The sequence below is a fragment of the Vipera berus genome (assembly GCF_964194415.1).
Source record: "Vipera berus genome assembly, chromosome: Z".
NCBI lineage: Eukaryota > Metazoa > Chordata > Lepidosauria > Squamata > Viperidae > Vipera > Vipera berus.
The window spans coordinates 53864742-53993819 of NC_138205.1; the positions used below are offsets into that span (position 1 = coordinate 53864742).

A 129078-nucleotide genomic window follows, 5' to 3' on the forward strand; every position below is an offset into this window, starting at 1 on the left:
GAAAGCATTCAAAGATGACAGTGAGAATTTTCTTGGCAACTACATAGCATCAAACTACACTCAAATGGTTGACAACTTCTTACAGCATACAAGTCCATAAAGTCCAACATTTTACTGAAGGTCTACAGAAATTCCCAATGATCCAGGTCATGGTTGTCCCAAAGGTGCTTTTCCAAAGACAACTGGACCCATTTTTTTTCTTCTTTTTTTGAAAACCTTTTGCTTCTCATCCAAGAAGCTTCTTCATTCAAACTGGAGGGAAATGGAAGGATTTATATTCTTTGCAGTCACCTGGTTGTCAGCAGTCTAGTTGCCTTTTGGAAAAGCACCTTTAGGATATATCACTAAAGATTCATTTTCTGCATTGATGCTCAGATTTCCTTCCCAAAACTCTAGGTACAGTCTCTGATGAACATGATGAAAGGTTTCACTAAGACACTGCCACAATGGAAAAATGGTATCAGGGCAACTAGAATCCATCAATAATGGTTGACTATTGTTGGATACTGCAACAAGATATAGTGCCTCCTGAAAATCAGTAGCAAAACACTTTTAACTCTGTTGAACTCATGCAGCATATTGGAAACCTTATGTGATTAAATTAATTTCATATTTCTCAAGATTCTGCATGATAATCATTCTGGAATTATATTTGTGTTTAGTTTGAAGAATTCTATCTTAATCACCATTTTTCAAGAAGCAAAATTATTCAAAAACTTTATTGTCCAAAGCTATCAGTGTATTTTACAGCACAATTTTATATCTCCCTCACATTTGCCTCACATCCTTGTTTACCTCTGTGTACCCTTGTTGCACCCTGTGCAACCTCCCTGTGGGTATGTGGTACAAATTGGAAAGGGTGCACCATGGCTGGTGCTGCACAAGAGGGTTAGATAGGTTTTGCAGGTGGAGAAGACTTACCCTAAGCAACTTGCAATCTTCCCTGCCAGCCTTCCTACTGCTGATTCTCCCTGCTGGCTTCCCACAAGCAAAGACTTTGCTTAGTGGAAACTGGCAGGAAATAAGGGCAGAGTTTACACTGAGTTTACACTTCCTGCTGGCTTCCCCTTTGATGTGAGGGAAGCTGTTAGGGAGTGTGGGAAATGACAATCACATGACCATGACTGACTGTGGTGATGCTACAATTTTCTCAAATTTCAATTCCACTGAAGTAATAGATCTGGCATTCTGTAGGTTAGCCAATTTGAGGTACTTTGATTCAAAAACTGTTGTCTTACAACACTCCATTTCATCCAATTGAGGGTTACAAACAGAATTAGTAGACACAAGTTAATAGTATATAGATTGCTTACTTTGTACAGGAAGTAGAATTTTTCAAATTTACCTGGAAAAGATTTGCAGTGTTATAATACTAGACATAAATGTAATTGATACAACCTATCAATCTACTCAGAACAATAGTGTTTTCCTTATACTGTAGTGAAAACGCGTTACTGTGTGTCTCTAAGTGCCAATGTTTGTCTCTCACTGATATATATGTAGTATGTATTATTATTAAACTGTATCTAATACAAAACTAATGTTTCCAATACAATTAAATTATGTTTTAAACCTATTTTAATATATTTTAAATGGTATAATAATAGGAGTATGCTCATTTTAACTTGCTTTATTCTACTAGAGTATTTTAGTAATTTGTCTGTGCAAAACAGTTTGTATTCTAACTTAGTGAACTGTTTAAAATCTCATTAAATTTTGGTAACAATATCTGATTGTGTGTAGGCTCTTACAAATCAAATTACCAAATATAAGACTGCATTTAAAGTGATAGAGGTGATAATGTAAAAGGCTTTAAAAGTATGGAAAGGTTTGCTTGGATTCTTTTAAATGCTATTATCTAGAACACAGGGTACAGTTTTCAGGACTCAGAGCCCCATATTGTAGGACAAATTATGTTCACCCATACCATGCTTTATATATAGCATAAAAGCATAAAAACCTACCAGACCAGGAAAAAATGTTTATTAAGATTTCGGGGAGAGAGGCTTTTGCACGACTCTTTATTTACTGCTAACGAGGTTTACCCCATATTACTAAGCACTGCACCAAAAAGTAACCCCCTGTAGGGAAGTGTCTTGGGGCAGCTTAATAAAGAATCATATTTATATATAATTTAGATCAATGCTATAAATTTTAAGTCTACATTCAGAGCATGTTTCCAAATTTCGCTTAGAGGAAAAAATTCGAACTAGTAACCACTTTCTATTTTAGATTGTCGGAAGAGTTGCTGAGCGAGTGCAACTGAAACGCTGTAGTATTATGAATGTTTCCAAAAGGAATAGGTTGGAACTGCTACAGCACCTTCACTTTTCTCTCTAGTCTAGATCGAAATATAATAGAAATGATTGAAAAGCGACCCTGCTACCTGATTGGAGGTGGCGAGGGTGTGTGACATTGACGCATCTTGGCTACCGGGGGCGCTCGCTAGAGGAGGGAAGAGGGTTCCCGCTTTGGAGTAGGATTGGCCGGCGTGATATGACGGGCTCGGCCACCTCCATCCGGGGCAAAGGAGGGCCGCTGTTTCTCCCCGCCTCTGCCGGCTCTGTGAGGCTAATTCCTGTTTTTTCACTTTTTTGAGGTGCCTGCCAGTTTGCCTGCGTGGTCGCCATTCTTTCGAAGCAACCACGGTGAAGAGGAAGAGGCATTTGGAAGCCGAGGCGGGCGGTCACAACGGGTGAGGACAATGAGAGGCGGAAGAAGCTGTCGCCGCTTTTGCGTCGTGGTCTCGGGTGAGGCAGTCCAGAGAGGCCCGGCCGCCAGACGGCTCTCGGGGCCTTAGTTAACGGCTGCTGGCTTCAAATAACGCGCAGAAACTCGCATCTCGCCTTCCCCGTGTCTCCCATGGGATGAAGGGTGCAGGCTACGTTTGTGCGTGCGCGAGATCTGATGGGGAATTCTGCTAGAGATATGAGGGGGCGCAGGATTTGAGGCCTTGCGTGGCCTTTCCCCCCAAGGAGCTTGCAGTCTGATATTCGGCCGAAGGGAAGGAAAAGGAAAGAAACGCCCCAGTGCTTTGTGCCGCCCATAACGATGCTCAGGCAGAGAAGCACTCCATCGAGATATGGGAATATTGGACAGTAATCGGCAGAGCATGAATGGATTAACGCGTGCACCGCAGCGCTGACCTTAACTGTCATTCCCTTCCAGCTTTGACCCCACGTGCACTCCAGATTTTCGCTAGAGTCTTGTTCAGACTGAAACATTGCACGTGGTTATGAAAGGAAAATCCATATTACAGAGTGATGCCATTCTTCCAGTGGAAAGAGATCATTCGATTAAGCCTGTTCAGATCAATTCTGTGAAGATTTATGAATCTATTTTATTTTTCTGTATTCCCGAAGATTATCAGTCATACATAGTACCACGAACTTTCTAGTATCTAATCTAACATTTATTATTATAATATTGAATTTGGGTACCACCAAGTCCCAACAAATTATTTAAAACATGAAGGACAAGACAGTAAAAAAGAAGAAACATAAGGAATGGTAGAGATGACAAGATAACAAGGGGGAGGGCCACAAAAGAAAACCTAGGTTAAAAGGAGACTTCATTCATCTCATCTTTGAAAGTGTTGGTGTCTTTTAGTTAAACCAAGTTGCTCAATGGAGAATTTTAGCAACATAGGATTACAGAATGGGCTTATCTAAAAAGCATTAAAATGATAATATTTATAGCAAATTAGTTGTCTATTTGTTTTTGGCTTCTGGATGTGATAGTTGAAGCAGTGTAGCATTGAATGGAGTAATTAGACTGCAATAGTGGGTAAAGAGAGTTAACAAAAATATGTAATGCAATTAAAGCAGGTTAATGTTAATAGATACAGAATGGTCTCTTTAAATCCATATAAGTGGTATTAATTTGTGATATTAATTTTTAGGGATTGATGATAAGGATATAAAACCCATTTTTCAATTCCTCTAACTTTATAAAAGCTTGAATAATATTTCAGTCTTAAGAGTTATCAGCAAATAATGGAGGAATACTTATTTATGAATGTTTGTTCTTTGTCCCATTGCTATCTTCTTTGTACGCTATTCCTGCACAAATATTATATTATTTATTGCTAGCACATTGATATAAAAACAAACTAAGTATCCAGAATATAAATTTTAGATTGGATTGCTAGAAAATCAATCAGATGTAATTTGTGGACGTCAGAGACTCACAAGTCTGTTGTTTGTGCCATAGAACCTGAATCAAATATAAGGTATCAATATATCCCTTATTAGGTTGTGGCTTTGAATGGAGAAAATAAATCTCTGATGTGTTGTTGTTGGCTGCAGTCATAGTACTATGGTAAGATACTACTCTTCCCTGATTTAGGCTCTGAGTAAACATATAAACATATCTACAAGGGCTTGGAGATTTATGGATATAATTAATGACCTACCTCTATTTTTTTTTCTAAGATGATTTGTTTCATTCATTATCGTGGCCTCCCATTTGCTCCTCAAATTTATAATCTGTTTATATAACATGTTTTCTCAAATCATGGCTTGCCCGGGCATCTCATTTCTGAAAGAGGGATATAATTCACTGGATGTTTTTGGAAGGTATATTTCAAATATTGTATGTTAAGCTCCAACTGTACTTGCATACTGCCTGTAGTCAAATGAAGAAATGGAAAGGACAGATGATACCTTAACTTCAATACTTTTACTGCTGTAAAAAGTATCTGTCAGACCTGCCCCAGCTAGGTCCTTAGGAAAGAAAGACCCTCAACTCCATTTGGTTGAAGTGTTTTGTTATTTTACTAAAAGATGCTGGTTGGAGTAAAAGCTGGCTAGAGCTAAAATTCCCATGCAAAAGGTTACAAATTTTTCCCCTTCACCCCAGCCCTTCCCCTTGGCCAGTTTGTCTTTGGCCAATGGCAAGCCATGTAGGTGTTTTGAGAACCACTGGGATGTTTGGAGCAATCCTCATTCTTTTCCAAGTTACATGGCCTTGAAGACTAGCACAGGCTGATTTCATGTGCTTCTGGCTCTGTCAAACTGTTATCCCCCCCCTCCCTATTTCCCATCTCTACCTCATATATGTTTATTGCCCATTTGCTTTCTTCCCCTTTCCCCTAACAGTTGATAGCAGGCTATTAACTAGGCATAAAGCTGAAGATGGCAGAATTGACATACTGTTCCCATTTTCAGAGGCGTTAATCCTGAAAAGGAGACATAAAAGGGAAGGGGGAAAGACAAATATGAATGCATAGTTACTTAATGTTCAATGAGGTTTCTCTGGGTATTGTTAGTGGAACCTTCTAAGTAATCTAGAAGCCTTGATGTGTTTTGAATCTACCCATTTGGTTTTGGAAGGTGGGAAGTCCTTCCACACCACTAGGTATTGGGTTTTCCCTTGGTATGTGTATAAATCCAAAATGCTGCTCAATCATGATGGGATCAGGAGGTGAATTTTGTTGCTGGTCATAGAGCAGAAGTAAGTGACTGCTGGATTCAGGAGGCTGAATTGAAACTCCAGATGAATAAGTCTGAGGGTTTTTGGCAATTCGAGTTCAATGGTTACGGGGGAAAGGGCCAACATATTTTGGACCCAGTCTATATGTATGTCTCATGAACAATTTAGCTAAGGTACAAGTGGAGAGATTTTTTGGCATGGTACAAAGTGCATCTGTTTAGAGAATAGGTCAGTTATCAGCCAGCTTACAGTGTTTTCTGAACTTTTAGGTAGTTCTACTATAAAGGCTCTTTCCATGGCATTTTGGGCTCTGCCATTGGCTGGAGGAGCCCTAGTGTCTTCTGATATCTTTTTGCAGACACATAGGTGGGACAACTAGCCACATAATTTTCTATGTCCTTCTATAATGAGCACCATCAAAATCAATGTTTAACCAAGGGTAGGGATTTAGCTAAGTATGTAGTTTCAAATCATGACTTTTTTGTAAGACCGTTATTTGTTAGCTATCTGAGACATATACTTTGGCTTGTACCCAGGCTACTTCATCTTGCATCATACATTTGTTTTTATGGGCTTGAAACTATTTTTCTTTTTCTAGTGCTGCTTTTAACACATTTAAATCTTCTGCCGTCTGGCTTTTGAGTTCCCTTTGCGCTATGGTGGTGACCATAGCTGCCAGGTGCCAGGACGGGATAACTGGTCTAATAATTTCTGGCTTGGAGCTATTATATAGCGGTAGTCTGGACAGACCATCTGCTTGGAAATTCTTCCCCTGCAGGGTGAAATTGAAATGGTTGAAGTACTAAGCCCAACAGCTTATTTCAGGGCTTCCAGGTTTTTGTGGTCTATCCATAGTTCAAAAGGAGCTTTGCTGCCTTCTAAGAAATGCCTCTAAGTTAGGAGTGCATATGCCTCCTTTTCCCAAATTGCCCACCTGTGTTCAATCTCAGCTTTTTGGAGGTGTAAGCGCATGGCTACATGGCTCCCTGGTCATTTTTTTGCAGCAACACGGCCCCCTACTGCCACGTCACTAATGTCCACTTGGATGACAAAAGGAGCATTTCGGTCAGGGTGTTTTAGGACCGGCTCTGCTGTGAACAAGCACGTGGGTTTCTCGAATGCTGCTTGGCATTCCATCATCCATTTCAGAGGTTGGCTAGGCTTAGGCTTACCCTCACCTTTCATATTCAGCAGGTTGGTGATGGGCAGGGCTATTTGGGCAAATGATGAGATGAACTGAAAGGATGGTGGGTGCGTGGAGGAGCTCACTACAAAACTGTCCACACTTTTTTGGGATCCATTTCCATTCATGGGAAATATGCTCCCAGATAGTCAATTTTGCTTTGGTAGAACTCGCATTGGGACAGTTTAGCATATAGCTAGGTGGTCCGGAGTTTCTTGTGCATAGCCCTGACCAGTTTCACATGTTCCACCATGGTTTCAGTATAAATCAAAATGATATCCAAATAAATTGAGACCTCTTTATATAGGTACTCATGCAGTACTTCGTTTATCAGCTGCATGAATACAGCAGGGCACCTTGCAGATTGAAGGGGAGAACTCGGAATTGGAAGCCCTCAAAGGGGCAAATGAAAGTTATTTTCCACTCGTCTCCTTCTTCTCGACTGCAAGACATTGGGGCCTCGGCTGGTGGCTGCAGGTTTCTGCTTCTTCATGTTTCTCTCTGCCAGTTTCCTTATTCAGTTCATGATTTTACTAAAATATTGCTGTTTCAGGCTAGTTAAGGTTTTCTTCTGGCTCTGTTATCCTCTATTCCAATGTGTCCCTTTTTTCTCCAGGAACTGCAAGCTATTTGCTACTTCCTCAAGGATCAACTGGTTTATTTTTGGATCTCTTATAATTGCTGTGCTGACTGCCATCACCAGGAAGTTGTTTTCTACCAGATTTCTCCATTTCTTGGAGTAGTCTAAGGCAGCTGTCCCCAACCTTTCTGGCACCAGGGACCAATTTCATGAAAGACAATTTTTCCATAGACTGGGGGGTGAGGTGGGGGGATAGTTTTGCATGCAACCTAGATTCTGTGTATGCACAGATGAAACGTCTCTTGCTTATCCACTGCTTACATGGCTTGGTTTCTAACAAGTCTCGGAAATACAAATATATTCTTGTATATCTATATCATAGCCATTCATCTTGGAGTGAATGAAGGTATTTTGATAAAGGAGAATTTGATTAATTGGAATTGCTACTCAGAATCAGGAATTATAGAAAAGAAGAAATGATGTATGTACCCTGTACTTTTTTCAGAAATTCAAAAGGGAAAACAATCAAAGAACATCTCTCTTTGAATTTATAAAGCAGCCTTGTTTTCCTCAAAGCTTATATGATTGCTTCATAATCTGCTACACACATATTGCATGTTTAAAAGGAAATTTTAGTCCCTACTCCCATATTTAGAGAGTTGCAAAACTACTATCTCAAAGGCATTCAGAACCTTAACTGTTACTTTAACTTTGTTTCAGCAGTGAATTATTTTAATTCATACATTTTCATATATTTGCTCAGTTGAGGAAATGGCATAAATTGCAAGAGGTCATCTGTTGGCAAAATATTTATTTGTCTTTTTGTTTCCAGTCCAAGCAAGTATTTGGTAATGGCAGCAGATTCAATGGAGATTGATGATGCTTTGTATAGGTAAGCATTTTAACAAAAGTTTAATTTACTTTAATAAACTATAGATAATATTTTTTAATGTGAAGTAAGATTCCTTGATTAAACAATGAATTTAAATATAATGGTAGGACTGTTTCTATCATAAACTTTATTTTATTAACATGTACTTTAAATTCAGTTTAAAGAATGTTATTTCCTTGAAATGTTCTTAAAACCAAGAAATTGTTTTACACTTCTCTTTTCTCAATTTTAATAATCCATTTTCTGCATAGAATTTCTAATTTTCTGGGATGTGTTGACATATTTAGGAGATAGTGATCATGTATGTGCTGTCTTATTCCAAACTAAATTAGTTTTATTGACTTTTACATTTGACCATTGCCATGTTTCTTTCATAGGCTCAAAATCAGAGATATATAACCAAGGAATCCCACTATTTGTAGGTCATAGCTATTTTGACTGAAATGAAGAAAGTGCTTAAATTGTTAATGAAACTTGAGCATCTTGCAGGTTATAGGACAGTGGTGGCAAACCCATGGCACGCGTGCCAGAAGCGGCACTCAGAGTCCTCTTTGTGGGCACATGTGCCATGCCCTGGAGATGGCAGCCGTCCCTCTTCAACCAGCCGTCCGAGATCCCACATGGCCAGATGCATCCTGGCACAGCTGGTTTCCCTCCCCCCGTCCCATCCCTCCTGGCCTCACATGCTGTCCTTTTCCCAGGCACAACCCACTGCATCGCTTCCTCAGCTGTTGGCCATCTGTTCAGCTCAGAGGTGGCTTGTCTGAACTGATGGCGGTGGGCTACAGAGCCCCAGAGTGTGCCGGTCGAGGAGCCGGCAGGCTGTGGCTGCTGACGGACACCGTCGGCCCCCATATGCTCTCTGGCCTCTGTGTGCAGGGGCTGATGGTGTCAGGCAGCAGCTGCCCCTGCCTCGCCTTGCCCCGCGACAATGGCACCCCCGCCCTTGCCTCACACTGCAGGACGAGCCTCCTGCCTGCTGCTGCTCCTGCCAGAGACCTCCTGGATCTCCCCCAACCCTGCCTGGCCCCCACAGGCATCCCTCTCCATGAGCAACATCAAGGTGGCCACACCCACCCACCACAGCCACACCCACCACAGCCACACCCACCCATGTCCACACGGCACCCAGCAATAAATAAGTGGGTTTGGGGTTGCAGTTTGGGCATTTGGTCTCTAAAAGGTTTGCCATCACTGTTATAGGACATAGAACCATAGGGCTGGAAGGGACCTGATCAACCCTCTGCTCAAGGCAGCCTCACACCATCCCAGTGAAACCTCCAGCGATGGAGTTCCCAGAACTCTGGGAGGCAAGCTATTCCATTGATTGACTGTTCTCACTGACAGAAAATTTCTCCTTACTTCTAGGTTGGATCTCTCTTTAATGATCTCCATTACTTCTTGTCTTGCCCGCAGAGGCTTTGGAGAATAGGTCATTTCTTTCTTCTCTGTGACAGCCCCTCAAGACAATTACTAGAAGATAATTATCATGTCCTCCATAATCCTTCTCTTCAATAGGCTAGACATACCTAGTTCCCTCAACCATTCATATTTACTCTCCAAGCTCTTCATTATCTTTGTTGCTGTTCTCTGCACATTTTCTAGGTTCTCAAACATGTTTTTTTATATCATGACACAGTATTCCAAGGGTGGTCTCAGTATTATCATTTCTGATCTTGATATTTTTCTTCTATTGATGCATCCCAGGACTGGATTGGCTTTTTTGGCAGTTGCAGCACTGCTGGGTTATGATTAAATTCATTTGAAATTATTATAGGATGATATATTAATTTCATGGAGAAATTACATAATATCCAAAATCCAAAAATTGTAAAAAGTTATTTCTTGAGATCAAATTATTTTTTCCTCATCTGTGAAGTTTGTCAAAAGTGAAAGGTTTTGCAAATTGCACTACTTTATGCTGTTGATTATAATTACTTTTGATTTTCTTTTAATACTTGCATGTAGTCGGCAGAGATATGTTCTTGGAGATACAGCAATGCACAAGATGGCTCAGTCTCATGTATTCCTAAGTGGAATGGGCGGGCTTGGAGTGGAAATTGGTAAGTGAATAGAATTCCAGACCCTATAGAATCAAATAAAATATAAACAACATTTTTTTACTACGTTTATTTTTCATTGGGAAAGAATTTATTACATTTATTGTGCAGTAGGCTAAACTTAGAGTTTCTACTAATTGGAATATAATAAGTAATAGAACTATTACTTGCATCATGAAAATCACTCAAAATGAATTACAAAGGTTCTCATTGTCTAGATACTTATAATACAGGACACTATTTGAGTTAGCCATATATATTGTAGAGATATAATTACAACTTGAGAAACCTATATGCGGGTCAAGAAGCAACAGTGAGAACTGGACACGGAACCACTGATTGGTTCAAAATTGGGAAAGGAGTCCGGCAAGGCTGTATACTGTCGCCCTGCCTATTTAACTTATATGCAGAGCACATCATGAGAAAGGCAGGGCTAGATGAATCAAAAGTTGGAATTAAGATTGCTGGAAGAAATATCAACAACCTAAGATACGCAGATGATACCACTCTAATGGCAGAAAGTGAAGAAGAACTAAAGAGCCTCTTGTTGCGGGTGAAGAAGGAGAGTGCAAAACTTGGGTTGAAACTTAACATTAAGAAAACCAAGATCATGGCATCTGGCCCTCTCAATTCCTGGCAAATAGATGGGGAAGAAATGGAGGTAGTGACAGATTTTGTTTTCCTGGGCTCCAAGATCACTGCAGATGGGGACTGTAGCCAAGAAATTAAAAGACGCTTGCTCCTGGGGAGGAAAGCCATGGCAAATCTAGACAGCACACTAAAAAGCAGAGACATCACCCTGTCAACAAAAGTGCGTATAGTCAAGGCTATGGTCTTCCCAGTTGCAATGTATGGCAGTGAAAGTTGGACCATAAGAAAGGCTGAGCGCCAAAGAATTGAGGCCTTTGAACTATGGTGCTGGAGAAGACTCCTACGAGTTCCTTGGACTGCAAGGCGATCAAACCGGTCAGTCCTAGAGGAGATCAATCCTGACTGCTCTTTAGAAGGCCAGATCCTGAAGCTAAAGCTCAAATACTTTGGCCATCTAATGAGAAGGAAGGACTCACTGGAGAAGAGCCTAATGCTGGGAAAGATCGAGGGCAAGAGAAGAAGGGGACGACAGAGAATGAGGTGGCTGGATGGAGTCACTGAAGCAGTAGGCGTGAGCTTAAATGGACTCCAGAAGATGGTAGAAGACAGGAAGGCCTGGAGGAACATTGTCCATAGGGTCGCGATGGGTCGGACACGACTTCGCAGCTAACAACAACAAATTTTTTAGCCCTCTATACAGTAGAAGTATCAGAACCTGACTGATAAATACAGATGATAATAGAATAAGAATAACCAGACAGTATTGCATGGTTTGGAGTAAAATAATAGACTGCTGTTGTAGTCTCTTCTAGTTGGTACTGCCTCTTGCTGACATTTAGTTTGATGGATTGATTTATAGAGATCATTATTAGAATCAATTGTTGGTTTACTTAGTATTTTGGCTTTTTTGAATATTTTATTCCAGAAAGGTGTCATTTTTGTAAATCCATCACATATGACAAAATGGTCCTTTCTGATTGCAGCCCTTCAAACATTTTGATAACTAATTATGAGCAATTTATAACCAGAGTTAAATGCCAGCATTTGCCTCTTCATGTCATCTTTTCATTTTTGTAAATCTATGTCTCATACTTTTAAATCTTCTTAACCTCTTTTAAAAGAGAATCTTCTTTTAAACTTACAAAGCATGAGGTGTGTGTTGCCTTATTCTAATTCGAATAATATTCTATACATTTTCATATTGTTCCTATTGGTTGGGAAGAATGAATAATTATTAATTTCTCCAAAGTAGTTGGCAATGAGATGTGACTCTTTTATATATTGTATTTCTTATTCAAAAAGAATTTAAGTTAGAAACATGATAGCCAAGACAGATGACAATATATATATATGTAACTCAGTCTCTCATTTATTACATAGTTTCTTATTCTTGTAGAATAAGAAACACTCCAGTGTTTCTCAGCCTTTGTCATTTTAAGATGTATGGACCTCAGTTCCTAGAATACCCCAGAATTCTGAGAGTTGAAATCCACACATCTTAAAATGGTGAGGGTAGGGAAACACTCTTTTACTCTATAACAACTGAGATCTTGCCATGTGAAGGTATTAGCTATTTTTATAAAATCTTTTGGAAGAAAAAATAATTGCCCTGTGGATCTATCTAGGTTTTTAAAATTTTCTACCTGCAACCACTACATGAATTTTATTGCAGTTTTAATACAAATGGAATAATATGCCCGAATGTGCTGCTTGGTAGTATATAGTAATTTTAGAAATGGATTTCCATATAGTATAATTTTAATATTTCTGCCAATTTTTAATTTTTTATTGAAACATAATTTTTCAATTTTTCTTTGCCATATCATTAATATTTTATCTAGAGTTTCAACTGGGAAAGTTTGAAATTGAAAAATAATGAAAGGGATATAATTTTAACTGCCATAGTTTGAAACAATGTTCAATAATTCTTATTTCTTATTTCAAGTTGAAAAAATGAAATAAAATAACTTTATTACCAAAAATAAGTCCCAATTGGAAAATAAGCCTTAGCATAATTTTTCAGGATGCTCGTAATATAAGCCCTACTATCTAAATAACCCCAGTTAAGATGGATGCATTTAGTATTGTGGTTGTGGGGAGGACGGTGGGCGTGGCTAACTCAATATCACTTGTGTCGAGGGGTGCCGGTGGGGAACTGGGGAGGACTGGGGGGATCCAAGGGTCTCTGGGGGAGGGGGTGGGACCCTTCGCAAAGGTGCCTCAGCTCCAGCCAGCAGCCAGCCCTGTACCTTTGGAAGCCAGCCTGGGATTTGCAAGTCCTCACTGACTTTTGCAACCAGAAGGTTCCTATAAGAAGCAACCAGAGGAAGATTTCTTCACCTCCCCTTGCCTTCTTTTCTCTTTGAGCAATTGCTGCTTGGCTCTTTTGGTGACTGCAGAAGGGGTTGAAAGGGAAGAAAGTGCCTCCTCAGCTGTCCATTTTTTTCTGGATCAATTTCAGAAGCTGCCACCACTGTTGCCACTTTCTTCTGATTATTGGGGATGGGCTATGAGGATAAGGTGGAGGACAGGGTACCAGGGAAGCCAGATGTGGGGATGGCTTCAGAGCCCAGTGTCAGTGAAGTTGCTAAGGGGTGGGCTTGGCCAGCTACCTCCTCGCCCCATGAGTCTCCCAGGGCAGACCCTTGGGAGGTAGCAGATCGCACCCTTCAGGGGAGGAGAGCAGCTTGGACAGGTGGGGTTAGCCCAAGGATTGGGCGGCGCATGCCTCCCCTGCCCTGCACGGCTTTGGCATGTGTCTGGCAGGTGGAGGAAGGTGAGTGAGCGAGTGGGTGCCTGCAGCCAGGCCTCCCCCGCCCTGCCACCTGCGTTGCTTTGTAGCAAGGCATGCAATAGGCAAATGTAGTGACATGGGGGAAGGCATGCAATCTGGCCCACCGGATGCACTGTGCGGCTGTCTATGGTGACATGGCTGTGGGCAAGCAAAGGTAGACATTGGGATGGAGTGGAAGGTGGCCACCCAGTGTGTCCGATGGGCCAGATTGCATGCCTCCCCCCTCCCCCTCGTGTCTCTGCCTGTTGCTTGGAGAGCAGGCCCAGCAGTTGCAGCACTCACCTGTGCTGCGTGGGTTGTGCAACCCCAGAGTGCACCAGCTAAGGAGCTGGCGGGCTGCGTCTGCTGCTGGACAGCCCCCATGTACTCGCCACCTCCTGTACATGAAAAATAAGACATCACCTGAAAACAAGCCCTAATGGGTCTTTGGGAGGAAAAATAAATATAAGACCCGGTCTTATTTTCGGGGAAACACGGTACAGCAATACAGAATCTAAAATGTAAGTGAATATAAATGTACACATATGTGTGTGACGTGAAATTGAATTTGGATCTGTTACTGGAACCAGGGATTTATTCGTCCAGTCATGGAGCCCATCTTCAGGGAATTTCTCTACTGGAATAGGTGCTTTGGACTATTCTGTGAGTTGTGTTTACTGTATATGGTAACTTCCTATCGACTGATTGGTGTATTGATGGCTGGCGATTGACTGTCATTTCCTTGGGCTGCGAAGCCCTCAGCTCCTAAGCATTTGATAGACTGGTGGTAGTTCAGCACTCCTGTTAACTGACAAGGGGTCCGTTTCCCAGGCTTCAGTCATTTTCCTAGCTATCTTTGTATTGGCATGGACAATGATCTTAGTTGTTGTGAAATTAAATGTGTGTCCTTGTTCATTGCAGTGTGAGGCTACCAATGAGTTCTGGTCTCCTTGTCTGACCATTTACTTGTGTTCTTGCAATCTGGAGGTTAACTTCCTCCCGGTTTGTCCTACACAGTCATAGGGGCAATCCATGCAGGGGATTCAATAGATTATATTGGAGGTATCTCCAAGTGATCTTACAGTGCATAATTTGTCCTCATATGGTAGCCTTTGGGCAGTGTGTGATACCCACTTGCAGATCTCGGCAGCTGCATTCTACTGCTTCTGAAATGTTTTTGATGTATGGCAGGGTGTGCCATATTTGGACTTTTACCTTCTTTCTTTTCTCCTTTGCTTTTTGCACAGGCTTCTTGTAATAAATGCTTATGGATACCCATTATGCCTGAATTGTTCATATAGTTACCTTCTCTCCAGTTGTTTAGCTTGAGGGGTACTATAGTGAGTTCTTATTTTGCCATACAGTGTTCTGATGCATCTCTTTTTGTGTCACAGTGTATGGTTACTATTGAAACTAAGAATGTGTGGAGTGTTAGTGCCCTTGCGATAAACTGTGGTTTCTATCTTCTTGCCTGTTGATGAGGACATGTAAAATGGTAATTGTCTAACCATTTCTTCCTCCATTGAGAATTTTATGTCTGGGGAAGTGGAGTTCAGTAGCACATGAAAGTCTTTTAATACATTTCTTTTGATGATGACAAATGTCATCATCCACATAGTGACACCAAAATTTACTGTAGGTGTGTTGCTTAGCGACAAGAGTTCTGAGTCTCAGTTGCCATCATAACTTAAGGACTGTATGTTTTCTGTTCAAATCATATAAATTTTTGCCTTACTTCAAGTTATTATTCCTCTTAACATTTTTCTTCCTCATAGGAATAAAGTGTTTATTAAACAAATAATTTGTTAATTCTAATTTAATTAAATATTACCGTATTTTCCGGCGTATAAGACGACTGGGCGTATAAGACGACCCCCTACATTTCCTGTTAAATTATAGGGTTTGGGCTATACTCGCTGTATAAGACTACCCCTCCTCCAACGCACACCAAATAAAAATTAAAAAACATCAGATTTGATTTTAATATGGTAATTTTAATTCAAATGCTTATGACATGCAGGTACTTAGTAGGAAAACTGTCACTTATAAACATAAGGCTGTTTGTCATCAAACATGTAAACATAAAACAGTGCAAGTGGATTAAACATAATAATAATAATAATAATAATAATAATAATAATAATAAGGAGGAGGAGGAGGAAGGGACCTTGGAGGTCATCTAGTCCAACCCCCTGCTAAGGCAGGAAACCCTATACCATTTCAGACAAATGGCTGTTCAGTCTCTTCTTAAAAACTTCCAGTGTTGGAGCATTCACCACTTCTGGAGGCAGGTTGTTCCACTGGTTAATTGTTCTAACTGTCAGGAAGTTTCTCCTTAGTTCTAGGTTGCTTCTCTCCTTGACTAGTTTCCATCCATTGCTTCTTGTCCTGCTTTCAGGTGCTTTGGAGAATAGCTTGGCTCCCTCTTCTTTGTGGCAGCCCCTGAGATATTGGATCGCTGCTATCATGTCACCCCTCACCCTTCTCTTTGTTAAACTACACATACCCAATTCTAGCAACCGTTTCCTATTTTCCTAATTCACTTTTTCACTTTTCCTAATTCACTCTAAAGCTTTCCCTGCGCAGAGCCTTAAGTAACACCAGCTGCCTGCAATTAGTGCAGGTTCTCATCCCACCAGGCTCAAGGTTGAGTCAGCCTTCCATCCTTCCAAGGTGGGTAAAATGAGGACTCAGATTGTTGGGAGCAATAAGCTGACTTTGTAATAATGCTGCTTGTGTGTGGGGGGGAAAGCTCTAATAAGCAGGCATATACATAGAATGAAGGCTATTGCTAAGCACATTGATTTGTGCTTTAAATTGTAAGCCGCCCTGAGTCTTCGGAGAAGGGCGGGATATAAATGGGATTAAAAAAAAAAGACCAAATGGGAGATCCGCTCCAGGTTTTCCAGCCAGCCCGCCCAGTTCCTGAGTCAAATGTGTCCTTAGAGCTAAGCAGCTGCTCTGGCTACGGCATTCCCCACCTGCCTTTCAAGTTGCTCTTGCATTCCCCACCTGCCTACAGCTGCTCTTCAACTTTAGAAGGAAAGACGCCCAGACCCCAGCCTGTAAAAAATCACAGACTGCAGCTTCTTCTCCAATTGGTCCCGCTTTCCCTGCGCAGACTAAATGGAAGATCCGCTCCAGGTTTTCAAGCCAGCCCTGTCCCTAAAGTTTCAGCACCCAGCGTATAAGACGACCCCTGACTTTTGAGAAGATTTTCATGGGTTAAAAAGTCGTTTTATACGCTGGAAACTACGGTATAAGGATTTGTATTCCACTAGTTTATTTAAGGGGGCACAATGGCTCAGCGCGCTTAAAGACATTGAGCTTGTTAGCTAGAAAACTGATAGACTGAATTCAAGACCCAAAGACATATGACAGGGTGAGCTCCCGTTACTTGCCCCAGCTGCTGCAATATAACAGCTTGCAAATGTTAGTAGATAAATAGGTATCACTTTGGTGGGAAGGTAATAGTATTCTAGCTATCTCATGCCAGCCACATGACCATGGAAATATCTTCAAACAATGCTTGCTCCCTTGGCTAGGAAACAGAAATGAGTACTGCCCCCTAAGGTTGGGCATGACTGAGCTGGGAAAACATTTCCCTTTCCCTTTAGTATATTTAAAGTATTAGAACTCTTTATGAATTTAATTAATGACTTTATTTATTACTACAGAAGGCTACTGCTAATGTTTATGTAACAAGGTTAAATAACAGAGGCAATAATAAACAGCTGTGTTTGGTACATTCTGAAATTAGAAAGTGTTCTGAATGGATATTTTTAATTTTTAGGTAACCATTGATGGTACTATAAATCTGATTTATTTTGATAAAACAGTTACCAAACATATCGTTTAAAAGTTTGTTTTAAAAATAGTCCTTCTCTATAATCAAGATCTTAGAATATATCTAATCAACACAGTCATATAATTTTGTAAGAGTATATAATATTTATCAATATTCTAATGGAGTTAAATATATTTCATTTTTGAATGATAGATCAAAGTACATTTTTTCTTGTAATAAATTTGATATGTTTGCCTAACAGTTTAATAATAATTTGCAGTCAAGGTGAGAAGATAACTCTAGCAGATCTTTACCTAGCTTAGGAATTGGAGTTATTTTAAAATTGTGCCTAGTTAATGGAAGATTTCTGATGCAATGCATTGGTAAGCGAAAAGAATTTTAAGTAAAAGTAGACCTTGAATGCCTTATTCACCTGTTAATCTACCTAGATTTGGAAAGGTTCTATTTTTAATACTTTTAAAACCTTGTCCACATTTAATTTGGGAAACATACAAATTATTAGTGCCCAATAAAGATAATTCTTGAAAATTCAATTTATCTAAATATTTTTTTCTGTTGTAGACTCTTACATAAGAGATATATAATTCTTTTAAAATTTTGATAAATGTTTTACTAATATTTGTAATACTAGTAATGGTCTGCCACAGAGAGAGAGAGAGAGAGAGAGACAGACAGACAGACAGACAAAGACACACACATTACCTTTACATATAACATTTCTTTTACCCTTTAAAGCTTATATGCCAGTATTGAGATCTTATTGTTAAACTGGTAATATTTTTGCTTCAAAAATAAAATTTGGTTTGTCATTTTGTCAGTTTCTAGAATGTCAAGTTCTTTTCTTCTTTAGTTGTTAATATAACAAATGATCTTGTTCTTTTATACCTTATCCATATGTTCCTCGTTTTTCTAAATACAATCCATTCATCATCTGTATAAACGTCTTTGTAATCCTACTTCTTTGACATATGCATTCAGTTCTTACCACTGCCTTCATGACATCTCATGTTGTAGTTAACAATGTTTGTTTGGCATTGTTTTCTCTAAAACCGGCATCAAGTTCCCTTCGTCCAGTGCGCTCTCACAGGGAGGGCCTTCTCAGGGTGCCGCTGGTTAAAGATTGCCGGCGGGTAACACCCAGGGGGAAGGCCTTCTCTGTGGGTGCACCTGCCCTCTGGAACCAGCTGCCCGTGGAACTTAGGACTGCCCCTGACCTTCGTTCATTTCGCCGGGACCTGAAGACCTGGCTCTTCGAGCTCCCCGGCCCAGGCTGAGAGTTTTTAGTTTTTAATTGGGGTTTTATTCTCAGGGATTAAATTTAATTGTTTTTAATTGTTTTTAATTTTTGTATCACTGTTTTAAGTACCCTGTAAACCGCCCTGAGTCCTTCGGGAAAGGGCGGTATATAAATCCAATAAAATAAATAAATAAATAAAACAATGTGAAATTCTGAGTTTTTTCCCCACTCGTAAATTATGTAGTCATCTAGAATTGAAATGTCAAAAATGAATGAATTGCATGGCTTCATTCAGACTAAACTCCAAAATCACTGAAATGTGAGCTGAAATATATATTGATAAATCTCTTCCTAGGTGAATTGATTCAAAAATATTTTTAAAGTCATATATAATCAATTCTTAAATTAGATTGGTACCTACCTGAATAATAAGCCTTTGCTGATGGATGTATAATTCCCCAAATATCAATGACCTTATAGAGTTGCATCAAAGCCCCCAAACTGTTAAATATTAACATTTCTTTTACTTTTATGATGATTACATAGTCACCATTAATATGTAAATAGTCTCCTAGAATCAAATTCTCCCAGCTGTATTCAAGGTTGTTTGTTCTTTTCTTTTTTTGTATAAATCCCATTTGGTTCTGTTGTGGTACATATATAAAAGAGTATTAAAAATTTATTACCAAATTTCTCTTTAATAAAAGTAAATCTTCCTCTGTATCTTTTAAAATCTTTTCTATCATAACATCTATATTGGCTTTAAATAAGGTGACTTGACTGTGTCCATTCTGCAAGAAAAAAAAACTTGAAAAATTATTGATTCTAGGCCTATTTATTGGATCCTTTAAGCCCTAATGTTTAAAGGAAATATCCTAAGTTTTTCACTCATTTTCCTATTATATTTCTACTTTTCTTACTTTGTTATCTGAATGTTGGTATAATCAGATGGGCATCAGTTAAGTTTATAAATTAGCCATCTTTATGCTCTTAATTTAAGATGTAGTTATTAATGTATTTTACTTTTGTATTTTGTTTGAAAGTTGGCTTTTAGCAGATCTGTATGCATAGAAGTATAACACATGCACACATTGATTGGGAGAGGCACATCTTCAGTACAAATTTCAGCTAGAGCTGGCAATCTTAGGCTGACAATATGAGAAACATTGCATAGGATATTTATCTATAGTATACATGTACTTTATGTTTTGTTTTGATAAGAGAATTTACTTAAATTCAGGGTTATCTTTAGTGGAGGAAAAAGTACAGTATATAGTTATAAATGGTTAATATTTACTAGAAACTTATAACTGTTCACTTTTCCTTTCAGCTAAGAACATAGTTCTTGCAGGAATAAAGGTAAGAAGAAAGACATTCTATTTTTTAAGAATAAATATTTAGTATATTTTTATTTTAAGGTATTCACTAATGCTTCCTAAAAAACTAAAGAGACTGTCATGAATTTCACACAAATGCTAGCAAAATATTAAAAAATTAGTATCTTGATTCTGAGATGCTGATAAATAAGTCATATGAAGGCTGATTTAGAATTGTCTGTAACTGCATGTAACATAGTGACATATCTACACTTCCAAGGGGTTGTGGTTAAGTGTAGGTTGCTGATAGCTCCAGACAGGCTGATGCAAACACTTACCAAATCTCAAGTATAGATTGTGCGGAAATATGCGTCTGGCATGCTGATTGGCTGATCAAACTTCCTGTTCCATTTTGCTCTTTGAGTGCCCCCTAGCCAGAACAAACATTTGCAGACATATAAATGCAACTGCTATGCAACAATCTGCAAACAACATATATTCCCTGATATAAACAGTGCCGGAGAAGTCTGCTCAACCCTTAGGAAGTATTCTTGATATTGATATGTTAGAGAAGGTTAATTAATGACAAGACTGTTTGACTGTTCTCCTGGTCAGAGTTAATGAATGTTTTCCAACTATTATATAATGTCCCTTGATTAGGTTTTCATAGTAAGAGCAAGGAAAGATATGAAAATAAACAGTAGATTATCCAAAACTGAATAAGGACAGTATGAGTAGTAGTTAAACATCTAGCAGGTTTCATCAGATTTTGATAGTGGGGTTTTCTTTTTCTGAAAATCTGTTCATCGCATGTCACTGTGTATTAGAGTAGAATTTATTTTCCACACTTTTTTTCTATTTTCTTTTTACAAGTTCTTTTTTTAGGTGTTAGCTCAAGAAATATAGCATTACTTGTTCAAAATCACCTATTAGAGATTAATTTTCTGAAGAGCTTTTTGTTTGGTTATACAAGGGTTTTGGTACTAGTGGTTCTTTAAAAGTAAAACATAAGTTCTGTGTTTGTAAAGAATATTCAGTTATTTAGGTTCCTAGATAGAGCACAGAGAGAACTGCTTTTTAGTTCTTTATGAAGTAAAAGTTTGATGATAAAATAAATTGCCATTTTGAGGATGGAATATTTCTCAAGTCTCTGAACTTTAATTCATGTAATTTTAGCAGAACTTTTAGCGTAATAGCTATTCAGCAAGTTCTGTGATTCTTCTTTGATCATATAATACTGTCGACCAATTCCAGCAAGTTGGTTATAGAAACTTATGGATTGCCTTAGATCCACAACATTGGTAACTATTTGGATGCTTCTAGATAATGTAACGCATAAATATCAACAAGAAGAAAAGCATTTATAGTTTAAATGTATAACAAACTTAATACAGGTAGTGTTCAACTTATGAAGACAATTCTTTTTCATCCCTATCATGTAGCCATTGCTGCCATGCACTATTAGCATATGTCCAGTGCTGTTAGGTTCAGGCTGTAGAAGGCCAGCTAGCCTTGATTCTAAAGTTCTAAAAATTACTAAAATCTAGTATATTGAACTAAAATGACTAATAGATATTAAATAAAACCACTAAACTATTTTAAAACTAAATAAAGGATAATAATCAAGAAGGGGCCCTTCTCCACTTTATGCAGACTGTCAAGGAACTGAAAGCAAAAAATGTATTTTAGCAGCATTGGTTTTTAACTCTTTAACTCTCTAAGCTATGAACTCTCTAATTAAAACTCTCCAGAGAGCTAATATCCATGTACCTAAATTAGACAACAGGTATCTCTAAATTTTATTTTATGCTGGAAATGCAGCTATTCCCTCCTTGTTTTCTCTTGGCATGAAGTCGGCACTGAGAACCATGGCATGTTATTGTAATGAGAAAAAATAATAATCAATTATGATAAATCTAAAGTTCTAGTTTTCTCTAACAAAAGACAAAAACATAAGTGGACAGTTGATTCCCATGAATTAGAGCAGGTCAAATGTTTTAAATTGGGCATAGTATTTCAGGCTTCAAGGAAATGAACAGTCCAGGTAAATTATGCTACTGCTACTTCCCAAAAGAGCATGCAGACAATAATTACATTTCATAAGCAACAGGGCACAGCAGCAATGAAATTGTTTATGGCTAAAATAATTGCCCAACTATTATATGGGATACAACTTGGCCCATATACAAATCTGAGGACATTAAGCCATTCAGTTAAATTTTCTTTGGTGTATGGCACATCAAAAACACATCCTCAGTGTAATATTGAGGCTTGAAGTGAATGTGCTAAGTGTTAAAGATTCTAATCTCAGGATATAGAATGATGTTTGAGCTTACAGACTTGATGCCTTAGTATTGTCAGATAGCTACCAATTTCACTAGTACTGTATCTGTATAGCACAGGGGTCAGCAACCTGAAACAGTGAAAGAGCCACTCGGAACCGGTTCCCTCACAAAAGGAAAAACTGGGAGCCGCAAAAAATGTGTGCGCGTGTGTGTACATGCGCACATGCGCAGAACAGGGTTTGACTGAAGAGTGGAGCCAAGGCGAATTGATTGGTTGAACTTTTTTAGTCCCACTGTTTTTTTTTTTTTTGGACTGCACATGGCAGAGGACTGGGAGCCGCAGGGTTGCAGACCTGTGGTATAGCAGAACCTTGTAGTCTTGGCCTCTCTCCTGAATATTTAGGCAAATTAAGTCTGGAGAACGGTGAATCAACAGTAAAAGAGATAATCGGGGACATTGATTGTCAAAATATTATCACCAGTGCCCCCAAATTCCATGGTCAAACATTAGACAGATGCATGCCTTCTATGAATTACAAGTAGTCCTTATGTCAAATTGTCTCTCTTTTTTACTGTAAAGGCTGATCAAAAACGTAATAAAGATATTTGATTTTACCATAATTGAACTCAAAATTTTGATCATAAATTATGGTCATAAGTCAAGACACCATGATTATTTTATCACCATGATCGTTAAGCAAATCACCTGGTGTTTGCCAAAAATGGCAAAAAAGTTGCAAAACATGATCATGTGACCATGGGACACTGCAACCAGTCATAAATGCAGGCTGGTTGCCAAGTGCCTAAAATGTGATCATGTGACTTCAGAGATGTTATAGCAGTAGTAACTTTGAGAATGGATTGTGAATAACTTTTTTTCAATACCTCATAACTTTGAATGGTCATTAAGTGACCGATTATAAGTCAAGGACTACTTGTAATTCATAAGTGTGATAGATGAGTGATAGTGTGTATATTTATGATGTTGCTTCACTGCTATTTCAAATATACTTTATTCCTTTCTTCTAATACTATTTCAAGGCTCTCACTATCCATGATACCAAACAATGCAAGACGTGGGATTTAGGAACAAACTTTTTTGCTCGTGAAGATGATGTTCTAAATGTAAGGAACAGGTCTGTACAATGTTTAAAATATTGTGAGCAAATATATGCTAACTATGTTGACAGATTTTACAGTTATGTTTAAAAATATACCTCATGGTCGAGTCTTCAAAATTATTACAATTTTTGTATGAGCTCTATCCAAGTTATATTTTATATCTACTGAAAAATATCAATGAGATCATATTTCCAAATTGCAGGTAAAATTTATACACTACATTCTCTGATGGTGTGTAGGATGCAGTGAGTTATAGTAATTTATGTTTTCTAAATAGAAATATCTAAAGGTAAAGGTAAAGGTTCCCCCGCACATGCGTGCTAGTCGTTTTCCGACTCTAGGGGCCGGTGCTCATCTCCGTTTCATAGCCGAAGAGCCAGCGTTTGTCCGAGGACATCTCCGTGGTCATGTGGCCGGCATGACTAGACGCCAAAGGCGCACGGAACGCTGTTACCTTCCCACCGGAGTGGTCCCTATTTTTCTACTTGCATTTTTACGTGCTTTCGAACTGCTAGGTGGGCAGAAGCTGGGACGAGTAACAGGCGCTCACTCTAGTGTATAGTATTTACTAATATTTGAATAATAATTTACAGTAACATAGTATAGCCAATTTTTTGCTGGAAAAAAGTATTCATAACTTTATTCATGAAAGATTTCATTAAAATAAATTATATCAGAATTAAAGTTTAGAAAAAAGGGATGTCTGTATCCTTTATCCATATATATATAGATTGTTCAAGGCAATAAAAAAAATCCCAAAAAAGAAAAAAGGACAAAACCACAAAACAATCAAAACATTTTAAAAAGGTGCATCAAAAGATCCCCATATATTACACATATACATATATTATCCCTTCTAGTTGAATACTGATTAATACATTAATACATTACTGATTAATACATTACTACAGCATTAGTTCCACCCCTCGCAAAACAGGTCCTCTTTAAACTATTAAATCTAAATTAACTACTAAATTATTGACCTGTCTTCTATATGTTATATTAGTGGCAAAATAGTTTACAGGAAGAATAATAACACTAAAATAAAGCAAAATTAAAGTTTCAAAACTCTCTGTTAACAAACTCTTACTGTAATCCACTCTAGGAAAGTTTACTCTGGCATCTTATCTATCCCAAGTCATCCCCAAAGTTATAAATAATTTGTCCTGGATCAAATATCCACATTTGCTTCTTAATGCCATCTCTTATAAATTGTTGTTTAGTTAAGTATAATATATTCAGTCTCCAGAATAAGTCTACCGTCCGGTCAAAACCCAAATAACTTAACTGTAATAAATCCATCCAGTCTCCCTCAGTCTTCATAGAAGAATAGAATTTGTCACTTTCTCTATCAGATTCCTGATATTGTAAGAATATGCAGACTAAACTTCGGAGCAACAGATTAAATCCACTTTATTATTTCTCCAGCCAGGAGGCTGTCTCTTTGGTCTGGAACTGGATCAAAGACCTTTTGTGTATCTTTAATCAAAATTCCATGCCCTAAGATATTTTGCAAAATCACTATCGGCTCATTAAGGTTTTTAAACGGCTGGAAGCTACATACTCTCCCATTCTCCTTTCAGCCACTGTTCAGTCATTTTAATCTGTGAAACTTGATCAGAGAACAAAAAACAAAGAAAGTATGTTTTCCTTTATATTTCATTTTTTAAAATAAATATTTTATTAATTTCAAGTTTTACAATCATAAATACTTAATAAACAACTCGATGTCTGGGTTCCTTTATCATTCAGTGGTATATATTCACTTTCACTCAAAATATCCAATACTACACCATCCAGTATTTCCATGGTCCTCTCTTCTTCCAATAATAATCATTTTTCCACACTATACAAATATAATTCTTACTGCTATTAATTACCTATACAATTAAATATAAACATCTTCACCACATGTTTCTAATGTTATACATAGTGTCAATAATATCAGTTTATAATATCTTCTGTAGCCAAAACATATCTCATGTATTTGCAATCAGTGTTCCCTTATTCAATCCGTATCCTGTTTTTCTCTTTTTAGTTTAATTTCCCATCAATATTCAAAATAACTTTATTAATTATCATTTTTTCATAATTAATTACATTTAGGTAACTAAAAGCTTCCCTTATACTGACCCTCTTAGTATTTTCATATTTCCCATCTTACAGAAAATTATGTTATCCTAGTTACAAATCACATCCTTCTAATTTATAATGGTCATTTTATTTCTAACAATTGTCTATTCTTTTAATCATATTCAAACATCCATTAGATGGTATAATACCTCATCTAATTAGTCAGGACCTCTATTTTTTTCAGTCTTACTCTAGCTTTCTTCCTTTGCCAAATAACTTTGCAAGTCAGTGCATGTAGACCACCAAGTATTTCTTCCTCTGTTTCTATATATATATTATTTGAAATAAAAGACAATTTAGTTTAAAGTGTTTTTGTAAAAACGCTTAATCCATTTATATTCATTAAACAGCCTCCATTTTCTTTCTTCTTCAGTTTCTCTTTTAGTTTCTTGTTCCCCAGTTTTCAGCATTTCTCCTAACAGCTCTGTCATCCATTCTATCAATTCTTCTTCCTTGTCCTCAAATATGTTCTGAAGTCCTGAAAAGTAAAATGTCTTTACCATTTCTGGAGTTATATCTGGGTCTTCCAAATTTTTATTTATCTGTACCTGTCTGTTGGTTTCTTCTTTCGAATCCTCCATCTTTATATCAGTTTCCTCTATTTTTTCTTCTGGTTTCTGAGTTGCTAGTTCATTCTTTATGGTCATTTTGTGAACTTTATTGCTTGTAAGCTTAAGTCGGAGAGTTGTTCATTTATGTTATTTAAATTATTTTTAGTCTCATAGTTTAAAACAATTGTCTCTTGAATTGATTTCAACTTGGAAAGAATTTCTTTCTGAAGTCCATTTACATTTTCTTGTTGATTATCCAAGTTTATTCCAAAGAGAATAGTCCAGAATCAACTTTCCCACTGTTTGTTAATATTTCTTGATAGTTCTTGAAACTTAAAGTCAGTCAATATTTGTAATCCAGGCCAGCCAGTTCAGAATGGTTTATTGTCTCCTTCATACAGATAAAACAACCCAATGATTCCCCCCCCCCCTTTTCCCAGCTGCAGTCTTTAAAAGTGAAATTTTCCAGGAACTTATCTATGTCCAGGCTTCTTTTTTCCTATTATTCTAATTTTCCTTTATATTTAAGCATAATAAATTATAATGCCAAGGTTCACCACTAGATGTTGTTAACATCCATCTTCCAGCTTTTAAGTCCAAACTTATTTCACCAACTTTCCAAATATCTTTTCAAAAAGAAAGTCTTAAAAATACTTTTAGTCCCCAAATTTGTCAAAGCTACGTCTCTATATTGAATCCAAATTAATCTTGTAGTTTTACCTAATTTGCCCCCAAGGAAAGTTATTTGCCGCTTCTCTTTTCCTGACAGAATGGAGCAGAAATTAACCCTTCTCTCTATCATCTGGAGGTATTCTTTGCTTTGGGAATTCTTTTTTCCAGGAAGAAGTTTTAAAATTATAAAGAGAGGATTACATTCTCACCCAGTTCCATCTGCGTTGTTCAGAGGTTGCTAATTAGTGGCTGGCCACATAAATGCAGCCAATCTCTCTCCTACTGGTTTGAACGGCTTCCTCAGATCAAATGGAAAGGCTGCCACCCCCCCCCCCCGCGATCAACGAGGGTCCCCTCCATCGTTCCCTCTCCAGGGTGACTTTAGACCTTTTTTTGGGTCCCCAGCAGAGCGAAATAGGTCATGGAAAATGGAGCCCTGTTTTCCTGCGCCCATAATGCCATGACATCTAACCCAGAACTCCTTTTCCTCTATATTTCAATCCAAAATTATAAGAAAGAGTCAATAGAATAAAAGTCCAGATATTTTGTAAATTAAAAAAATACAGAGATCCAATGGTGAGAGTTTAAAAAACTTCATCCCCCCAACAGTGGGGGTGGGATCTAACTCTTCACTCTTTGTCCTGATCCTTGGAAGGCTTATCTTGGTTTGCTGTTGTTTAATAGAAATGAAATGGAACACTAGTTGCTTAGATTTTATTCTTGAAGAATAGGAAAAGAACACATAGATTGATAACATAAATCCATGAAGAAAGCCACAATAGCACAGCTGTTTGCCTTGTGAAGCTTCTAGCAGCAAGATGTGAGGTACATTGAAAGTGAAAACAAGTAACAACTTATTAAGGTAAAAAAAATGGAGACTTGTTAATAAACAGCATGTGCTTGGCAAACAAGTGGTGCACTGTTCTGGAAAAAAAGAAGAGCAACTTCTCTTCTAATGGTTAATTGAAATATAGGTCAGTCACAGGAGAGATATCATAGGTACTATTTGATTCCAAGAAAAGGAGTGTTAAGGTCTTGTTGATGGGTACAGCAAATAAATGGAAACAGTTTTAGAGAATAATCTGGTAAAATCAATTTAAAAAACTTTTTCTGTAAATGATCATTAAAATACATAATGTAACTAAATCTTTGAAAGATAAGTATAATTTCACCTTGCTAATTCAAATTTAGATCACTAAACAAGTAACCAAGCAGAAAGTCCTGATAATATTCATTTGGGTGTAATTTAATCAAATTATATATTATATATTTCAGAAATTTCTCTTATCTTTACTGAGTTAATGTAGTATTCTACTGTAAATAACTAATTGCTTCAATTAGGAAGGTTTTTATAATGTGAATGAGTGCTGATTGGTTTTTTGTCCTTGTTGAAATATTAACAGGGATTGGATTATATGTGAGAGCGGGTAATATAATTATTTATTGCAAATATGTCTATAGAGCTGAACTTGAAAACTTCATAAGGCAGGGCAGAACGTACATGTCACATCTATTAATAATACAATTATTACATGCATTTCAGAGCTGAAGCAGCACAGCATCACATTGCAGAGCTGAATCCATATGTCCAAGTGATGTCATCAACTGATCCATTAAATGAAATCACTGATATTTCTTTTTTGAAACAATATCAGGTATGTGGTACCTTTTTGAAACATCTTCTATTTAATTAGCTTTGATTCCTACAATACTGACTTCTGTCCCAAACTCCTGCTTTTTACATGAAAACGGCAGTGAAATATTTCTGTAAATTGAATGCATTTAAAACTGGCAATTCCTTTTGCTGCTTTTAAAGAAAAGCCCACTTAGATAGTAAGAATCTACCCTTTTCTCAGTTTTTCAAATACTTGAGAAGTTGGGTTAAGAAGGAAAAGGAAGATAAGTAGTTCTTTAAATTTTTGAAAGTAATAAAAAGAAGCAAGAGGGAGAACTATTATTTCTGAGTATTCAAATCTATGTACAAATGGAACGTGACTTCCTCCTTTTCTCATTGGAGCATTTTGTGCAAAGGATTTGGAAATGATTTGATTTATGTGTCTAGTGGAAATATAGAGACTGTGGATCTTGTCACGCTTTCATGATTGCATACATTGTGATGTGTATTTTGTAAAGCACTTTAGATTTAAAACTACATTCTGGTTTATCCTAAATATGGCAGATATTATCTCCTCAGAAGGATCATTTTTAAGGGTCTGATTGAATTTAAATGATTACAGGTATGTGTCGGTTTATGCATGTGTATGTTTATGTAGATTTGTGGGCTGGATTCTGCCATAAGATCCCTCAGGAAGGATAACATATAATGAAATTTGTGCCATTATGTCTTGATGCAGAAATTGCACACACAGGCTTGAATCAAATAACATAAGCATTAAAGGGTAGGATTTGTATTTTATTGTTCCTATGTTCCTATTATTTCTTCTTGAAATAATGTTTGATTGCTATAAGTCCTTCTGGATTCTGCTTAGTTTAGAAATTTTCATTTATAAAAGACTACTATTTTGTGCATCATTTAGATAAGAATTAAAATAGTGTGCAGATAGTTACATCGCCAGGTTTCCTTATTATCCTTAGCTGGAGCCTGGTGGTCTTTAGTTTAGGCCTTTAGTCCTATATGCTTTACTACTGGATCTTAGATATTCAGTAGGCTTATATTAAATTATGTGTTGCTTCCCCTGTGCATTGGGGTTTTTTAGCATTTTTAGGGTCAATTATTTAAAATGGTATTTGAACCTTCCTTAGTAAATCTTAATGGTTATGATTGTGTTATAAATAGCACATGCACAAAATTTAGGTTGCTTTTAATGTAACAAATACTATGGAAAGAGCTCAGAATAATTGAGAAAGCTGTTTAGTCCCTTGACATATGAGGTGAGTAAACCAGTTTCAGTCAGAAGAGCCCAAGTCTCTACCTCTCTTACAGATTTTTTTGTTGTTGTAAGTGTGGCATTGGGCATTTTAATTGGTAAGAATCAGATTACAGCATAGGATCAGGTAAAGAAGGTAGAAGCACAAGTCTAAGAAATAACTATATGATGAATTATTAAAATAAAGAGAGTAATTCATTGCAGAAGTGAAAAGTATATTAAAATATTTCTGACATAACTAGTTGAGGTGTTAGACTCTTATATCATAAACATTTTTTTCATATAGTAAATGAATGTTAGAAACATTTGTTCGGTGTAGATAAAAGAAACTGGATTATCTAATACATTTGTTAGTCTGTAAGTTACAGGTTATAATCAACCTTGTGTTAATCGAAGATTTACCTTTGTACTATCTTTTTTTAAGTGTGTCATATTAACTGAGATGAAGATGTCACTGCAGAAGAAGATTAATGCTTTTTGCCATACTCAGCACCCACCTATTAAGGTAATTCTAAATAATAAAGTACATTTACTAAATATTTTCCAGTGCAATCTCTTCTAAGAAATTTTCATAATCTGCTTTGACTTTTTACATCATACCAAATTATTTCTATATTAGCAGTGCTAAATTTTGTGGATAGACTAGCTTGTTCTTGGACCATGATATGCCAAATCCACATGGAATAACTTTTAAATCATTTACATATAAATGAAGCAAATCTGCATGGGTTAAATTGAAATAGATATGCAGTTCACAATCACCCTAATTTGTTTTCAAGTTGAGGTACATTCATTCATTCATTCATGAATACATGCATGCTTTGATGGGTATTGTACATAATTTTATTTGTTTGTTTGTTTGTTTCTTTATACATGCATATTTTAATGGGTTACTGTCCAGGACACAAATGGAAGAAGTGTGATCTTGTTAATCTTTATGACTCTCAATAGCATTTAGTGCCCTTGACTGAAGTAACTTCATAGACAGCTTCTTTGGGATGAAAATGTGACAGATTAGGAAAATGTGATAGATTATTGCATTATGATTTAGTTTCATTTACAACAGTCACTACCATAAAGTAGTGCTTTAGGAATGCACAATGATAATGCACCCTAAAACTGTTTTTTTGTGTGTGTCATATAATACCCAAGGCTATTCACTTAACAATTTTAATGAAATATTTTCTTTCTTTTACCTAACCTATTTGAATGTGCAAAACTGAATTGTTTTCTGCTGTCTGTAATTATCTTAGAATAGAGTCACTAGTTGGTGGGAATATAGTGTTTTCAAATGCTATTCTCCCAGAATATTCATAAATCATAGAATCATAGAGGTGGAAGGGACCTTGGAGTTCTTCTAGTCACACTTCCTGCCCAGGATAGGACTCCTGATTTCATTCTGGATGAATGGTTGTCCAGTCGTTTCTTGAAAACCTCCAGTAATGTAGGACTCACAATTCCTGGAGGCAAATTATTCCATTGATTAACCATTCTCATTATCAGGAAATTCCTCCTTAGTTCCAAGTTAGATCTCCCTCTGATGAGCTTCAACTCATTGCTTCTTGCCCTGTTGTCAGGTGCCATGGAGAATAAATTGATCCCTTTTTTCCTGTGATATCTCTTCAAGTATTTGAAGATGGCTATCATGTCTCCCCTAAGCCTTCTCTTCGTTGGGATAAACATATCAAGTTCCCTTAATTGTCATTGTATGATTTAGCCTCCAGCCCCTTTATTGCTCTTCTCTGCACTCTTTCTAGGGCCTCAGCATCTTTTTGGTATTGTGCTGACCAGAATTGGACACAGTATTCTAAATGTGGCCTCAATAGTGCAGTGTAGAGTGGTACCATCAGTTCCTGTGATCTTGATGCTGTTCCTCTGTTGATGCAGCCTAGGACTGCATTGACTTTTTTTGCAGCTGCAGCACACTGCTGACTCATACTTAAGAGGTGATCCATCAGGACACCACTAGATATCTCTCTTTGACATAACAGGTAGTCCTCGACTTACGACCACAATTGAGCCCAAAATTTCTGTTGCTAAGTGAGACCTTTGTTAAGTGAGTTTTTCCCCATTTTATGACCTTTCTTGCAACAATTGTTAAGTTAGTAACATGGTTGTTAAATTAGTAACATTGTTGTTAAATGAATCTAGCTTCCCCATTGACTTTGCTTGTCAGAAGTTCGCAAAAAATGATCACATGACCCCGGAACACCCCTATATGAGTCAGTCACCAAGCGTCTGAATTTGGATCACGTGATCATGGGGATGCTGCAGTGGTCCTAAGGATGAAAAATGGTTTTCATTTTTTTTCAGTGCCGTTGAAACTTTGAATGGTCTCTAAATGAACTGTTGTAAGTCAAGGACTATCTGTACTGTTGAGCCATCTACTGTATATCCTATACCTGTGCATTTGGTTTTTCATGCCTAAGTGCAGGACCCTACTTTGTTCACCACTGAACTGCATCTTGTGGGTAGGATGCAATGCTCAAATCTGTCAAGATCCCTCTGAATCTTCAGCATACCTTCCAAAATATTAACAATCCCCACCCCCAGCTTGGTGTCAGCTGCAAACTAATGAGTGCCCCTTCAGTCCCTTCATCTAGGTCATTTATGAAGAAGTTGCAGAGCACTGGACCCAAGATAGAACCTTGAGGTGTTCTACTGCATGCTTCCGTCCACATAGATATACTTCCATTGAGGACTACATACTAAGTGCAATTGGTCAGCCAGTTGCGAATCCATCTGGTGCTAGTATTGTCTATTCTGCATTGTTCTATTTTACAAAAAGTTGGCGGTGGCCTTCTTTAGCAAATGCTTTCCTGAAATCTAAGTATTCTATATCCTCAGCATTTCCTTGGTCTACTAATTTAGTCATTTCATAAAGAAAGCAGTAAGGTTTGTTTGGCATGACCTGTTTTTAACAAACCCATGCTCTCTTCTAGTTATCACCTTGCTCATTTCTAGATGCTCACAAATCCACTGCTTGATTATCTTCTCCAGGATTTTTGCAGGTATTGAAGTCAAGCTGATCTGGTCTGTAGTTTCTTGGATCCATTTCTCCCCCCCCCCCCTTTTCAAAATGGGAACCATATTTCCAATCCTCTAGCATTTCCCTCATGCTCCTGGAACTCTGAAAGATTTTATTCAGTGGTTCTGAAATCACATCTCCCATTCCTTCAGTACTCTAGGATGTAAACAATCTGATCCCAGAGATTGGAACTGGTCCAAAGCAGCTAAATGTCTTCTTACCAATTCTTTGCCTATTTTGACTTGCATTTCTTTTGTATCTCCCACAGTTTTGGTAGGCTGGACTATTTTTTCCTTCTCTGTAAAGAAAGATGCAAAGAAGGAATCAGGAAATTTTGCTTTTTCCCTGCTGTTATCTCCCATTAGTGAACTGACCACTTCCTTGACTTTCTTCTTGTTACTTACATATTATTACATATCAGAAAGAGGGCTAAGGAAATAACTAAAGACCCCTCACATCCTGCATTTAAACTGTTTCAACTTCTCCTCTCTGAACACCACTATAGGGCATTGCATGCAAAAACAATTAAACACAAAAATAATTTTCCCATGTAATAGGGTTATGTTTGTATTATCCTTCTCATCTTCTCATTTTTCTCATCTTTCCTACTACCTTCTCCTATTGGTATCTGATTTATCACTTATTGTTGTATCTTATGGTTAATGATTGTAACTATAATCTATGATCTATCACTTTGTTGTTGTATGTACAATGAGAGGTTATGCAACGGAGACAAATTTCTTGTGTGTCCAGTCACACTTGGCTAATAAAGGATTATATTCTATTCTATTGAAAGAAGCATTTTTTCTTTTTTTCTTTTTTGCATTTGTTGCAAGTTTTAATTTATTCTGAACCTTAGCTTTCCTGACACCATCCTCACAGGTTTGGGCTATTTGCTGATATTCTGTTCTAGTTATATGCCCCTCTTGTCAGTTTTTATACTTGACTTTTTATTGCCTCAGTTTGCCAGGGGACTCTTTATGCAACTATGCTAGTCTCTTCTGGAATCTTTTTTCTTTCTCTGTGGTATTGTTTTTGTTTAGGCCTTTATTTTCTCATTTTTTTAGAGTTTCCCAAGCATTCTGAACTGTTTTCCTTCTAGGATTTCTGTCCATGGAATCCTTCCTATTTTCTCTTTTAGTTTGTTGAAGTCAGCTCTCTGAAAGTCTAAAACACTAATCTGATTTTGTTTGGTCACTTGTGTCTGCGTTATGGTGACTTGTGGTATGACATGATCAGTTTTCCCCAAACCTCTTACAACTTCTAACTACTTCAACCATTTCATCCCTATTAGTGAGAGTTAAGGCTAGTACAGCTGATCCTCTAGTCTAGTTCCCACCTCCATGTTTTGGATGATAAAAGTTGTCAGCTAAACATGTCAGAAACCCATTCAATCTCCTACTCTCTGCAGTTTGTCTCCTAGTTGATGTCAGGGTAAATTGTTTCCCATTATTACAGTAGCCTGTTTCCTGCAAACTTCAGCTGACTAAGTAGCAAGAAATTTTCTCTGGTTGGTTGATTGGCCTGTAGTACACAGTTATAGCAGTGTCATTTCTTTCCCCCCTAATATTCACCCAGCTACCTTCAAGAAGTATTTTATCTTTGGTATCATGTATTTCTATACAGCTGTAGTGATTCTTTGTATACAATTCAGCTCCTCTTTTTGAAGTTGGTTTGTTTCTTTTGAACAAATTATGTCCTCTTACTGAAGGCCTGTATCTTTATGGCCATGCAGTTGTAAAATCAATGGACTGCTGCTGGGGAGGAGAATAGGGCAAAACAAACATAGTGCACCATAGTTTGCCAACTTGTCCTCAGATTTTCCTATTCCCTTCCTGGCCTATTAAAATCACATTGGCAAGGTCTGTACTGAACATCTGGCTGCAAACTAGTCAACTGGATTTTAGCCTAGTGCCCTAGCCCATTGTGCAATTCCAGGACACATTCTAGAGGTAAGAGGATATGGTAATGAGAGAGCTGCAAAATTGTTTTGTTATTTATTCTTGCCTTTAACAGCAATAACTATGTTCTCTGACAACTTGTCTAGCAACCTACAGGCTGTGAACTTTCCTTTCCCCCTTGGGGAAAGAATTCAGATGTGCTAGATTTATTTTTCCAACTAATTACAGTATACTTTGTGGGGGTTTTAAGGAGCTATGAGAAAAAAGATGTGTCTGAAAATTAAAGGATGTATGGATTGAATTGTGAGTCAGGAAAGGGAAGTACATGGACTTATGCACTTCCAGTTGCTGACAGGTGTGTCACTAATATTTTGACTTGACACCTGTGTGCTCTCAGGGCTCAACGATTATCTTCCATCTTCATAGGCCAGTATTGTGGATTAACTAAGTTTTTCTGGATTCTGATTTTAAGGTGAGTTTTCTGAGCTACGGTGGCATTTGACCTTTTTCTTAAATACATAAAATAAAATAATGAGAAATAAAGGCTCAAAGGAAAGGCAGATTAGAAAGAACAAGACCTTTTGAGGTCTTCAATTCCCTTCCTGTTAGGAGTTCCTTAATAAGGTTTGCTCTTCCTTCCTAACATCATTAAAGGTAGTTTTTCCAGAAAATATGTGAAGAGCTGTAATTAGTGATTTAACTATATTTTCTTTTTGGCTGTGTTTTAATTTATATAATGTATGTTTAATTGGGGAGGGCTTGGAAAAGTAGAAGTGGCCAATATGGAGGCTGCACCTTGTCCTCCAGATCTCTTATCTCCCTTGCAAATCTCTGGAGAGAAGGAGGGGTGGCGGGGGAGCTGCATGAGGGAAGGCTGCCCTATCAAGCCAGCATGTCAAGGTTATAATTTAATAGCTGAACAGCTTATGTAATGATGTAATGTAACATAAGGTGGATGATGCAATATAGGAATGACTCAGCAGGTGTGTGTATCCCTTTAAGAGCCCGAGTATAAAAGGGAAAGCTTTTGCTGCTGTGTTCTGTCTTGTCCATTTTCTGCTGTAATTGCTGTGTATTGGAGTTTCACCACTGTATGTATTTTATTTCTAGTGTATATTTGTAGATATAGTGTAATATAAATCACAATTTAATACAAACCACTGTTTACTGTATTTACTCCTGGGCTACCTCAGGGCAATAAGACTGTGTATGCTCTGACACAGCATCCTTACCACACACGATTGGAAATGGAAATTCCCTTTCAAGAAGGGCCAGCCTCCCTTGTGCAGGACCTGGGAGCACTGCTCCCTGCCTCCTCCTCTTGCTCTCCAGAGATCTGTTAAGGCAGAAATTGGACTCAGAGGAAAATGCTTCCTGAAAACTTTCTCCTCCATGCTTCCACATGCAGCAGCGTCGTCCTCTGCCTCTTGCTTTGCCAGCAGAAGGCATCAAAAAGGAGAAACACCAGTGATGTCTGGGATTGGGAGAAGAACATCTCCTTTGATGTGCTATGCATGGACATGCACACACACACACACACACACACACACACAGAGCTAGCAAACTGTCAATCATGGCTGGGCTTGGGGAGGAGGCCCTCTCCTTCCTCTGTGGATAAAAGTCCGCAAACCTGGAATGCATTGTATTTGTGTGTGTGTGTGTGTGTGTGCATGTGCGCACATGTTTGGCTTTCAGCAGTTTGGGGAGGCGAGGAGCTTGTGGGCACCGAGTTGTCTCATCAAGTTAGCTGGTGTGATTTGTTCTGTCCCGACCCAGCTGTCTCGAGTCAGCTGTGTCCAGTGAGTGGCGTTGAGCAGGCCAAGCCCACCTGGTCACACCTACCGAACCACGCCCACCCGGCCCTTTGGGGCAACCATAATGCTGAAGTGGCCCTCAATGACACCCCTATTCTAGGAGTTCATTTTTTCCATAGCTGTTTTGCCCTTGCTGTGTTTAGTTTGTACACAGACTTTTGTCTTTTCTAGGAATTCCTCATTTTCACAGATGAGAATTGGTATGCCCTCTACTTCTACTTTTTCCTCCAGCAATTTAATCAGTTTGCACTTCGTGCAGATATAATTTGAAACATCCATGGGCAGGAATGCAAATATAACATACACTTTGCAGGTCATTACGATGCTAGCCTATTTCTCCATCATTTTTGTTATTCTTTAGGGTTGTGTAGATACAAAGAAATATTCCCTTGTAGAATATCAGATTATTAATTGTAAGATTTGCATTACATTTGGCATGTGAGCCGCTAACCTGATCCATTGGACAAAGGCACAGTTTTCTGTAGCTTCTATGGTATGAACATCTCTTCCCTCTCCAAAAATCCTCTGGTCTATGCAAATGCTACTAGTGATTCACTTGGTATTCATTCATATTTTTAAAAACATCCAAATCTTGGAAGGTACATCAATCTTCAAATATCTGCATTCTCAAATGAGAGTTTATGAGATATTTTTCAATTATATTTTTTGTAATTTTTAATGTTTAAAATGTAAGTTTTAATTTTATACATTTCATATTTGAATGATATTATCCCTAAAATAAACTTTTGATTGCTTTTGGTAATCATTTTTATTATATTACTCTAGAAGGATTTATTTTCCTACTGTGTCTAAACATCAGTCATGACTTTTCTGATATAAGTTTCATCTGCAATCCCTTGTGGAAGAAAGCAGCTATCTGTAGTTCTTTTCTTATTTCATCAGGAGTATTAATAAAATATTTGATGAAAGAATTGTGAAATCTAACTCTCATTACTCTGTTCTTATAGTTTATAAGTGCAGATGTGTATGGAATATGGGCACGTCTATTTTGTGACTTTGGTGATGAATTTGAAGTCCTAGATACCACAGGAGAGGAACCAAAAGAAATCTTCATTTCAAACATATCTCAGGTGAAAATGTTTTAAATATTGATATTTTTTATGTGTAATAGATTTCTTGGTTTAACTTAAATCCTTAATTTTTTTAATTCATATATAAAGAAATTATACAGTAGTATTATACAAATGATAATGCTGTATGCTATGTAGTTATAGATAGCACATCAGAATTGTCTCTTATGGGAAATGTGCTTTTAGTAGTGGTATCCATTCATATGAAATGGATGGGGAAGATAAAGATACAACAACATAGTTGTGCCATAGTTCCTTCCCAAGAGATCTTTATCCATAATTAGATGGGCAAAGGTAAAATAAGGTGGTGGGTTTGATAAAATAGTTCAAAAGGATTACTTACTAAAGATTATGCCAAATGCTTTGAAAATGTTTTGTATTTTTGCTTTTGATTTTGTAAAGCATTGCATGTTTAGCACCTAATGGTAGTTTTTTGTATACCATTTTAAATTATTTAATTTTCATGCTATATAGTTGCAAAAATAAGTATGTGTGTTAAGAATTTTAAGGTAATTTCAGACAGTAACTATTCATTATAGTTAAATATCCGTGAATATTGTAAAATGGTTGTTACTTGACAAACATTCTGCTTGGGCATTCATTATGCCTCAAGTATATTAAAGGTTAATTTCTCAAGTGTAGTTACAGGTACTCTGGAGAATTTAGTTAATAAATTTACTTGTAGTGATAGAGGTACTCTGGAGAACTTAATTAATTAATTTGAATTACATGTTTTCATTTGCATAGGAAATACCTTTTTTATATTCTAGCGCACGGGCCAGCAACCCGCGGCTCCGGAGCCGCATGCGGCTCTGGAGCCGCATGCGGCTCTGGAGCCGCATGCGGCTCTTTGAGCCGTCTCGGGCGACACTTTGGAGGTTGGGCGGCAGTTCGGAGGTCCCGGGGGTGCTCTGGCGATGCCCGGGCTGAAGGCGGTGCCGCAACCCAGCACCTGTCACCACGGAGACCCGTCGCCGCTGGCGTGCAGGTGCGTCCACCGGCACCAGCAGGTCTCCAAACTGCTGTTTGGGCGGAGCTGCGCGTGCAGCTCCGCCCGAACACCCGTGTCGAGACCTGCTGGTGTTCGGGCGGAGGTCGGGCGGCAGTTTGGAGGTCCCGGGGGTGGCTCCGGCGACGCCCAGGCTGAAGGCGGCGCCGCAACCCAGCGCCCATCACCATGGAGACCTGTCGCCGCTGGCGTGCAGGTGCGTCCACATAAAAAAAAGTGGAACCGCGCGCGTGTATCCACGTGCACGCATGCGCAAAAAAACCAACATTTTGCGCATGTGCAAAACATTTTGTTTTATGCGCATGCGTGTGCGTGGATGCACGCGCGCGGCTCCCACTTTTTTTATGTGTGATGGAACCGGTTCCCAGTGGCTCTTTTGCTTTTTCAGGTTGCCGGCCCCTCTTCTAGAGGATGATCAAAGTCATCTTCACAAAATAAGTCCATGAAATAAAAATAAATAAAATTATAATACAGGTAGTTCTTGCTTACCAACCATTTATTCAGCGATTTCGAAGTTCCATTGATGCTGAAAAATGACACCACTGGTCTTCAAAATTACAGCCATTGCAATGTCCCAACATTCATGTAATCATAATTTAGATGCTTCAAAAGTGGCATACATTTTTAAATGTCACAGAATCCTATGGTCATATGATTGCCATCTGAAATATTCACAGCCAGCTTCCCTTTTTAAAACATAATTTTATTAAAGTTTTTTTAAAAAGGAAATAAATAATAGATAGATGATAGATAGATAGATGATAGATATATAGATAATAATAATAATAATAATAATAATAATAATAATAATAATAATAATTTAATTTCGATAGATAGATAGATAGATAGATAGATAGATAGATAGATAACCTTTATTGTTATTTTTTACAGTGGGCACATTGGCACACTACAATACAATACACACTAACATAAAATAAGAGAAAAAAGTGCAGGAAAGTAAAAATTACATAAAAGAAAAGTAGAAAAAATATGAAGAAGTAGTTTCTGATTTTCTTTACAGCAGTTGTAAGTACATTTGTGAGTTTACCTCTTACTCTATGATTAACAACCTTCAAATTCGGCTTTTGACAAACAAAATCAGTGGGGAAACTGGCAGAAAGTCACAAGTCACAGTCACATGACATTATGCTTAAAACCTCTGATGATTTCTTTTGTTATGGACCAAAATATTAATAATTTATCAGTATAAAATATTTGTTATTTTTCCTAATAATAAAGGAAAATGAAAATAATGGAAAACAAGTGGAGGGGAAAAGGACAAAGTGAGGAGCAGAAGGGGAAAAAGAAAAAAAAGGTGTTGACTTCTGACTCTTTAGCACAGTAGTAGATAATAACATTATAGCCTCAACTTTTTTTTATTGAAAAGTTTTACCATACATTTTATCTTTAACAATCCCCCCCTCCCCCACCCTTACCTAACCCTCCCTATCCCTCCCCCCCATTCCCCCTCCCCCCCCCCCGACTTCCCAGAGCTAAGTACAAGGTATAGAAACAAAGAACAATCATAAACATCCATATGCTAAAAACAATAAACTATTGATTCTATCACCCTCTAGCTCATATAAAATGACTACAAGCAATACTAATGTTACATATAAAAAGAAAGAAAAAAAAGAAAAAAGAAAAGAAAACTTATTCAAATGCTAAGTGAAACTTTTTAGTCCCATATTTGTTCTGAATATAATCAATCCACTTTTTCCACTCCATAATATAACATTCTTGCGAATGATCTTTCAAGTAAGCCGAGATCTTTGCCATTTCCGCCAGGTCAGAAACCTTTAGAGTCCATTCTTCTATAGTCGGCAGTTCCTCCTTTTTCCAATATTGACCTATTAAGAGTCTTGCTGCTGTAATTAAATTCAACATCAACTTAATGTCCACAACAGTAGCATCTGTAATTATGCCCAGCAAAAACAATTGCGGACAAAACTTTATCCTTTGCTTAAAGATCTTTTGCATATTCCACCAAATTTTTATCCAAAAAGCCTTAACCTTTTTGCAGGTCCACCATATATGAAAATACGTTGCATCTTCGCCACCTTTTATTTTTACACAGTAATATATACTAGCCATTTCTGTGACAATGAACATATCTAATCAGCAAAACCAAAATCAAAGTTTCATTATTCCATCACAAGCACAAAATCTACAAGTGGTTTCCAAATGAAAAACCAAGTTACATATGTTCTTTTCTTTGACTAAAGCAATCAATTCAACCATGTTGTGGAAAATAATATATATTTCTGTTTGCATATATTAACTTTTACAATCATTATATTAGCAAAATTCACTATACACTGATTCTTTAAGGGAGATAACTTTTTCCTTCATTTTAAAACTCTAAACTTTTCTTTAAAAGTATTTCCAAAATAAATGAATTCTAATATAACTTTTTAAACCTCTTCTTTTGTTGTTGTTGTTAGTTGCAAAGTCATGTCCGACCCATCGCAACCCCATAGACAACGTTCCTCCAGGCCTTCCTGTCCTCTACCATCTTCTGGAGTCCATTTAGGCTCATGCCTACTGCTTCAGTGACTCCATCCAGCCACCTCATTCTCTGTCGTCCCTTTCTTCTCTTGCCCTCAACCTTTCCCAGCATTATGCTCTTCTCTAGTGAGTCCTTCCTTCTCATTAGGTGGCCAAAGTATTTGAATTTCAACTTCAGGATCTGGCCTTCTAAAGAGCAGTTAGGGTTGATCTCCTCTAGGACTGACCGGTTTGATCGCCTTGCAGTCCAAGGGACTTGCAGGAGTCTTCTCCAGCACCATAGTTCAAAGGCTTCAATTCTTTGATGCTCAGCCTTTCTTATGGTCCAACTTTCACAGCCATACATTGCAACTGGGAAGACCATCACCTTGACTATACGCACTTTTGTTGGCAGGGTGATGTCTCTGCTTTTTAGTGTGCTGTCTAGATTTGCCATTGCTTTCCTCCCCAGGAGCAAGTGTCTTTTAATTTCTTGGCTGCAGTCCCCATCTGCGGTGATCTTGGAGCCCAGGAAAATAAAATCTGTCACTACCTCTATTTCTTTCCCATCTGTTTGCCAGGAATTGAGGGGGCCGGATGCCATGATCTTGGTTTTCTTAATGATAAGTTTCAACCCAACTTTTGCACTCTCCTTCTTCACTCGTAACAAGAGGCTCTTTAGTTCTTCTTCACTTTCTGCCATTAGAGTGGTATCATCTGCATATCTTAGGTTGCTGATATTTGTCCCGGCAATTTTAAATCCAACTTTTGATTCATCTAGCCCTGCCTTTGTCATGATGTACTCTGCATATAGGTTAAACAGGCAGGGTGACAGTATACAGCCTTGCCGGACTCCTTTCCCAATTTTGAACCAATCAGTGGCTCTGTGTCCAGTTCTCACTGTTGCTTCTTGACCCGCATATAGGTTTCTAAGAGACAAGATAGTCTGGTACTCCCATCTCTTTAAGAACTTGCCACAGTTTGTTGTGATTCACACAATGAAGCAGAAGTAGATGTTTTTCTGGAACTTCCTAGCTTTCTCCATAATCTAGTGTATGTTTGGAATTTGATCTCTAGTTCCTCTGCCTCTTCGAAATCCTGCCTGTACTTCTGGTAGTTCTCGATCCACATACTGCTGGAGTCTAGCTTGTAGGATCTTAAACATAACTTTACTAGCATGTGAAATGAGTGCAATGGTGCGATAGTTTGAAGATTCTTTGGCACTGGCTTTCTTTGGAATTGGAATGTAAACTGATCTTTTCCAATCCTGTAGCCACTGTTGAGTTTTCCAAATTTGCTGGCAAATTGAGTGTAGCACTTTTACTGCATCGTCTTTTAAGATTTTGAATAACTCAGCTGGAATACTGTCACCTCCACTAGCTTTGTTGTTGGTCTGCTTTCCTAAGGCCCATTTCACTTCACATTCTAGGATGTCTGGCTCGAGATCAGTGATCACCTCATCTTGGTTATCAGGGACATTAAGCTCGTTCTTGTATAGTTCTTCTGTGTAATTTTGCCACCTCTTCTTAATCTTTTCTGCCTCTGTTAGGTTCCTGCCATTTTGGTCCTTTATAATGCCCATTTTTGCATGAAACGTTCCCTTCATCTCTCCAATTTTCTTGAAGAGATCTCTAGTCCTCCCTATTCTATTGTTTTCTTCTATTTCTTTGCACTGTTTATTTAAGAAGGTATTCTTATCTCTTCTAGCTATTCTCTGGAATTGTGCATTCAATTGGCTGTATCTTTCTTTTTCTCCCTTGCCTTTCGCTTCCCTCCTGTCCTCAGCTATTTGCAAAGCTTCCTCAGACAGCCATTTTGCTTTCTTGCAGTTCTTTTTCTTTGGGATGGTTTTAGTTGCTACTTCTTGTACAATGTTGCGAACTTCCATCCATAGTTCTTCAGACACTATCAGATCTAATTCCTTAAATTTATTTGTCACCTCTACTGTATATTCATCAGGGATATGATTTAGTTCATACAGGAGTAGCCTAGTGCTTTTCCCTACTTTCTTCAGTTTAAGCCTAAACTTTTCAACGAGAAGCTCATGGTCTGAGCCACAGTCAGCTCCTGGTCTTGTTTTTACTGACTTTATAGAGCTTCTCCATCTTTGGCTGCAGAGCACATAGTCAATCTGATTTCTGTGTTGACCGTCTGGTGATGTCCATGTGTAGAGCTGTCTCTTGGGTTGTTGGAAAAGAGTGTTTGCTATGACCATCATATTCTCTTGACAAAATTCTATCAGCCTGTGCCCTGCTTCATTTTGTACTTCAAGGCCAAACTTGCCTGTTATTCCGGTTATCTTTTGGCATCCTACTTTAGCATTCCAATCCCCCATGATGATAAGGACATCATTTTTTGGTGTTAGTTCTATAAGGTGCTGTAGGGCTTCATAGAACTGGTCAATTTCATTCTCTTCAGCACCGGTGGTTGGGGCATAGACTTGGACTACTGTGATATTGAATGGTTTGCCTTGGATTCGAACTGAGATCATTCTGTCATTTTGGGGATTGTATCCCAGTATTGCTTTTCCTACTCTTTTATTGACTATGAAGGCTACTCCATTTCTTCTGAGGGATTCTTGCCCGCAGTAGTATACCTGATGGGCATCTGAGTTAAATTCACCTATTCCTGTCCATTTTAGTTCGTTGATTCCTAAGATGTCGATGTTCACTCTTATCATCTCTTGTTTGACCACCTCCAGCTTTCCTTGATTCATGGATCTTACATTCCAGGTTCCTATGGAGAAAAAATCTTTACAGCATTGGACTTTACTTTCACCACCAGACACATCCACAGCTGAGCGTCCTTTCGGCTTTGGTCCAGTCGCTTCATTCTTTCTGGTGCTACTAGTACTAGCCCTCTGCTCTTCCCCAGTAGCATATTGGACGCCTTCCGACCTGAGGGGCTCATCTTCCAGCGTCATATCTTTTTTCCTTTTCGTAGTGTCCATGGGGTTTTCATGGCAAAGATACTGGAGTGGGTTGCCATTTCCTTCTCCATTGGATCACATTTTGTCAGAACTCTCTGCTATCACCTGTCTGTATTGGGTGGCCCTGCACGGCATAACTCATAGCTTCATTGAATTACACAAGCCCCTTCGCCACGACAAGGCAGCAATCCATGAAGGGGAACCTCTTCTTTAGATACTTTAAAATTCACTTTCAATAATACTTTACAAGCTTTACTCAAGCATTGTATATGAAGGAAAAAACACATTTTCAAACCCACTTTATAAATGTAAAGCTATGTTAAAACTTTCTTTCAATTATATACAGTACATCAACTGGTCAAAATTATTCCTAACTCCAATTAATTGATTAAATTTAAGTCATTCCTTCCAGCTTATCCTCAAAGAATAAAATCTTTTAAACATTCTCTGGAATGTTTATCAAGTAATTATCAACTTCTCTTTTTCTGAAGGAATTCTCAATCTTGTTAGTATCCATGAAGATAAAGTATTAAAATTGTCCTCTTGAAAGTTGTAAATTTGCTTGAAACTGCAGCTGGGAAGTATATTTAAGCCATTATCATAATAAAGATTGGTGTCAGATTTATATTCCAAGATTGCGGTTAAATCCTTTGCATTGTCAGCTGTTTGTGAAATTGCAGTAACTTTCTCACATAATTACATCTCTGAATTACTCATCTTTCTTCCAATCACATGGAGGTTTTTATAACATCTTTAGAATATAATTGATCTATAAATGAAGGGTTTTATTTAAATATTTAATATTTTTAACACCTTTCTGACAATATGCCCGAATCCATGCTCCATCTTCTTATCTCCCTCTTGTGGTCCGAGAGTAGTTTTGTAAATCAACTAATTGTTCCTCGCCAATTAGAATTCCTAAAACCTGGAAAGGTTCAGCTATCCACAAAAAACCAGACCATATTACAGATTATTTAAAATAATAAAATAAAACCAGAAATTTTTATCTAAGTTTCTCTGTCAAAGTTAAAAAAGATACTCCGTGCTTTTTTATTTCAGTTTGCCTCCAGCAACCTTGTCGTTCCTTGTCATTTAACAAAGGAATCACAAAAATGATTCAGATCTTCAAAAAGGAATAACATGCTGTGGCTAAAAAGAGCCTCTAAGATAATAATCGCAGAAAGTGATTAAGAAATGAAAGGCATAACTTATTCTCCATTTGAAAAAATAAATTTCACACTGGCTGCTTTTTCAGCAACAAAGTGATTACAGTCTGCCTCTCAGCACAGCTCCCGAGGCTTCTTGTAGACCACAGTTCTATGGAGGATATTGTGTGGTAATTCTAGGACTCTCCCTAACCTAGGAAAATCATATAAACTAAAGAAATGCCTATTCCTTTTGTTAGTAAATTGAAAAAGTCACAGACCAGAGAAAACCCTTGGGCTTGTTGTCAGTAGGTCATCTTCACCGGAAGTCACACCTGTGATGATTTCCTTAACAGTTTCAGCCAGACCTGATACAGGTGCTTCTCGAGTAACAACAGATCACTTAGTGATGGTTCAAAATTACGATAGATCCCCAAAAAGTAGTTACGACCCCGTCCTGAAGTTACATATATTGCAGCACCTCTGTGGTCATTTGCCCTTCTGACCTGACTGGGACTGACCACAGGATGCAATGCACACACCTCCTATTTCCCCCCGCATCCTGCCCCACAAGTTGCCACAGGTACTGGGCCTGTTTTGCTAGCCCATTGGGTTCCCCGTGCTCCTGCCCACCCCATCATTGATTTCTCACTTATTTTTTGAATATCTCCAGAGCTCAGGATGCCAGGTTACAAAAGGAAGGAAGGCCGCCCTATTGCTTGGCCTCATGGCAGAAAAGTGCCCATCTTTTTCTGAGATCCTGGCACAGTTCTCTGTTTTCAACAAAACTCTTCTCTTGCTACACTCTCCTTCTTTCTTCCTGCAAACACACGCACATACATGGCCACACGCTTCCTCTTCCAGCAAACTCATGCAGCTACACATTCTTCCACTCAATCCCTATTCTACATGCTATTGTTCCTGCAAACATGCATGCATGCATGCAATAACACACTCCCTGTTCCAGCAAACATACAGTCATGGCCGAAATTGTTGGCACCCCAGAAATTTTTCCAGAAAATCAAGTATTTCTCACAGAAAAGTATTGCAGGAACACATGTTTTGCTATACACAGGTTTATTCCCTTTGTGTGTATTGGAACACAACAAAAAAAGGGAGGACATTATGTCCAATTTGCTTTTTTTCCTCCCTTTTTTGTTGTGTTCCAATACACACAAAGGGAATAAACCTGTGTATAGCAAAACATGTGTTCCTGCAATACTTTTCTGTGAGAAATACTTGATTTTCTGAAAAAAATTCTGGGGTGCCAACAATTTCGGCCATGACTGTATGTGGCTACACTCTCCCTTTTCCACACACTACTTCCACATTCTCCTTTTTTCCTGCAAACACATATATGCCTATGGCCACACTCCCTCTTTTAACAAACTCAAACAGCCACACACTCCTTCTTTCCTCCAACAACAAGAAAGTTTGCTAGCTATGTTGATTCACTTTGAAGAAGGCAAGTGTGGAAGAGAGTGTGTGGCCTTGTGAGTTTGCTGGAAGAGGGAATGTTGGGTACTTGTGCCGTGTGTTTACTGGAAGAAAGAGGGACAGTGTAACAAGGGAAGAGCTTTGCTGAAGACAGAGCTGTACCAGTGTCTCAGGAAAAGATGGCTGCTTTTCTGCCATTTGGCCCAGCAGTGGAGTTTGCCCTCTTTTCCTACCCTGACTTCATGAGCTATGGTGATATTTGAAAGTTAAATGATCAATTGGTGACAGGGTAAGTACAGGGACTGTGTATGGAAGAGGACCAAGTGACTGTGGGGACCCCAAGGGTTGGGAGGCAATTCATGGGATATCTTGGTGGTGGGGAGCTTTGGGTGGCTGAAAGCCGGTGGTCTTGTTCCTGCACTAGGCCCACCATCATCTTCCCTATCCAATTTACCCCATGCATGCTTAATGACCTGTGCATTTGTTTAATCAATGCACTTGGCAGAGCTGGGATGAGGACTCATTCACTTAAAGTAGATCACTTAATCTCCTCCTGACTTTTGACCCTAATGGGTAGGCTCCATTACAGTTGTAACCTGAGGGCTACCTCTATTGTAAGATGGCACAGTCATGTGAAATTGTGCTTAATTATTCAGTTGCTTAATGACAGAGTTACCAGTCCCAGTTGCAGTCAGTAAAGACTACCTGTAATTCATACATTTGCAGTCCTTAAGGCTAAATGTATTACGTAATCAGTCAAGATGAACTGTGTAAATTTTTTTTATTTCATCTGTCTACAATGTAATGACTTATATTTTTTTGTATACCTTACTTACTATATTCATCCAAAGGAATAAAATGTTGAAACAACTAAGCCAATCAAATATTTTAATCAATATCCATTCACTCTTATGAATAAATTTATAAAATGGAAGAAATCCTTTATTTACTTACTTTGGAAATTTTTTCAACCAACATCGTCACTGTCATATAGCAGAATCTCCATTGGGGGAGAGATGCATTAGTCAGTATGTGCATGCCTTCCACTACAATTTTGTAAGGCTTATGCATGCAGAATTTTGATTATGATCATTTGAATTTTCATATTAACATTTGTTTTAATGCATCAGTCATATCTTGGAATTATTAAATAAAATTAAAATAAGATTAGAAACAGGTAATATTTTTTATCATAGATGTGGAAACTAGTTAATATCTCTCTCAGCCTTACATTTGGAGGTAAAAAAAAATCCCAATTACAATTACCAAGAAAACTGCATATTCATGTATTTATCAGGAATCAAGTCAAGAATAAGAATTGTTGTCTTTGACTATTTACTCAATCTTACTTTTCCTTGCTATTTGGTGGGTTCCAATTTAGGCAACTTGTGGTATTGTCACCTGCCTTGATAATAATCCTCATAAACTTGAAACTGGACAGTTTGTAACTTTCCGGGAAATTAATGGAATGTCAGCATTAAATGGATCCACCCATCAGATAACTGGTAAGCCAAACTTTTTTTCAAACTGTGTGGCAATAGTAAAAACACATCATTATAAACTAAGTTTATAGCAAGAAAGATTTATATCCAAAATGTCTGTTCTGGGGGAATTTTGAAGTAGGGGTGCAATATACTACAATCATGGGGAAAATGGTTGATGTTAATTCTTACAAAAAGATTATAGATGTTTGGTCATTCTATCTTCCTAAAGATTCCTGCATGTATTTTATGAATTTTGCATCAATTGAATAATTTATCAATAAATATTAATAATAACTGCAAGGTAGATACTATATGGTTTTGGATAGACAGCACAACCAAAATATCTCAGTCCACTTGTTTCAATGTCTGACTTTATTTTAATGTGTTAGATTTATGTCACGCCACACCCAGCATTAGAACTAACACAAAAAATAATTTACCAGAACACACTTTGATCAGCATCAGTTGGAACATTTCAAGGATTTACCTTGGAGAATATGAAATCCTGAGATATTGTTGACAGGACTGCCTTCAATAAATATGTCATGGCCTCTGCACAATAACAGACACAGACACTAAACTACCCTTACCCTAGGTGGCTGAGAAAAGAATGACCTTTGAACAATTTAAGTGGAGGAGAGTGGATGAATTCCTTAAAAGGAGAAATAATATTTCCTGTGAAATGCAAACCTTCAAGTACAGTATATATTCCAAACAGATCACCGGAGCAGAATTCTGATGGACCACTTCAAATTCTTCAATGTAAAGTGAATTTTAAAAATATCAGAGAGCTTCTAGCTTGTCAAAACCAATGGGAAAGAAACTCAAAATGGCAGGAATTTCTTAGATAAAAATATTTTTAAAATCACAAACAATTCAACAAAGAAAAGCAAACTGAATATTGCAGATGAAGCAATCTTAAGCAATACTGAAGATCTTAAAATCAAGGAAAACACGTGTGAAGAAGAGAAAAGCCAGTGTTTTTGAGATGATAGCATCTATAGGGCACTGCTGACTATAGGAGGCTGCATTCATCTTTGTTTAAAGGCTGTTGAGCCAGCGTTGTCCGAAAACGTTTCCATTCTGATGTGGGTAGCATAACATCATGGAGCCCTATTACCTTCCCACTGAAGTGGTACCTGTTTATCTATTTGTATTTGCATGCTTTTGAACTGCTAAGTTGGCAGGAGCTGAGGTGAGAACAGAAGCTCACCCTGTCATGTGGCACTCGGGTCTCGAACCTGGACTGTCAGTTTTCCAGCCAACAAGCCTGGTGTCTTAATGCCACAATGCCACCCCAAATATAAGTACATCAATGATATCCAATCTGTCAACTTTCAACTGGTCAAGAAAGGATATCCAGATTCTGTCCTAGTTTCTGGAGGTTGTGCACATTTGGATGTGGAGGAACTGCCTCTGATTCAATCTTATCAAGACCTAGATCTGGGGATACTATACCTTTAATTTTGGACAAGATTTCATTTCCCCATTTAAGAGTGATGTACAATTTGAGGCTCTTTATGGATTTACATTTCCTGTTCAATGAACAAGTGACAACTATGTCTAGGAAGACTTTTGCACAGCTTGAGTTGGTGTGTGAGTTGCACTGGTTAACAGTATGTGTCTGGGTGCATTGTTGATTATGACCTATAAAGATCTACATGGAAAAACCTCATTATCTCACTACATCTCTACAGAAATGCACAAAACCAAGGTTGAAAATCTCCTAGAATCCATATGGGTCAATATAAAAGGAAAAAAGAATGACATTGCTTTAGGCATATACTACAGGCTAGCCAACCAAGCAAAAGAAATAGATGAATTCTTTGCTAATTAATTAACAAATGTATGTAGGAAACACCACAGTACTAATGGGAGACTTTACCCTGATATCAACTGGGAGGCAAACTGTGCAGCAAGTGGGAAATCGAACAGATTCCTAAACAACTTAACCTAGCTGACAACTTTGTCATCCAAAAGGTAGAGGAGGGAACTAGAGGAAAAGCTACTAGACCCAATTCTTACTAATAGAGAAGAAGTGATTGAAATTGCCGGAACGTTGGGCGAGAGTGACCATGCCATACTGGAATTCAATATAATGCAAACACAAGCAATAGAATATAACCCAACCAGTGTCTTAAACTGTAAAAGAGATGATTTTAACAAACTCAGAAAGAGCCTAAGAAAAATTCCATGGATGAAAAGCCCAAAGGGGAAAACAACTCAAGAAGTATGGGAAACTGAAAAATATGACCATAAAAGCCCAATCCAGAACAATACCACTAAAAATGAAAAACAAGAAATCCAAAAAGAAACCAGCATGGCTGCACAAAGATTTTTCTAATAAACTGAAAGACAAAAAGGACAAGTGCAAAAAATAATTGAAAAAGGGACACATAACTAAGGCATAACTATTATCAGAAAACCCGAATTTGCAAAGATAAATCAGGAAAGCAAAGGCTCAGAATGAATAAAGACTTGCAACAAAAGTCAAAGATAGTAAAAAAAAAAGTTTCTTTCAACATATAAACAACAAGAAAAAAGTCAAGGAAACAGTTGGTCCACTAAAGAGAGAAGATGGCAAGAAAGTAAGAGACAGTAGAGAAAAAGAGCTGCTTAACTCATTTTTTTCATTCACACAAAAAGAAACTATAGCCAACCTACCAAAAGCATAACTGTAAAAGACAGACTAGAAATACAAATTAAAATAAGCAAGAAATTGGTAAGAGAACACCTCTCTGATCTTGATGAATATAAATCACCAGGACGTGATGGATTTCATCCCAGAATTCTAAAGGAGTTGGCAGATGTTATCTCTGAACCATTATACCATATCTTTAAAAAATCCTCAGCACCGGGGAACTACCTGAGGATTGGAAAAGAGCTGATGTGATTCCCATCTTCAAAAAAGTGGAAAAAAAGCAGACCCAGGAAACTATAGCTCAATCAGCCTAACATCAATACCTGGGAAGATAACAGAAAAGATATTAAAAAAATAGATCTGTGAACATCTAGAAACAAAGTTATAACTAGAAGCCAGCACAGATTTGTTAAAACAGATAATACCACACCAATGTTATTTCATTGTTTGACAAAGTGACTAAATTAGTAGACCAGCAAACTGCTGTGGACACAGTATATTTAGATACTTAGATTTCAGTAAGGCATTCAACCAAGTAGACCATAACCTACTTCTTCGTAAGTTAGAAAAATGTTGAATAGACAGCATCACTATCATATGGATTTGTAACTGGCTGACAAACCATACTCAACAAGTAGTCTTTAATGGTACTACATCTGCATGAAGGAAACAGTGGGGTATGACAAGGTTCCATCTTAGACCCAGTACTCTTCAATATCTACATAAATGACTTAGATGAGGGAATAGAAGAGAAAATCATCAAATTTGCAGATGATACTAAGATGGCAGGAATAACCAACACCCCAAAAGAAACGTTCAGGATCCAAAAAGATCTTGACAGATTTGAATGGGCCCTATGCAACAAAATGAAATTTAGTATAGAGAAAAGCAAGATTTTACACTTAGGGAGGAAAAACCAAAAGTACTAGTAAGATTAGGCGAAACCTGGCTCAAACACAGTAACTGTGAGAGGGATCTTGGAGTCCTAATGCAAGATCACTTAAACATGAGCCAGCAGTGGGTGGCAGCAGCCAAAAAAAGCTAATACAATCCTTGGTTCTATAAACACAGGTATGGAATAAAAATTGTGTGAAATATTAGTGTCCCTTTATAAATCCTTATTAAGACCACACCTGGAATACTGAATCTGGTTTTGGTCACCACATTACAAAAAAGATGTTGAGACTTTGGAAAAAGTGCAAAGAAGAGCAGCTAAGATGATTAAATGCCTGGAGACAAAAAACATATGAAGAATGGTTGCAGGAATTGGGTATGGCTAGTCTAGAGAAAAGAAGGACTAGGGGTGACACAATAGCAGTATTCCAGTATTTGAGGGGCTGCCACAAATCAGAAGGGGGTCATCTTATTTTCCAAAGCACCAGAAGGCAGGATAAGAAACAATGGATGGAAACTAATCAAGGAGAGAAACAACCTGGAATTAAGGAGAAACTTCCTGAAGTGAGAACAATTAACCAGTGGCACAGCTTGCCTTCAGAAGTTGTAGGTGCTTCATCACTGGAGGTTTTAGAAAAGACTGGACAGCCACCTGTCTGAAATGGTATAGAGTCTCCTGCTTGAGCAGAGGGTTAGACTAGAAGACCTCCAAGGTCCTTTCCAGCTCTATTCTGATGATTAATTGATCTGAGGAACCACCTATCTCTCTTTGTGTCTTCCAATGTAATATGAGCCAACAAGGTTGGCGTGCTCCAAGTCTTTCAACTAAGGGTCATTTTTTGGAACCCAGGAAGCATGCCTTCTCTATTGTAGTACCTGCTCTCCGGAGTGATGTCCCTCCTGATATTCATATAACTTTGGCCTTCCAGAGAGCCTGAAAATCCTGGCTATTTCACTTTGCTAAACTACCAAAATTATTTCGAAATTATTTCCTGTGTTTCAATCCCAACCAATTTTATTTATGAATTTGATAGACATATCTTCCTCCTTTTCTTCCAAGAAGTTTGTTAGTAGCCAATAGTTAAATATTAAACAATAACAGGCCAGTTTTGTTAGGAATTCTATGCCCCAAATATTTCAAGCCACTTTAGGTTTATAGGATTCATTTTCAAAAAAATCCAACTAATTTAGAAGAACATAGTCTGTTGAAGGTTTTTCTGAATGTTCTATTCCCAAACCAGTGAGGTCTGCATATTACTATTAAATACTTTTTCATTCTTATATTCTGATTATCATATAGTTCTTTTTATAGTCATAGAATAGAATTTCATTACTTTGTTCCATTTTTATATAATTGTATATGATAATTAGGGACGCGGTGGCTCAGTGGGTTAGGACGCTGAGCTTGTCGATCAGAAGGTCGGCAGTTTGGCGGGTCGAATCCCGAGTGCCGCGTAACAGAGTGAGCGCCTGTTACTCGTCCCAGCTTCTGCCCACCTAGCAGTTCGAAAGCACGTAAAAATGCAAGTAGAAAAATAGGGACCACTCCGGTGGGAAGGTAACAGCGTTCCGTGCGCCTTTGGCGTCTAGTCATGCCGGCCACATGACCACGGAGACGTCCTCGGACAAACGCTGGCTCTTCGGCTATGAAACGGAGATGAGCACCGGCCCCTAGAGTCGGAAACGACTAGCACGCATGTGCGGGGGAACCTTTACCTTTATATGATAATTAGCTTACTATTGTATGACCTGAGTTATTTTTCTTGTAAAACAATAAAAGTCAACCTGGATTTCTAGAACCATATAAAACAAACATTTTCAGTTTCATTTTATTTAAGATTAGCAGATAAGGAAGATAAAATTTGCCCCCAACTGGTTTCTCTCTCTTTCAGTTATATCACCTTATTCCTTCAGCATTGGGAATACTACAGATATGGAACCTTATTTACATGGTGGCATAGCTGTCCAAGTAAAGATACCTAAAGTATTTCATTTTGTAAGTGTCTCTAAAGATAACTATAAACAGTATGTGTATATATTCTTCTAGATTTTATTGACCTGGATGTGATAAATGAATGTATGGAGAATAATAAAAAAAGAATGAGAAATCTTAATGCAGGCAGGTAAATAAGGTTTAGCAAACATTATTAAATCCTGGTTGGATAAAATTGATGAGCAAAATGCGAATATTGAAGTGTATAACTTATTTAAAAGAAACTGACCATATGAAAAAGGGAAGAGGAATGTGTTGTATATGAAGGAAATACACACATGCAGAAAACCAGGAATACCTGCTTGGTACAAATTTGAATCCATACTTGGTGCAGATTCAAAGAAGAAACTATATATATTGGAGGGATAAAAGTTTGGTTTATAACAAGTTCTTTCATAACAAGTTCTTTGGCATAAAAAACGGGTTCCAAATGCTTCCTGTAGCAACTGAGGATCTTTCTAATCTTTATTAGGGCTTTTATACAAGGGAGTGAGATTTGCTGCCTTTGGGTATGTAGCACTTTGCCCTAAATGTCTTGATCAGGATTTTATTGTTTGTGTGCCTGTTCTGTTTCTAATTATTGGTCCTTTTAAATCTATTTTTCCTTCTGCTTTAAGTTGTTCTATTTTTATGCCTTTTGGCCAGAAATATAACTGTTACATATTTTTATTAAGTTTCATTAGAGAATCAGTTGTTCTGAATTTTTCTGATCTAAAAGTTTCAGTTGTATCTAAATGTTATACAGGTAGTCCTTGCTCACTGACTGCCTCATTAGTAACTGAAGTTATGACAATGCTTAAAAAAACAACTTTGCAACTAGTCCTTACATTTACAATTATTGCAACATCCTTTATTCACATGATCACCACTCATGTACTTCACAACCAGGGTGCATTTTCAGCTATTGTAGCATCCCTCGTTCATGTGATCACTTTTTGCGGGTTTTGCAATTGGCTTGTGAGAAACAATAGAAAAGGCAGAAATAAAACTATAAGTCACAATCACATTTTTTTTAACAACCACAACATTTAATTTAATGATTGGAAGGAAAGTAAGATCATAAGTCCGTGATAGCCATGTAATTTTCTGCTTAGGCACTGCAAGACTTAGCAATCAAATTGTCAGTCGCAATTGTGGTTAGTAAGCAAGGAGTGAATAAACAATATACTGAAACTAGTTAAACATGTTTTAGCCTAGCATTGTAACAAAAGAACCTTTATTTGTGCAGTGGAATGGAATGGAATGGAACAGAACAGAATTGTCAGAACCCATCTCTTCCCACTTCTTAAGAAAGCAGCACTCTTGGAGACAGGGTTTTCCAAGCAGGATCTTTTACTAAGAAATAGGATATAGCAGGCATAATAGACAGGATCTGAGGCATTCCCTTACATCTCGATAATTTTAAAGTGGCCCCAAGCAAACTCCACCCCACAGTTCATTTGGTCAGTTCCAGATTAGCCAATATCCAGGTGGTAAGCCCATTGTGGGAAAGGAAAGATAACAAACTGTTTGCAGCACGATCATTTCCACAGCATCTCACACTTCCTTTGGAGAAACAAACCAGATCCTGGAGGGTTGTAATTCTTCCCCCCACCCACTTTTCTAGTTGCCCAGTAAGTTCAGAGCGAATGCCTAGTAAGAAGCAGTTGGTTACATTGTAATGGATAGACAGGTGGAATAAACAAAAGGTTACATTTAATGGAGGAAGTGAAAGCAATAAAGCCCCATGCCTGTTCCCTCTCCCCCTTGGGAATGGCAGAATCCAGGGGAAGATGAGATTGGGTTTTTGCACAGAGGAGATAATTAGAAATGACCCAGAGTCTGGAGGAAGAATGGAGAGGCTCACACTGCAAGATGCTTGAAGTCCAGTGTGAAGTTTCCACAGTCTGTGTTGATTTGGGGAGCCATGCCATCTGCTGGTGTTGGTCCACTGTGCTTCATTAAGTCCAGGGTGAACGCAGCCGTCTACCAGGAGATTTTGGAGCACTTCATGCTTCCTTCCGCAGACAAGCTTTATGGGGATGCTGACTTCATTTTCCAGCAGGACCTGGCACCTGCCCACACTGCCAAAAGCACCAAAACCTGGTTCAATGACCGTGGGATTACTGTGCTTGATTGGCCAGTAAACTCGCCTGACCTGAACCCCATAGAGAATCTATGGGGCATTGCCAAGAGACAGATGAGAGACATGAGACCGAACAATGCAGAAGAGCTGAAGGCCGCTATTGAAGCATCCTGGTCTTCCATAACACCTCATCAGTGCCACAGGCTGATAGCTTCCATGCCACACCGCATTGAGGCAGTAATTGCTGCAAAAGGGGCCCAAACCAAGTACTGAGTAAATATGCATACTTATACTTTTCAGAGGTCCAATATTGTTCTATGTACACTCCTTGTTTTATTGATTGCATGTAATATTCTAATTTTCTGAGATTGTGGATTTGGGGTTTTCATGAGCTGTACGCCATAATCATCACAATTATGACAAATCATGGCTTGAACTATCTTGCTTTGCATGTAATGAGTCTATCTCATATATTAGTTTCCCCTTTTAAGTTGCATTACTGAAATAAATGAACTTTTGCACAATATTCTAATTTTTCAAGTTTCACCTGTAAATCATAAGATACTAAGAACAAAATTATAGTCATAAAGGAATAGGTAATAGGAAAGATGAGAAGGTTAATTGTAATACAGCCCTACTACATGGTTTGACATCCTAAGGCATAGACAGTGTTGTGGGAATTAGTTGTTTAGCAGAGTGATGGCATGAGGGCAAAAAACTGTCCTTGTGTCTAGTTGTTTTGGCATGCAATGTCCTATAGTGTCATCTTGAGTTAAGAATTATAACATTTTATTTATAGGATATGAGGGAACTGTAGCTATTTTCTCAGTCCTCTTTCTGCTTCATGCAGTATACAGGTCCTCAAAGGAAGGAAGGGTGATGGCAATTGTTTTTTTCTGCAGTCCTAACTATCCGTTGAAGTCTGTGTCTGTCCTGTTTGGTTGCTGTGCCAAACCAGACAATTATTGAAGTACAAATGACAGACTCAATAATTCTTCTGTAGAACTGTATTACCAGCTACTTGGGAAATCTGAGCTTTCTGAGTTGGTGCAGGAAGAGCATTTTTTGTTGTGTTTTTTTGATGACTTTTTTGATGTTAGGTGTCCATTTCAAATCCTGAGATATAGAACCTAGAAACTTGAAGGTTTCCACTGTTGATACTGTGTTGTCTAGTATTGTAAGAGATAGTAGAATAGGAGGGCTTCTCCTAAAATCTATTATCATCTCTACAGTTTTGAGTGTGTTCAGTTCAAGATTGTTCTGGCAGCACCACAAGGCCAGGTATTCAATTTCCCATCTATATGCAGATTCATCTTTGTCTTGAATGAGACTAATGACTGTTGTATCATCCACAAACTTCAGTACTTTAACAGATGCAGTTGTTGGTACAGAGAGAAAAGAGAAATGGAGAGACCACACAGCCCTGGGGGGTATCTCTGCTATTTCTATAAGTATCTGATGTGATTTTGCTTCACCTGCTTCTTCCTAACATAGATTCAGGATGTTGTAAGATGTAGTGCAATGCATATTAATAGCATCATCTGCCAATCTATTTTCTCGGTAGGTAAATTGCAAAGGGTCTAACAGAGGTTCCATGAATGTTTTCAAGTGGGCCAGCACTAACCTTTCAAGTGTTTTTATAACCACAGATGTCACAGCAACCTGTCTATGGTTGTTCAGCTCCTTGATGCAGGGTTTCATAAGCACTGGGATGATAGTAGAGGGTTTGAAGCAAGAAGGAACGTAACACATCTCTAGTGATTTATTAAAGATGCAGGTGAAGATGGGGACCAGTTGGGTCAGCACAGATTTTCAAGCAAGAAGGAGTTAGCCTGTCTGGGCCTGGTGCTTTTCTAGGTTTTTGTCTGTGAAATAGACAAAAAGAACAAAAAAGATAAAATAGATAAAATAGACAAAAAGAAGAGAACATTAATTAATTAAATATTGTAAATTTTCAAGAAAAAAATTAATCATAAAATGATATGATTAGATAATAAATAGAAAAAAAGTTTTTGGAAAAATTGAGAAGCAAATTTAGCAGAAAATATTTTCATAGTTTGCTTGCCATTTCATAACTTTCTGTCACTAAACAATCAGAATAAGCAAATGCCATAAAGTGGAGTGTCAAAATCATAAATATATGGTATTGAGCCCTCCAGAAAATAACAGAAAAGTTTTAAATGGGGCAGTGCTCAGAGATTTTGGATATCTGGAAATACAGATTTCCTTGGAGAAACCTGCTTTGGGAATGATAAAGATGTTTGACACTGGAAATTTTACATTGTAGGAGAGGAGTTATCTTAGGTCAGGGCTTTTCAACCTTTTCACCCATTGTACCACTTTTAGGATATGGCAACATCTGAGTACCACCAGTCGCCTACCAAGGTGTCAAAAACTTGATGACCAAAAAAAAAGTGATGAAGTACAGGTAGTCCTCGACCTACAACATTTCGCTTAGTGACTGTTCGAAGTTACAATGGCACTGAAAAAAGTGCCCCCAAGCCACAGCCGAGCAAGACACCTGCCTGCTGTCCCAGTGGCGCTCTTCCTCCTGTCCGAGGTTTTCATTGTTGTGAGCATTTCTGTTGAGGATTGGCAGCAGGGATGGGGTGGGGGGGTGCTTAGTTTTTATTCCCCCCATCTGATGGGTGGTTGCAGAAGGTTTTGGTCACTTCACATGATCCTGGGACACTGTGACCGTCATAAATATGAATCAGTTGCCAAGCATCTGAATGTAAATCACAAGACCCTGGAGATGCTGCAACATTCCAGCTGATCGGCACTTCTGGGCTCAGCAGAAGCACCAGGATCAGTGTCGAGCTCCAGCTGGAGCCTGGCGCTGAACCTGGTGCTTCTGCTGAGCCCTGACAGCCCCGAAGAAGCGCTGATCCTGGTGCTTCTGCTCAGCCCTGCAGCTCCAGCCATCTCTCGCTCAGGCTTGTGCAGTGCTGCCACCGGTTCAGCTCATTCCCCTCCCCCAGTACAACTTTTCTAGGATGGTCGCATACCACCTGCCAGGTGCCAATGTACCACAGGTGGTACCCGTACCACTGGTTGAAAAGCCCTGTCTTAGGTTATCTGTTCATAGCTAAAATCTAGAAGTTATTGTAAAATCTCACAGTCAGTGTTAGATTAGAAAGCATTAATGTTGAAGCATGTCAGCTACCTGAAATAAGCTTACATTCTATATGATTACATGGTTCAGTTAAATCTTAAATGAATGAATACACATTGTTAAATCCATTAATAAACCATTGATAAACTCAGTGAATATTTAATATTATTTTAGTCTATTTTAATTTGTAATAGTTATGTCCGATGAAATATGTTCACTTCAACAGCTGATATAAAGACAAATTACAAATTGAAGGAAAAGTGTCTAAGAAATTAGGAAGAATAGGATCCCATGAGAATCTGATGATACATTTCAAAGATAAATAAGTTCTTTAGTTAGGAAATATTACAGTGATATTTTTAAAAATATATATAGAACCTTTACTTTTATTCTATTGTGTACACCTAGCCCATATGGTTAGATTGAAAAAAGTAATTGAGTAAACCATAGTTAAATTAACAAGGACAGCAACAGTCCTCTTATACAAATACTCAGTTCCCCCATCTTAATATCCTAAAATAGCGGGGGCGGGGGGGCAATCTTTTGGGTGCCAGAGATTGGTTCCATGGAGTATGATGTTTATGCGGACTGGGGGACATGGTTTTGTGTGTTGCCTGGATCCTGCATGTGCATTTATGGGGCTTTGCTCACTTGAAAATACCAGATCCTGGGGGGTGGGAACCCCTGCCCTAAAAGAATTTTGGTGCTTGGAGGTAGGAGCAGTAATACAGTACGTATTAACTGATATTATGGAACAATATAAAGATTATGTTCATTGTGATTTGCTAACAACTCTACTTTGTTACTAATGATTTTTCTTTGGAGAATAGGGTTTTATCCTCTGGAAGCTGTTTATTTAAAATATTTTATTTGTTCCACTATCTTTGGGATCACATTCCATTTTTTTGGCTGTTTTTGCTACTGTACTGTGCTAAAATTAATGTATGGTTTTGAAAAATATTAATTCAGTTTGCCTGTAATTATTTCTTTGTTTTGAAAATTATATGTAGATTCCTTTTTTCCTCCTAGGAACCATTGGAGAAACAGTTGTCTAATCCAACCTATCTTGTTGCTGACTTCAGCAAACCTGAGGTTAGTTTATTTGGAATATTTAAAGATAATTGAGCTTCAAATCAGTTTATTGGGATAAATGCACATGAATTAGATTAATTTTATTTATATGCTGTTTTTTCAAAGTAGTATTTAAAATAGTGCAAAATAGTACATAAATAGTGCAAAATCAACATAAATCAATTTAAATGTATAATATTTTTTAAATATTTAGATTCAGCAAAACATTCAACATTACGACGACACAAGCCAAATTTAATGCAAATCACAAAGGCAGAACAAAATGAACAGGCTAATAAATAACAATTAAAGATAAGCTGTGCTATCAATTCTAATTCATTTCAAGTACCATAGCAATGTAGAATAAATAAATTCACAAATATTTGACTTTATTCCATTGACTCTCTCTCTCTTTTTACACACACACACACACACACACACACACACACACACACACACACACACTTATTTCTTTGTTTGGTAAATTTGCTGAATTTATATAATGATACATCTCACATATATGGTTCTGGGCAGCAAGCAAAGTTAAAAAGAATATAACACATTATAAACAAATATAAAACACAAAGCATTTAAAACATTAAAAGCGATAAAACCATTAAGACCATAAAGTATAAATTTGCACAGTCACAATATAGTCACTGTATAGATTCCGTATTCTTTATTGGATCCCTATACCAGATGGTAAAACGATGTTTGCAGGCTTTACATAAATATTAATATTTAATATTATTCATTCACTTACGTGCACATATGTGTATATATGTAACAGTGATGGGATTGGATATGTGATTGTGGAACTTGTAGATTAGGATGGTCTAGATCAGGCATGTCAAACTGCTGGCCCACAGGCCGGATGCATCATGCTGAAACCGCGCCCACCCCATTGCCGGCAATGGGGGGAAAGTCACAATATGTCGTGCAACATCATGTGACATTGTAAGTTTGACATGCCTGGTCTAGATTCTAGAGTGTTGTTGGTTTGAGATGGAGGAAACTTATGACACCTAATAGCTAAAGTTGTGATGCTCAGTGGCAACAAGATTTGGAAGAGTACAAAGCCATTGTGTCAGTGTGCAGGAAGATTGAAGGGGCAAAGTTGTCAGGTGGCTTAGTGGAAGGTGGCAGCTGACTGGATTGATGAGTTTGGGGCTGGTGCCCTTGGCTGAAGTGCTGGATACCAATAAAGGTATCAAATGAGCCAAATTTGCAGAACTAAGGAGACTTAAAATCCATAGCTACTCAGTTTTTGCCAGAGTTGAGCCAAGCCTGTTCTTCCGATCCAGTCTCGCACAATTTCCAGCCATTGGACACATTTGGTTGTTCTAGGGCAAAGATGTAGATCTTGGTATCCTCAACCTACTGATGCTACTGCACTTTGTATTGACATAAGACCTTTGTGGCTTCTGAGGTTATACTTGTTCCATGGAATAACATCCCCCTCCCCCCAGTGATCTAGGTGGCTCTGACCCTGCTAGCCTTTTATAAGGCTCGGAACATCTGGCTGTTCCTCCAGTCTTTAGGGGCAAGCAGTTAGCTAAGGTGGGTATTGTTGCATTAGGGCATTATGAGTTTATACAGTTATGATAGCTTTAAACATTTTATACTGTTCAGATTTACTGCTGTCAGATGGGAGAGCCTATAAATTTTATGTATATGTGTAAGTATGTGTGTACACACACATCCATACATAGAAAAAACAATGTTATATATATTAATGCCAGAATACTGCTTGCTGACTTGACTATTCCCTTAAGTCATTAATTATATTTAAAAACAAATAAAAGAAAAAATGCGCTTGTAAAAATTATTTTAGTCTCACAGAAATTTGCAAACAAGAAAGTGGCAGATATTTGAAAAAGAAACTCAAGCTGAATTTTATTGTAAATTAAATTGAACAAAAACAAATGAGTTTTGTAGCATGTTCTAGAAACTAATAGGATTTATTAGGATTAGTGTCCTTTTTGTCAGATTTGTTAACATTAAAGTTGCCAATATGTATTTTGCTCAGTGAGCTTTAAATTGTGAAAGCTTATGTCATAATAAATCAATTAAACTTTAGTGCCATGAGATTTGTTACTGTTTCTGTTGTATAACAACATAATGTAGTTATCCTTTAGAAAAGGATTTCCTTGACCTCATACTGTACATTATTTGTTCTTTTTATAGGCACCTCTACAGATTCATATTGCTATGCTTGCTTTGAATGAATTCCAGGAGAGTTTTGCTCGCATGCCAAACATTGGGTAAATACATATATAACCATAGTTACATGAATATTATAATTAAGTGTGTATAAAGTTTAATATTTATATTGATTTACAGTATTTCTTCATTTGATTACATTAAATTGCAATTTTATGATACTTAACTTTTTAAAAGTCATTTATTACAATGGAACTGAAGCAGTTTTATTGTAGATAAAATAAGATAAATAATCATTATTATCACTTTTCTGTGAACACTTGGCACACATTAAAAATGAAAAATGAACTTTTTTCAAAAGTATGTGTGTGTATAATATAATTATAATATATGCACCATGCACATACATATTTTATACACACACACACATATGTATATGTGTGTGTGTGTGTATATGTGTGTGTGTGTGTCAAGACTGTTTTTTCTGTCTGATTTATATATATATATATATATATATATATATATATATATATATATATATATATATATATATATATATTTGTTTTCGTAGATTCTCGCGGGTGTCTGTATGTGTAGATCTAGAGTCTGATTCACAAGACCGCCCTTTCCTGCAGAGTGTGGATTACGCGTTTAGCGATCGCGCGTCGCTAAATCAGTGACAGGTCTGGACCTCAAATGAACACCATTCTGAAGATTTAGAAATTTGGCTTTGTTACCTAGGTTTATCATTGGTTACAAGGTCATTTTCTAATTTTTCAAGATAAAACCGTCTTGGTCCTAGGCGTCTGGTTCTTCACTCAGAATATTACAACACAACAAAAAACCCCACCCATTCAGAACACACCCCACCCAACTAGAAGACAGCCACGCCTCCAACCAATCAGAAGACAACCACGCATCCACCCAATCAGAAGACAGCCACGCCTCAGAACACAGCCCCACCGGCAGTTGGAAGGAAAGGAACAGACAGACCACGCATTGCTCCTGAAAGCAGCAGGAGGAACACTCCAGCCTGATGATGACGGATGGGATTTCGTCGAAACGTCGCCACAACTTTCTGAAGATGAAAGGAACGCGGGAAGAAACCCGAGACTCTAGATCTACATATATATATATATATATATATATATATATATATATATATATATATATATATATATATATATATATATATATATATATATATATATATATATATAAATCACAGACAGAAAAAACAGTCTTGACAGTTAACAAGATTGATGTTATATGGCAGTGATGACAAACCTTTTAGAGACCAAGTGCCCAAACTGCAATCCAAAACCCACATGTATCGTCAGGTGACAGGTGGGCGTGGCCAGTTGGGTAGGTGTGGCCAAATGGGTGGGCATGGCCCATTAGGTGGGTGTGGCTGCAGTGGTAACGGCTGACTGGATGGGACTAAAAAATTCAATCAATCAATCAATCAGTTCCAACTTTGCAAGATCTTTTTTTTTCCAGCGAGAAGTTGAAATTGATTGATTGATGAACCTTTTTTTTTGCACACAGCAGCGGAGGCCTAAAGCGAAAAGGTTTTATAAAACCCAGCTGAAGCGCTAGGACTGGGGCGACGGCTCATGTGCCCACAGAGAGGGTGCCACCTGTGGCATGCGTGCCATAGGTTCGCCACCACAGTTATATGGTATAAAGCTATTAAAGAATCTAGTTGTTTCTGCTTCAGATACCGTGAAGCCTTTTCCCAGAAGGTAATAAATAAAACAGGTCATCTTTTCTGCCATCCTCACCACTCTCTGCACAGCCTTTCTGTCTGAAACAGTAATACTTGCAACAGTACGACAGGATGTTTTCAATCATCCCTCTATAGAAAGTGGTAAGGATAGTGGAAAAAAGATGTGCTCTTCTGATAGGATGCAGAAAATGCAGGCGCTGCAGTGCCTGCTTCACCAGTGACTCACTCATTGAGTGATCAAACTAACCTGCTCGTCAGCTGCATACCCAAAACCTAGATACTACTACTGTAATGACCTCCATAGTTGAATAATTAATACACAGAAGTATATGGTTGTGCCTGCTTTTTCTGAAATCGAAATGATCTCCTTTGTTTTTCCTACATTTAAAACCAGGCTGTTTTTATTAGACCAGTAATAAACCTTTTACCTCCTCCCGGTAATCACTTCAATATCATCCTGAATAAGTCCCACAACTGTTGTACCATTCACATACTTCACAATATGGTTGGTAGCAAACCTTGCACAACGGTCATGGGTTAGCACTGTAGAACAACAGTGGAGTTAGGACACAGTCCTGAGGGGAACACAGCTGTGCTCAAGAATACAATGTCAGAAATATTAGCCAAAACTCGCACATACGGGGAAAGTCAAGAATTCAGTTGCACAGAAAAGTATTGAAGCCAAAGGCCCATTTTATCCAATAAATACTGAGGAATGATCATATTACATGCTAACTAAAGTCGACAAATAGCATTCGCACATGAATATTTCTTTCTTCTAAGTGTGCCAAGCTCAGATGGAGAACATAGAAAATAGTATCCTCAGTGGAATGATTTGCACAGTAAGCAAACTAAAATATGTCAAATGCTGCTGTGAGGCTAGATACAACAAAGACCTTTACCAGCCTTTTAAAACATTTCATAATGATGGATGTAAGTGCAACCTGCCGATAACCCGTGATTGAAGATTTTTTTTGGCACTGGCAAAATAATGGCAGTCTTAAAACATGATAGAATCACTGCCTGCTGCAATGAACGATTGAAAATATCTGTAAGAACACAAGTCAACTCATCAGCCTACTCCTTAAGAATATGCCAGGGATATTATCTGGGCCTGCTGCTTTCTGAATGTTAACTTTCCACAATCTTCTCCAGACAGAGGTAACATCAAAGCTAAGCACTTTCTCATTAGGATGAGGCACAGCTTTCCTTGCAGAAGTAATATTTGATGCCTTGAATCTTCAAAAACAACAACAGTGTGTTCAGCACATTTTTAAAAAGTCCAAATAATCCTTATGAGGCAGTTTAGCATAGTTTGGTGTAGTTAAAGCACCAGGCTAAAAATTGGGAGATCATGAATTATTGTCTTGTCTGGAGCACAAAGCTTTCTGGGAAAGATTTGGCTAGTCTCTCCCTCTCAGCTCTAGAAAAATCTTGCCCCAAACCTGCAGGAATTAGTTAACGCTGACTCAAACAAGAAGTATTTTTTTCTCTATTGCAGAAAGCAGGAGGAGTTAAAAGCTCAGGCTCTAGTTCAACAATGACTTAACTGATGCTTTTGCATCATATTTTTTTGCATCTGTTTTTGGTGAAATTATTGTTTTCAGTAGGTTTTCATTATATCAATCTTTCAGGACTGATGGACAGACCCAGAAGACAGTTGTACAAACCTAACTTTTCTCAGGGTATTCTGCCCTGGAAATGCTTGAAAATTGCCTGTTATTTATTCTGTATGCTATCTGAGCAGGTACAACCTTCCATTATCTTTGGTCTGATGGAATAGAGGAAATTAAAGTATTAAATTTCATAGTAGCTCAGAAAAATTGCAATCTATTTGACCATTTCAGAAACTCAAATTAATAGCTCAAGCAAAGGTTGGGCAGCCATCTGTTGAGGGTGGTTTTCTTTGGTTTCCTACATAGAGGAGGTTTAGATCAGAGGTCCCCAATCTTTTGGGCACCAGGGATCGGTTACATGGAGAGAGGTTTTTCCACAGACTGGAGAGGGCGTGGTTTTGTGTGCTGCCTGCATCTCCCAGATGGGGCTTTGCTTGTTTCTGCGGCCCAGTTGCTGGCATGGCATGGCCCTGTATCAGTCCATGGACCGGGGATTGGGGACCCCTGGCTTAGATTTAATGGCAAAATGGTCCCTTTCAACACTATGATTCCACCTCTTTTGGCCTGTTTTTCTTTCTCTAAACAAAAAACATTTCCAGATAGTCTTCATTCATCTATTGTCATGAAAGCCTTCCAAAACCAAGGTATAAATTCAATTTAAAAGCTTTCCTCCAGTGTGAACTTTTCAGACAACTGTGCTATTGTACTTTGCTAGGGTAGGATTTCAGTCTTCAATCTCATGGAAATCTTAAGATCTTGAGGCATTAGTAGAGTGAAGGATAGCAGTGGGACAAGATACCTTCTGATTTTATTTTCTAGATTTCAGCATCAGAAATCTGTCAGGGGCACATGGTGCTCAATGAATCAGCCTCTTATTTATTAGATTCTGTTGATAGTGGATGTCAACTTGAATATTTTCCTAACTGATTGAAAGAGTTATTACAGTTTATTGAGCAGTTGCTTTCTTGGGCTAAGTTCTCATAATTCTTATGACCTTGCTGTACTAGAACAGCATTCTATACACATTATAACAAATTGGTGGAAGAAACACCCCGAATGACTTATCTGCATTACAATATTGTCTGAATAAATCAATCCAGCATATATTTCAAGAATTAAAATAAACTATTGGTATTGAAAAAAATCTAAAACATTCTGTGATCAAATAAGTTTTTAAAGAGCAAACGAAGATGCAAAAGGAAGAACCCTGTCTGAAATTAGGTAACAGCAACAAGTTCCCTTCTCCAAAGCAACAGCAACTATTTTTTAAAAGCCCAATAATAAATGGCAGGTTTTTTTCAACCCAGTGCCTTTCAAATATTTTATGAGTATATTTTTCAGCTTTCAGAATTTATTGATTGAGAACATTTCAAGTATCAGGGATTTAAAAATTTTTAAATATTATTGTTCATTGTTGTTATCATTTTTCTGTTTTTATGCAATTCTGCTGGTTTTGAATTTTTTCCATTTTCAATATCAAGATTGTAGTTTATTTTTTATTTCTTCATACTCTAGATCAGTGGTGGTGAACCTATGGCACGTGTGCCAAAGGCGACACTCAGAGCCCTCTCTATGGGCACGCGCGACATGCCCCGGAGATGGCAATTGTCCCTCTTCAACCAGCTGCCTGCTAACTTGCCAAGGTCCTATGTGGCCGGATGCATCCTGGCATGGCTGGTTTCCCTCTCCCCCCGTCCTGTTCCTCCTGGCCTCGCATGCTCTCCTTTTCCTGGGCGTGACCCATTGCATCGCCTCCTCAGCTGTTGTCCATCCATCCATCTTAGAGGTGGCTTCTTTGAACTGCTGGTGACGGGCTGTGGAGCCCCAGAGTGTGCCGGTCAAGGGGCTGGCAGACTGTGGCTGCTGACGGACACTGTCGGCCCCCATGCGTCGCTGGCCTCTGTGTGCGGGAGTCGGTGTCAGGCAGCAGCCACTTCGGCCCTTACCTTGCCCCATGGCAATGGCACCCCACCCTGCCTTGCCTCACCCTGCAGGATGAGCCTCCTGCCTCCTGCCCCACCTACAAGATAACCCCTGGATCTCACCCAACCCTGTCCACCCTCCACAGGCGTCCCTCCCCACAAGCAATATTGAGGTGACCATGCCCACCTTGGCCACACCCACCCAATCTGCCATGATCACCACACCCACGCCCACCCAGTGGGCCATGCCCACTTTGCCTACGGCGATAAATAAGTGGGTTTTGGGTTGCAGTTTGAGCACTCAGTCTCCAAAAGGTTCACCATCACTTCTCTAGATGTTTTATTATTGGACAGCATTTATGTCTTCTTGTTGAGGATATTTTATATTTTATCTGTCTGCTGGTAGTCTGCATAATTCAGCAGTATACAAATTTAATAAATAATAAATCCACATCTACCTGTGCCAGGTCCTTGGAAAGGACTCGATAGGTAGACAAAAGATAAAAAATAAAAGTAATACCAGATATCTCATGAAGTGTGTCGGTATGTGCTTTATTTTAAGAGTAGTGTAAGATTGCTACATTGTTTTTGTTTCGGCTCTAGAAGTCTTCAAGATGCTGAAGAAATGGTGAAGATAGCTCTATCCTTAAGTAAAACCCTGGAAGGCAAGGTAAAGTTCAGTAATATTTAAAACTTCAGTTTACTTTTCAGTTCCCTTTTCTAGGTAGTAAATGAGATTCGTGACTTGTATGTTTGAAAGTTCTGTGACTGTGATGCACCATGTTGGCTATAAATTACAATTTACAAATACAATGGGAGTTATGTTTACTATGTATTTCTTTATATTTCTACCAAGAATACTAAACAGATTTCCACAGTTGTTTTGAATTAGGCATTTCTGATCACTAGTGATATGTTAACTATGAAAGTTAAGTGGAGATCTGAATATCACAAATTCTGTTCCAGCTTAGGTAGAGAAATGTATGTATGGGTACTCTTCATTTAATGACAGTAGTTGGACTGGAATTTCAGTTTCTAATTGATGTAATAATAAATCATGACATCACATTGTCATATTACTTTATGAGGCCAATCCTGGCAGTTTCCATTGCTGTCGTTAAGGGAAAATTATGGTTCATTAAGCAAGGACCTTACATGACTATGATTAATAATTTTCTGCCAACCTCCCGTAAGCAAAGTTAATGGGAAAGTCTCTGGAAATTGCATGTCCTGGGTGGCTTGCAGGTAAGCCAGAGGGTAGGTGAACACTAGGAGTGAGGTGGAAGTGCTGTGGGAAGTGCTTGTGGCCTGGATAGGGATTGCTGCCATGCCATGTCTGTGTGGACGAGCTGGGGAGAGAGTGCTGTGGCATGATCTTGTGCTTTGTAGCAGGGCAGTTGTTTTTACACCTTAGTTATTCAGTTTTAAAACTGTATGGCTGCTTTTTAATCTGGTATCTCTTTGCCAGATTATGATTACAATGGTGAGAAGAAGGGCTGGATGTTAATGAGGAATACATTCTGGACGAATTGTTTGTTTTATAGAATTTATATATGCTTTCATATCTGGAATATTTATTTGTTTTAATTACAGCATCAAGTAAATGAAGACATTGTGAAATGGCTATCAAGGATGTCTCAGGGCTCTTTAGCTCCTCTCACAGCTGCACTTGGTGGTATTGCTAGTCAGGAAGTCTTAAAAGCAGTGACTGGAAAGTTTTCTCCCCTGCAACAATGGGTAATGGCTTATTTCTTTTGAATTGAGTGATTCATGTTTATGATGGTATCAGATAATATGCTAAGTATACTATAATTTATTTGGTTTTGGTCTTGTGTGCTGTGGGCATTTAGCCATTGTTTAATAAACTATGATTTTTGTGAAAAATGTATGGCCCACGGCCCGCTCGCTTGCTTTCTCCTCACCGCTTTGCTAACAAAAGCCTCTTCTCTTTCTTTCTTTCTCAGTGTTTTTTTTTTGTCTCTCCCTCTCCCGCCAAATTTTGCGAGCAAATTGAGTGAGTGAAAGAGTGAGAGAGGCTTTTGCAAGCAAAGTGTGAGTGAGTGAAAGAACAAGGAAGGGGCTTTTGTGAGCAAAGTGTGAGTGAAAGAGAGTGAGTGAGGGGCTTCTGCGAGCAAAGGGTGAGAGAAAAAGGGGAAAGTGAGGGGGGGAAAGGGAAAAAAGAAAAGGCATTGACTTCTGATTTTCTCTGTTGCAGTAGAAGGAAGCATTAACATTGAACCTCAACTTTTTTACTTTTCCATAATATTCTAAACTGGCCATTTCTATAACAACAAATTAATCTAACCAGTAAAGCCCAACCCCCTCACCCTTTTTTTAAAGTCACCTATGAATGTATCTCTCTTCTAAATATATGCGTCATTTATAAGTAGTCTTTGACTCACAACTGGTTGTTTAATGACCGTTTGAAGCTACAATGGCTTGCAAAGAGTGCTTTACGGTCCATAAAATTCTTCCAGCCGTTGAAAAACATTGCTTTATGCAGTTATGTGATTGTGATTTGATAGCTCAGCAGTCTATTTTCATTTACAACCAATTGCTAAGCATCCCATGATCATATGATCGCCATTTATAGTCTTCCCTATTGGCTTTCTCAAGAAACAGGCAGGAAAGATTTCAGGCTCTTGCTGCCTGCCAAAGGATTTTTCCTTCCCTCTCTGCATGGGGGAGGGGAGTGCTTTGCTGCACTGGAGAAACAAAGGTTAAATGTTTTAGGATCCTTCGTTCCTCCTCTGCACACAGAGGGAAGGGGACTCCTGTAGTGGGTTGGAGAAACAAAGCTCCGTGCATGGAGGATATGCTTATCCTCCTTTGGCAAGCAACAATTTTGCTTCATCTATTTAATGATTTTCTCTGATTTTTTAATGACTGCAACTGGGAGAGTCATGATTGTGGTCATTGAGCAAAGCAGTCACATGGGTGCCTCACTTAATGATAACTTTGCTCAATTACAAGATTACAGTCTCTATTGTAGTTGCACGTCAAGGACTACCTGTTTTGGAAATTGCTTTTGGTGGTCGTTGCCTGCATGTGGATGGCCAGCCGTTTTGCTTTGCATTTTTCCTCAGAAAAGCATACATGCATCCATGCAGAGACAGCTGGAAGCTATCTCTAACACACCATTCAGGGCTGGAAAAAGATAAAGTTCTTTAATGAAGACTGATTCATTTCTCTACTCCACATGGTACAAAGGTGTTTCAAAATAATTTGCACAGCCCTAATATACAGTCCTATTAGGAATCTGACTTTGCTGTCTTAAAATATAATTTGTGATCACTACATTTCTTTTTATCTATAGCTATATATCGATGCATTGGAATTAGTTACATTTCCAGAAAAAGCCCATGATGAAGAATTCCTTCCAAGGTAAATACTTAATGAACTTTTTTTGGTTTCATTAATTATTTTTCTTGATAATATCTCTCTAAAATCAGGTAGATTGACAGATGGCAGCTAAGCCGATTAACTTAACAATTTAAAGCTTAATTTAAAAACTTAAAATATGTGATAACAGTTTTACTAAATCTAAATCAAGTGCTTAATCCCTTTGCGGTTCTGCAGATGAGTTAGAATTTGTCATCATCTTAGCTAACATAGTAACACAGAAATTGGAGAAGGTTGCTCTAAAGCTTTATTCCATACAATCTGAAAGCATGTATACTAATTTTAAATATAAACAGGGTAAAACATGGATGGCATGTTCATACAGCCTTAGGTTGCCAATATGTGGCTTAAACTGTGTACACATGGTGTGAAGTCATTTTGAAATATGTTTCTTGAAATATGTTTCCTTTTTCACATCCTCTTGTCTTTTTTAGGGGAGACAGATATGATGCCCTAAGAGTGTGCATTGGAGATTCCTTATGCCAGAAATTAAAGAATCTCAATGTTTTCTTAGTAAGTATAACTTTTAGGTTAACTCTTGTCAGTGGGGATTTCTTAAATGGAATGCTAAATTACTTTGCTTAGACAATTTGGGCTCTGTTCTCAGGAATTAAATTTAGAGGTCATCTGTTTTAAAAATTATGGTATTGTTTGTTATTTAAGCCTAGGCACTAGAACATGTAGTTACATTATACAGCACATTTATCTAAAAATAGACAAAGTGGTTAGTAGGGATCTGTATTGTTTTTCATGCATTTCAGTGCAATACTTGTTAGCTTATATTACATATTTCAAAAGCTCTCTAAAATTAGCGCCTCTGTCTTTTTAGGGACAATTGTTAACATGCTTTTTAAAATTATCAAAAATGTAGCTAATTCTAAACTGTGTCAATTAAAGTTGGAAATTTTATAATATTATGCTTTGACATTTTAGGTTGGGTGTGGGGCAATAGGCTGTGAAATGTTGAAAAATTTTGCACTCCTTGGTGTTGGTACAGGCCAAGAAAGAGGCAAGGTATGTTTCATGTTCCCTACTGATTTCAGTTCCTCTAAGTGTAGAAATAATTCTTATTTAACAACTAGAATTGGGATTGGTAAGTCTGTCACAAGTAACACAGTCATTAATCAAAATATCATGTGTCCAGGATGGATTTATGACATTACTTCTGCAACCTGTGATTTTATTGGCTTTTCTAATGACTTTGGTTTTTGGAAGCTGGCTGTGAAGCATGCAAATGGCAATCAAATAACCACAGGACAGCATGATAGTCATAAATACCTACCAATTGTAAAGTCCCCAAATCTTGATCACAGGACTGGAGGGACTTTGTGACTGTTATAAGTGCAAAGGCTGTTTATAAATTATTTTTTTCAACACTATTGTAACTTCAAATGGTCATTAAACAGGGCAGTTGTTAAGTAAGGATTACCTCTATTGGCAATGCATTTTCCAGTAATACTTAAACAACAAATCCATTATCACTTGGATATAGTAGAAGTTGGAGCCAAGCTTTGATTGTTGGGTTCTCACATGTAAAAATCAGTTCACATTATTTTTGATGTATAGTTTCTTGTAGAGAAAAAAGCTGATAAAGATTTTTTTTAATGGGATGACTTGCATAGTTAGTAAGTAAGGGAATACAGCATACAATATTTTGAAAATATTTTGTTCCCATTCTTAAAATGATATGAGACAAGAGAGCAGAATATTTCAAATACTGATTCTGATGTAACAGTTTTGATCACTTTACTGCTTAATCATAATTTCATCAATTGTCCAACATACAGGTTGAAATAACAGATCCGGACTTAATAGAAAAGTCTAACTTGAATAGGCAGTTTCTTTTCCGGCCTCATCACATACAGGTAGGTTAGAGTGATGAGGACAAAATGTTGCAATGATTTGTTCAGAAAATAGCTATTTTAATTGAACTAAAAAGCTATATTTGCATATATTTCAATGTGGAGCAAATGTTTGGATTTTGTTTCAGTAGTACCTCGGTATTCATCTAATTGAATACTAATTAGTTCCGGGAGACGTGATGAGTACTAGAAAGGATAAGTACCAAGTAAACCATGTGGCTTACCATGTGATCCTTTGTTTCAGCAGATAGCTAGCTGTCTGGCTGGCGATATATATATATATATATATATACCTCATGGGTGGGGGAGGCCCATAAAAGAGGCAGACCAGCAGCAAAAGACGTTGCAAAGCCAAAGACAACCGAGCAGAGGGACAGCAGGAGGGACCGGGGGAGGGGGGCATGGGAAGAGCCCAGATAAATTAGGGCCTAAAACTGTTCCAATACCAGAGAAGCTTCCAAACAAGTCTCTGTGCTTGGCCAATGAAGTTGAGATTGTGGATTGGGCTTCTGCCCTGATCAGGCAGCTGTCAGAAGACTGCAAATCTCTTCCTGCTCTTGCTAGCCTTTGAGAAGCCAACTGCCTGCATGCAGAGGCAGCAACTTTAGGATCAGCTTCCCAAAACCTTTCCCTTGCTTAATCCCCTCTCTCTTTCGGAAACCCAAATTTCTTCAATAAAGAAAACAAAAAGCTGGGATGGACAGACTTGTGCTTAAACTAAATTCTCTAACTGTACCCTCTAATCTTGATCCTTTTAAAGGGGGTGCCCAGAAAGAGATTGACAAAATCTATGTTACTTACTTTGATGAGTGACTGTAGTCTTCAGCTTGCCTTCACTTTCATTCTATGGCATTCAATCCCGCCTGCTTGGCTTCATGCAGTGCCACTGCAGCACCCCTTGCAACCACACCTATTCTATAGCATTCATCTGCCATTGGCTGCTTGTGAGCCACCTAAGGAAAGGCTTGTCCTGACTGGGATGTGCAACTTCCTGCCAGCTTCACCATTGATTTGTTTGTTGGACAATGACAGGAAGGTGGAAGTTGCAATCATGTGAGATCCTCATTTAATGACCTTCTTGCTTAATGATGGCAATGGGGACTGCCAGAATTGTAGGTGCTAAACCAGGCATGTCAAACTGCTAGCCCATGAGCTGGATGCATAATACTAAAACCGCACCCACCCCTTTGCCGGCAATAGGGAAAAAGTCATGATACATTGCGCGACATCATGTGACATCGTGAGTTTGACATGCCTGTGCTAAGCAATGCAGTCATATGACATAGTGCTTTATGCCCACGTTGCTTACAAACAGAAATTGTAATTCCAATTACTGTTAATCAAGGACTGTCTGTAAACTTCACGTTGTAAGATTTTTGGGGAAAAATTTTAAGTAATGATGTTGGTATGATGCCATTAGCTTTAAAATGTTGCCACCTGCCACCATAATTAGTGTGATTTGCAGTTGTTCATGCTGTATTATTAAATTATTGATGTTTCATTTTATAAGGATTGTTCCCATGAAAAATATTAACCGGACTAACTTCAATTTTGTTTAGAAACCTAAGAGTTGTACTGCAGCAGCAGCAACACGTAGCATCAATCCTGAGATAAAGATAGACTCATACCTTAACAAAGTGTGCCCAGCTACTGAGAACATATACAATGATGATTTCTACACCAAGCAAGATGTAATTGTAACTGCATTAGACAATGTGGAAGCTAGGAGGTATATTGACAGGTAAATCTGTGATCAGAGGTTGATTTGTTTTTTTTTTCTGCTTTTTTTCTCCTCCCTCCTAGGTAGTAATTTATCTTTAATTACGTAACATTAATTATTGCTTCATGTTACATATAGCTTTGTTTAATTCAAAACAATTGATAAACTCTTGTTTAATTCAAAACAATTTGGTTTATGCTGTATGAGTAATAATTTCAGTAATGAATGGATGTTTCTTGAAGTCTATCATTATACATATTGAAATAGTTTCACTGTCTTCCACTTTCCTATCAAACTAAGTTTAAGATGTAGATTGTAGTATCAATAGTTTAGGGCTGAGCTACGGATAGGACTCTTCACAGTAAAACCTTGAGTTTCAAATCTTTATTTGGTGGACTCAATCCCCAGTAAGGGAAATGTTGCTTGTTTTGGTGAGTCATTATAAATTTTATATAAATTTATGTAATAATTACATAATTATTTTGGCTTTCCTTCTAGTTTGCTTGTTAACTGTACAGGGAGTGCAGAATTATTAGGCAAGTTGTATTTTTGAGGATTAATTTTATTATTGAACAACAACCATGTTCCCAATGAACCCAAAAAACTCATTAATATCAAAGCTGAATATTTTTGGAAGTAGTTTTTAGTTTGTTTTTAGTTATAGCTATTTTAGGGGGATATCTGTGTGTGCAGGTGACTATTACTGTGCATAATTATTAGGCAACTTAACAAAAAACAAATATATACCCATTTCAATTATTTATTTTTACCAGTGAAACCAATATAACATCTCAACATTCACAAATATACATTTCTGACATTCAAAAACATAACAAAAACAAATCAGTGACCAATATAGCCACCTTTCTTTGCAAGGACACTCAAAAGCCTGCCATCCATGGATTCTGTCAGTGTTTTGATCTGGTCACCATCAACATTGCGTGCAGCAGCAACCACAGCCTCCCAGACACTGTTCAGAGAGGTGTACTGTTTTCCCTCATTGTAAATCTCACATTTGATGATGGACCACAGGTTCTCAATGGGGTTCAGATCAGGTGAACAAGGAGGCCATGTCATTAGATTTCCTTCTTTTATACCCTTTCTTGCCAGCCACGCTGTGGAGTACTTGGACGCGTGTGATGGAGCATTGTCCTGCATGAAAATCATGTTTTTCTTGAAGGATGCAGACTTCTTCCTGTACCACTGCTTGAAGAAGGTGTCTTCCAGAAACTGGCAGTAGGACTGGGAGTTGAGCTTGACTCCATCCTCAACCCGAAAAGGCCCCACAAGCTCATCTTTGATGATACCAGCCCAAACCAGTACTCCACCTCCACCTTGCTGGCGTCTGAGTCGGACTGGAGCTCTCTGCCCTTTACCAATCCAGCCACGGGCCCATCCATCTAGCCCATCAAGACTCACTCTCATTTCATCAGTCCATAAAACCTTAGAAAAATCAGTCTTGAGATATTTCTTGGCCCAATCTTGACGTTTCAGCTTGTGTGTCTTGTTCAGTGGTGGTCGTCTTTCAGCCTTTCTTACCTTGGCCATGTCTCTGAGTATTGCACACCTTGTGCTTTTGGGCACTCCAGTGATGTTGCAGCTCTGAAATATGGCCAAACTGGTGGCAAGTGGCATCTTGGCAGCTGCACGCTTGACTTTTCTCAGTTCATGGGCAGTTATTTTGCGCCTTGGTTTCTCCACACGCTTCTTGCGACCCTGTTGACTATTTTGAATGAAACGCTTGATTGTTCGATGATCACGCTTCAGAAGCTTTGCAATTTTAAGAGTGCTGCATCCCTCTGCAAGATATCTCACTATTTTTGACTTTTCTGAGCCTGTCAAGTCCTTCTTTTGACCCATTTTGCCAACGGAAAGGAAGTTGCCTAATAATTATGCACACCTGATACAGGGTGTTGATGTCATTAGACCACACCCCTTCTCATTACAGAGATGCACATCACCTAATATGCTTAATTGGTAGTAGGCTTTCGAGCCTATACAGCTTGGAGTAAGACAACATGCATAAAGAGGATGATGTGGTCAAAATACTCATTTGCCTAATAATTCTGCACTCCCTGTAATTCCATCTTGAAACCCTCAAAGAGGCCATTTTAAAGTTAAAATATTCTGAATGTTTTGTATAGTCCTTGACATTTACATTTTCTACACAATAAATATAGTTAATTGTGAAAGTCATAAGAGCAGTGGTGGTGCAGTAAATAGAATAGAGTATTACAGGCTAATTCTGTTGACTGCCAGGAGTTCAATTCTGACCAACTCATGGTTGAGACTCAGTCTTCTATCCTTCTGAGGTTGGTAAATGAGGACCCAGATTGCTGGGGGCAATATGCTGACATTTGTAAACCACTCAGAGAACGGTGTAAAGCATCTGAAGGGGTATATACATCTAAGTGCTATAGCTATAATTGCTAAGCCATAGTTGGTTTTATCTGTGGTTTATTGAACTAAGTATTCTATATTTCACAGAAGATGTGTTGTACAGTACAACTCAAAACAAAACATCCTAAAAGATCATATTGTTAGGTTATATATTGTGCTAAGATGTGGTTTATCTTTTCTAGTATAATTTTGAATATATTTATCACCTTGATATTGTTTTAACTGCAAAATTTAAACTGCTATCAGCATATTAACAAATTATTATTATCTTTGGCTTTTTTTCTAAAGGCAAGGTGAGGACCAAGCAATATGGACTATGCAATTTGGGCTTCCTTGTAGTTTAATTTAGCTTTATTTTCCTTAGAAGCCTCCTGTTTCAGTAATTGGAAGCAGATAAATTACTTTCATTTCCCCAGGCTTGAAAAATAAAAGGAGTGTGTCAGGACCCACCCCCATCCACATCCTAGGAAATAAGAACTCTTGGAGCCAGGGTTGTCCAAAAGGAAAAAGTTTACTAGGATGAGATCGGTTGTGGCAATACAAGATGGGATCTAACAGAGTTACATTTCAATCATATATAAAGCATTCCCATTTCAGCCCCCTCCCCTCATCTGTTTGGTCGGGCTCACATCATTTACTTAGGTGTCAGGCCCTTTTGTGGGAAAGGGAACTCTCCTTGTGTTTATTGTTATTGCTTCTTCCTTTTCAGTTGCAAATGGAGATGCAATCCAGATCTCTCTCTCCCCCTGTCCCCCCAGATCAAAAGCTTCCCTGGTCTTTGAAGACAGCCTATTGCAATCTGAGTAACAATCCTCTCCCCCCCCTCGGAGAGATGGCAGAATCCCCAGAATAAGCACAATATTCTACCCATACATTTATGAAATGTGATATAAATGGATTCTGACAATCGGCTCTCCTTTCAGAAAAAAGATGGGTCCATCTGCGGGGAAAAGAAAACATATAAATGTTAGCCTGGTTTGTTCGGATATTCTGTATGAAACCTCTTAAGCAACTTTGGTGCTTTAACATGGAGTATGTTAACCCACTCATTTTCTGAGGAGGGGAGGTGTTTCCATGCCACTAAATATTGTATCGTTCCATGGTGTTTTCTGGAATCTAAGATTTCTTTCACTTCAAAATGTTGTTCTCCTTCCACCATGATGGGGGGTGGTGGTGGTGGGATTTTTGTTCATAGTGGTGATTGTTGTTCTCTCTTTATTAGACTGCAGTGAAAGTTTGGGTGTATTCATCTAAGATTTTTGGGTAGTTCTAATTCAACTGTTACTGGGTTTATGATTCTTTTAATTGGAAAGGTCCAATATACTTTGGTCCTAGTTTTTTACAGGGTTGGAGTGATTTCAGGTATTTTGTGGATAAATATACCATCTCTCCTACCCTGATCGGTTCTTTTTTTGTCTGCCTGTGTCTTGTATGCTTTTCTGGCATCTTCCAATGCTTTCCTGCATCTTATCAATTGTAAAAGAAAGAGCACTGTTAGTAACTGTTTCCTGCACTGTTAGTAACATCTATTTTTTTCTCTGTGGACTCTAAATAACCTTATGAGATTTTTCTTAATTAACATCCTAAAATCCCTACCTACCAGGATGTTAAATCTCATTTAAATGATCATGTTTAGTATTGTAGGTTGTTAACATGTAACATGTTTAACTTAATATAACTGATTTTTATGCATGATGTTTTATTTTATCTAATCAACTTTTTCTTTGTACTTTTCTTTGTTATTCCAAGCTTTGAACCAGTTTCCTCTTTTGCATAGAGAAAAACATTTAATTCTGAAACATTTCAAATAAATCACACTTAAACTGGTCTTCCCTCCCTCTTGGTTGCTTAATTGGGGCTTAGTGTGCTGGGGAAGAATCTAGCAACACATTTGGCTATCAAAATCAGGATATAAATAGTTATAATAACAAATGTATTCAATTATCTAATTCAGTGTGCTGATTTCTAATTAGTTTGTTCTCTTTTTCTCTCTTCAGCCAGATATTCTGAGCTGAGTAATGAATTCATATCATACTATTTTTCTCCCTGTGTTCTATTATGAGTCAATAAAAAATATTTTATTCTTTCCTTCCATTGTGAAGTCGCTGCCTAGCAAGCTTACGTCCTCTCTTAGATTCTGGAACAATGGGAACAAAAGGGCATACAGAAGTCATTGTGCCTCATCTAACAGAATCTTACAATAGTCATGTAAGTGACCATAAAAGTGCTTTCCTTTGGGTTGACCAATAATTTTATTTGACCTCTTTTGAAATAGATAATCCTTTCATGCTTTAAAAATTAGTTGACATTAGATATTTGTACAGATTTTGTACATAAGATCAAAGTATTCTTGAGCAAACATGTCAAATTCTTCAGGTTTTGGAAACCATTTTAGACATATTCAAAACATAAAAGCAAACTATCACAATATTATAATTGACACCTTAAATAATCAAGAACTAAATCATATAGTAAGAAGATAGGTTGTTGATGTAAGCTAAAGTATTTTAGTATTCAGTTTTTCTTTAGCAATCCATGATGGAATTTAGGGTTTCCATAAACATTAGTAGTCTTTGAAAATATAATTTACTTATTAAGAAGGCATTCTGACCTCATTGCTAAGATGATTTATTTAGAACATAGAATATCAGGATAGGAAGAGACCTTGGAGGTCTTCTAATCCATCTCCAGTCAAGAGACCTTTTACCATTCCATAAAAATTGCTGTCCAATCTTTTCTTGAATTCATCCAATGATGGAACATCCACAAATTCTGGAGGCCTTTCCTCTGATTGATTGTTCTGACTGTCACTGTCTTAATTTTATCTTATTGAAATAACAACATCTAATCTGGAAAGGTATATTTATTTGAAAGAAAATACATAATATCAGCTAAAACATTGCCTTCTATATGTATCTATTTAAAAATTAACTTCATTTAATCCAGGCTGTGAAATTAAATGAGTTAGAGATGAAATAGCAAATCATAGTGTATTTGTACCGGTTTGTCTATACAATCTTTTTTGTGTGCTTTTTTATATTTAGCGAGATCCACCTGAAGAAGAAATACCATTTTGCACAATAAAGTCTTTTCCAGCTGCCACTGAACACACAATACAGTGGGCAAGGGACAAGGTAAATTTGACCATGAGCATGATACATTCAATCAGAAAGACAAGTCCCATTGAAAGGAAGAAAAAGTAAAAATGAATTGCAGTCCTGGTTTCTTTTTTTTAGCAGGAAAAATATGCAGTAGTATTTTCTCATAACATTTGATATTTTTTTTTAGTTTGAAAATGCTTTTTCACACAAGCCTTCCCTGTTTAACAAGTTTTGGCAAACGTATCCATCAGCAGAAGAAGTGTTACAGGTGATATTCTAAATTATTATTAAAATTACATGTGGAATTACTATGTTTGTCATTTAATAAGTAAATTTTATGCAGTAGGTTTTACATATTTGAGGGACTATTAATTGGTTTTCATATAATTAAATCTTTAGCACATGTTCATATTCTTCCAAAAAGCTAATTATGCAGAGGTTTGAACTAGAACGATCCTTTGAAATGAATTTGGTAAAATTTCATTTTAAAATGATATTGAATATAGTTAGGGTAAAATATAAACTTCTGTTATGCTGTATATCTTTGGTTATTATCTTGCATGTTTACTATTATAATTCTATATTAACACATATTGTGGAAATACATGTTTTTTATTTACTTGTAATTTGTGACATATATTCAAAGCTTGTTTTTGTATTTTCTAGAGAATAAAATCTGGGGAAAGTTTGGAAGGCTCTTTCCAAGTGATTAAATGCCTGGGTAGAAGACCAAGAAACTGGTCCCAATGTGTTGAACTGGCAAGATTAAAGTTTGAGAAGTACTTTAATCATAAGGTATGAATGTTTTACTTCTTTTGTTAATGGCAGGTGATAAAAATAGGGTAAGACCACATTTATTAAAAGTACCTGTATTATTTGTTTGTCTATAAAGCAGATTATTTATTTATTTAAAATGCTTTTATGCTATCATTTTTTAAAAATACTTCTAAAATAATGCATTGCTAGATATATAGTTTATTATTTATTTACTTAGTTGTCAAGCTAATCAAAGGTAAAATACAATATTTTCTAAAATGAAATAGGCAAAAGAAATGCAATAAAATATATGTGTGCTAAATACAAACAGTTAGTGCTCAAATAAAAACATTGCCTGTACACAATATCCTGGTCTGTTCAACATAATTGATTCTTAGTTGAATTGCCTTGTCTATAAACTTAGCAATTTTGTTAACAAAGTACGCATTAGACCTCAAGAGGAAAGAGAGCAGTCTTTGGTTTATGAATAGCCATAGCAATTAACAGAGTGGTGCTGAATCGTATAGAACTAGAAACCTCACTAGAAGCCAAAATGTCACGCCTACCTCTAATTTACTTTGGCTGTGTCATGAGTGCACATTCATTGGAGAAATCAATAATGCTAGAATGAAGAAGGAGCAAGCAAATAACTTGTTGTCATAATACCATCATAGTTTATACAAAGATGAACATCCAACAACTGAAAGAAGCTGTGCTTGACAGGGCAGCATGGAGAGCACTTATCTGTAGTCTCCAAGACTTAGACATGACGGAATGGTTAAAACTATGGTTGATGTCCCAATGGGTGCTGTTTCAGTACAGATTTTAGATATTTAAGCCTAAAACTTATATATAATTGACAATAAAACATAACATGAGCTGTATCTTTGATCATCAATACATACATATTCTCTCATGACATGGTAAATGATTGAAGTGCCCACATTTGATTTCTAAAGTATGTTCAGTGTAATAAAATACATATAAAACTAATATAATTATTTTTAAAAAAACTTTCAAGTATTAGTGGGAAGACTGTTTATCACCTTTGACTTGCCAGTACTTCATAGAAATCCAGAACTGCAGATGGACCATCAAATAGCATAAAAATTCACAATGTCCTGCAAAAGCAATACCCAGCATTTTAGGATATTGCTCTGTGGCCTAAAATGTATTTTTTCCTATTTCTCTAGCCAACAAACTTCTGCTGTTAAAAACTGTTTAATTTCTGTTCTGTAACATCCACCAAAAATTGTTATAATTAATTTAAAGAAGAAACCAACCACAATGCAATATTTTCAGTCCAGAATACAGTTCAAGGATACAATATACAGCTGGTTCTTGACCTACAACTATAATTGAGCCTAGCATTATAGCCATAAATTGTGCCAGTTAAGTGAGTCACCATGTTATTGCACCTGATTTTGCAACTTTTTTGTGGAAGTTGTTAAGTGAATCATTTGATCATTAAGGAAAGCAAACACCAGTTTCTGGCAAAACCATCGGTAATGTGATCATGGAATGATGTAAATGGCCACAAATATGAACCAGTTTCTGAATGCCTAAAATTTCATCTTATAATTGTGGGGAACGGGATCAAAGTATTTGAGCTTCAGTATCTATCCTGCCAAAGAACAATCAGGTTTGTCATAGCTTTTCTCCCAAGGAACAAGCATCTTTTAATTTAATTGCTGAGGTCACCATCTGCAGCGATCTAGGAGTCCCCATATTTTCTAGAAAATGCTGGGACCAGATGCCATGATCTTAGTTTTTTTAATGTTGAGTTTCAAGCCACTTTTGCACTCTCCTCTTTCACTATTATCAAAAGGCTCTTTTGTTTCTCTTCATTTTCTGCCATTAGAGTGGTATCATCTGCAAATCTGATGTTGTTGATATTTCTCCTGGCAATTCATCCAGCCCAGCATTTGTGGGTTGCTGTTTTCTTCTCCAGTGGGCCATGTTTTGTCAGAACTCTCCATTATGACCTGTCTCTCTTGAATGGTCCTGCTCAGCTTATCTTATAGCTTTTTTTAGTTGTGCAAGCCCCTTTTGCTGTGACAAGGCTGTGATACATGAATGGGATCCCGAATGCTAGATTCCAGTTTAAAAAGGGCTGAATATTCCCTCTTTGTAAACTTTAGCAGGAAATTATAAGATAATATGTGTTAATTTTACTAATGTGTTAGTAAAAGTAATAAGTAAAGTTAGTGCTAGCTTTTGAAATAACTGAAATTAAATCAAATCTAATTTAGTACAGGAAGAAGCCAAATATAAATTCTTTAATCAAATTTTTTTGTTTCACACCATGAACTCAAGCAATATTTCTAGTCCACATCTAGCCTGATTAAGAATTCACTTGATTCAATTTCTGTTTTTCAATAGTACTAATCTTTTGCTCATAGCATTGTTAAAGTATAGCATTGGATCAGGCTAGTGAATTGAAGTTTGGATCAAAAAGTGATCAGATTAACAACAGACTAGCTGTATCTTCCACGCTAAGCAATAAATACAGATTATTGGAAACTGAAGACCCTTGTCTACTCCTAAAATTTCAATTCTAAAATTTTAATTTGCACATACTGTTGTTGTTGTTGTTTTGTAACTTTTATTGTACACAGCCCAGAGTCCCACTTTGAGGGAGATGGGCAGTTTAAAAATGTGAAAAATAAATAACCCTTTTTTATTTTATGAATTTATATGTTTTCTTTATTTGAATTGTCTTACTCGTTTATTTATTACATTTATATGCCCTTCATCTTATTGTTGAAATGATTCTATAGAGGCAGCTTACAAAGTGATAAAAATATACAGTGAAAATTAATGAAACTTTTAATAGAGACTAAAAATTAAGAGGATATATGGCATGAGGGAGAAGTCTTTTCTCTTGCCCCAACAGCCACCTCTTGTGACAAAGGGGAGGTGCTGACCCTAAGCCAGCCAGCAGAGCCAGGCTTTAAGGCCCTTCATGAAGGCCATGAGAATGGGGGCAGATCTCATTTACAATGTTAACATGTTCCAAAGGGTGGAGAGAAAGTCTCTTCTTCCTGACTCTGCCAACCAAAATTCCTTGACAGATGAGATTCATGGCAGGTCTCTTCTGATGGAGCAAATGGGTATCTACCTCAATCCCATTGGGGCAAGGTGACTTCTGATACCCTGGACCCGTGCTATAAAGAGTTTAAAAATAATATCTTGAATTGGACCCAGACGCAAACTGCAACCAACCAGCTCGTACAACAGTGGTGTTACATTTGCAACCCTAAGAGTTTCCAGAACTTGTCTGTGCCATTGCATTCTATACTATCCGTAGTTTCTGAAACACTTCCAGTGTAGCCCCAAATTGAATTTTTTTTCAGTTAGAAGATGTTTTCTTCTTAAATTTGGCAATTAGTATGTATTTATGATGGTTGCAGTGGCCCGGGGACATGTGATCATCTTTTGTGACCTTCTGACAAGCAAAGTCAATAGGGAAGCCAGATTCTTTTAACAACTATGCTACTAACTTAACCACTGTAGTGATTCACTTAGCAACTGTGGCAAGAAAAGTTGTAAAATGGAACACTTAACATTTAACACTTAATTCACTTAACAACGGTCTTGTTTAGCAATACAAATTTTGGGAACAATTATGGTTGTTAATTGTTAAACAATTATGGTCGACTATCTATAAATCATCAACCCGGAAGATTCTAGATGTAGAAGATAACACTTGCCAAAGTACATTGTCTTAGAAAGGTCTGAAAATAAAAAAAAAACCTGCTATTTTCATTTAAACTATATATTCTTAAATATTTAATTTATGGTTAATATGTGCGGAGTTATTAAATAGACTTTGAAATTCTAAAAAAAACCCTGAAGACGATTTGCTACTAGTCAGCTATACACTTTTAAAAGCTGTTTTGGCTAGATAAATGTCCATATTCTCCACTATAAATATATAAATCAGGAAGCATCACTACTTTCCTATTAATAATTCAAAATATTGATTTCTTAACTTATTGATTGTACAGAATAAAAATGATGACCTTGATAAAGATATGCAATCTCCACTGCTAAAGCAATGGGAGCTAAAACATTTTTTGAACCCAGATAACTTTGGGAAGTATTAACCAAGCAGATGTTAAGGATTACTTTGATTTTCAAGTTAATATTATTTTTATTTATTTCATTATACCCAAATTGAGGAAAAATCCTTCCATTGCAGAGGATCATGCAACGAATAATATTTCAAGACTGAAAAAGGTGTGGGGGGGGAACCTTTTAGAAAGCTACATTTACTGATTAATAACTTTCATAGATGTCTTTTGAATATTAATCTAAATTATCTTTGTAAATATGCCAAATAATTTATTAGCTCTCATTTCAGCCACATGAAAATAATGCTGGCTTTTAACGAGTATGTTTACATATGTGTATGAGTGTATCAGTTCTACCAAGCAGACTAGCAGAAGAGGAATAAAGGTGAGGGATAATTTCCTATTCCACAAAAGCAGAAAAACCAAACAAACTGGAAAAAGTATATAGAGGTTGGCCCCACACCTAGGACACTCACCCACATAACATTCCTAGTAGCCTGTTGTTATTAGGAAAATTGTTAAATAAAAATCTCACAAATCTGTTTAAGATTAAGATTAGGTGAAAATTCTACAAGAAATAAATTATTTTATAATAAATGATATATTACTGTCAATGCTTTTAAAACAGGCATGTTCAACCTGGAGCCCAGGGGTTGCATCCAGCCCTGGACATGTAGTAATGCAGCCCCACAAAACTCCAAAAATTAAAGGAAGTTTGTTATTTATATTCATGATATATGATAAAACAATGTTAATTTTTTTATATGTGGCCCAAGACAATTGCTCTTCAAAGACTTAGTGCAGCCTAGACAATCCAAAACTTGGACACACCTACTTTATCATGAGGGACGCGGTGGCTCAGTGGGTTAGGACACTGAGCTTGTCGATCAGAAGGTCGGCAGTTTGGCGGGTCGAATCCTGAGTGCCGCGTAACAGAGTGAGCGCCTGTTACTCATCCCAGCTTCTGCCAACCTAGCAGTTCGAAAGCACATAAAAAATGCAAGTAGAAAAATAGGGACCACTACGGTGGGAAGGTAACAGCATTCCGTGCGCCTTTGGCGTCTAGTCATGCCGGCCACATGACCACAGAGACATCCTCAGACAAGCGCTGGCTCTTCGGCTTTGAAACAGAGATGAGCACTGGCCCCTAGATTCGGAAACGACTAGCATGCATGTGCGAGGGAACCTTTACCTTTACTTTATCATAATTACTATTTGAATATTGAGCTCTAATAAATTTTCCAAGGGAAGAATTGTACAATAGAAGTCCTGTATTATGTATTTTATTGCAGTTTCTGATCTGTAAGACTTTAGAATAATATGTTTATCATGTTTTCATTAATGAAAAACATTTATATGTGCTCACTGAACTTTGCTATCTATTTTTTTTACTTAGGCTCTTCAGTTACTGCATTCATTTCCTATTGATACACGACTAAAAGATGGCAGTAAGTGCAGTAATTTTATATTATATCAAATATAATTTTGCTCTTTTTAGCAATTAATTTGTTTTCCTTTGAATTGGCAGGTTTGTTTTGGCAATCACCAAAAAGGCCACCTTTTCCAATTCAGTTTGATTTTAATGACCCTTTGTAAGTATTTTTTTTATATATTGTTATTGTAATTGACAAAAATGCTTATCTATGGACTTATACTATGTTCCCCAAAATAAGACCCACCCAGAAAATAAGCCCTAGCCTGATTTCTTTTAGCATGTGCCTAATATAAACCCTACCCCCAAAATAAGCCCTAGTTAAAGCCTGCCCACTCCGTCCCATCATCTAGTTGCTCGCTACTGCGATGGGGCAGGAGAGCGTGCATCACACCGGTACTACTGCCCAGAAGGTTAGGTGAGGCAGGTGGGGGGTGGAGCTGCCCCACATGCCTTGCACCCGCTTACGTCAGGGCCCCCACAGCCAGGCCATTCCCTGCTCGGCGACCTCCCTCCACCTGTTGAATGACCCAGCTGCCCACCTGCCTTTTCCCTTTCACTCCCCTCCTGAGTCAGACTGCCATGTGATAGAGGATGGGTGGGGGAGGCTGGGTTGCCTTACCCAGTCCCCCTCCATCGTTTTGGAGCCAGGGGGGAGTGATAGCGAAAGCCTCCCCTGCTGCCTCCCTCCACCTGCCACACTCTTTTCTTTTGCAAGAAGACAAAGCTTCCAGTCTCCCCCTGGGTGAAAAGTGTTTGGGTACCTAGAGAGTGCTTGGAAACGGAGCGATTTGCTCCATTTCCAAGCGCCCTATAGACACCCAAAGATTTTTCACCCGGAGTAGAAGTTTCATTTTGCAAAAGGAAAGAATGTGGCAGGTGGATGGAGGTGGCAGGGGAGACTTGCACCGCCTGGTCCTTCGGCTTCCCCCGTCTGTTCACGCCGCTTTCCTCACCTGAAGGTGTGTTCTGCTGGCACTGCCCTTGCAGATGTCTGACTTTGCCGCTGCAGGCAAGCAGACGGTGGGAGGGAGCGGCCAGTCAGCTGCAAAGTAAGACGTCCCCTGAAAATAAGCCCTACTGGATCTTTTGGTCCAAAAAAAAAATAAGACCACCACCACCACCCCGTCTATTTTCAGGGAAACATGGTAGTACTAGTTTTATATTGGTATTTGTATACAAATATGGTATTAGAAGATCTTTTATGGCTTTGAGAATAAGCTCTGAGTCCTGTAATAAAGCCCCCTGACATACACATGAGTTAGTAGATTGCTTTTTTTTGGCTATATTTGTTCGGTGTTATCTCTGAGTGCTTCATTCAGTGACTTTTAGAACATATATTTTTATACATACCAACCACATGAAAGTGCTAATTTCAGAAGCATTTAAATGAAAATTCATGCCTAAATTTGGTTTTCATCTGTATCAAAATCTCAATTCTAGATCTAAGATATTGTTTCCTGATACTTCAAACTCCCCAAATGTCTCATTGCTTCATGGACTTGCTCTGTTATTTTGTCATATGTCCATTGGAAAACTTGCACCTTTTGTCTCCGAATCCTATTAAGATAAGGGTTATTTATTGGTTTTCCATAGGAGTAACAAGTTGGGCTAATAATCCTTATTTTTGCTTTGTTTAATGGAGGTGGTGTAGTTGTGGCATAGTAGTGCTCTATAACCATTTCAAGTTTCTAAATACAAATTAGTATACTGAAAAGGGAGAAGCAAAGAAAAGAATTGGAGGGTTGGTTGGAAGGATAACAAGAAGGGATAACAAATAAAGAAAATTTACAAACCCAAAGATAAGTTCTCTCTTTTTTTCTACCAAAAATTTAAAAAAAGTTTTCCTTTGGTGAAACATACTACAGTTTCTCTCTACAAATGTTAGAAAAATGTTGCTCTAAGTATTCAACATCATTTTACTATTTGGAGAACTTTGATAAAATAATAACTGTGATTCAAAATAAATGACACAGATTATATTTCTAGATATACTAAGTGCCTTTCTGCAGGCTGTCAAAGGGCTGTCCAAGCTTTAGGAAGGCTACGTTGATTCTGAACATTCTCATAGAATATTCTGCTATGTTTAAGAGCATCAATTATTTTTCCCAAAGGAATTTGATTTGACTTGAGATTCAGCTAAATGTAGTTTGTTGTAAATTTGATTGGAGAAGCTTTTTGTTTTTACTTTCCTATAATCTGTCTCTCCTTTTCTTTAGGCACTACAGTTTCATACTGAGTACAGCAAAACTGTTTGCAACAATTCATTGTATCTCTTTTACAGAAAAGGTAAACCTTCAAATAGTTAATGCAGTATTTGTACTACAGGTAGTCCTTGAGAAACAACAGACCACTTAACAGTTTAAAATTATGACTGACACTCCAAAACTATTTATGACTCTATTTCAAAGTTACAACAGCTGCAGTGACACTGTGGTCATTCACCCTTATGATAGACCACTGGCATGCTGCAGGATTCCCCACTTCTGTTCCCCACCAATCCCATCTAATTGTACCTGCAGCTCTTGATCATCTTCCCATGCCTCCCCATACCTCCTGGAAACAGCTGTCATTTTGGGGGCCCTGATAATTCCTTGCTGAAATGACAGCTGCTTTCAGAGCTTTCTGTGCCAATCAGCTGACCCCTGTCAGCTGGCCAGGAGGAGGCTGTGACGCTCTCCTGCCTCTGGCCTGGCTTTGGGAAGTCAGCCATTGCATAAAAAGCAGCTTTAGGACAAGCTTCCCCAAACCTTTCCCTTATTTAACCCCCTCCCTCCCTCCCTTCCCCAGAAAGCCACATTTCTTCAATAAAAAAAAACAAGCTGGGAGAGCGGGGACAGACTTATGGCATTCTCCCCTATACCAATTAGGTCTTAAAACTAAGCTCTCCCTCTGTTCTCCAATCTCTATCTCTTTTAAAAATCTTACCTTTATTCCAGGCTGAAGAGTAGAGGAATCAAGCAATATCAGGAGGAAAAAAAATCCTCCTTCAGCTTTTTCTCTAGAACTGGAGGGAAAAAAATCATCTCCAAAAGTTACTTGACTAGAGACTTGTGCCACAAAATGGATGCTGCTGGGTCTTTGAAGCTTTAACTGTCCATCTGACTGTCTTAGAGCCCAGTTAAGACTTTGATTGTGTGGATCATAACAAACTGTGGCAAGTTCTTAAAGAGATGGGCGTACCAGACCATCTTATTTGTCTCTTGAGAAACCTATATGTGGGCCAAGAAGCAACAGTGAGAACTGGACACGGAACCACTGATTGGTTCAAAATTGGGAAAGGAGTCCAACAAGGCTGCATACTGTCGCCTTGCATATTTAACTTATATGCAGAGCACATCATGAGAAAGGCAGGGCTAGATGAATCAAAAGTTGGAATTAAGATTGCCGGAAGAAATATCAACAACCTAAGACATGCAGATGATACCAGTCTAATGGCAGAAAGTGAAGAGGAACTAAAGAGCCTCTTGTTGCGAGTGAAGGAGAGTGCAAAAGTTGGGTTGAAACAACATTAAGAAAACCAAGATCATGGCATCCGGCCCTCTCAATTCCTGGCAAATAGATGGGCTCCAAGATCACCACAGACAGGGACTGCAGCCAAGAAATTAAAACGCTTGCTCCTGGGGAGGAAAGCCATGGCAAATCTAGGCAGCACACTAAAAAGCAGAGACATCACCCTGTCAACAAAAGTGCGTATAGTCAAGGCTATGGTCTTCCCAGTTGCAATGTGTGGCAGTGAAAGCTGGACCATAAGAAAGGCTGAGCGCCAAAGAATTGAGGCCTTTGAACTCTGGTGCTTGAGAAGACTCCTGCGAGTACCTTGGACTGTAAGGCGATCAAACCGGTCAGTCCTAGAGGAGATCAACCCTGACTGCTCTTTAGAAGGCCAGATCCTGAAGCTTAAACTCAAATACTTTGGCCACCTAATGAGAAGGAAGGATTCACTGGAGAAGAGCCTAATGCTGGGAAAGCTTGAGGGCAATAGAAGACGGGGACGACAGAGAATGAGGTGGCTGGATGGAGTCACTGAAGCAGTAGGTGTGAGCTTAAATGGACTCCAGAAGATGGTAGACAGGAAGACCTGGAGGAACGTTGCCCATAGGGTCGCAATGGGTCAGACACGACTTCGCAGCTAACAACAACAACAAAGACTTAAAGGCTGGACTGGAGGCTACTCTCCACAGGCAGTCAGATGGAGAGTTGAACCTTGCAAGCACTCAGCAACCTCCATTTTGTTGAGCAACTTTTGGAGATGACGTTTTTTTAGTTCAAGGGAAAAAGTTGCAGATTTTATTTCTTTTCAGCTTGGAGGTAATTTAAAAATAATAGAGATTAGAAAGTAGAGGGAGAATTTAGTTTTAGCAACTAATTGTGAGTGGGGGTGAGAGGTCAAGTCTGTCCTTCCCAGCTTTTTTTTTATTGCAATGTAGTTTTCTGAGGCAGGGAGGAGATTAAACAAGGGAAATGTTTCGGAAAGCTAGTCCTGAAGCTACCATATATGCAAGGGCTAGCTGATTGAAGCAGAAAGCTCCGAAAGGCTAGGTAACTTATCCCTTTTTGCCTCAAAATGCAGGGCATCTTGACAGGAGGAAGAGCAGGAACAGAATTAGGAAAAGCAGGAGCACTCAGTGTTTTCCTTTCCCATTGTTTCTCATTGACAAGACAGTTATCTGTGCTGTAGGCCTGCATGCAGGGTGGGAGAGGCCTTGAGAAACCCGAAGCAGGCAGGCTTGTGCCTGCTAGGCCTCCCAGGATCTCCCTGCTAAACTCAGGAAATGTACTGGGGAAAGCAGAGAAAGCTAGTCATTACTTGAGGCAGCTCATTTAACATTGTTCCAGTTTTGAACTCTAATGGGTAGTCTCCATTATGGTCATAACCCGAGGACTAACTGTACTTGTTTGTTTTTGTTAGGTTTTCAGGCTAATTTGAAAAGTCAAGAAACAGAAAAAAATCTTTTAAATCCAATATTTAGCTGCATTTAAAGGAGTAAGAATCCCCATAATAGCCTCTGAGTTGAAGATTTTATCTGAATTCAGAATCAGAATTATCTGATTCCTGACACTCTGCTTTCCAGGGTTTTTTTTGCAATATATTTGTTCTGATCAGTTATAATTTAATTTTTCATATTTTTCATTATCAGTCATATTTTGATAAACTCAGTCTCATGAAATCTGCTCTAACATTTACATGCTAAAATGTAAATGGTTGATTTTCTTGATTTGGAATGGAGTCAGAAGTGAAATAGCTTTGAAGAGTGCCTGTTTCATGCAGTTAATAATTATTTGGGTTTTTTTAATGACATATAGGATATATCACAAGACACTATTTTCAAGATAATTTCTGGGTTACAGATTCAGGAGTTTCGACCTTCTAACAAAGTAAGTTCAACTGCTGAGTAATGTGTATCTTCATATTTTTTTTCCTGATTATTGCCTAGGATGATGGGTGGGTGGGTAGGTGAATGGATGGATGGATGGATAGATAGATAGATAGATAGATAGATAGATAGATAGATAGATAGATAGATAGATAGATAGATGATAGATAGGCAGGCAGGCAGACAGACAGACAGACAGACAGACAGACAGACAGACAGAGAATTAATGCTAGTTATCCTGAAATAAATTGTGTTGAATATAGAATGAATTAACTTGGGTGTTCTTAGCAGAATTCTGGAGACAGAGAAAAAAAAACAGCAAAGAAGAGAAAAGGAAACCTGAAAACCTCAGTCATTCTTTTTTGTAGCAAAACCTGTGATTGACAAAACTTCTGCCACAGTGAGTTGGGTAAGAAACCTGAAAAAATAGAATAGATAGAACCTTCCATAACAAGAGCAATTATAAGGCAAGGAACAAGTCTCTGACTTTTTCTATTAAAAATAGTCCTTATCTTCCGGTGGCTCCGCGGCGACGGAGACAGCCTTCCCGGGCTGCCCGCGGCTCAGCTGTGTGTTTTTTCGCCCGAAACAGTGCCGATCAGCTGTTCGGGCGAATTTGAAGCCCCCTCCTCGGGAGAAGAGGAGGGGGTGAGGCCCCAGGTAGGGGTAGAGTTCTCCGGGGCCGCCTGAGCTTGGAGCTTGGGCGGCTGAAGGATTGAACTCCCCCGAAGCCTGGGTTGCTCCCAGCTGGCCGGCGTCTCTGCTCCGGACTTCTTGGAGCAGAGCCAGGCGTCTGCGACCACCCCGCCTGAAGAAAGGACTATGGATTAAAAGGAGCAGGCAGAGCGGTACAAGAGGAAAAGGTGAAGAGGATTATTTTATTTTACTCTCGAGCTTGATGGATTTTTTAAACTTTAAGTGAAAGTGCGTCATAAGTGAAAGTTAAAGATGGCGGCTAAACCTCCCCCTAAAACTCTTCGGAGTGGTGGATCTTCTCCGGTGCAACAATCATCATTACAGGCGCTGCACCCTCCTGATGTATTGACACCGAAGGACTTACGAGATGCTCTGGATAAACTTTTGGAATCAATTAATCAATCAATGGGTGATAAATTTGCACAGATGGAGGAGAAATTGGAGAAACTGGAGGAGAGAATAGAAGAGAGGATGGAACAGAAGTACAGCGTGATGAAGGTAGACATTTTGTCTTCAGTGCATAAAGTGGCGGAATGTGTGGATGATTTGGATGAAAAAGTGGATGATTTGACTCAAAAGAATGCCATATTAGAAGCAAAAGTACGGGAGAATGAAGATTTAAGAGATAAAATGGAAAGGGAATTAAGTCTTGCTCAATATTACCAGATGCAGTTTGCTGTTAGAATCAGAGGCTTAAAAGAGAATGTTAAGGAAGATTTAAAGCAGCTGGTTTCTGAGGCTCTCGAAGTGGTATTGAATCAGCCAGCATCTGAAATAAGACAAGCTATGGATAAAGTGTTCCGTGTGAATTCATGGATTGCCAGACAGAGAAAGCTGCCTAGAGATGTGGTGGTCTACTTTGCAAAAAGAGAAATTAGAGATGAAGTTATACAAGCTGCCTATGATGCTAAAGTTGTGATTGCTGATCAAGAAGTCTTGGTTTTAAAAGAAATTCCTCCAAAGATTTTAAGGAAAAGGAAAGACTTCACATTTCTTGTGCATGAGCTTAAACAACGAGATATAAGGTTCAGATGGGAGGTTCCAGAGGGGTTGATGGTGATGTATGAAGGCAAAAGGTACCGGCTGATTACTGTGAAGCAAGCGCGTGATTTCTATAATAACGTTTTAAAAGCAACCCCATTAACACTTCTGGAAGCTGCAAAGGGATCTGGAGAGGGAGAACATCAAGAGGTTGAAGTAGAGGAAAACGGTGCTGGAGGAGATCAAGCTATAGTTTCTTTGGATGATCCCAGAGAGCAAAGGGTAACGCGTGCTGCTTTAAAACGGGCAAAGAAAATAAAAGAACAAGACCAGCAAAAGTCTTCGGAATCTTCACAACGTACTCATAGCCAAGCAGTGGGAGGAGCACGGCCTAAAGAAGATAGTCCTATCAAAGCTGTGCTTCAAGAGCTTTGGGAGGATATGCATGGCAACTAAATTTTTGACTTGGAACGTTAATGGACTAAATTCACCACAGAAGAGAAAGAAAGTTTTTCAATATTTAAAACAATTCAAGATAGATGTTATATGTTTGCAAGAAACGCATATTAGGGCTATGGACCAAAAGCTTTTATTGAACTCAAGAATGGGTACGCACTTTGTTGCCTCTGCAATGAATAAGAAAAATGGAGTGGTTGTTTATATTAAAAGTGCCATAACAGCGGACTTAATTGAAGCAGACAAGCATGGAAGATATGTACTGATAGACTTGTTGCTTGAAGGCAAAAAGACGCTTTTAGTTGGACTGTATGCCCCTAATCAACAACAACAACAGGCTGACTTTTTTAGTTTACTTCATACAAAGCTTACCCAGTTGGATTATAAATCTTTTATTTTTATGGGGGACTGGAATGGTGTTTTGGATGTACAGATGGATAAGGCTGGAGCTTTTAAGCGCATTCCAAGTCATGCTAGACTGCCTAAATCTTTTTTTGAAATGAAGGATGACTTGGAACTGCGAGATATTTGGCGTGAGAGACACTTGCAGGAAAAGGATTATACTTTTTATTCTGATAGACATCAATCTTTTTCGAGGATTGATTTCATTTTGGTGACTAATGATTTTTTTTTGAGGACTAAAAAGGTGAAGATTTGTGCAAGAACTATCTCTGATCATAGTCCAGTTTGGTTAGAGATTGATAAGGAGAAAAGGGACAGGCGCTCGTGGCGCGTAAATGAGAATTTGTTTAGAAATCAGAGAAATGTGGAAGAATGTAAACAGCGGATGAAGGACTTTTTTGAAACTAATATGAACAAAGGTACCTCTATGGATATGGTGTGGGATGCTAGTAAGGCCTACATGAGAGGGGTGTTGATATATATGAATAATAAACATAGACGTGCTGTGGAAGCTAGGAGGAAAGAACTGGAGAATGAAATAAAGGAAAAAGAAAAGGCTTTGATTTTGAACTCAGAGGATGTGAAAACTAAGGAGGCTATTAAATTGTTAAGAGGACAATTTGATAAATTAATGGCTGACCAAGTGGCAACCAATCTGCGGTTTGCCAGGCATAATACTTTTTGCAATGCTAATAAACCAGGTAGATGGTTAGCCTATAGATTGAGGAAAAAACAAAGGGCTTCTAATATAGACAAGATTGAGCATAAAGGAAGGGTTGTGTTTCAACAGGACCTTATCAAGGATGCTTTTGTGGATTTTTATTCTAAATTATATGCTAAGGAGAAAATTAATGAAAAAGACATTGATATATATTTGGAAAATGCTAGCATCCCGGTTCTTACGCAAGTACAAAAAGAAGGGATTAATCAATTGATTACAGAAGAAGAAATTGTTACAGCAATTAAGGAATTGAAGGTGGATAAAGCACCAGGTACGGATGGTTTGACTGCGGCCTATTACAAAAATCTACAAATGGAGATGATAAAACCGTTAAAGGAACTGTTCCAGACAATCCAGAGGGGGGGAAAGGTGCCACCGTCTTGGAGAACAGCTTTTATTTCCTTGATTCCGAAGGAAGACCAAGATGCTACTCAAGTTAAAAATTATAGACCGATATCGCTTTTAAATACAGATTACAAGATATTTGCTAAGGTTTTGGCTAATAGATTGATGAGGGTTCTGCAACAGGTGATTCATGGGGACCAAACGGGGTTTATTAGTGGTAGGCAAATGAAAAATAATGTGAGGCATATAGTTGATGTGTTAGAGTTTTTGGAAAGGAACAATCAGATCTCTGCGGCGCTAATTTTCTTAGATGCTGAAAAAGCTTTTGATCAATTGAATTGGCAATTTTTGTTGAAAGTTTTAGACAAAATGGATTTTGGGGAAAAATTTTTGCAACCGATTAGGGCATTATATCAAAGACAAACTGCCCGAATTATAGTTAATAATAGCTTGACAGAAGTATGTAATATTGAGAAGGGCACAAGGCAAGGCTGTCCGTTATCGCCCTTGTTATTTGTGTTAACATTAGAGATATTATTGGTTAAAATACGGAATTCGGAAAAAATCAAGGGGATACAAATTAGAGATCAGGATTATAGATTGAGAGCATTCGCAGATGATCTGGTTGTTACAGTGACCCAGCCAGAGAACTCTGTTGTGGACCTGATGGAGATAACACAATATGGGAAGGTTTCTGGATTTAAAGTTAATACACAGAAAACCAAAATTTTGGTCAGAAATATGACAGCTTCGCAAAAGGCTCTTTTAGAAGGATTAACTGGATTTGAGATTGTTAAAAGGGTTAAATATTTGGGGGTGTTTTTGTCGCCCTCTAATACAAAGTTATATAAAAATAATTATGAAAAACTATGGGGGAAAATTCAAAAAGAACTGGAGAATTGGGAAAAACTGCAATTGTCTTTGTTGGGACGGATTGCAGCAGTGAAAATGAATGTCCTGCCTAAATTTTTATTTCTATTTCAAATGATACCGATTCTTAAGAAAGATTCTAATTTGGAGGAATGGCAGCGAGGTATCAATAAATTTGTGTGGGCAGGGAAAAAGCCACGAGTTAAACTTAAGATTATGCAGGATACTCGTGAGAGAGGTGGGCTTAAAATGCCCAATCTTAAACTATATTATGAAGCTGCTGCATTAGTAGGAATAAGTGATTGGATTAATTTGACACAGGAGAGATTATTAAATCTTGAGGACCATGATTTGTTGTTTGGCTGGCATGCATATTTGTTGTATGACAAGAAGGTAGACAATGTGTTTAGAGTGCATATTTTAAGACAGGCATTGCTGAGAGTTTGGAAGAAGTACAGACATAAGTTAGATTGCAAGATACCACTGTGGGCAATTCCAAAACACGCAATAGAAAATATACATGCTAGTTTCAAACATGATGTGACTACGTACAAGGAGATCCTAAGTTTGGAAAGAAATGTCTGGTGTTTGAAATCATATAGTCTCTTGCGAGAAGAGAAGGTTGTTCAAAACTGGTTCCAATATACTCAGTTACGGGCCAGGTGGAAAGAAGATCAGAAAAATGGTTTTACAATGACTGATGAAAATTTGATAAAGCAAATTAGAAACCAGGGACCGGCACATATTAAACGGATATACCTTGCATTGATAGAGATTGATTCAGAAACAGAGCTTGTTAAGGACTGTATGATAAAATGGGCCCAAAACATCCAGGAAGTTATTACAATGGACACGTGGGAAAAGATATGGGTGAGGAACGTAAAATTTACACAAGCTCAAAATCTAAGAGAAAACTTCTACAAAATGTTTTATAGATGGCATTTAGATCCTAAAAAGCTTGCAAGTATGTATCCGAATTATCAGCCTAAATGTTGGAGGTGCGGTGATGAAGATGCAACATATTTTCATATATGGTGGACATGTAAAAAGGTTAAGGCCTTTTGGATAAAAGTTTGGTGGAACATGCAGAAGATTTTTAAACAGAGGATAAAGTTTTGTCCGCAACTTTTTTTGTTGGGAATAATTACAGATGCTACAGTTGTGGACACTAAGTTGATGTTGAATTTAATTACGGCAGCAAGACTCTTGATAGGTCAGTATTGGAAGAAAGAGGAATTGCCGTCTATAGAAGAGTGGACTTTAAAGGTTTCCGACCTGGCAGAGATGGCGAAGATTTCGGCTTATTTGAAAGATCACTCGCAAGAACGCTATATTATGGAATGGAGAAAATGGATTGAGTTTATCCAGAATAAGTATAGGGTTAAGAAGTTTTATGTAGCATTTGAATAAGTCTTCTTTCTTTTTTCTTCTTTTTTACTATATTGGTTTTTTTTATATATATTTAATATTACTAAGGCTTGTTTTATCCTATATAAGCTAGAGAGTGATAGATTTTAGAGTTTATGGTTGTTAGTATATGATTGTTTATGATTGGTTTTTTATATATACCTTGTATTTAGCTCTGGGAAGTTGGGGGGGGAGGGGGGGAGGGGGGAGAGGTAGGGGGGAGGGTGAAGGGAGGGGGAGGGGGGGTTTTAAAGAAAAATTGTATGTTAAAACTTTTCAATAAAAAAAAATAGTCCTTATGATGGCAGTTGAGATTGTGGTCATCATTGCTAAATGATTCAGTCATAAAGTGCGGCATCATATAAGCACATCCCTTAGCACCAACAATCCAGTCACACTCAGTCCCAAGAGTTATAACAGAGGCTGAGATTGGGACAAGAGGTGTGAGTTATTAAGAGTCTCAGGTAAAAAGACAGGTGTGAGGGGTGGGTGGGTGGGGAGGGCCAATGCAGGGCATGCATAATTTGGGGGAAGGCTTGGGAGGCTGGGTACAGGCTACATTTGCAAGAAGACCAGAGGCTTGGACAGCATGGTAAGAGTGGAAAAAGGCTGAGTGTAAGGACCTGCCCCAGCTGGTCCCTCAGAAAAGTAAAACTCTTGACTCCATTAAGGTTAATCAAAGAGAACTTTTACTGAGAGATATTGGATGCAGAGAAGTCAGGTGGAATCTGAAGGTCCTGCTCAAAACGCAAAGTAATCCTTTCGTTTTCCCCCCAAACCCAACCTCACTGACTAGGCAGCCAATATGATGCCGTAGAGATGTTCTGAGAACACTGAGATGCTGGGTAGATAATGGATCACTCTCAGGGATGGCCTTGGAACCAGGCTGGAACCTGCTGGGAAAGAGACAATCCCCATTCCTAATTCCTAAGCGGTTATAGCAAAAACAAAAGCATGCAAAGAATGCCAGAAACTTCCTTCCCCATTTCCAACAGAATGACAGGACAGCTGCATAGTGGACCTGACACAGAATGTGTGGGCAGCAGGGTGCAAGTCTAAGAGCTGAGCCTTCTTTCTCCAGCACAGATAGCCGGTTCCCCTCATCATCCTGTGCTAGACTAGGAAGCTCACATGTGGGGAAAGGAACTGGCTGTCTTTGACAGAAAAAGGAAGGTTGGATCTTAAAGAACTCTCTGGTAAGCATCATTTTGCTCTCAGAGATGATTGATGAAAATGATCCTTCATGGAGGGACTTCTTCATTTAGCTTCACTGAGAGTAAAACTATTGCCTGAAGAAGAGACACCACCTCTTTGGCAAGCAGTATTTTATTCTCCAAGAGGCTGGGTAAATACCAGTTCTGCACATGGAGGGGAGATGTCTTCTTTCAGCAGGTAGATCTTTTCACTCCATTTGCAGGCTCCATTACGGTCATAAGTTGAGAATTACCTGTATATTCAGTCTTCCCTAAAGTTTGAGACAGAATTTTGGTACTTGGTTTTTAGGCATAATCTACCAGTCTGCTGCTTCTATACTTATCTTTCCAGTCTAAGCGTGTTTGATATCAATCTCAAAATGTGTTACTTTAAATTGTATTGCAGTGAAAAATAGTATTTTTCTCTAATGCTTTATTTATACTTTATAATATGGAGTAATATTTTTCTCAATTAAATTAAATAAAAATATTTGTTGTACTATTTATTGTTACCGTTTATAGGTTGTACAAACAGATGAAGCAGTACGGAAACCAGATCCTATTCCTGTAAGCAGTGAGGATGAAAGAAATGCTCTTCTTCAATTGGAGAGTGCCATCTTGGCCAACAAAGCTACAAAATGTTAGTATCAATTATTAGAAAACTGACTTTTGATTAGATTGATCCACTCAATATATGTAAATATTAAAAACAATTATTTAATTATATTATATTAAATTATCAAACAATTGATAAATAAAATAAGAGCCACAATGGAAATGAGAGAAAAAGATTTTCAGAAAAGGGATTTGATATGATGTTTGAATGCCAGGTCACAGGAGATTTAACTTCACATATGACAAAAAATTTGGCTTCTTTCAATATTTACTGGAGGCAAGCTCTCAGTAAGAAACCTAGCACATCTTTAGTACTTGAAAATTAATTATTAGTACTGTGCCAGTTGAAAGACTTCTGTTTTCCATGAAATCAGCATTGATTAGTAGGTAAGCTCTTTCAAGTTTTTTAAGATGCTCAAAATAGATTTGTTTTTATTGATTGGTCAATTAATTTTATTGCTATGTAGAATGCTTTATTATATGCCTTTGTCCAAATATGGCTGCCTCAAGAATAAAGCACAGACAGTGATGTGCTAGAGACAGCTTGTACTGGCTCACAAGAACTGATTCATAAAATTGTGGGACTGAGCTCTTATAAAATTGTGGGAATTTTGCCAGTTGGTAGAGGACTGAGCTCAGGTACAATGCCCAGCATGCTAGTAAATTGTATTGTGGCTAATGGCATAATACATGGCATCAATGGAGTTGGCAGAACTGGTTCTTAAACATTTACCAGCACATAGTACTGCATATAGTTGTCCAACAGTGAAATCTGAATGACACACTCTATAATGCCAGGAAATCTAGGAACAAAACAGTATAAAGGACTCTTTCAAATTGTAAACCTGTTTTTTAAAAGGACAGCTAAACAAACTAAATTTATATGCTATATTGTTTTGTTAGATGCATAATTTTGCTTTTCTTAAGACTTCAAGATGTATATCAACTTTATAGTAAGTTTTAAAATTCTACATTAATGAAAAAGTTTGTTTATAGAGTTCTTTCTATTAGTACAATGTTTTTAAAATATGGTTAATTCCCAACTATTCCTTTTTGCTGAAAGGTACCTTCATTTTATTAAATTGTTTCCTTATTCAAGTGGAGGTTTCTGACAAATGATTAATATTTCTAATAGATTTCCAATTTTATATCTTTTCAAGTACTATCAGTATAAACAAAATTTTCCTTAAGAAAATTAAAATAAGCATTTAATAATAAATAAAAATAATTATGAATTAATAAAGAATTTTTGTTTCTGATTAGATGATTTACAGATGAAGGAACTTAACTTTGAGAAGGATGATGACAGTAATGGCCACATAGACTTTATTACAGCAGCTTCCAATTTGCGTGCCAAAATGTATAACATTGAACCCGCAGATAGATTGAAAACAAAACGTATAGCTGGAAAAATTATCCCTGCTATTGCAACTTCTACAGCAGCTGTATCTGGCTTGGTGTGTAAGACTGCATTTTTATTCAGACACAAAAATACACGTCTGTAGTTCATTATGTACGTTGCATACATCCATTGTTATTTTAATTGTATTTTAGATAAAATATATCACTTTCCCCTGCTTTTACATACCTTTCTTTTTCTTCTCTAGGTTGCTTTGGAATTGATCAAAGTAGTGGGTGTCTGCCCATTTCAAGCATATAAGAACTGTTTTTTCAACTTAGCCATTCCAATAATTGTCTTTACAGAAACAGCTGCAGTTAGAAAAACAGAAATAAGGTAAAGGAAGATATTAAACAAGATATGTTTTGAATATGCAATTTTCTAATGAAATCTCTGTATATTATGCAACTGAAAAAAAGTTTATCAGTAAAGTTAATTTTTTTAGAATATCACCTGCTACCAGGCAGGAAATACAAAGAATATACAACTATATTTTGTTCTAGGAAACAGCATTTCCTAAAATGTCCTACTGGAACATTCCCATCAAATTGTGTTCTGGCAGGATAGAACTCTAAACATTCCAAACATTTTGTATTCCATATGGAACAAAGCTCTAAGTGTTCATAGTGTTACACTGCAGGATGCAATGAAAATTTGGATTAAAAGAAATCCAAGGTAGGAGGCATAGGGAATGTCCTTAATAGACGGTGGGAAAATCCATTACCAAAACAACTATCAGAGAAGTGCAGTTTAAATCCATTCCAAGAAATTAATTTACAAAAATGCCTCCTTATTCACATGAAGTTAAAGTGAGTTAGTTGTAATATTCTGTTACTAGGTAAAGGTAAAGGTTCCCCCGCACATGCGTGCTAGTCGTTTCCAACTCTAGGGGCCGGTGCTTATCTCCGTTTCAAAGCCGAAGAGCCAGCGCTTGTCTGAGGACGTCTCCGTGGTCATGTGGCCGGCATGACTAGACGCCAAAGGCGCACGGAACACTGTTACCTTCCCACTGTAGTGGTCCCTATTTTTCTACTTGCATTTTTATGTGCTTTCAAACTGCTAGGTTGGCAGAAGCTGGGACGAGTAACAGGCGCTCACTCTGTTACGCGGCACTCGGGATTCGACCCGCCAAACTGCCGACCTTCTGATCGACAAGCTTAGCGTCCTAACCCACTGAGCCACCGTGTCCCTATTCTGTTACTAGAGCTGCTCTAATAAGTCCAATAATCTCCCTCTCTCTCTCTCCCTGACTCTGTCTCTGTTTCTCTCTCCCCCTACCTACCTAACTCCCTACCATAGTTGCCCATCTAGTCAATGACTCTGGGGGGTTAATTCAATATGACATTGGCTTGGCAACCTGCAATGGAACTGTATTTTTCCTTTGCTATGCAATGTGGAAGCTCAATTGTCTGTGGAGTCAGTCATCCAGGTTATAGTTATCCCAAACATGCTTTTTCATGGGGCTGGACTTTCATGTCCAGTTGCCTCATGAAAAAGCATCCTTGGGAAAGCTTAACTGCAACATAAGATTGGTAATCCCTTGTTCCTCAACACTATTTTAGGGATTTTCAAAAATGCTTTACATTCTTATTTTGTAACAGAAATGGGATATCTTTCACAATCTGGGATAGATGGATTATTCATGGGAAAGATGATTTCACACTCTTGGACTTCATAAATACTGTCAAAGTAAGGTATTTTAATAAAATATATAGTAGAATAATTGGGAGACATATTAGTGTTCTGTTAGATTTCATTAAAAGCATTATTGTCTTTTAAGTCATTATTATCAGCTGAAGTTTTTGTTTTATAACGTGTTTACTAAAAATGATCACACTGAATTAAGTTTTTCCCTTTGTTTCTGAATACATCATTTTCTATCTGGTATAGTTGAATTTTTTAAAATGTGTGTTACAGGAAAAATATGGAATTGAACCAATCATGGTTGTCCAGGGAGTCAAAATGTTGTATGTACCTGTAATGCCTGGCCACGTTAAACGATTAAAGCTGACGTAAGTTTTAACTGAGCATAACTCAAAAATTAATGGGGACTTTGGGTTTCTAACAAAAAAATCTGTTTTACGCTGAAGATGTTTGGAGATCTCTTTATGAAACAGATTGGTATGCTGTCGATTATGTAAGGAATAATAGCAATTTTTGTTGTTTGATTTACTCCCCATAAAGATTAAAAGAAGTTGGCCTTCTAGTTTCAGCATTGACTAGCATCAAACATTAGAACCTTATAAGATTTGATATAGTCTAGTTTTCATTTTCTTTGTTTGAATGGTAGGGGGGAAAACCTACCTCGGAATAAAAAAATTCTGAAGATGTTCTGGAGCTTAACTGCTGTTTTCTTTGTGAGAGGAAAAAGGTTCCACACTATTTTTAGATTCAATGATTATTTTTTCAAGAATTTCTGGGATAATTCATAACATATGGTTTATGTTTTCCAGAAGTTCAGTACATTCGTTATGGTGAGAATGCTATTTGATTATCTGTAAAGTTAGCTGATTTCAAACCCTGGTTTGCATAAGGTCTATCAGAGTTAATCATCACATCTGTTTAAGTTTCTAGAGATGCTGAAGTGACGTGGAAATGCAGTGCTTCTCATTTCCATTAAATCAGTAAAGCATGACCAGTAGCAGGGTGAGGAGAATTTTGTTTTTAATTTTGTTGTACAAGGTGCCTCCCTTGAATACTCATACAACTGTTTTGTACTGTCTCCTTTAAATTCACTTGGCTTATTCTTTACAGGTAGTTCTTGATTTATGACCACAATTGAGCCCAAAATTTCTCTTGCTAAGTGAGACAGTTGTTAAGCGAGTTTTGTCCCATTTTATGACCTGTCTTGCCACAGTTATTAAGTTGAATCACTTCAGTTCTTAAGTTACTAACATGGTTGTTAAGTGAATCTGGCTTCCCCATTGACTTTGCTTGTTGAAAGATTACAAAAGAGGATCACATGACCTAGGGCCACTGCAACCATCATAAATATGAGTCAGTTGCCAGGTGTCTGAATTTTGATCACGTGTCCATGGGGATGCTGCAAAAGTTGTAAGTGTAAAAAATGTCATAAGTCAATTTTTTCAGTGCTGTTGTAACTTCGACCAGTGTCTAAATGAACTGTTGTAAGTCAAGGACTACCTGTATAGCCTCTAGGGGCAAGGTTTTCATTAGTACTCTGTACCACTGACCTGGAAGAACATTCATCTTCTGTATTTTTTCAGGAGAATTTTTTTGTCTAGATCAGTATGAGAAAATTTCAGTATTAATTGACATCTACTATTGTTTGTATATAGCTTTTATTAACAATTTGGAGTATAATAATTAAATCTAATACAAACAGAATTAGAAATTAAAAAATAGACAGGAGTGAAAATGCAAGGGAAAAAAAAGAAAAAGACAAGAAAGATAATATAATGAAAAATAAAACATATACATGTTTTTCAACTTTATTCACAACAGATATAAACAAATTTAATAACTTCATCTTCTCTTTGCAACCATTTTCCTCCTTATTCTGTATCCCATCTCTTATAAATAAACAAATTCATAAAACATAATCTTTTCAAACCTGGTGTTAGGGGAAAGTACAAAAAGATTAGCCAGAAGTAACTATATCTTATTTTCACCTTGATCAAATAAACTTTATATTTCTTTTACCTTTACTTCTTTTATCTTTACTTCATTGAAATATTGAATTTTTCTTCATTTCTTCTTTGTTCCACTGCATAGAGTTCTCCATAGTTTTTAACAAACCTCTTTTGTAAATCCAGTAGGAAACAAATTATCCAGGTCACTCTCTTAGCTTGTCATTTGTATTTTCCTTTTACATTTTAAAACCTTAGCCAGTTTCTTTTGTAGGTCCAATGAAACATAGTTTTATAAATATTCTTTTTGGCCTGTCAATTGTAAATCCACTTTTGATACCAAGCTGTCCTCTCATTGGAGCAGCCACTCAGAGCGCATATGGGTGATCGCCCATCCTTTCCTCATATAGAGAGGGTCCAATGATGATCTGTGAATGTCAGCTCTTCTTTTGCAGAGTTGTCTTCAGTTGGTAACTTCACGTTGCTGTCAGGGCAAATGTTCTGGGACAGGGCTTTTCAACCAGTGGTAAGGGTACCACCTGTGGTACATTGGCACCTGGCAGGTGGTACGTGACCATCCTAGAAACGTGGTAGCGGGGGAGGGGAATGAGCTGAACCGGTGGCAGCACTGCACAAGCCTGAGTGAGAGATGGCTGGAGATGCAGGGCTGTCAGGACTCAGTGGAAGCACCAGGATCAGCGCTTCTTTGGGGCTGTCAGGGCTCAGCGGAAGCACCAGTTTCTGCCACAGGCTCCAGCTGGAACTCAGCATTGATTCTGGTGCTTCTGAGCCCAGAAGAAGCGCCGATCAGCTGGAATGTTGCAGCATCTCCAGGGTGTTGTGATTTACATTTAGATGCTTGGCAACTGATTCATATTTATGATGGTCACAGTGTCCCAGGGTCATGTGAAGTGACCAAAACCTGCTGCAACCACCCAGCAGACGGGGGGAATAAAAACTAAACACCCACCCCACCCCCGCTGCCAATCCTCAGCAGTAATGCTTACAACAATGAAAACCTCGGACAGGAGGAAGAGCGCCGCCGGGAGGGCAGGCCGGTGTCTTGCTCAGCTGTGGCTTGGGGGCACTTTTTTCAGTGCCATTGTAACTTCGAACAGTGACTAAGCGAACTGTTGTAAGTCGAGGACTACCTGTACTTCATCACTTTTTTCCTTTTTATTTTTTTTTGGTCATCAAGCTTTTGACACCTTGGTAGGCAACTGGTGGTATTCAGATGTTGCCATATCGTAAAAATGGTACAATGGGTGAAAAGATTGAAACGCCCTGTTCTAGGAATCTCAGTTTCAGATGGATATCATTTTTAAATATCCCTTTTGAGGATATTTTCTTCCACTACAAATACTGCACTTTTAGCTTTTTTGTGATAAGTCTGTTCAGTGGAATGAATGCACATTGTTAGCAGAGAACATGGGTTTAGTATTACTGGGAGATATAAGATTATTGTTCCACCACATGACTGTATTCTGTCAGCATATTATTTTGCAACTGAAAATAATGTGACATATTGCATAGACACTCAAATTTTCTGTTCTATTTTTAAGATGTGAGTGGAGAAAAGAATTGTGTTTTGTATAAGGCTAGATTGATAACTATGTTTTTGAAGATATGTTTATTTCTAAAATAGAACAGGTGTTCTTCTATATAGCAAAGTACAGGTAGTTCCTCAATTTACAGTCACAAATGAGCCCAACATTTTTGTTACTAAGCAAGACATTTGTTAATTGAGTTTTGTCCCATTGTACAGCCTTTTTTGCCACAGTTGTTAAGTGAATCACTGCAGTTGTTAAGTTAGTAACACAGTTGTTAAGTGAATCTGGCTTCCCCATTGATTTTATTTATTTATTTATTTATTTATTTATTTTTGTTTTATATACCGCCCTTCTCCCGGAGGACTCAGGGCGGTGTACAGAGCAATAAAGTAAGAATACAATAAAGCAATAAAGTGAGAAAATTTTAAAACCCAAATCCATCAGGCCAGGCCGGCTTGTTGGAATAGATAAGTTTTTAGATCACGCTGGAAGGAGCGAAGGTCGGGGGCCATCCGGATTTCAGCTGGTAAGCGGTTCCAAAGGATTGGCGCACCCACCGAGAATGCTCTCCCCCTGGGGGTCACCAGCCGACATTCTCTGACCGGTGGCACCCTGAGGAGGCCCTCTCTGTGGGAGCGCACAGGACGGAGGGATGTTGACACCGGCAGTAGGTGCTCCCGTAGGTAATCCGGACCCATGCCATGTAGGGCTTTGTATGTCATCACTAGCACCTTGAATTTCACCCGGAAGGCAACTGGAAGCCAGTGCAGCTCACGGAGCAGAGGTGTAGTATGGGAGTATCGGGAGACCCCCCAAAAGCACTTGTGCAGCTGCACTCTGCACCAGCTGAAGCTTCTGAGTGGTTCTCAAGGGCAGCCCCATGTAAAGAGCATTGCAGTAGTCAAGACGAGAGGTCACAAGTGCATGGGTGACTGTACGCAAGGCATCCAGGTCCAGATAGGGTCGCAGCTGGCGCACCAGACGAACCTGGGCGAAGGTCCCTCTAGTCACAGCTCCTATATGATCTTCTAAGGAGAGCTGTGAATCCAAGAGGACCCCCAGATTGCGAGCCTTATCTACAGGGGGTAATAACTCGCCCCCGATATTAAGAGATGGAATAATCTGAATATCCTGACATGCCGGTATGTACAGCCATTCAGTCTTGTCCGGGTTGAGTTGAAGCCTGTTCCTCCCCATCCATTCCCGGACCGCTTCCAGGCAACGGGACATCACGTCGAGGGCATCACTGATGTGGTTTGGGGTCGAGATGAAAAGCTGGGTGTCATCAGCATACTGATGATAACCCACTCCAAAACCACGGATGATCTCACCTAGCGGCTTCATATAGATGTTAAACAGGAGAGGTGAGAGAACCGACCCCTGAGGAACTCCATAAATGAGAGGCCTCGGGGTCGATCTCTGGTCACCCGCCAACACCAACTGTGAACGTTCCAGAAGGTAGGAGGAGAACCACTGAAGAACAGTGCCTCCCACTCCTGAGACGCCGCAGTAAGATACCATGGTCGATGGTATCAAAAGCCGCAGAGAGGTCTAATAGGACCAGGACAGAGGAATGACCCCTGTCCCGAGCCCGCCAGAGATCATTCATTAGAGCGACCAATGCCGTCTCCGTGTTGTGTCCGGGCCTGAAACCCGATTGGTACGGGTCTAGATAATCAGTATCTTCAAGGAACAGAGGAAGCTGATGCGCCACTACGCTCTCAACAACCTTCGCAAGAAAGCGAAGGTTGGAGACCGGGCGAAAGTTGTTTAAAACAGCTGGGTCCAGGGAAGGCTTTTTGAGGAGGGGTCTCACCACCGCTTCTTTCAAGGCTGCGGGGAAACTGCCCTCTTTCAATGAAGCAGTTACCACTGCATGGATCCAGCCTCGTGTCCCATCCCGAGCCGCATAAACCAGCCAGGAGGGGCACGGGTCCAATAAGGATGTAGTGGAGCTTAGCTTCCTCATGATCCTTTCTACCTCGTCCAGAGTCACAGGATCGAACTCTTCTCAGATAACATCAACAAGACTATCCATGTTCTCATCGTCAGACTCTGCCCAGTTGGAATCCAGACTGGTCCGGATCCAAGCGATTTTGTCCAGCAGATGTTGGCTAAATTCCTCAGCACGACCCTGCAAGGGATCCTCCTTCACCTCTAGATTAAGGAGGGAGCGGGTCACCCTAAACAGGGTGGTCAGGCGATTATCTGCGGATGCGATAAGGGCAGCAAAGTAATTAGACCTTGCCCTCCTTAGCGTCGCGAGATAAGACCTCGTAAAGGACCTTAGTCGCGATCGGTCGGATTCGGATCGGCTGGATCTCCAACAGCTCTCTAGGCCCCGTGTCTGCCGTTTCATCTCCCGGAGCTCCGTAGAAAACCATGGAGCCCACTGGGATCTGCAACGGGACAGGGGCCGCATGGGTACAACTCGGTCGAGTGCTTCTGTGGCTGCCTTTTCCCAGGCTTCCACCATGGCACTGGCCGAGCTATGAGCAAAGGAGGCAGGTGGGGGGCCAAGCGCTGTTTGGAACCGCCCAGGGTCCATTAGCCGCCTGGGGCGGTACCATTTCGTTGGTTCAGTAACCCCACGACGGGGAGTGGCAAAGCGGAAGGTCAGCCGCAGGAGATGATGATCTGTCCATGACAGGGGCGTAACAATTGGAGAGCCCCCACCCAGATCATCTAACCACTGTCCAGATAGGAAAATCAAATCGAGCATGTGTCCTCCTACATGAGTTGGGCCCTGGATTATCTGCGTCAGGTCCATGGCTGTCATGGAAGCCATGAACTCCCGAGCCAACTCAGATGATCTCCCCAGGGATGGTAAGTTGAAGTCACCCAAGATCATAATTTTGGGGAACTCAACCACCAGTCCCGAGAGGATGACAAGAAGCTCGGGCAGGGCTGCTGCTACGCGACTAGGTGAAAGGTACACTAGCAGCAAGCCCAACTGAGCCTTAGGGCCACATCTAAGAAGGAGAGAGTCACACCCGGCTATTTGGACAACAGTGGCCTCTCGCGGATACAGGTTCTCCCTCACCGCTACCGCCACTTCATTTTGCTTGTCAGAAGGTCGCAAAATGTGATCACAAGACCCTAGGACACTGCAAGTGCCATAAATAAGAGTCGGTTGCACTCTTCTGAATTTTGATTACATGTCCATGGGGATTCTGCAACAATCATGTGCAAAACAATCATAAGTCATTTTTTTCAGTGCCATTGTAAATTCGATCACTTTGTAAATGAACTGTTGTAAGTCTGGAGCAGGGGTAAGCAACCTTGGCTCTTTTATGACTTGTGGACGTCAATTCCCAGAAAAGAGCCAAGGTTGCCTATCCCCTGGTCTGGGGCTATCTGCACACCTTTTTGATTTGTGTAATCCTTGCTCACTAGGAATAATCCATTTGGATTTGTTTTCTTTAAAAAGTAGGAAAGAAGTAATCATAGAGATGGGTGCTCTAGAAAGACAAAATATAAATAAAAAATAAAATATGGATCAGATCCTAGATAGAAAACACTTTTCTGTTTATTCAAATTACTTAGATTTTAACCTTGTATTTATTATGCTATCTTTACTTTCTATTTTATGGCTTGTGGTTTTGTTTTTGGATTTTTAAAAAATGTTTTTGTGGATGTTCTACTTGAATGTTCTTTAATAATCCATATAAGATGCTAAGAGTCTTTAAGACAGAGAAAAACAAAGAACTATTATATACAAAGGCCTGGCAAAAGAAGTGAGGGCAGGGGACATTAAAGGACCAGAAGGTAGAGTTTGAAGTCATCTCTCACACATCCTAAATCATATCATTTTATCAGGAGCTGAAATATGTAGCAGGCAGAATCACTGCAGCTGTTAAGTTAGTAATATAGTTGTTAAATGAATCTTTTCATTGACTTTGTTGTGATCAAGTGACCCCGGGACAGTGTGACCATTATAAATGCATGCTAGTTGCTAAGCATCCAAATTTTGATCACTTGACCACTGGGATTCTGCAGCAGTTGTAAATGTGAGAAACAGTCATAAGTCACTTTCTTCAGTGCCATTGTAATTTTGAACTGTCACTAAATGAATGATTGCAAGGTGATAACTACCTGTAACTATATTTTCTTATCAAAAAGCAAAATTTTTCTGGAAAGCTAGAATCCCTAGGTCAAAGCAGTCAATAAACAAAGATTGATAGTAAATATTAACAATGCCCCCTAACTATTGTACAATCATAGCATAATTTTATTAACATCTTTCAGATTGATTCTGATTATGTTCTTAAAGATCTATTAATCTGTAGAAATTATGTCTTGAATTAGTTTTCTAATTATTTTTCAAGAAACTCATTTGTGATATATCTGTTACTTTTTTAACTTTTCAATCATATCTCATAGGATGCAAAAACTTGTGAAACCAGTGGTGAATAAGAAATATGTGGACCTCACAGTGTCATTTGCTCCTGAAATAGATGGTGAAGAAGACTTGCCAGGACCACCAGTTAGATATTATTTTGCCCATGAAAATAACTGAGACAGGTCTACTGTTTACAACCTAGTAGGTCATATGAATTGAGCATGGCACCGTCTCCTTTTTATAAATGGTACTATATACGAAGCCTTAATTTAGAATTGAACAGTGGAAGATGGTGAGCTCTTCTGAGAAGTCCTACAGCAAAATAACTTGTAACATTGTAAGGAAATTTGAAGCTTGCTCAAAAATATTGCTGTCTTTTGTGGGGAAAAATAACTTTTATTACTATCTGCAAAAAGATCTGAAAGGCAAATACAAAATCTGCACTGAAAACAGGAGCTGAGCATTATGTGAGGTGGCAATCAAGACTGGAGAAACTGCACCATGTTCCAAATGATTTTTTTCTGCTGTTTTTCGCCACTGCACCATAATCCTGAACCCATCCATCCTATGATGTTCCATGCATATTGACCCTGTTTTCATTGTATAAAATGCATTTTTTTTATAAAATAGGATAAATTATAGCTAAGAAAAACTAAAGTGGTAATGTTGGTTTACTTTATACTTACACCAGAAGTAGAATATTCGAAACAACATTATGTGAAAAATTGCGGATATTTGTATTTATTTCCTAAATATTTGATTTTCATTGGTCCTTTACATATTGTTGTTGTAAAGAACTATGTATAAAGAAGACTGATTTGATCCTAATTGAAAAAAGAATTAATATGCTTTTAATGGAAATATATTTTAGAGAACTTTGAAATTTGAGTTTAGCTGACAGTCACATTATCCATTACTGGGCACTTGTTTTAAACCTCATCCACTCCTAAATAAAGTGGGGCTCAATCTTTCATAATAATAAAAGGGACATATAGATGCATACTGCCTATTCATTAATTTCTTTCCTACAGACTCTAATTCTTACTGTATTAATATTAAACTACTGAGCTTGGTTAGGAAAATAACACTTAATGGGATAATTAGTAGAAAAATAAGCTTTAGTGCAAAAAATAACTAAGCCTTGCTAAAACATTATATAACAGCATCCCACTGTTATATAATTAGGAGTGATTCAGATTTAATATATCCAGTTGTTGAACTGTTTTATTGCAATTTCTTTGGCCGAGGAGTTTCTTATTTTTATGTAAATCCCCTAGCTTTTGAAAGTTTTATATTGTTGCTATCACTTAACATGGAACTTGCAATGCTTAAGATGAAAACCAATAGGCTTAAACATATTAGAAATGTGAGTGATTTTCTCCTTTGGCCACTTTTTAATGTGGTGATTCTGTAAAGTATTTGGATATAAGCATGTTTCAGCTATGAGTCTGATTGCAAACAGTCTAGACATGTAAAGTTAAACATTAAATTTATTAGCAGAGGACAAGAAAAATAATTTAGTTCAGTAATCTGCAACCAAGGTAGCTTCCAGAATGTGTGTTTCAACCCCTGAAAACCTCAGCAATAGTTATATTAGGTAGGAAATTCAGGGAATTGAAATCTTCACATCTGGAGAGCACCCACATTAAAAAAAACAGGTTTGGCTTTGTATGAAAAAGTACAGAAGCATAATTCATTTTTGTTTTATGTATGTAACCTGAATAAATTGTTGCCCATTATATATTGTTCCACCATTGCCTTTATCGTCATTGTGTAGATTATGACAGCAACTTGTTCCTTGTTTCAGTAGACACAACACACCAAACATTAATTATTCTCTGAGCTGAATTCATAGCAAACTCACTCCAACATTTGGGAGTTACTCTTAACATACAATTCTTTAGTCTTTTAATTGTATTCTGCCAAATAAATACTTGATGTTTTTCAGTATGAAATAGTTTTGGAGAAAGCAATTTACTATGTACTAAGAAAGGCTTAAAAATTAGGAGGCAGCAAACAAGATTGTAGTAGGCAATGTATTAAACGATTTAACTTTGTGTTTTATTTAACAATCTGGATGTGATTATGTCTTCTGTTCTCTGTTTTTCTTTGGGATTACTAATCAGCAATCAGAAGTAGCAACAAGATTGTATTTGCATATGCAAAACTGCATTTGATGTCATACATCAGCCAGCTTGAAAATGAGGAGTCTTTCCTTGCAAGTCTTTCTTGCAAAGCTTACTTTATAGAAAAATACAAAAAAGGGCCATCGTCAGCAGAAAAATCTCCATACCTGTGGCGCAGCTAGTTAATCATTTTGAGGATTAGTTTGCTCACACAAATAGGGCTTTCAGCTTAAAAGAAAAATATGTATAATTATATTATCCTTCCATAGTTTGCATTATTTCTGAATTGATTTCAATACATTTTGAAGAATTATTTTTATTTGTGTATACAAAATAAAATGTATAGCATAAGCAGTTACAAAAACTGCTTTTTGTCTTTCATATTAAATAATTTGAAAAGGTAACATCAAAATGTGCATGACTTTGTCAATATTTTGGGACATGTAATTTGAAAATATAGATGGTTTACAGTGAGAACTAGGCATGTAATTTTATCAAAATATATCAAAATCATCCCCTCATTAGTGGCCTAGTGTTTAGTGTTCCATCGCAGTACTGCTTTCATTGGAATAGTAGCAGTAACAGAATAATTTATGTTTTCTGCATCCATGGTGGTGCAGTGGTTAGAATGCAGTACTGCAGGCTACTTCTGCTGACTGCCGGCTTCCTGCAGTTTGGCAGTGTGATTCTCACTGGCTCAAGGTTCATTCAGCCTTCCAGTACTTATATTGTTGGGGGCAATATGCTGACTCTAAACCTCTTAGAGAGGGCTGTAATGCATTGTAGAGTGGTATATAAATCTAAGTTCTATTGCTATTGCTACTTAGACTTGAACTCTGATTACCAGAAGACCATATCTTCTGTAAATATTGGTCATAAAGTTATAGAAGTCTGTAGCGTGGCACTATTGATTACCTCTTGATGTATGTTTGTAGTTCATTTGTAAAGTACTTATATAGCAGCACTGTTCCAAGATAAAGAAAAATACCATGTGTCCATACACTTTAACACTGACAATGTTCTCCGTCATGCTTAAGAAATTAAAATGCTTCCATAGCTACTTTTTACCTAGCATCTGTTTACTGAGGTGAATGTCTCACTGCGTAATGCTAGGAGTGGCACTGACAGCTTGAGTGAGGTAATTGTTGCATGGTAAGAGTTAAACAGCATGATCAGCTCCTGACCTTCGCTCCTGCCGGCCTGGTCTGATGGGTTTGGGGTATTTTAATTGTAATTTTAATTAACTTTTACTGCAATTGGGCTATTATATTTAATTCTTATCTTAACTTTTGTATATTGTATTTTTATTGCATTTTATTGCCCTGTACACCGCCCTGAGTCCTTCAGGAGAAGGGCGGTATAGAAATTAAATTAATAATAACAATAATAATCATGGCCAAAATGGTACACAAGGTGGCAATACTGCAAGACTACAATTTTGAGTGTCCATCATTACCCCACATGATGTCATTATACAGCCCCAGTCCTATAAGTAATCCTCAACTTACATCCATTTATTTAGTTACCATTCAAAGTTATAAAAGCACTGAAAAAAATACTGTTTTTTCACACTTATGACCATTCCAGCATCCCCATGGTCACATGATCAAAATTTGGGTGCTTGGCAACTGGCATGTATTTATAACAGTTGCGCTATCATGTGATCACCATTTGTAACCTTCCCATCTGGCTTCCGACAAGCACAAGTCACTGGAGGAAGCCAGATTAGTTGCTTAACAACCGCAGTGATTTATTTAACAACTGTGGCAAGAAAGATTTTAAAATGGGGCACAATTCACTTAATTGTCATAAATAGACGGCTACCTTTAATCCCAAAGTGTCTGAGGAAACTAATACAATGTGGTTAATGCTTCTTCAGAGATATAAAGGGAAAATGAATATTAAGGAAGGAACATCTTAGTTACTTGTACCAGTTCTATCTTGTTTGAGCTCATATTTGTATCTAGAGACAAAAGAAATCAAAGCGACCTATTGCTTTTCTTAATAGTCTCAATATTAGATATTTTGTATGGAGTAGAATAGAATAAAGCTGAAAGGAACCTTGGAGGTCTTCTAGTCCAGCCCCCTGCTCAAGCAGGACAACCCATACCATTTTAGGTAAGCGATTGTCAGTCGCTTCTTAAAAACCTCTAGTGATGGAGCACCCATGATTTCTGAAGGCAAGCTGTCCACTAGTTAATTGCCCTCATTGTTAGGAAGTTTTTTCTTAATTCCAGGTTGCTTTTCTTTTTGGTAAGTTTCCAGCCATTGGTTTTTGTCCTGCTCTCTGGTGCTTTGGAGAATAATTTGACCCCTTCTTTATGGCAAATACCCAAATACTGCTATCATGTCACCCGTTTCTTCTTTCTTTTAGCCAAACTTTGATCATTTTAGTTGCTCTTCTCTGAACTTTTTCCAAAGTCTCAACATCTTTTTTGTAGTATGTTGACCAAAATTAGTTGCAATATTGCAGGCGTGGTCTTACTAGGGTTTTATAAAGCGGTACTAATACTTTGTGTGATCTCAATTCTATGCCTCTGTTTATACAACCGAGGATTGTATTAGCTTTTTTGGTGGTGGCGGCTGTACGCTGTTGGTTCATATTAAACTGATCATCCACTAGAACTTCAAGGTTCCTTTCACAGTTACTGTTTTTGAGCCAGGTCTCACTTAATCTGTACTTATACCTTTGATTTTTTTCCTGCCTAAATGTAAAACTGCTTTTCTACACATTAAAATTCATTTTGTTGGATAGGGCCCATTGTTCACGTTTGTCAAGGGTTTTTGGATCCTGAGCTTGTCTTCTGGAGTGTTGGCTATTCCTGCCAGTTTGGTGTCGTCTTCAAATTTGATGATTCCCCATCTATTCACTCATCTAAGTCATTTATGAAGATATTGGAAGAGTTGAGGCTGGCTTGTTCCTGTAAAGAAACGCCCCCCCCCAACCCTTGGAATCTCTTAAAAAACAATTTTGAAGATAATCATCCAGGAAGCAAAATAGAAAATCCCCATTAAAATAAAACAGACAAGCTTTTTCTGTCTTCCTTTAACTGCTAAGACAGACGCCAAACAACCTTAAGGAAACTGATTCATTCATAAAGATACAGTGTTGCCCGTTCATAATACTGGATCCCCATGTAGGAAGAAAAGTCTTCATCATGGTTCCATCCAAGCCGGGGATAAACAACATGGAGACTGCTTTAGGAAGAAGGTTACAGTTTATTACAGATAAAAGCCAGACAGAAAGATGGATCCAACAGAAAAGGACTGAGCACATGTGGGTAGTGGGGTTTTATACCCCCTGGCCTAGACTCTATTGTTTGGAGTTATTTCCTGTTCCTGTTTGAGGCTATTTCCTGTGTCACGTATCCTGACCTGAGTCCAGGTGGGCCCTTCTAGGATTCTTGATGGTTGTGGGTATGTCCCAGCCCCTGCTTCCCTGAGGCTGGAGTATGTAGATGTTAGGCCTTTTGTCTTCCTAAGCTTCTAGATGCAACCTTGATGGTTCACATTTGCATGTCTATAGAACTGGTTTTCTGCCTGGGGGGGAAGGAGACTTGAGACTATTAAGAAATCTGGGCATGCTTTCCTGGTTCTTCAATTTCTTTTTAGGAAATATATTTTCCTGCCCTTTTAATATTTCCTTCTCTGGGGAGCTGACTTCCCTCAATCCCCCCTTTGTGCCATATAGTGTGGGTGACACACTTACTGGCACAAGATTAAAATTGGTCTGATCAGGGATACTTGGTAAACAAGCTTTAAAATGTTAATGCAAAAAGAAGAAAAACACTAATGAAGGCAGCAGAAAAAGATCCCTGCCCATAAAGTTCTAAAAGTCAGGGCAAAAATTAGGTGGAAAAGAAATTTATTCTGTGTCAATTATTTTCAAATGTTGGATGTCACCTTTAGCTTCCAGTCAGGCTTGCACATTCCTCCCAAAATTCTTCACAGCCATGGTTTCCCCCAGTACATAACCACTGGCTGCCCATTTTCAAGAGTTGTTTCCTGCCTTACCTCTTAGTTCAGTGCATCCAGGTTTGTAATGTCCAATTGAGGTTGGCCAGTATGCAAGCCAGTCTATTAAATTTTCCTTAAATTGCACATAGTGAGCCCAATCTGAGTCCACCAGTGCAAGGTATTCAGGACTTAGGAGATCTCTTTTCTGCTACCTCAGTCAGGGCATATGAAATCACCTGAGAGGGCCTGGTTCCCTCCCCCTTGGAATTTTGCTGGAGGTTGTTCCTACAAAGTTTTAATGACACAGGGCAAGAATCAGGCTGGAGCTTTACTGAAGGTAAGTGGAGGGGATAGACTCAATGCGATTCTAATGGTGTGTGTGCAGCTACTAATACAAACAGGCAATACAAACATTCTGGATAAATTTTCCCTCCCACCAGACAGAAGTCCCAAGGTGTTCAGGACTTGCTGTGCCAACTATTCCCAAATGCCATGTCTCCATAAGTACATTCAACTGGCTTATTACAATACAAATGAAGCAAGAAAGAAAACTACAATGAGTTTCCACCCTCCCCCATAGTCTTAATTTTCTTCTAAGGATTCACGTGAGGCCCATGGCTCTAGGACTCCTTCCTTCAGCTTTTCACAGGCATCTGAGGGACTGGTAAGGCTTGAGAAATCCTCAGGTTGCATGGTGGCTTTTTGTGGATGGCTGGATTCAAAACTCAATTCCACGGCTCAAATGGATAGAGGCAGCATCTAGGCCAGTGTGCTCTGCATCCAAAGGTTGAAGGGGGGGTCATCTGTGCGGGGCTGAAAGACATGTGAACAAGAACTCCTCCCCCTTTCTGGGTGGACTCTCCCAGGAAAGGCATGGAGAACAAAGGATAAGAAAAGGAAAAGTAGAATGGGGGGGGTAGCTTGTAAAGAAACAGATAGGCAGGCAAAATGAGGACATCCCAGATAAGGACAAAAGGCAGGCTGGATTCTGGTAAGAGAACATACATAAAAGGTCTTATTTAATGAAACAATGTAAAAAAAACTGGTTTGCATCCATCCAATAAAGGGACTGAGTTACTTGGCAATAAACTTACAGATTTTCTAGAGGAATATCTAAGCTAAACAATGGGGACAGTGAGTTAATTGATACAAAACATCCCAAGGTTAGCAGTGCATGTAACATAGATATGTGTGTGGACAAGAATATCAACCTTTCTAACAAGCAAAATCAAGCTTTTAATAGCAAGTGCCACACAAAGTAGTGGTAAGAAAATAGGTGAACTCAGACAGCACACACAGGTTATGTAGAAAGTAAACACAGGGTCAGTTATAAAGGACTCAAATGTCTACACCAATGCACAAAGTGAACAGTAAACAGGGTGAACTAGAAATTCAGGTACATGAGGCCAGATATGATAATGTTGCCATTATAGAAACTTGGTGGGATGAAACCCACAAATGGAACACTCAGCTAGAGGGATTTAAATTATTTAAAGGAAACAGACCAAATAAAAGAGGTGGAGTTTCTCTCTATATAAGAAATAACTACATCTCTATAGAAATACAGCACAACAATGATGAAAACTCTTGAATGCATTTGGGTCAATATAAAAAGGGGGGAAAATGACATTACCATAGGTGTATACTATAGGCCACCCAACCAAACAGAGGAAATAGATGAACCTTTTGCCAGTCAGCTAACTAATGTATGTAGGAAGCACATCACAATAGTAATAGAGAACTTTAATTACCCTGGCATCAACTGGGAGACAGACTGCACCAAGTGGAAAATCAAACAGAAAGTAGAGAGGGGAACTAGGGAATTAGCCATATTGGATATAATTCTCACTAACAGATGAGATGATAGAAGGTGTTGAAGGCACAGGAACCTTGAGGGGGTAGGTTCATGCAATATTGGAATTCAATATTATGGAAGCAAAAGCAATAGAACATAGTCAAACTAGAGTTTTGGACTTTAAGAGAGCTAATTTCAATAAACTTAGAGAGGGCTTGGGAGGGATTCTATGAATGGGAATCCTCAAGGGGAAATCAATTCAAAAAGCTTGGGAAATTTTGAAGAAAAAAAAAGTCTAGCACAATACCAACAAAGAAAAATAACAGTTCTTGGCTTCTGGTCTGCCACACAGCCGCTATGGATGGCTAGGAGACTTGCTCTTTCTCCCCCGTCCAGTTTTGCATCACTGGGGGGCCCTGAAAAGGGCCGAAAGTCGCCCTGAAGAGGAAACCAGCAAGGAGGGGCGCTCGCTGGATCACAAAAGAGCCGCAACTCTCCCGTTAGACCTGGCGATCCCTCCAACCCGGCAGACAAAAGGACCGGCCATTTTTCCCCCTGCGGTGAGAGAAGGGGGACTTTCACCCTTCTTTCAGAAAGAGCAGCGACTAAATACCCAGGGGCGTTTTAAACATTGAAAAAGTAACTGAATCCCAATTAGAACTTTATTTCTCAAAGCATGTGGATTGAAAGATTTTTTATTTCCTATTTTTCATTGTCTACTTCTGTGGGAAATCTGGATTCTTTCTTATGAAAGAAAAAAGAAAAACTGAAAAGATTAAGACAACTCTGGGACTCAAAGGGGAACTTTAAAAGAGGCCTGGCTGACTGCCCAGGGAAACGTTGAGAACTTTGAAACAACAGCTGTGAAAGGCTTTGTGTTCCCTACCTAGAAAAAAAAATCTTTCTTTTGGATTTTCTAAGTCTAAAGCCTTTAGCTTAAAATACCAATATGGAAGAAGACCAGGAACAAAATTTATTTATAGATGAAAATCAACAAACTTGCTATGTTGAAAACACTAATGCACTAATTACTGCAATGCTCTTTACATGGGACTGCCCTTGAAGAGCACCCGGAGGCTTCAATTGGTGCAAAATGCGGCCACGCAGGTGCTTATGGGAGTATCTCGATACTCCCATGTTACACCACTCCTACGCGAACTGCATTGGCTTCTGGTTACACTCTGAGTGCGATTCAAGGTGCTGGTAATAACTTTTAAAGCCCTACATGGCTTAGCCCCGGGGTACTTGCGAGACCACCTGCTGCCATTGTCAACCTCCCATCACCCGGTTTGCTCCCACAGAGTTGGCCTCCTCAGGGTGCCGTCGGCCAGGCAATGCCAGCTGGCGACCACCAGGGGGAGAGCCTTCTCTGTGGGTGCACCGACACTCTGGAATGAATTGCCCCCGGAGCTGCGGACGGCCCCTGACCTTCGGTCCTTCCGCCGTGACCTGAAGACCTGGTTGTTCCAACAAGTGGGCCTGGACTGACTACGTTTTTAATTAGGCTTTTTACTGGGTTAAATTGTCTCGTAATTTTGCATTTATTGTTTAATTCTCTTTTAAATTTTTTACTCTTATGTTTTTTAATTTTTATTGTTGTGAGCCGCCCTGAGGCCTCAGGGAGAAGGGCGGCATATAAATTTAATCAAATCAAATCAAATCAAATCAAATTCTTCCCACAACCAATGGAATACTAAGTATGTGAAGGAACATAAAGACAGCCCAGATATGAAAGCCCAAACTTTGGCCCCAACTAAAGAATCATCTATACAAATACAATAGAAAAAAATTAAACATTTAAGTACGATGACAGAAGAATCTACTACTAAACAAATATTGATATTTGAAAATACAGAAAGACATTGACAACTTGGAAAAAGGAAAAGGTTTCTTATACAACTCAGAAGGAACTAGAGGATCTAGAAAAAGAACAGTTGGATGAGAAGACAAACAATTCAGAACAACTATGTTCAATAAAGAGACAACCCACTTGACCTACAAGTCCTCTCAGAAAAATGGTGATCGAATGGTTTTGCCAATATCAATTAATATACATGATATTACAAGGAGATTGTTTCGATGACCCAAAAACAAGGACATGGAAGACAATTTGGCAAAGGAAAAAAGCCGGAAAAATAGAGTTTCAACCATCTTATTGAAATCTGAAACAGAATATATTTAAATAGATAAGATGTGTATGTTGAACACAAGACATTGTTATGAATTGTGATAAAGAAAAATTTTGGTCATTAAAATTTAGCAGTATAAATATTAATAGCTTATTTGAATATTGATTTGTGCATAAAGGTCATGTAAAGGTGAATAATGTAGACAAGCTAAAAACCTATTGTTGAAAGTAATAAATGGTCTATATGGAATGTTAAAAATGAAAATTATCAGTTTAAGCAAGAGATTGCAGTTACAAAGAGGAAGAGAGGAAGTATTAAATATTGAAATAAAAATAAATTTTGATTACTACTTAAAAAAACAACTGAAAATTAGCAAAAAGGAAGGATATTATATTGTATCCTTAATTTGTTGACATAGAGGGTGAGAAGTTAAGTAAACAGGTTGTGTATTTTGAATATTAGATTTCGTGAGGAATGGTGATAGATGAATTGGGAGTATACTAAAAATCTTTGCAATGATAAATATCAAACGTTAAATCTAAATGTTAGTGGAAACTAAAATTGAAAAATCTATTAGGTCATTGATTGTCTAAAAGATTGTATGTTAAAACAATTAGAATATATGTAAACAAAAAACTATGGGTATATGTAAAAAAGTTATTTTCTATGTGATGGATAGGATAAAACTTGTCTTTTAATTTACAAATAGACAGTACATATGAAGGGAAAAAGAGAGGAAATGTTGATGGTAGCAATTTGAAATCTGTACTAATGATATCTGTATGTAATTGAATTACTACTACTCAACCACCATGTTGCTTTTCAAATATGTGAATGTAATATTAGAAAATCAATAAAATTTGTTAAAAAAAGCAAAATAACAGCTCTCAAAAGGTTTCAGCATGGCTGCACAAAGAATTCTCTGATAAATTGAAAGATAAAAAGACAGCATAAAAAGTGGAAAGGGTTTCCGGTTTGCGCACGTGGCACTTTCGGATGTGCAGAGAGAGAGCTCCCTCCCTGCCGTCTGATCTTTCTTCATTGGAGGACCCTGAAAAGGGTCGAAAGTCACCCTGGAGGGGCGACCACCACAAGGAAGCTCTCCTGTGATCATGGAAGGGTGGCAGCCCTCCACTTGAATTCGGAGCAGCTGCTTTTGACCTGAAGAAAAAGAGATCGGCCATTAAGCCGTTCCCTGTTGAAAGCCAAAAGCACCATCTAGCACAACGAAGCAATCTGGAGGACTTGGGTGAGACCTTTCCTTTCTTATCCCCCTAACTGCCTGCCTGTGGGACTTTTCTGAAAATTTTCTCCCCCCCCCCTTTTTTTTTTGAAAAAACAGCTTTTGTATACTTGGGGGAATAACATTTTAAGCCTTAAAGCAAAGAAAGAAAGAAAAAAACACCATCTGATTAAGCAAAGAAAGTAAGCAATCTCATTTCTACCTATTAAAAAGCTCATATTTTTGTGGGGATCTACTACCCTATTTTCTGTTTAAGATGTGAACTAGGGAAAAAAGAATGGACTAATTATATAAAAGCTTTATATTAATTTGGGGAAAAAAGAATTTTACAACATTCTATATGCTACTGATGACATCCTGTGGCTAAACCTGGAATTGCAAGTATACTTTTTGCTTATTCTGACAGCTGACTGAATAACAGAGTTGTCCTTGATATTATCTTCAAAGACAAGTGTGGGAACACATGGCACTGAAAACAACTTTTAGGAGCATTTGGAGGTGGAAAATTACTGACTTCTATTAAAATAGCCTCCATGGAAGGCTTAGCTGTAAACACTAACGAAATGGATGATTATATCCCACCACTTAACTACAAATTGATATTGGACACAATCTTGGCTATAACTGAGCAAATTAAAGCCAAATTGCATGATAAACCTGACAACTCAAAGCCACCAGATCAAACTTTGATCTTAAATGATGAACTGACAACCCAAAAAGAAATAGAAGAATTTGAAATTAACACTGAAATAGGAGATTTCAAAGAGCAACAAACGCAGCCTACAGAGAACTTTGAAGTCCAAACTCCAACTTTAACTACAAAACTTACAGTTCAAAAAACAACAACACCCGAAGAAAGCAACATTAAGATCGAAGGTATCAAAGGCCTTCAAATACAGAATGTTGAGGATTCAGCTAATCAAACAATAACATTAGCTACTATGTTCTACCTAACCCAGATGGAAATGGAACAAGAATTACATCAAACATCAAAAACTGAGCTATTAAAGCAATATTCCAATGATTATAAAAGGGACACCAGCTTGGCAAAACTGTCATTTGGATGGTCTCCGTGGATTCCAATAAGACATGGAGGAAGAAAGGGAGACACATGTGAGAATTTAAAGACACTAAGATGGAAGCTTGATTGGCACAAAAGGAAGGCGAGAGTTAGATTTAAATTTTTAGACTTGTCTTTTTTGGGGGATTTGTAAGTACAGAACTTAAAAAAAAATTGATGGACCAAGGGGAATCTTAAAAAAAACAAAACTGATTTCATATTTAGGTTTTAGATTTTTAAAGGAAAGCAAAATTAAGCTTTTAGAATAAAACTGAGTTATACTATAGAATTTAGAATCTTATAATATAAGATAGTATTTTAATAAGTGTTGAATGGTTAAGACAAAAAATCTTTTCTAACAATTGGTGATTTGTTAAGATGAAAACTAGAATTTACTGTTAAATCATAAGAATGATTTGTAATGAACAATGTAAGTTTTGTAGACAAGATAATTATTCTTTACTGAAATAGGGAATTGTAGGTCACCCAAAAAGTAAGCTTTCTTCTGTATATTATAGGCCACTTTAGAGTATTTTATTGCAATTAGGTAAAACTTAAAAACAGGATTTTGATATGTATTAGTCTAATTACATTTAAAACTTTCTTAATTGATTAGGTCATATCTAGAAACGTACTAACTTGATCACTTTGACTATGTGAAAACTAAGGGAATCAGAGAGGGAATCTTTATTGATGCAACCTGAACTATTTACAAACAACTTGTTATTTGTTACTTTTCACTACCAAACCGCTATACTGCTTCACAAATATATGAATATGTAAATATTGAAAAAACAATAAAACTTGAACAAAATAAAAAGTGGAAAGAGGCACATAACTATAGCAGAATATCAGCAAATAGTTCAACCCTGCAAAGATGAAGTGAGGAGAGCTAAGGCTCAAAATGAACTAAGGCTTGTGACCAAAGTCAAAAATAACAAAAAAACCCCTCTTTCAACATGTAAAAAAAAAACCAAGAAAAATTAAAGAAATGATTGTGGCAAGAAGGTAACAAGGAACAGGGAGAAAGCAGAACTATTTAACTCTTTTTTTATTCTGTTTCTACACAAAGGGAAAGAAAAAAAACAGTCCAACCTATCAAAAACAATACCATAAAAAATAGATTAGAAACACATATTAAGATAAGCAAGAAAATAGCAAGTGAGCACCTATCCAGCCTAGATGAATTCATATTACCAGGACCAGATGGATTACACCCAAAGGTTCTCAAGGAATTGGCAGACGTGATCTCAGAACCACTGAACTATATTTTTCAAAGATCCTGGAGCACTGGGGAACTACCAAGGACTGGAAAAGAGATGATGTAGTTCCCATCTTTAAAAAAAAGGAAGAAAGAAGAGAAAAAAATAGATCCAGGAAACTACAGACCTATCAGCCTGACCTCACCTGGGCAGCTTCTGGAAAAGATCATCAGACAACAAATCAATGAACATCTCGAGGCAAACAAAGATTACTAAAAGCCAACTTGGGTTTGTCAAAAACAGATCATGCTAGACAAATCTTATTGCATTCTTTGACCAAGTGACAAAATTAGTGAAGCAGAGGAATGCTATGGATATAATTTACTTGGACTTCAGTAAGGCATTTGATAAAGTTGGTATAGGGTTTCCTGCCTGAGCAGGGGGTTGGACTAGATGACCTCCAAGGTCCCTTCCAACTTTATCATTCTTATAAAATGCAAGAGTGAAACTTTTCCAGCAGATGAACTTAAAACATTCCCTCCTGCTAACTTTGGGCTGTTCTTAAGAGTACAGAGAGAGAGAGGGGGAGAAGAAAAACAAACAAACACATTTTTCTTCACTCTGTTTGTTGGCCAGACAGACAGAGTGATGATATTTTCTTTTTATGGCTTATTTTAAGCAGAATTTCTAGCAGAATTTTAAAATTATTTTCTCTTTGGATTAGAGACAGTTAACAGTCACATTTACCTCACACACAAAGACTTTAACACACATATACACACAAAGACAAGAGAACAGAAAAGGAAACAGAACTCTTACTTTTACACATCCTAGTCATTCACACCATTAATTCAAATTAGGGAAGGCACATCTTAAACATACCAAATGGTTGCATAGTGAGAGAAAGTGAGAGAATCACTATTTCTTATTTTTCCCTTTATGTACCTTTATTTAGCCAAATTGGTTTCCCACCAAAACCCCGAGCAAAACCCATTTCTCACAAATTTGTCCTGCTTGTTTCCTTTTCATACCATGCAGGATGGGCACTCGCCTCTCATCCCACACCTCAAGCAAATCTCCAATAAGTGACCTAATTCCCACCCTCGAACTACAGCTAACCATGTTCCCCTTAGATGTGGGGTTCAATCGGCTTAGTCGGGTGCCTAACAGCACTTTCCAGCCACTCCTAGTGGCACTTCCCAGCCCATCCCTGCTGCGCTACCTGTAGGTTTTTGGGCTCAAAAAAATGCCCAGGAAGACTTCGGTTCCCTAACGAAGTACTACTGGCCCTTCCTACCTAGAGAAGTCCCTGCTGTCACTTTTAAGACCTAAAAAGTGTCTGAGGAGGACCTGCCACAACAGGTACCCAGCCTCCTTCTCTTACCACTGCCTGTCAGTTTTCAGACTTAGGAGAAGTCTGGGAAGACCTGTGGTTTTTTTGCACTAGTACGGGCCCTTCCTATAGGTGGGCTTTTCTTACAGGGCCTTACCAGCTGGTTGCCCCAAATCCAATTCTCTCATTCACTCATTCCATTCCACTTTCACACAGCCTTTCCCTTTTCCCTAACAAAAAGTCCTGCGCTCTGGCCAAAAAGGTCTTCTCACTCGCACACACAGGGACATACACACATTTCTTTCACTCCCTTGAGCTTTAAAGTTAAAATTTAGAGGTACTCATCTTCACCTTCTTTCCAAAGCAGCCCTTGAGCTCAAACCCCAAGCTCCCTTTACTACCCTGGCTCCACATGTACAGGGCCTACGAAACCCATCCACAGACACAAAGGGGTCTGCTGCCAGCAAGATGGGCTTACCAGTCTCAGTCCATTGGAGAGGTTAGCTTGGAGTCCCATCTGGGTCGTCAAAATTGTAGGAAGAAAAGTCTTCATCATGGTTCCATCCAAGCCGGGGATAAACAACATGGAGACTGCTTTAGGAAGAAGGTTACAGTTTATTACAGAAAAAAGCCAGACAGAAAGATGGATCCAACAGAAAAGGACTGAGCACATGTGGGTAGTGGGGTTTTATATCCCCTAGACTCTATTGTTTGGAGTTATTTCCTGTTCCTGTTTGAGGCTATTTCCTGTGTCACGTATTCTGACCTGAGTCCAGGTGGGCCCTTCTAGGATTCTTGATGGTTGTTGGTATGTCCCAGCCCCTGCTTCCCTGGGGTTGGAGTATGTAGATGTTAGGCCTTTGTTTTCCTAAGCTTCTAGCTGCAACCTTCTTGATAATTCACAATTGCATGTCTATAGAACTGGTTTTCTGCCTGGGGGGAAGGAGACTTGAGACTATTAAGAAAACTGGGCATGCTTTCCTGGTTCTTCAATTTCTTTTTAGGAAATATATTTTCCTGCCCTTTTAATATTTCCTTCTCTGGGGAGCTGACTTCCCTCACCCATTAAAATACTGTGTAGCAAATCAATCTCCAAGAGATGAAAAACGATTAATAGGATATTGAAACTGATCACCAGAGGTAAGAATAAATTAGGAACACAAAATCACCCATATCTGCATACATACCTTTAGCCTACACTACTGTATGCACAACAAAATAACTCCAATTTAGATATTTCTGTCAAACTTTGTGAACATAGAAAAAAACATCCTCACAATCACATCAACATGATAGGAATAAAATACTGTAAAACACATAAAAACCCACCAGCTTGCCATTCCAATTTGCCAATTGCCACCAAGAACACACCTTATTACTGTTGTTGGGAACGAAATGGAACCTTTCCAAAAAGCAGATTGCCTCATGCTTTTTCTTTGGAATAAGAAATGGACTGGAATCAACAACATTCTAAGCGCAGAGAGGAAACATTTGATACTTAGCTTCTGCCTCAGGAACGTGGCAAGTGTCGGTAAAAAAAACCTGTTCTAACCTGTAGAATATATTGTTCTTACTCCTTGCATATTCTTGCATATTCTTTCAAACCTCCTATTAGGAAACACATTAGAAAACTTCCCTAAGAAGAAGGAAGAAATTCCCTCAGAAAATAACCTTGTCTCCCCTTTCCATTTAAGAGCCGAGAAAAATGCCATCTCCATTCACAAAATACAATGTATTCTTAACTCATTAAGATGGAGCTATAGTGTATCCAAAAGCCAGGGAGGCAATAAACCCAAAGCTCTTTGAATTGCCTGAGGTGCTTCGATTGCTGATAGAAATGGATTGTGGAAAGAGAATCTCTAGCCACTAATTAACAGCCAGAGAAATACAATTTTTCCATAAGTGGAGAATACATTGTCTCAGACAACCTTATGCTAGCTGGGAAAACAATGATTTAAAACACTAAATAGGCGGCAGGGTATAAAGTCCAGAATCCAAGTGCGGGAGCTAATCAACATCTAAAGGCATGGCAACTTTGCACCTAAGTCTATGTTTTTCTTAACCATGAAAGCCAACAGAGAAAAACCATATGCCTGATCAGAGAGATCTTTTCTCGATAAAGAAGATAACAAGCAGAATATTTCTCCAACCATAAAGCACTATATCACAGTTGTGTTTCCTGATTTTATTTGCATGCATATCACCAAAGGCTCAGAAATCATATAAAAACCTTACTTATGTGCCAGTCAGTTATCAGCTGTCCCAAAAACAAGCTTTATATTATTTTTGAGCAATTAAACTCCTTTCCAGCAGCTCGTCTTGTTTTCTTGTGGTCTTTTTCCCTGCTCGGAGGAGGGGGAACCCTGGGAAAATCTTCCAATACCCCCAAATAACAAAAGAGGCCATCTAAAAAGATTGAGATAAAGCATCAATTATCCTCTTCAGTATTACCCTAATACTTTTATGCTGATTAGGAGAGTAGCTAGTATGACTTCCTCAGCAGAGTAACGGAAAAACAACTTTTAATATTTCTTCTGAAAAAGTATTTCAGAAAAATCTGAAATCTGAAAGATCTGGTAGTATGGGACTATTAACAAAATGAAAAAAAACATTTTGCATAACAATTATATATTTAAGAATTTGTGTATGCCCTTTTTATGAGCCTTCTGTTAATCTATTGCAATTATAATTACCATTTTCTGTAATAGCTTTGTATCATGTAGTATCAATCTTGCTAACTCTTGAAAGAAGTAAATGAAAAGTCTTCAAATTTTAATATTGAAAGAGATATTAAAACTGAATTTGCTGCAGTGGAAATTTACTGAATAGAGAAGCAACTATAATATATGGGAACTGGGAAAGGATAGCACAAAGAAAGGATGTAAGTGAAATATGTAGGAAAAAAATTAGCTAGGTCTTAGAGTGGGAAAGGAAGAAGACAAGCTATAAAACATCTGTAAGAGAAGATAACTAGCAAAACAGGAAAGAACCTATTTTTTTCTAAGAGGTCATAAAAAGGGCCAGAACTCAGGCAACTGAGCATGTGCAATTAGTTGATTAATATTAACTGGCACACCTTGCATAAATTATCTCTTAATTTTAATGTACATGTGATGTATAATTTAGTATGTAGCAGGAAATATGTAGGAGGCAGTCTGAAAGAGTGTAACCTCATAGTACCTCAGCCAATGGGGAAAGAGGAGGGATGTGCAGCCGGGACAGACCTGTATAAAGAAGGGAATATTTTGGGTTGGAACTTTGAAAAGAACCGAGCTTTGATAGCTTCTCTCCCCACTTATTGCAATAAACAAAACAAAAGGCCTTCACTGTGTCTTGGCTGGTTATTGGTCAGGCGAGTTTGCTTCTGGTCATGAAGGAAAATAGCCAGGAGCGCATAACACTCTCAAGACTCTTTTCCCCCCGCTATGTATTCAAAATGGACTGTGATGTATATAGCATATATTTATGTGTGTGCATGTTTGTGTGTAGGTATATGCTTATTTTCTTTTGAGAGCAAGCATCAGAATTTAATTTTTAATGTGTCAGTGTATTCACAGAAAAATGTGACAATAAGTTATCTTTTCTTTTGTGGAATCTAAGGTAGCCACCTGAGTATAGCTTAGACAGGCTACCTTGTTTGTTAGACTTGTATCCTAATTTAGTAGTCTATTTTGTCCAGCTTTTTCTTTGAGGAACACACTTATAGGAGGTAGATTTGGCTAAGCCAGTTGTTATCAACCATGGCAACTTTAAGAAGCGTGGACTTCAATTCTCAGAATTGCCAGCATAATTATGTGCTATCTCTAAAATAAACTTCCGTGGCCAAAAACGGACTTTATGCCACAGTTCTCCGCTCCCCGTTCACGTCCTGGCCCAGTCATTAATTCAGTGACTATTCTCAGTCTATTTCCAGCTGTAACCATGTTTCTTACCCCGTTGTATTTCATAATCAGGTCACTGCAAAACTTGGGGAAGGCGCCCAGAAAATCTTAGTTTCCTCCATGAGTTCATAGACTACGAGGTCAAACTGAGCAAAAGCTCAATTCAGGGATAAAAGCTCCCTCCTGGATAGCTCCTTCCCTTTCTTCCAGGGGCGGAAAACGGTATACAAGAGAACACTAAGAGGAAAAAACTGGGTCTTTGAGGGTTTTCCCCCCTTAATGCCCAATGTCTAGCCTCGTTTTTAAACTGTACAATGAAAAGACTAGGATTTGAACGGCAGAAATAGGTCTTACTCATCACATGATAATATTTGTTAAATGCTCTGAAAATATACTTTATTTTTCCGCAAATAGCGGAAGCTAGCAACTTTCCTTCGAGATTTATTCCAGGGGTACAAACTAGCATAGGCTTTTTCTTCAAATAGTTCTCTCAGACGTTCGTTTTTTCTGAATTGTAGACTATTGGACTCCTAAATTGCGTCCTGCTCTTTAAGTTTCCTCTATAGACACGAAACCTTCTAACGCTTCACAAGTTTTAGT

The 129078-nt window shown here is 38.1% G+C and overlaps 1 protein-coding gene across 1 annotated transcript; it reads left to right on the forward strand.

Annotated features, from left to right (window-relative positions):
* Nucleotides 1-2542: 2542 nt before the first annotated feature.
* Nucleotides 2543-114628, forward strand: UBA6 (ubiquitin like modifier activating enzyme 6). Its single transcript, XM_081345553.1, has 33 exons — nt 2543-2695; nt 8029-8088; nt 10057-10151; nt 19888-19916; nt 23200-23294; nt 28180-28291; nt 29949-30029; nt 37236-37358; nt 47747-47870; nt 53277-53380; nt 59587-59649; nt 61816-61892; nt 67662-67728; nt 68652-68795; nt 70375-70442; nt 70895-70973; nt 71394-71474; nt 72248-72325; nt 73882-74063; nt 78545-78650; nt 79487-79576; nt 79731-79811; nt 80210-80338; nt 85772-85823; nt 85904-85967; nt 88027-88096; nt 91115-91186; nt 98779-98896; nt 100135-100328; nt 100479-100606; nt 101872-101959; nt 102188-102282; nt 109794-114628. Exons 2-33 carry the CDS (start codon nt 8048-8050, stop codon nt 109927-109929), a joined length of 3066 nt encoding a protein of 1021 aa, XP_081201679.1. The 5' UTR covers nt 2543-2695; nt 8029-8047; the 3' UTR covers nt 109930-114628.
* The last annotated feature ends 14450 nt before the right edge of the window (nt 114629-129078 follow it).

Bases quoted from the DNA above. Each gene is read 5' to 3' on its own strand.
- UBA6 (XM_081345553.1), top strand. From the start codon at position 8,048: ATGGCAGCAGATTCAATGGAGATTGATGATGCTTTGTATAG. The intron at 70,974-71,393 runs GTAAGTATAACT...TTGACATTTTAG, and splicing joins AGAATCTCAATGTTTTCTTA to GTTGGGTGTGGGGCAATAGG. The intron at 72,326-73,881 runs GTAGGTTAGAGT...AATTTTGTTTAG, and splicing joins TCCGGCCTCATCACATACAG to AAACCTAAGAGTTGTACTGC.